The sequence below is a fragment of the Haliotis rubra genome, unplaced genomic scaffold (assembly GCF_003918875.1).
Source record: "Haliotis rubra isolate DU_JTF1 unplaced genomic scaffold, ASM391887v1 Scf1324, whole genome shotgun sequence".
Classification (NCBI taxonomy): Eukaryota; Metazoa; Mollusca; class Gastropoda; order Lepetellida; family Haliotidae; genus Haliotis; species Haliotis rubra.
Genome location: NW_025765253.1, coordinates 46,466 through 190,644, shown reverse-complemented (window position 1 = coordinate 190,644; position 144,179 = coordinate 46,466). Strand labels below are relative to the sequence as shown.

Genomic DNA, 144,179 nt, shown 5'->3' with positions numbered 1-144,179 from the left:
TCCGACAACCGTGGAAAGGTAGTCAACCTCTAGCCATGGCCTGTGTGTAGGACATAGGACACTGTGTGAAAGTTGTTGATTTAGTACCATACACTAGTGTTGGGAATTAGTTAAAATCTCATAATTGATGATTGGTTTATTACAACCGATCAATCATCGAAAAAAATTGGTTAGCGTCATTAATGAAATTTGTTAATGCACATAAAAATAAGGAAAAAACATGGAGTTCTTTTGGGTTTTTTGGCAAAATTTCACATCTTTAAAGGATGACTAGTATGTCAGGAACATAAATTTCTTGGAGTCTATAAGATAAATTCAATCAAGACTTGAAACGAGCTTGTAGTGCTTATGAAATGTGATAGACAAAACCAACCTTGTGAAAAATATTGTTAATGAAAACAAGTCTTCCAGAATTGTTTGTGTTCGATTATGAGAAAACATGATCGATTGCTTGGTCGTTTAGTCACTGCGACCAATCTTCGATTATTTCAATTAATCGGACCACCACTACCATACACCATATTTGAGTGAGTGACATATTTCAATTTGATGAAAGAGGTAAGAAGACACTGGTTAAGCAATATACCAGCTATATGACGGCAATCTGTAAATAATCAAGTCTGGAACAGACAATCCAGTGATCAACGGCACTCTGACAAATAGCTATGTGGGCTTGGTTAAACCATGGTACAAGGGATTGATAGTGTGAGCATTATAGGTGTGAAGACACAGAGAGGTGGCAGTTCGATATGCATTACAGTATGAGTGTCATATGATTTGTATCCTGATAATGTACTTTCATTTGAAGAGTTCATATTCTCTCCTTTTCTGCAGGTGAATCAAAATTTCAGATCACAAAAATGGGATATTGTATAGGAGAGCTTGTGAGCAGTGTCCAGATTCTGCTATTACAGTCAGTCACAAACTACTCAAACTCTGAATGAACTGGTTCTTGTACACTTTCTGTTTTTCTTTAGATCATATCAATTAACTTGTAGTGTAATAAATTGTGTTGTATATTGCGATACCAGAGTTGTAACTCAGAGTAATATAGTGAGAACAGACTAACATCTTGCAGGTTTATGCATGATTGTTACGAGCCATTTATTTTATGGTGCGCCAACCGGACCCACCAGGTCATGGAATAGTGCGTCATGTTTTACTACTATGTTTCAATGGCGCATAGGTGCGGTCTAAAATAGACACTGCATCTAGTCTCTGAAATGATAATAATTAACTGAATGACAGGTTCTTAATGTTGATAAAATAAAATAAAAAGGAGCCCAGAGACTTTCTTCTGAAGCTGTGGTAACGCAGACTTGCCACAAATTCTTAGACTTGCCACACATCCCAGGGATTTGTTGTTGTTTAACATCACACTCAGCAATATTCCAGCTATATGGCGGGTCGCACATTCTAGACTTGCATGGGCTGTATTTGTCTCAGGATGTAACTGACAGGCTGTATCGTGAGCCTAGTACCATGATACAATACAGGGGTGGAAATAACTTTAAAATTGCTAGTGTACTCATGTACAGTGGCACATGTAAAATCACTTGCCCTGATAATTTTTCCACTATACCGGCCGTTTTCTTGTTGATTTTTCAATTAAACAACACAATTAACATTGGAATATAAACTGGACACCGGTACAGTGTGATATACAAATTTGCTTGCCCGACAGAAAAAAACACTGGACTCGGGCGTCAGGCAATGGGTTATTTCCACCCCTGCAATATCATTGCTGTATGTTACACTACTAGAGAGCACATGTGAAAGAACATACCACATCACAGTGTGTCAGCATGAGTCAAGAAAGAGATGCCAGTCACTTACACTTACCACCGTGTGAGCAAGGATTACACTGTAAGGTTATAATTACTTATCAATTAGCCAGGTGGCTTCAAGAACCTCCCCAGTGATCCTTCACCAAGTAGTGATGTTGGAAGGAGGTAATTGGCCGCTGGTCTGAGGCGGTTTGCCTGATTTGACGTTTCAGGTGAGGTGAAATAGATTTTAACATTGTATTCAAGTCATGTGACTATAATCTTCCAGCACCTAACAGGCACTACTAGGCACTATATAAATGAATTGTTATTATTATTATCATTATTACTTATATAGGTGCATGAATGTGTGAGTGAGTGAGTGAGTTTAACCCCGCACTCAGCAATATTCCAGCTATATGGCGACGGTCTGTAAAAATACGAGTCTGGACCAGACAATCCAGTGATCAACAGCATGAGTATTGATCTGCACAATTGGGAACCGATGACACGTGTCAAACAAGCCAGCGAGTCTGACCACCGATCCGGTTAGTTGCCTCTTACGACAAGCATGGGTTACTGAAGGCTCATTCTAACCCGGACCTTCACGGGTGCATGAATGTGTGTGAATCTTGGGCTCGCAATGTAGCATGATTTTTAAAGACTGTTATCGAGACTGTAAACTAATGCTCAGTCTCTGATTATATATCATGTTGATAGAAACAAGTACTTTCGTTTTAACCGCGAAGGAGCCCCAGTGAGACGGGGGATTCAGAACCTGAAGAAAACAAGACTTACTTCATTGAGGGATTTAGCATTACAGTGAGTGAGTGTGTTTAGTTTTACGCAGCACTCAGCAATATTCCAGCTATATGGCGGCGACCTGTAAATAATCGAGTCTGGACCAGACAAACCAGTGATCAACAGCATGAGCATCGATCTGCACAATTGGGAACCGATGACATGTGTCAGACATGTGTCAACCAAGTCAGTGAGTCTGACCACCCGATCCCGTTAGTCGCCTCTTACGACAAGCAAAGTCGCCTTTTATGGCAAGCATGGGTTGCTGAAGACCTATTCTACCCCGGATCTTCACGGGTCTTAGCATTGCAGAAAGGGCTTGGCAGAAGGGAAGATAATGTGATCCAAGGACTGTGAGACTGTAGACTAACGCTTAGTCTCTGAATATATATGTTGATAAAAACAAGTACTTTCGTTTTAACTACAAAGGAGCCCCAGTGAAATGGGAGATTCAGAACCTGAAGAAATCTAGACTTCTGTCATTTACATTATTGCAGAAAGGCTAGAAGAAGGTAAAATAATGCAGTTCATTGACTGTGAGACTGAGACTGATGTATGCATCATGAGATGTATAAGTATGTGCAGGGATAGAAATACTTTTTTTCTAAGTGTGCCTTAGGGCACCAGACAAATATTTGTGTGAAATCAAGTGTGCCCACATGTTTTAGAATAAATGACAATGATGATGGTCATTTGAAATCTATTGTTATTATGTTAAATAAAGAAAGGGGCTTATGAGCATTCAAATATGTATGGCATTATTCAATTTTTGCGAAAAATAATTGTTTTGGGGATTAATTGACTAAATGTGAGTTATGTCTAAAAAAATTACCGGGTAGGTGTGTCATAAGGGCCCGAATTTTTTTAGCCGTGTCATTTCAGTATTTACCGTGCCATGGCACGCTAATATATAGGTATTTCAACCCTGATGTGTGTCCGGTTTGTCATGACTTGCCAATGAGATGTAATCCTGATGTATGTGATGTCATCACTGAGCTAACAAGACAGAAGCCGTACTACAGCTTAATGACAGCGACCACTAGTAATCAAGCACTGACAAGATGGTCTGATGATCACTTATCCCAGTCTATATGATAAATGAGGCAGGAAAACCTCAAGTGATGCAGGTCGTGGGTAGATGTCATAGCCTATAATCATGGATTCAAATCTGTTAGGATAAGCTCATCCTGCCACAACTCAAGCATCTTCTGCTACTGGAATGAGTGCAGCCTTGCTCCAAGGATGTACTGAAAGCTGAGCCCATGGATGTATAGTAATTCTATCCTTCGAGGAGGCAAGTCTAGTTAAATGGACAGTAGCCTAAGGACCCCATCTCTTATTTACTATTTCTTTAGAAACTATCATTTAACAGGGCTCCAGATAAGGGCCGTATCGACGTATGTACGGATAAAAAATATGCACGATACGGTAGGAAAAAAATTAGAAAACGTAGCAGATACGCACCACAGAAATGGTGTACGGTCTTAGAATCATTTACAGACGTATTTCTCTGAAAAAGTATTGTTTTATTGTTTATTGACCTGTTTACACAAGAGCAGCAATGTTGTGGTGCATATATGAAACGAAACACAAGATTACTGATACTCCATTAAATTCCATTCAGTACTATAAATGTACACGTTTTCCATTACTCCTATATTTGGAAAATGAAGAGTACGTACTCCTGAAGTTGAAAAATTATCTGGAGCCCTGATTTAAACTATTAATTTTTACCTTAGAGACTTGTGTAAGTCTAGAGTGAGTGTGAGTTAGTGAGAGAGGTTTTACTTCGCTTTTATTCCAGCAATATCACGACGGGGGACACCAGAAATAGGCTTTACACATTGTACTCAGGTGGTGAATCAAGTCCAGGGCCCTGTCTCACAGAGCTCTTGTAGCGCTAAGACTCTTGTCAGTCAATGTTACAGAATAGGAAGTACCGGTATGAAGGCTACGAGAAAAGTTAAGAGATGTTAGGCTTACGAGAGCTTTGTGAAACGGGGTCCAGGTCTTCAGTGTGACGAGCTAACACTTAAACCACTAGGCCACCCCACCCCTCCGCTCCTTGCACTACTGGACCACATGCCCTGACTAGATCTACAGTTTCTACCAGAGTTTATATCTGCCTCATTGACATGGATCTTCACCTTGTTGTTATACCAGTAAGACAATACATGATCAATAACAGAGCTTTCCATATAGTCATATAACCCATGATAACATTCATCATGAGCTGGTATTTCAGGAAATAAATAAAATGAGCCTTCATCTTCACATTGCCTCATCGTACATTCACATAAATGTACTTGAGCTGAATTAAAACATCACAGCCTTATATTAGCATCATTTCCTAGATATTTTCAAATCATCCCTCATTCTGTAAGAGTGAGTGAGTGAGTTTAGTTTTACGCCCCACTCAGCAATATTCCAGCTATATGGCAGCGGTCTGTAAATAATCGAGTCTGGACCAGACAATCCAGTGATCAACAGCATGAGCATCGATCTGCGCAATTGGGAACCGATGACATGTGTCAACCAAGTCAGCGAGCCTGACCACCCGATCCCGTTAGTCGCCTCTTACGACAAGCATAGTCGCCTTGTGTGGCAAGCATGGGTTGCTGAAGACCTATTCTACCCCGGATCTTCACAGGTCCATTCTGTAAGAACAAAAACTGATGCACTAACCTGACCTGAGCCCAGTTTAATTCAAGATGATCACAGACTGGCAAAGTGCAATGCATGCAATTTGCTAAGTGGTTTTAACACCTATTTCACAAATATTTGACATGGACAAGAATGTACAAATAACCTTTTCCTGAAACCATGGGCATGAAAAGATGTCAAACAAGACTTTGAAAGGAGTAACATGTTGCCCTGGTTTCATTAAGAAAAATACACTGAATGAGTGAAAATTTCAATATATGCCACATCTAATACCTTCAGCAAATCTGATCACATCACTATTACAATATGAATAGTGAGTGAGTGGGTTTAGTTTAACGCTTTTTAGCAAATATTCCAGCAATATCAATGGCAGGGGACACCAGAAATGGGCTTCGCTCATTGTACCCATGTGGGGAATCGAACCAGGTCTTCAGCTGACAAGCAAACGCTTTAACCACTAGGCTACCCCACCACCCCAAAAATATGAATAGCATTGCTCTGGAGACTGGACACAGGAACTGTGTCAAGTAGAAAGGCTTCCCTTGACAAGAACATACTGAAAGAGTGAAAATTTCAACATGTCTAAAATGTCCACAGAAAACAACAAAACCATCACATCCTGATTAAAATATGAACAGCCTTGAATACCATCTGAAATGTTCAAAAATTTAGCTACTCATATGTTCACATATACATATCAGTCTGCAAAACAGGTACTCTAAAATAGTAAGACTGAATTAATACGACTGCCTTGGACAAATGTTAACCACTAATATGGAATGACATGTTCAAACTAATGATAGATAAATAATGATAACAAAACAAAACAATACACTCGGAAGTTGGATGGCAACCAATGTCCTCAGACATGAACAGGTTTTGAACCCCAGCAAGTCTAATAACCTGAAATGAATACATAAGGTGCAACAAGGCTCTGAATCAAACAGTTGATAACATTACTACAAAAAATAGTTATCATAAAAATATGATAACAACACAGACAGTGTGTTACTGATAGATATTTTGTGTGCTGGTGGGTCAAAATGAGCCGATGTCAGTAAGCTTATCAACATTGATGTTTCAGCTTTTGACTTCTTTGTGACCCAGTGATAGGCCAGCCCTACATCACTACTCTGCTAAACTGTGAAGACAACGCCCTGATTAACTGTGCTACATGCACTGCATGAACTAACGGTGTGCACGAATATCTTTTTGAGACCAGACACAACTGTCCGAAAGGCAAGATAGAAACTTCATCGTTGGGACAAAAGCTCCGATTCTGATGAAATATTCCATTGAAAAGTTGAACCGGTGTCCAAAACCGTTCGACGTGACCTACATAATCCTCTACATAACTTGTTGTATTGGCGACGTCAATAACTGTTTTGACAGTTAAGTAGCTGTCAGGTTTTTGTTTAAATCGAATCAGATTTAGTTACAGGTCCTGTTATTTTTTCCTGTCCCGTTCGAAACAGGAACTTGGCGAACGGCCCACGCAAAATTTTGACAGCACACTGACAATTCTTCGTAAAACGTAAAGAAAAAGGCAACTGATTGTATCTAATTAATCTAAAAAAATACTTACATGAAAATTGAACAGCCTCGTGACCTTTAAAGGCTGCTTATAACCAATGAGCGGTTTAAAATATCACTTAAGCGTACAACTCTTTTCATTAGACTTTAACTTTCCCGAAGTGGAAATGGCGAGCACTCTCCACTGAATGCTGGGACGGATCCTATATACCGCACGGCTATTTTTATCTATCGACTAATGCTAATAGGCGTCTGTTGTAAACACCGTATTTACATGACACAATTTCCCAGCTACAAGTGATATCATCTTGCTAAATAAAGTTATTAGTTGGATATGAATGCATAGAAGTGACCTGACGTTTATGTGCTACTTATGTTCAGATCTGAACGTATTTCTGCTACAAATTGGTCCAATTCAACCTATGGTGCGAAAACAATATTTATAAAACTATTTACATTTCCTGCCGAATGACGAATGCTCATTTTTCATAACATTTCTTCGAAATAAAAGTAAATAGCCACAGTTCATTCATCCGTTGCTTATTATTAGGTCTATCTGATGTATGATGAAATTAAACTGATCATAAAAATATATGTCAATAGTAGTTTTGAAATATGGATAATAATATATGTTATATGTTACCTTAGACACTTTCTATTTGTGTTTAAAATTATTTAGAGCGTTTCAAAAGAATTACCATGTCTTTAATTCCTCAAAACGTACAATATTTAAGAACTGGCAATGATTTTAGATAAAATACCATAGAGATATTAAATCTGATAAATGTGAATCCTTCCTGTAATTTTGACGTGGCCTCTAAGTCCGAGCGTCATGAATGGTCCAAAGATGTAGAGACTATCACCTCCTATTTCCATATCTTGCCCTGTATCATCCCAAGACGCCCATATCTGACTTGAGGCCGTTAGGGAGGGTAATAAAATGGTTATCACATACTGACATAAAAAGCGTGCCAGATACAGGTCCATTAAGAGCATCTTCACATCACATTCAGTTTTTCTTCTTGTGTTTTCGTTTTCATACTTTCAACATACATCAGAGAGCATTTCCTCCTTCTCCACTAATTCATCTAGTTCTATCAATCTGTTGTAAAACGACGCCTCACATATTCCCTCATGAAAGATAGCCGCAATAAACTGATCGTCATTTTATTGTGTTACGTTCCATGACGTCGCACACAAAATTGACGGGTAGGGAAGATACGGGTTATCTCGCCGGGTACAGATATGGACCCAACGATTTCGCCAATATCGGGCCATAAAAATGCATATTCGGGGAAAATTACTGTATTATGCGATAGGCATATTTTGTCTCTTCAAATCGTCTTGAGGTTAAAGTAGTGTTTAATAATAGATTTACTATAATCAGGGAATCAAGGCTTTGTCGGGTTTTTCAGTTGTTGTGATTTGTGTGTTTGCTTGGTTTTGTTTTCCTATATTTTTGTTCGTTTTGTTTGTTTGGGTCTTTTTTAAAAATGACCACAGTGTTTCTAAAGAAATGTTGTTCTTGATTTTTCGTTTCATTACAGTATATTTTTAAGCTGTGTGTTGATTTTTCTGTTTCATTACAGTATATTTTAAGCTGTGTGTTCTGTACATTTTATGCTGTCTTTAAAAATGTCACACACACACACATTATTATTGTGCACAGTGCAAAATAATGTCGGCAAACTATTTGAATGAATGTCGCCAGCTCTTATATAACAAGATGGCTCATACGGCAATATGAGTTAGCTCCCTGTTCTACGTTCCATGCGCCTTGTCACCATGACCATGTTAAATTTTTAAATTCACAACCAGATCCTTGGCAAATGTTAAAATTGACATGAATCATACTTTAGTCCATCCAATAGCTCATGCAGTATAGTTATTGATGGGATAGGATATATATTCTAAATATATTTGAAATTTTATAACTAGTATATCCGACTAGAAAAAGAGCAAAACGAATCATAAGAGAATAACCCACTATATTCACGAAACGTTCATTATTCTTAAATTGTCAGTTTTGCTTCAGAAACTTAAAGGTAGTTTTGCGAGTGAATGTGTTGCTTTCGCGCCGTTTTCAACAGCATGTTATACTACCCATCAAAAGTTTAGACTCACCAGTGTAAAAGTAGCCACTTACTTCTGTCAATTGTTCTAAGGTATATTTTGCGAAATATTCCATACTGTTTAAAGGTACTGTTTACACATGAACTGATGTATTGTAAAACAAATTCGTAACGTTGAAAAGATTATTGTCATGAGTTCAATAAATGATAACACTTAGTGAAAATTGGCGAATTCCTAACACTATATTTAACCAAAACGCAGCTGTTCATTACATGCACGATATTTGCACATGCTTTTCAGCAATTTGATGCATGATCCTCGAGCAATTCATCAGAATAAGGTTTGAAGTTGGTTCCCTCAAGTTAGTGGAGAAATTCATCTTTTATGTAACCATATATACATACATAACATATAGTGAATGCTTTAGTGAATCTAAACTTCTGATGGGTAGTATAGTTACACTCACTCACTTACACAATATCATATTAATTCAGGTCACTAGGAGAGAATGTGATGTTGATAAGGGCACTATATTTTCCCGAGACTTCGTTCAAGATGACTCTATTCCAAAACACAGATCCACACTGTAATCGGATACGTTTTGGTAGTATCACAAATTGACCCATGAAGATTCGGGTTAGAATTGGTTTTCAGCAACCCATGCTTGTCGTAAGATGTGGTCAAGCATGGTTGACACAATGTCATGTCATCGTATCCCATTTACGTAGATCGAAGCTCATGCTGTTGATCACTGGATTGTCTGGCCCAGACTTGATTATTTACAGACCGTCGACATATAGCTGGAATATTGCTGAGTGCGGCGTAAAACAACAAGACAACCAACCAACCAAGTATCACAAAATACAAGGAACATTGAAATCACACAACATGAGAAAGCACGTACCAGCCAAATGGTTACATGACATGTTGTATGGATAACAGTTTCTTTTTTATTCTTTATACGACATTTCAGAGCTAATTCTTGCTCCTTCATCAGGTGAATATTCACCTGTCATGTATTCATGTTCGTCCAACTTCTTAAATCCCTTCAAAAACTTCAGCAAAATGATTGGCCCTATCCAATATGTAGACCGCCTCCGTGGTGTAGTGGTAAGAGGGTCCGCCCGGAGTGCGGAAGGTCGCGGGTTCGATCCCCGACCGCGTCATACCAAAAGACGTTAAAATATGGTACTTGTTGGTCCCTGCCTGGCGCTCGGCATTAATGGGTACAACAAGGACTGGTTGGCTCTGAGTCAGTATAATGTGTCTGAGTGGGGTATTCATGCTTCACTGCAGCATGGTATCACAGTGGGCTAGCACTATAAAACCAGCTTCAGTCTGGGCTAGTACAAGCAGCCACACATACACATACACACGCATGCACGTCGTCATATGAGCGAAATATTCTCAAGCACGACGTTAAACCCAATTCCACCACCACCTCCACCAATATGTAAATTAGTTCTTCACATTCTCCTGTTTGGGTACATGCAGCGTTCGCTCGTCACGCCGAAGACCCGGGTTCGAATCCCCACATGGGTACAATGTGTGAAGCCCATTTCTGGTGTCCTTCGCCGTGATATTGCTGGAATATTGCTAAAGCGGCATAAAACCCAACTCAGTCAGTCAGTCAGTACATTCATTTTGTTTTATTGTTGCACAATTATTAACAGAGTATTAGCCATAAGTTCAAATGTAATGAAATTACTGAAAAAAATGCACAATTTTAGTTGACGTCATGGCTTGTTTTACGTTTTGCAACATCGGATAAAGAGTGAGTGCGTAAGTTTAGTTTTACGCCGCACTCAGCAATATTCCAGCTATATGGCGGCGGTAATTAATTAATTTGGACCAGACAATCCAGTGATCAACAGCATGAGCATCGATCTGCGCAATTGGGAACCGATGACATGTGTCAACCGAGTCAGCGAGCCTGACCACCCGATCCCGTTATTCGCCTCTTACGACAAGCATGGGTTACTGAAGATCACTATTCTAACCCGCACCTTCACGGATATAGGATAAAGATGTCGGCATGTTAACTAGTAGATATCTCACCTAAATAAGTAATAAGTAGAATACTCTATGCTAAGTAAAAAAGAGGGGAATTTCATTTTTTATTTATCATTAAAACAATTGGGAGATATATTGGTGTCAGTCAATGTTGATATGATAATAATGAATGGTTTGAGAGTGCATCACCACTTGCACTTCCTTATCACCATAGCTGTTTATACGGTAATCGCTCTTGAAAGATTATTGGGGCATGACGTGAAATTTGACGTCTACGATTTGGTATCCTCCCCAAACTTCCACATCCCCAAACTTCCACAGCTTATAACAACAACATTTCTGGTTGACTGCACACACTTCACCATACTGATTACCTGTGATGGTTAAACCCATTAATCAGTAATGAATACAAACTGTCACTTAGTAATAAATTATATATTTTATTAAGTCAGGGCTATTAACAAAAATACATATCTTTTCTAGTTACATATAACAGCCTATGTAGAACATTTATATAAAACCTATGTCGTATAGTGTCCAAGATTTCACCCGCATATTTGACAGTCATAACCCTGTCACTCTATGCTGTTGGAGCCTTATATACCGTCACAGTGTCAACGTGCAGTCTTTATCTGTTTTATACATGACAGGGACACTCCATATGTAAATCTTTTACCTATTACATATTTTTTAAACATATTGAAATATCTGACTGACAAATTTCATTAAATTATCTTACAAAGTAAACATATCAAACTGGCTATTGTTACAAATGTCACTACCGTTGTTGTGTCACTACCATAACAATTAATGCCAATGTCCAAACCATAACATTATCAATTTCCTTATTTAATTAAAATTGTTTTATGTGTTTATGCCTGGATTTGGCAGTGCAAGTATGTTTGGCAGTAGAGCCTCAAGTAAGCATAATACAATTCATATTCTCATTTTGAATTTTTCGGTACATGTTACTTATATTTGCAAATCAGAATTGACAGGAATTGTTTGGCTTGTTGGACCCTTTTACGCAATAAATATAAAATTTTAACACTCATTATATTGTAAAACTACATATTTTGACATACATCTACATCAAATGTACATTAAGCTTGCATAATTTATGTTTTGCAAATTCAGAAGTCTATGAACGTAATCAACAAGATTTCAAGGTAAAACAAGAAAACTAAATTTGCAATTTTTGCCTGCATGAAATTTGGACGAATTTATATTATATATATTTCAGATTTATTAACTAACTGCTCTCTTCTCTACTTAAATCTCTATTCTGCTAATAGGCCAGGTGATGTATCATTATCTGTTCTTTCAGTTCAGTGCATTTCATGGGCTATCCTATTACCTGAAAAGGGGTGGTGAGGAGTTTTGTTTTAACAATGTGTGGTAGTATTGGGGTGTGGAAGTTTTGGGATGTGGAAGTTTTGGGATGTGGAAGTTTTTGGGATATAACCCTACGATTTTCATTTAAAAAAATTAAAAAACCCGACTAGAAACAACTGTATGATGCAAGATAACTGCCAAAAGTAATGGTCTACATTGATTTATCGACCTTCTTAAAAATCGTCAAAATCAAGAATGACACCCCATGCACGTGTATGGGGCTACTGTGTTGTGCACGTGCATCTCATGCGTTGTGTTTAGGGGTGGTGATAAAGAGAAGTGGTGGTGCGTTCATAAGATGTCTGTCTTTGAAAAGGTTGTTAACGCTTATACTTCCTATCCAAATTGAAAGTTCATATTTCCCTACTTGTTTTAAGAGTATATTAAAAACATCTCTGTTCGCCATTTCAGAATTGGACGCTTTTCGTGCAGACCATAAAATGACTGATTTTACCATTTAAATAATGGTCTGAATAGATAGTTGTCATGTGAAGCGCCAACGTGTACTATTACACCGGTGACGTCACCTAGATTGTTTTTATATTGCATTGTGCATGTTGTATATTACTATCATAAGGATGTATAATAAAGGAGACAACTATGCTGCGTGTAATATTGCAGGGATGGGCATTTCGTGTAATAAAATTTATGCTAAAATTTTAAATTAATAAAATTTATGCTAAAATTTTATCACTAGTTGTGTTGCTTCACAATGACAGATATTTGTTAAAATCAGCAATCAGATAGTTTGATCATGTACCTTAATGTGGACAATACGTTTGGCTTCAGTCTAACGTGAAACAAAACAAGTATTTCAAAACACGTGAATATTTTGTGAGTAGAAGTTGGATGACTGTAGAACATTTCGTTGTTCATTGTTATGTTTGTATTTCTCTTCATAAATATACAATGAAAGATGAACAACATTGATCCTTTTGTATAAACCTATTAGAACAATACTGTACGGTTTGACCAAGGAGGACATGGTATAGTATATTTTCTTTTAAAATATATTAACAGTTTGATATTTCATCACCACAATATATAATTTTTCTAGACACAAATTGATTATACACTCTTAAAAAAGAAACGCACAGGAGTTTTCAGCAGTTCATTTCGATAGATTTTGACAGCAATCGTCATTAAGACAATTCCTATGTTTTAATCCCGTTAATCATGTCGTGGTTGTTGTGTATTGCGCGCAAACGCAACCCAAAATGTGTTTGTAAACGTTTGTCATAGAAAATGAAAACGATGCATGAAAAGTGCATGAAGAAAAGGTTTTCCACGTAATGCACGTGAAATGTGTCGGAAACATGTTTAAAGACATCGACTATAAAAGGCCAAACCAAGTGTATCATTTCATTACGAACTTTACCACGTAAACGACGGTAAAATATGTCAAGATTGAATGCTACTGGTCGAATTATCGCCCTTGGACGTTTGGAAGCAGGGGAGTCCCCAGCTGCCGTTGCAATTCAACGTCCACCACAGCACCATATCTCGATTATGACATCGATATACCCGCTTCAATGCGACCCAAGATCGCCCCAGAAGTGGAAGACCAAGAGTGACTACACCTGCTCAGTACCGATTTAGGGGCGGTGGGGTAGCCTAGTGGTTAAAGTGTTGGCTTGTCACGCCGAAGACCCGGGTTCGAATCCCCACATGGGTACTATGCATGAAGCCCATTTCTGGTGTCCCCCGCCGTGATGTTGCTGGAATATTGCTAAAAGCGGCGTAAAACCAAACTCAGGGAGTCAGTACCGATTTATATAATGCGGGTGTTTCACCTACGTCACCGATTTATTACAGCATCGGACACTGCAGGGCTGGTGCCCGGTCTTCAAAGAATTCCCACCAAACCATCAGATATCGTCTGGGAGAAGTGGAAATTCGAGCTTATCGACCAATTTTTAGACCTGTCCTGACACGACTACACCGACAACGACGTGTCCAGTGATGCAACAGGGTACAGGCATGGAACCTGTGGCGACGCGTTTCGTTCAGCGATGAGTCGCGTTTCCTTCTGCAACGACGGGATGGGAGACAACGTGTCTATCGACGTCAACACGAACGTTTTGCGCCGAACTGCGTTCGACAGGGAGGGGGGGAGGGGGGGGCAGATTTGCTGGAGCAAGCGTTATGGTTTGTCCTACACGGGTAGATCAAAGCTAGTGGTGGTTCAAGGCAATCTTACAGCAAGTCGCTATGTACATCGACCAAATCCTGCGACCTCACCTCCTTTTACTTTTTAACCGCCAGAGGGAGCTGTTTCAACACAACGCTCGACCCCACACAGCTCGTGTAACGGGTGCCTATCGGTGCCTATCTCGCCAATGCAAACGTCAATGTCCTTCCATGGCCTTCCAAATCTAATCAAATCAAACCTGTTTTGAAACCGATCGAGCATCTATGGGACGAATTTGATCGACGCATCCGTAAACGTCACCATCATCCTCAGACACTTGCAGAATTTTCCAACGCGTTGCAGGAGAAATGGCGAGGAAATCCCCAAGCAAAAATCCGACGACCTGTTCAATCCCTTCCAAGGCGGTGTCGAGCAGTGACGGCTGTAAGGGGTGGTGTCACCTGACCTGAACCCCCCCTTGTGTCTACACATGTGCAGTAAGTGAACTGAATTAATGCTGACAATGACAACAATTCATATATACTTCTCACAAAAAATTAAGCAACAAGGATATTTTTTCTTAGAAAGTTTCATGTATTAAAATTCATGATACTTAAATGATCCAATACAATGATAAAGGTCTTGCACACTCCATTCACAAAAACAATCGAAAAATCATTAAACGATAACAAAGTTACCAATCCTCAAAAACGGTACCAATGAAAAAATTATGCAGAATGTGCTGCATTGAAGAATCAAAACGTTTGAGTTACAGTTAATGTCAATTTTGAACAACGGCTGTGTGTTCAGTAACGTGTATGTCCGCCATTGGCTCCAATACAAGCTTCCACACGCCTTGGCATGGACCAGATGAGTCTGTCAAATCCCATGTCCCTTGTGGAATGTTCCGCCATTCTGTCCGTAAGGCCTGTTCCAGTTGATCCAGCGTCTGGGGGCGGACATGGAGACCGTAAACACTCCTTCCAAGAATGTCCCAAGCATGTTCTATTGGATTAAAGTCAGGAGACCTTGCAGGCACAGTCCATATGCGTGGAGAACATCAGTGACAACTCTTGCTCGATGGGGACGGACATTATCATGCATGAAAATGAAGTTGGGGCCTGTTTGCTGTGCCAGAGGAATGGTTACGAGTGTGACATTCTCATCCCTGTACCTTACACCAGCCATGGTACCCCGTCTGATGACCACAAGTTCTGTTTCCAACTCTGATGCCACCCCAGACCATGAAATTCCACCTCCGTACTGGTCGTGTTCAGCGATGGTACAGTTGGCGTGTCGTTCATTACAGTTTCTCTACACACGTGCCCTAATAATAATAATAATAATAATAAATGGATATTTCTTATGCGCCATAGTCCATCCAGAGCATGCTCAAAGCGCTACATATAAAAAGAGTCACTAGAGTTCAAGAGGAAGATATGACAATTCGTCAAAATGACCATGAGAATATTTCGCAGTTATAGGTTGTAGACTTTTTTGAAGAGGAAGGTTTTGAGTCCCAATTTGAATGCTTCTAAGGATGAAGCATTTTTTATGGGGGTAGGAAGACTGTTCCATAGGGTTGGTGCTGCAAAGAATGATCTATGGCCAAAGTTTTTGAGACGAACTTGGGGAACTGAGAGAAGATGTTGATTCTGGGAGCGGAGAGAACGGGCAGGCATATATGTTGACAACATCTCAGAGAGGTATGGAGGAGCTAGGCCGTGTTTGCAGCGGAAAACAAGAGTGCAGATCTTGAAATTTTAATGAATTCTGGCTTCAACCGGCAGCCAATGCAGACTCTGGAGGATTGGGGTTATCGTTGAAGTCAAGGCAGAATCTTGACTCGTCTGTGAAGAGAACATGACACCAACGATTGACCCTTCAGTTACGGTGTTGATTTGCCCAGATCACTCTTCGTTGTCGATGATGTGCATGCAGACAGTGGGGTGCCTTGTACTGGTCTTCTGGACCTCAGGCCTGCAGCATAAAGTCGGTCCCTCACTGTCTGTGTTGAGACCCTGTTTTCTGCAACTGTCTGAAGGTCATTCTGGAGTGATCTGGCCGTAGTGAACCGGGTTCCCCAGGCTATGGTGGCCAGATATCGGTCTTCTCGGGTAGTTGTCCCCCCTGGACGACCCATGTGTGGCCTCTCTGTCATCAGTCCAGTTTGGTGGTATCATCGCTCTTGAAACGACACTGCGATGAGCATTAAAATGATTGGCAGCAGCAGTTTGTCTCATACCCCCTGCACCCTTCGAACAATTGGAGCAACCTCAGTTGCCATCAAGTGACACCTAGCCATGTTTCAAATGTTACTGGCATCAAGTTGTCCTTGCTGGCAGTTTTTTAGCAATCAGAGTGCACGTGTGAAGCGAGGATCACATGCATGCTGTGCATTTTGCATGTGTTTTTTAAGGGTGGTTGTGTTCAAGCGATGTGAACAATGTTTTTGGACAAAATCATCTTGAATCTGGCTTAAGGTTATGTATTCCTAGAAAGTTTCCTGCCTGCATTATCTCTCGATGAATGGCTATCCAGACTTATAAAGATATTATGCTCCAAAAAAATACTTGTTGCTTAACTTTTTGTGAGGAGCATATATACTGAACATCATTGAAAACGCACCACTTATAAAAGTTCAGATTATTAAAAGCACGTGTAAGGAATTGATATTTTTTGAGTGGATAATAACAGATGGACGACTGACAAAAACAACAACACTGAAAAGACGCTCATTCATTGAAATGTTCCACAGTCGGAAAGGATCAAACACACGCGGGGTCAAATCGAAAAGTCAATATCGCGTGTGACCGCCATTTGCATTGACACATGCAGTTCAGCGTCTCCTCATTTGGTCAGTAAGTGTCCGAATAGAGTTCTTGAGGATGGCATTCCACTTCTGCAGTTAGTGCAGCCTCAAGTTCCCGGATGTTTCGCATCTGTTGTCGCCGCGAAAGACTTTGACCAATTTCGTCCCACAAGTGCTCCATGGGGGATGCATCTGGCGACTGTGTTGGCCAATGAATAACCTGGATGTGTTGCAGGGCCAGATACTGCATGGAAAGTCTTGTTGTGTGTGCCCGTGCGTTGTCCTGTTGAAAAGAATGGACATCTTGGTGGTGATTGAAGACAGATACGATGTGATTCTGAAGAATCTGCTCACGGTAATAAAGGGCATTAACTCTCCCTTGACAGACATGAAGGCAGTCCTGTGATTGTAATTTATTCCACCCCAGACCATGACACTCCCACCACCCAAAGGTCTGTCTGAACCACACACTCATCAGCATAACCTTCACCACGTCTACGCCAAACACGTATCGGCCGTCAGCATTACGTAGATGAAGACGTGACTCGTCAGTGACTACCACACCATGCCATTGTTGTAATCTTTAATGAAAATGCCTGCTAGCCCATTGTATCATTGTCATGCTGAAATCCATCTTGATGAAAATATGGACAATTTTAGACTGGTGCGTTTCAATAATGTTCAGTATATGTTCATCCGTGTGTCGAATTTTTTTCATCTATGTTCAAGCTTTCGACTTATCTTCAGTGTCGGCCCATAAGTTATCACATGCAATGAAAATTGCATGCAATACAGCAATTAATACTCCCTTGTTGTAACCCGTGTTAGGTGGTATAAACCTACACATGTTATTTGTCATCATTCACTTGATGGTCAGTTAATGAATTTATAACAGGTATAATTAGTGGTAACACCACTTAGATTACCCGACAAAGGTTCCCATTTGGCATTTCTTGTGTCTGGAGTAAATATTCAACATTATAAACATGGATCAAAGGATGAACCGATAACATGCTGATTGATTAACTACTTTTATCTTACACAGCGGATTTGTCAATGGGTAGTGTTTATGTATGTAGATTTACTAATCTATACTGAATACACTCTGTCGTGTCTGTATCCGTAAAAACAACGTCCTTCTTTAAAAGGATTAACCGCCAATACATTGATTGATTGCTCATTATTGGCTAACTAAATTACTTTTTTTAAAGAATGGCGGACAGTATGCAATTAGTTGCCAGGTGTGCTATTTTGGGTGACCAATGAGACTATACACCAATGTGAAATACCTGAAACGATATATCACTTTTTCGTATATTAGACTGTTAAAAGACACATCACTTGGAACAGCTGCAGATGAATGGCATATCACTCGTTTTTTGTTGATATTGATGGATACATTCCTCGAACAAGGTAATAAATAGCCTGACATTGTTCCTATAACTTTAATGTGTTTTAATTTTAATATTTGCATTTTGTTTTTATTCATTTGTCGTATCAATCAACAGAATCATTGTTTTCGCCGTGAAGTGTAATGAGACAGACAACATACACTAGGGCGTGTGTGCGAATTATGATTCACATTGGCAAACTATAAAATGTCCAGATATTACAGTCCTGTTATAAATTCACTATAAGTATCAGCAGATCGTCTGCTTTTTATTTAGTTTCAAAATGCACACAAGTATGATAATAAACTAATTAGGATTATAAGACCAAATATAAAGACGTACATTGACTAGTATCTACATACTGGTGAGTGGACGTTAACCACGTGAATGTAGCAAGAAATTTATCGCGCATTATTGTCACTTCGAGCCCCACCTCGCTTCCATGGAAGAAATCGTTATGTTATAAGTTGTGTCATGCAAAATCCTTTTGGTTATGATTCAAATACATATTTAACTACGAGTAGAAAGTAGTTTTGATTTTCTAACTTGATGAAAACAAACCATAACCTCATTAATTCTAACAGACTTTAGCCCGTGACTACGATTTTCAAAAATGGCGGCGTCCTGTCGAGAACATCCGCCAGTCTGAGGATAAATGCTATTTAGGTTCGTTTTCACCGAGTTACAAAATCAAAACTACTTTCTACTAGTAGTAAAAGATGTATTTAATTGATGGCCAATAGGATTTAGCATGACATATATCTTTATAACATAACAATTCTCGTGGAAGCGAGGTAGTGTCAATATAATACTACTTACAGTATTATTGTTACTTCGACCACAACCTCGCTTCCGAGGAAGAAATCGTTATGTAACAAGTTGTGTCATGGACAATCTTTATGGTCATTAATCATATACATATTTTACTACAACTAGTAAGTAGTTTTGATTCTTCAACTTCCGTGAAGCGATCTGAACACAAGTAAGATATCGTTTCAGGCTTCCACAACGCTCGCTTCGCACTCACAAACATAACCCATTTAGCACGAACTGCGGGGTCCTGTGGAAATCTGTGCATGGTGACACCATCGCCCGACCCCCTAGGAGCAATTGACGACAACGCAACGATTCGGCATGTCTTCGTTGATGTCGAGAAATCATCAAAATGACGAGCTTGCTACACTCTTTATATAGAAGAAGAAGAAGAAGCAAAATAGTTTATTACCGTGTCACATATTTTCTAGATATATAAATACATTTCATCGACAAGTTGTAGAAAATATCCGCCCAGGTGTTAGAGAAGCACGTGCACAAGTGCCCACCAAGTTATTGATTCATTAGCTTGTGCTGTGCCGTCTCCATCCTTTCTCGCACACCTGGCTGTCCCTTTCTCTGCACTCCTCCCTCGTAACAAATAGTGAACTGTGTCAAAATTTTAATGATAGTTTCTTAAAGAACTTTTTTGGTGGAGTCCGGAAATTTTTTCAAATATAAGAGAGCTGTTGGGTATTAGTAAATGATAAACATGTATACTACTTATATATATGTGGCAATTTTGTAAATGATAAAATTTGCAATTCATCGGTTTCTGACTCAAACGGACTGTACATATTGTTGGGGTTGCCTCGTGGGTAAAGCGTTCGCTCGTCAAGCCGATTGTGAAGTAGTTGTAATGACAGTATCATGAGCCAGGTCGTGTTGACCTAGATAAGTCTGTCGGAGTGATCTCCCTTGAATGTATGCCGCGTCTCTCACTGAATAAACTCATCGCCCACGTGAGCCTCGTCCATCACACCGATGACCCGGGTTCTGTTCCCCACATGGGTACAATGTGTGCAGCCCATTTCTGGTGTCCCCCGCCGTGATATTGTTGGAATATTGCTAAAAGACGGCGTAAAACTAAAACTCACTCACTCACTCCAGCTCTATGACGACATTCTGTAAACTATCGAGTCCGGACAAAACAAGGGATTGACATCATGATTATCGATCTATGCTTTTGGGATACGGTGCCATCTCAGCCAACTTGACCACCCGTGAAGGTCCGGGTTAGAATATTGATCTTCAGTAACCCATGCTTGTCGTAAGAGGCGACTAACGGGATCAGGCTCGCTGACTCGGTTGACACATGTCATCGGTTCCCTATTGCGCAGATCGATGCTCATGCTGTTGATCACTGGATTGTCTGGTCCAGACTCGATTATTTACAGACCGACGCCATATAGCTGGAATACTTCTGAGTGCGGCGTAAAACTAAACTCACTTAGCCAACCTGGCCACCCGTTCCCGTTAGTCGCGTCTCACCACAAGTTGCTGAAGACCAATTCTAACCCGAGATTTCACAGGTTGTGATCAATCTAATGACTAAAGGTCCGGACTCGATAGAAAGCCACAAAAACTCGGTGCTCCAAGTGGCTGCAAGAGATGTATACTCCCCAGGGAGTTGAGATTGATAATACGATGTGCCGTTGAGACATCCAATAATCGAGGGGAAAAATACCAGCGCCTTGAGCATGCACTAGTTGCCTGGATATGTGCGCTATATAAATCTCCTATAATAATAAAACAATTTTATCACGGTATTTTTTAACATTAGAGTGGCCTAGTGGTTAAAGCGTTCGCCAGACATGCCGAAGACCAGAGTTTCATTATCGACACAGCTAAAACGCGCGAAGCCCATTCTTAATTTTAAATAGTTGATACTGTTTTAGTTGATGGTAAATATGACGAGGTTGAGGCACGACAGAAAGCCGCTGGGTGAATGAATATTTACTCATGCCAATAATGGTTGTCACCCCTCCCCAAATTAAAAGAAAGTGAAGGGGTGACAACCATTATTGGCATGAGTATATATGTGAAGATGTACATGTATTCCCTTTCAGTCAATTGGTAAAAATAAAATACAGATAGGTATTTTAAGTTCACACAGATATGTACATACATCATATAGTCATATATATGAAGATGTACATGTTTTTCCATTCAATTAATTGGTAGATATAAAATGCAGGTATATAGGTATTTTGAGGTGAATAAATTTATCATAACCGAATGGAACGGCGGTTAAAGCGTTCGATCCCCACAGACATATATTTCTCGTGTCACATACCTTGATGTTGCTGGAATATTAGTAAATTCCTGAAAAATATGGAGACACAATTCACCTTATACTCGAAGATGCCGAGTCTCGCTTGCTAAGTCTCTCAAGATATCTGGTGTTTCCCGCCGTGATAGTGCTGGAATATTGCTAAGAGCGGCGTATAAGTATACTCACTCACTCACTCACTCTCAAAATATGTGACTTCGGTAGAAACAAATAACTCCGCTTTAATTGAAAAGGTTCCCCAGTGAGCTACGAAATTCCTGAACCGTAGCATATCTAGACTTACTTCATTGCGGGTTGGTTGGCAATGAAAATATTCCAGTTAAAATTAATGGCGGCCTTGTGTAAATAATCGAGTCTGGACCCAACAGTTCACTGATCAACAGCATGAACATCGATCTACGCTATTGGGATAAGATGGCACGTGTCAACCAAGTCTCTTCATTTAGGGCGTTGGGACTGGACGGATGGTAAAGAATGTGGTTCGGGTACTGTGAGACAGAATAACTCTTTGATTAGTTTCCCCAATAATTATTTGTTTTGATTTTTTCTTTTTTCGTCGTCCGGCAATTTGAAAAATGCTTTGAAACTAAAAGCGCTAACTGAATAGGAACATATTATCACAAGTTTCTGTGTGGACTTCTCAGTTCAGTGTGAGAGGAATTGTGATATCACTTTGTCAACCGTGCCCATCTCAAATCACACCCATCTCCCCGTCAATCGATAGAAGTCGGATTGACAATGTCCTGGCAAAAATGTCCTTTCATTGCTATGTGTCAAACAGCCAGTAAGCATTATATTCCCGACACAAAGTAACACGCACGCTCCAGTGGTCACTCAGAAAGCCCCACCCACTCCGACACATCCACTGAACATATCCACAGGGGTTCATTCAGCCGTCGCGGAATGTGAAGGACGATGGTAGTCACGTGACGTTATAGCTCGCGCCATCTCTGTGTCACCGCTGTCAAACTAATGGATGTGTGTTCATGACAATTTCCCGCCCTTTTCACTGTTGACCTTTGCGGTTAACTTTATATGTGAATTATCAAAAATAAACTTGAAGATATTGCATTTTTGTAAAAACTCTCCCTGAGCACCAAATTGAACTGCAACTCGTCCTTTAAAATGACGTCTTTTGTTTTTTTAAATAAACTCGTACACAATAACCACGCCTGTGATAACGATCCATCATTGTAATTGTGTAGGTATCCAGACGAATCCAGGACAAAATCCACCCCAAAATTGCAACCTAGGACAAAATCCACCAGGACAAAATCCACCCAGGACAAAATCCACCCCTAATAAATTTCACCCTAAGAAAAAAACAACTAATGACATGTTTAGTCACAGAAATGAATTTTGCAATGCTTGAGAAAAACAACTTGATCAAAGATCAGGACACACTAAAACTTTTAACAATAGCAATTTGAGAAGTCCATTTTTTTGTTAAGGAGAGGTGGAATTTGTCCGGGGTGGCAATTTTTGGGGTGGATTTTGCCCGTGTGGATTTTGTCCGGTCACCATCCAGACACGTGGGTTTATTTTTGTCTCGCTACCTACGTGTGTACATAAGATCATCTGATATTTCTATTTAAAACATAATATTTACCAGCAATCTACCACAAGTTGCATTGGGTCAAATAATAGAAAATAAAGGAAGAATTTGCACGGCGGTAGAAAAAGTGACACATTCCGGTTATAACATATATTTTGACTGATTTTGTTTAAATGCACATTAAACATGCAAGCACACACGCGCTGATTCACGCACGCGCGCACACTCACACACAACATAACGCAATTCCCATCCTGGCGACTGTGGAACATAATTGCTTCCATTTACAAATATTGTAAATCAAGTTCCTTTAAAAACGCCCAGTTGTGTCCTTTTTGTATATATATATTTTGTACTTACAGCATGACAGAATAGAAATATCATCTACACAATGTTACGACATTGATATCTCACTGACATCTGATTGTTTTGGTAAACAGTGGAATTGATTTCTATTATTTCCTTGAACTACCAAATTCTATACTAGCTACATAAAGAAACTGTGCACACAGAAATTCTTTCAGAACTGGAATACAACACAGAAAAGACGAAAGGATGTAGACACTTGATAAGCTGAAGTATCGGGCCACAACAACATGTCAAAAGAACATGAACAATATCCGTGACGATGACGTCAGAAGTTCAAATTGAGTAGGGGGTCACACGTCGAAGTCACAAAGTCAATAACGGGTATGACCATCATGCGCGTGAAGCACAGCAGTGTATCGACGACGCATAGAGGCTACCAAATGAACATTGAAGGCCTGGGGAATGGTTTGGGACGTGGTCACTGCCGTCTGGAACCTGTGTCCGAGATGAGTCTCCCGAATACATCTGTCCTGTCTTGGCGTCGTTACTCGGGGACGCCAAGAAAGGGGGTGGTCGGCGACGCTATTACTGTTTCCATAACGCCTGACCAATGCAGATATCGTGTTACGATGGCATTGGAAATCTGCTGCCACCTGTTGTTGGCTCATGCCTGCTCGAACCATTCCAATGGCTCCATGACGTTGAGCAGATGTTAATCTTGGCATGATGTGCATGTGATTTCTCATGTGAATTTGTGAACGTTTGAATGACCAAAGATCAAGCTTTCGACAGTGACAGCAATTTCTGAGTTTCACATGTTGTGTGCAGCTGCACAGGCTGCACGTGCAGTAACACATTACAAGTCCATAGGCCACCATCAATGACGTCACGTCGCCTGGCACTTGCATGAGCGTTTGATTGTCTCCAATACTTGCTATGTTCACACCTTTATTTATGTATGAAGACACTGTCTGAATATCTTTATTTTTCTGTGTGCAGTTTCTTTATGTGGCCAGTATATTTCCAATTTCTGAATTCTTGAAAAGTGATGTAAGCTTTAAAATCGATACATTATATATTTGTAGTGTAAATTTTTGTAACAAGGCAAATAAAGTTCTGTGTTTGTCAGTGTGCTATAGCAGTTTCAGTTGTATACGTTTATGGTAATTTTTATTGTGTATAAGATATTTTCAGAGAGAGTTTAGTAAGTATTATTTTTTCCCAAATTCAGTGTGACATTTAAATAACTTAAAATGAATATAAATAAATCACATATCATGATTTCAGTGTAAGGGTTTTCAATACCTGGATCGGGGTCAAAACGTGTGTCATGATTATCACTGTAACTGGTCACTGAAGTTGTGGTGACGTTGCCAACCACTACACTGTCATCACTCATGACTACAGCTACTAGTACGTTTCAGCGACCCTGAGCAGATCCGGTTTAGAATTGATCTTCATCAACCATTCTTGTCGTAAGAGGCTACTCGCGACCCGTGAAGGTCCGGGTTAGAATATTGGCTTTAGTAACCCATGCTTGTTGTAAGAGGCGACTAACGGGGTCGGGTGGTCAGGCTCGCTGACTTGGTTGACACATGCCATCGTATCCCGACTGCGTAGATCGATGCTCATGATGTTAATCACTGGATTGTCTGGTCCAGATTCGATTACAGACCGCCGCCCTGCAGCTGGAATATCGCAGAGCGTGGCGTTAAACAACAATCCAAGCAAACCGATAATACACACCGATACGCTATCTTCAGTGTGCAAACCTGTCAGGGCCGGACCTTGGCCGGTCCTGGATTCTTTGTACATGACAACCAGACCATCGTACTGTAAGTTTATCGGTCAACATACGTCCGTTATATCATATCACCATGCACACACTTGATGCAAGACTTGTGACTTGTGTCATGTTGCTGGGCGTCTCTCGAAACATTCAAAGATTGTCATTAATCGACCAGAACTTCATAGGTTAGCACCGTGAGGATACGCGTTAGAATTGGCCTTCGGCGCCGCTTGCTTGTCGTAGGCGGCGACCAACGGGATCGGGTGGTCAGGCTCGCTGACTTGGTGGATACATGTTGTCGTATCCCAGTTACGTAGATCGATGCTCATGCTGTTGATCACTAGTTCTCTAGTCCAAACTATTATTTACTGTTTATTATATATTTGCCATGTAGCTGGCATGTGCAGCGTTAAACAACAAACCAACCAACCACATCATAGTAGAGCATTCTAGAATTTTAACATATAAAACGTGACGGCATTACATTTAGTTTAGTTTAGTTTAACGCCACACTTAGCTTGTAAATATTATAGCCAGTCTAAAATTAAAAGGGAGATATACACTAAATATAATTTATTCCTTATTTGAAACAATACAATTTGAGAATTAGATAATATATTTTTTATAAAATATACACTTCTTTTTCACACATTGAAAATAGAACAGACAATCCAAATATTGTGATATCGTTATTGTGAGAGACGTGATATACAATTAACAAAATCATTGAGTCAATCTGTTTCATTTTGTCACCTCCTACGAACAGGATGCCGTTGTACAGTGCGATCTTATACTGACGCGCAAATAAACTTCCCACTTTTAACAAATTTAAAGGTTCAACTCCTGATGAACGTTTTAATAGTATTCAGTCTGGAAACATTCGCCCAAACACTACAATGGCTAGACCCAACTCTCCTGCGAATAGTATGTGGTTTCCGTAAAACCCCACACAACTTATAAAACATGTTCTTCGGACCATAGGCAGTGAGTGAGCGAGTTTAGTTTTACGCCGCACTCAGCAATATTCCAGCTATATGGCGGCGGTCTGTAAATAATCGAGTCTGTACCAGACAATCCAGTCATCAACAGCACGACCATCGATATATGCAATTAGGATACGATGACATGTGTCAACGAAGTCAGCGAGCCTGACCACCCGATCCCGTTAGTCGACTCTTATGTAATAGGCTTCTCTGCCCAGTGACAGTTGAAGCTGGCTATAGTAGGGTTTAGGACCTTGCGTTGTGTACTTTTTTTATGTGGTGATGGTAAAGTAGCCAACTTCAAATACGCTCTATGAATCAGGCCTCATTGCTGGTAAAAACATTACAAATAGAAAAGAGAAACTCAATAATTTATTTATAAACACCTAAACCTAACCTAATCTTTACCTAACAATCTAACCTAACCTCAAACCCTAATGAGTCATGGCTCTGATTTCAGAGCCTATGTCCAAAACAAATAAATATATTAATTTCCTATGTAACCAAAAAGCCTATCTACTTAGTCTGGATTACCAGGACTCGAGCAACTGAAATAAATGTCCTCACCTCTGGTGAACCAGTGGACTAAAGACAAGGAGTGCTGGGACGCTACTCCCTTTATAGGGCTAGAGGCAGGCAGTGCATGTGCATGCCAAACAGACCACACCAACCTGCCGGGTGTGTTGTGGCTATGCATATCAGCATAGCCGAGAACACACTAATAACCCATGTTATATTAACCCAACCCCAAATAGAACTCAAACTTTACCCCAAATATCCTAAACTACCGCACTTACAACATGCATAGGTTACTGAAACTCAATTCTAACCCTGATCTTCACGGGTTGGTTGACAGGCAAAAAAGAGGAAGACCGCGGGTTACAACTACTTAGGAAGACATCCATACCATCCATACCCTCCGATCTTCACGGGTTGGTTGACAGGCAAAAAGAGGAAGACCGCGGGTTACAATTACTTAGGAAGACATTACATATACCTCCGATCTTCACGGGTTGGTTGACAGACATCAATACCATATATCCATCCTCCGATCTTCACGGGTTGGTTGACAGGCAAAACAGAGGAAGACCGCAGGTTACAATTACTTGGTTGACTTAGGAAGACATCGATACCATATACCTCCGATCTTCACGGGTTGGTTGACAGGCAAAAAAAGAGGAAGACCGCGGGTTACAACTACTTAGGAAGACATCCATACCATATACCTCCGCAATAGTGACTACACTAGACGCCAAAAGAAACGTTACCTTCCTACCTTTATGAATTACTGAAAAGCTATCAAAGATATTTGAGAAGGTTTTTGTTTACAAGAAACCTTAACAACACAGCTTTATGCAAATCACGAAAATACAATTCTCAAGTCCATTTATATTTGGGTGAAATGCATCTTTTTCAGAATAGTTAAACTGTCCTATTTTTGACCATGCCAAGTTAAACGCATAATAGTGATTTTGATGTCTAAAAGAAAGGTTGAAATAAAATTCTGCTTTGGAACAATGATAAACCATTTAAGTCACCATTTTCCAACTATTAAAACAAGAAACAACTGTTGTCGAGTGTGTAAAATTGTAAAATAATCATTGCTATGATTTCAGTCTTTTAAAACATTTTCTGCTGATTTGCATTAGTGAAAACAAGTAAAACGTGTCTTTGATATTGTGAAAAAATGTTTAGGAACATCTACAATTATCTTTGTTAACATTTTTGCTTGCAAAGTAACATTTTTCCATTTCCATTTTACACATAGCAATATCAGCCTAGAAGACATGATCTGATACACAAGGAGGAGAAATATGCCACGATTAACAGCTGAAGGGAGAGAAAGAGCCATTGGCATGGTGCAGATGGGGTCGACATACAATGCTGTTGCCAACGCCCACTGAGGCCACCGTATCACGGTTATAAGACTTATTCAGGGCTTCAGACAGACTGGGATCACCGTAGACAGACCAAGAAGTTGACGTCCACGCATCACAACGCCAGTTGAAGATAGGTACCTCCGTCATAAAGAAAGGAGGGTAACGTTTCTTTTGGCGTTTACCGTACGTCAACAGCGGCAACGGCACTTGGACACCATCTCATCCTACCCAGAGTCACACGACGTCCCCGTGTTCTGTGTTTCAGGGCCTCTAGTCCATAGCGTGGCATTGCTTTGACTCTCAGACAACTACAAGCGCAGTTGCGTTGGGCAATGACTTTCGACGTGGACAGCAACGTCAGTCGCAGTGTGTACTGACGAAAGTCGATTCAAACTCCACCATACTGCTGATGCTATAATCATGTTAAAAGAAGAGACGAGCAACTGGCACCTGAGTCTGGGGGGTGCGTCCAAGAGTGTTGAGGTGTGGGGAGGAATTTGCGGTGACCAGAAAATGAGATCATGAATGCTAGCCTAATTGCACAAATGTATCGAGATGAGGTTCTTCAACCGGTGTCGTACCATCCATACGTGGACAGCATTAGGGAACCATTCTGTAGGAAGACAATGCCAGACTGCTCGAACTGTTCAGGATTACCAGAGACCATATAATATGGTCTCTGGGATTACCAAGCAGATCACAATGCTCAGTTTCGGTATGGTTGGCATGTTTCCATGATATGAACCTAACTGAACATTCCAGGCACCACTTGGACAGACAAGTCAGAAACCGTGAACTCTCACCAGCCAACATAAATCAACACACGCTTCTGGCAGTATCCCTCTGACGTCATCAGGTGACTGACGTCATTAGTTTTTGACGAGGTGTATTGACATGCGATGACGCACAGATTGGGCACGCACAATATAAGACACTTATAAATCCCCCAAAAGAATATCTGGAGCCACGCAATAGACCTGTTGTTGCAATACCATTTTGAAACTGTCGTTTTGAACTCCACCTCAGTCTGTCTCAAAGTCCCTGAACCAGATTATTTCCAAACTGTCACTTTCTGCAATGCTATTTTAAAGCCCTAGATGACGCAAGTCTAGATTTTCTCAGGTTCTGAATTTTCCATCTGACTGGGGATCCTTTTCAATTTAACTTGGTTAATTTGTTGCTATCAAAATTATACATACTCAGAGACTAAGCGTTAGTCTAGATTTCACCTGTGTTCAAACTTATTTTTATAGGGGTCTTTGTTTGCCTAGTTCACTGTTTACATAATTAATTTGATATCATGAAGCATTAAATATTCTATTGCACTCGTTTTGACAACTATTTTTGTTTTTCTTTTACTGGCATTCAAAATTAGTTGGAAGTTTCTTCTCCTCGTCAGTGTACTACTATACCTTAATGCCGCGGTGTATAGTAGGGTAATCTAGTGGTTAAAGCGTTCGCTCGTCACGCAGATGACCCGGGTTCGATTCCCCACATGGGTACAATGTGTGAAGCACATTTCCGGTGTCCCCAGCCGTAATATTACCGGAATATTGCTAAAAGCGGCGTAAAACTGAACTCACTCACTCACTCTGTGTAGAGGAGTGAGGCGAGGCTCTAATGAAACATGTATCTCTGCATTTGTAATTAGTTTTATTTTAAAAACATAATTCATAAAGCTGCGGGCGTGTTACAAACTATTGCACATGTATGAGATTAGCTTCACCGGCAACACGGCTTTGACGTCATCATAAAGATCACGTGACGTTCAGAAACACCACTAATGTGTTTACTAATCGAACAAAAATGTTAAATTTTAATGACAGAATGTTTTCTGTCTACATGTGACTGCCTAATGTTCATACATTAATTTTTAATGTTCCGTAGAGTGCTGTCATCTTGGGATTTTAAAAAAATTAAAAATTATAAATGCGCTTTTCTCATGCACCGCCGCACAGGGCTGTTTTTGAAGCAGATAGGGTCTGAAGTTGAACATTGAGATTGGTTTCAGCAGAAATTCGGCTCATTTGGAAGTTTCGTAAAATCTGCTTCAAAATGTCGATTGTGTGTTTTTAGTTTAACCCCGCAGTCAAGCTGTATACGACTGCAGTCTGTAGACAATCGAGTCGTGTATCACAATCCAATGATAGACACAGTGAGCATTAATCTACCGTTGAAATATATTTGTCATTGATGTATATTTTTCTCTTGTCACAATATGGCGGAAATACTGCCGATGTGACGATGCTGACGATCGTTTCTAGCGTGTTTGTCACGGAATATCCATGGCAACCTCGCACGAGGTTTGAAACAGGAAGTTCGTGTGTTCTACGATCGGGGTGAGTTGTCACTGTGTGAATATTATCATTTCAAATGTGTCATTCGTCATAGTGTCATAAAACAGGGACTGCGCTATTTCAGGACAAACCAATTAACAGAATGTCGGCAGCTGTCGGTGAAGAGCTTCAGCACCTGTGTGCTGATAAAAGCTGAATGGTCCTCATCACTTATCGTTATTGTGCGGGAGGGGCGGTGGGGTAGCCTAGTGGATAGAGCGTTCGCTCGTCACGCCGAAGACCCGGGTTCGATTCGCCACATGGGTACAATGTGTGAAGCTCATTTCTGGCGTCCTCTGGCGTGATATTGCTGGAACATTGCTATAAGCGGCGTAAAACCTCACTCACTCACTCTCTCGTTATTGTGAGGGAGCCGTATCACCAACGGTGGTGTGCGTGCGTGCGTGCGTGCGTGCGTGCGTGCGTACGTGCGTGTGGTTGAAGGGTTCGAGCAACGTGTAATGAAAGAAGCCAACTCCCGCGCGGCCATTTTCAAAGTTTCTTTTTGCCAAGCTAGGGGCGGTGGTTAATACCTCCATTTCACTGGATGGCGGCTTGGAAGGATCGTCTCGGATGTGCGCGGAATGGAGTCTACGGATAGTCTTCGGCATTTTTGCACGGAAAATTGGTTAAAATCCTACGGAAAATTGTAATTTGATACTCCTTCGGACACGCACGACTTTATCGGAATACGCGTAATATACGGATCAATTGCGGCAAAACTAAGGTAGAACCTAGGATTAATTGCGGAATGCCACATGGAATAAATGCGGAACAAGTAGGAATGTGTGCGGAATGCTACGGAAGACTTTCGGAGTGTTAGAGGAACACATACGGAAACCACGGAACATTGGGGGAATAGCTACGGCACTAATCCGTTTGAGAAGGAAGAACTTCGGAAGAATTGCAGAAACACGCGGAATAACATCGGAATATTTGCGTTATAGCCGGAATGACTGCGGAAGACCCTCGTCAACCACGTTAAATTTTGGAACGAACGCGTCATTTCTGCGGATGAAGTCGGCAAAGATCAAAGGATTTTCACCTGATTCCGCCTATAAAATACGCCCAAGGAAGCTCAATTCTGCAAGTGAAGACGTACTGGAAACACTTCAAGAAGCTCCTCCAAATGGACCAAACTACCGGGAAGGCTGACTTGGAGTTGCTCCACCTGCTGTTGTTGTTTCACGAATACAACGAAGTACAACGTGACATAGTCATACACCGCAGAAGACGGCAAAGGCGAAGGGCATACACTCCAAAACGCTTCTTGGTACGTCCATGGCTGAGGGTGGAACGAAGAATTGATCTTGGGAACTATGACAATCTCATGGAAGAGCTCCGTTTCGAAGACAAGCAATCCTTCTTCAATTATCTCCGGGTCACACCTAACCTCTTTGACGAGTTGCTCACGGTCTTGGCTCCCCGACTGACAAAGAAGGACATCGGCTTCAGAAGTGCACTCAGCGCTGGTCTGAAACTAGCTGTCACCTTGCGTCACCTGGCTTCTGGCGACAAGTATTCAACTCTGGCCTACAACTTCAGGGTATCTCGCCACACCAACGCAAGCTTCCTACCTGAGGTCTGTCAGGCTATCATTGATCACTACAAAGACGAAGTAATACAGTGTCCACATACTGAGCAGGAATGGAGATCACGCAGCTGGGAGTTCCAGGATAAATGGAACCTACCTCATGCCATGGGAGCCCTGGAGGGGAAGCACGTCGCCATTCGAAAACCACCATCAAGTGGAAGCCTGTACCATAACTACAAGGGCTTTTTCTCCATCGTTCTGTTCGTACTGGTAGACGCCAACTACAGGTTCCTGTGGATAGATGTCGGTGGGATGGGCCACATTTCTGAGTGGGACAAGTTGCTTGGCAACCACATGTCATCGGACAGACTCTAGTGTAATTGTGCCGAGATGGATGGACGCTACTCCCTTCATACGTAATATGCACTCTAGAGTCTTGACGCAGTATCACCTCTCTCAGTGGACTCTTTATGTATGCTATGTCATTGTAAATTATTGCGATATGAATTCGTGTTTTCTCATTTACTCATTCTTGCATTAAAATGTTGTTATTATGTTTCCTTTGTCATGTTTTTCTTACACGTTACAGTTATGTCCCCTAATGTTGTAGTGTACCCTGTCTGTTGTCAAGGACAGGGAAGACATCTAATGTTGTTGTGTACCCTGTCTGTTGTCAAGGACGGGGAAGACATCTAATGTTGTAGTGTATCTTGTTTGTTGTCAAGGACAGGAAAGACATCTAATGTTGTAGTGTACCCTGTCTGTTGTCAAGGACAGGGAAGACATCTAATGTTGTAGTGTACCCTGTTTGTTGTCAAGGACAGGGAAGACATCTAATGTTGTAGTGTACCCTGTCTGTTGTCAAGGACAGGGAAGACCCCTAATGTTGTAGTGTACCTTCTTTGTTGTCAAGGACAGGGAAGACATCTAATGTTGTTGTGTACCCTGTCTGTTGTCACGGACAGGGAAGACATCTATTATTGTATTGTATCCTGTTTGTTGTCAAGGACAGGGAAGACCCCTAATGTTGTAGTGTACCCTGTCTGTTGTCAAGGACAGGGAATACATCTAATGTTGTAGTGTACCCTGTTTGTTGTCATGGACAGGGAAGACCCCTAATGTTGTAGTGTATCCTGTCTGTTGTCAAGGACAGGGAAGACCCCTAATGTTGTAGTGTACCCTGTCTGTTGTCAAGGACAGGGAAGACATCTAATGTTGTAGTGTATCCTGTCTGTTGTCAAGGACATGGAAGACCCCTAATGTAGAAGTGTATCCTGTTTGTTGTCAACGACAGGGAAGACATCTAATGTTGTAGTGTATCCTGTCTGTTCTCTAGGACAGGGAAGACCCCTAATGTTGTAGTGTACCTTGTTTGTTGTCATGGACAGGGAAGACATCTAATGTTGTAGTGTATCCTCTTTGTTGTCAAGGACAGGGGAAGACATCTAATGTTTTAATGTACCCCTGTTTGTTGTCAAGGAGACAGGGGAAGACATCTAATGTTCTAGTGTACCCTGTTTGTTGTCAAGGACAGGGAAGACCCCTAATGTTGTAGTGTATCCTGTCTCTTGTCAAGGACAGGGAAGACATCTAATGTTGTAGTGTACCCTGTCTGTTGTCATGGACAGGGAAGACAGGGAAGACATCTAATGTTGTAGTGTACCCTTGTTTTTTGTCAAGGACAGGGAAGACATCTAATGTTGTAGTGTATCCTGTGTTGTCATACCCTCTAATGTTGTAGTGTACCATGTTTGTTGTCAAGGGAAGACATCTAATGTTGTAGTGTACCCTGTCTCTTTGTCAAGGACAGGGAAGACATCTAATGTTGTAGTGTACCCTGTCTGTTGTCAAGGACAGGGAAGACATCTAATGTTGTTGTGTACCCAATGTCTGTTGTCATGGACAGGTTTTAAGACATCTAATGTTGTAGTGTACCCTGTCTGTTGTCAAGGACAGGGAAGACATCTAATGTTGTAGTGTACCCTCTCTGTGTGCCCTGTCAAGGGGACAGGGTTGATGACATCTAATGTTGTAGTGTATCCTGTTTGTTGTCAAGGACAGGGAAGACATCTAATGTTGTAGTGTACCCTGTCTGTTGTCAAGGACAGGGAAGACCCCTAATGTTGTAGTGTACCCTGTCTGTTGTCATGGACAGGGAAGACATCTAATGTTGTAGTGTACCCTGTCTGTTGTCAAGGACAGGGAAGACATCTAATGTTGTAGTGTATCCTGTCTGTTGTCATGGACAGGGAAGACATCTAATGTTGTAGTGTACCCTGTCTGTTGTCAAGGACAGGGAAGACATCTAATGTTGTAGTGTATCCTGTTTGTTGTCAAGGACAGGGAAGACATCTAATGTTGTAGTGTACCCTGTTTGTTGTCAAGGACAGGGAAGACATCTAATGTTGTAGTGTATCCTGTTTGTTGTCAAGGACAGGGAAGACATCTAATGTTGTAGTGTACCCTGTTTGTTGTCACGGACAGGGAAGACATCTATTCCTGTAGTGTACCCTGTTTGTTGTCACGGACATGGAAGACATCTATTCCTGTAGTGTACCCTGTCTGTTGTCAAGGACAGGGAAGACCCCTAATGTTGTAGTGTACCCTGTTTGTTGTCAAGGACGGGAAGACATCTAATGTTGTAGTGTACCCTGTCTGTTGTCAAGGACGGGGAAGACATCTAATGTTGTAGTGTACGCTGTTTGTTGTCAAGGACAGGGAAGACATCTAATGTTGTAGTGTACCCTGTCTGTTGTCAAGGACAGGAGAGACATCTAATGTTGTAGTGTACCCTGTTTGTTGTCAAGGACAGGAAGACATCTAATGTTGTATTGCACCCTGTCTGTTGTCAAGGACAGGGAAGACATCTAATGTTGTAGTGTACCCTGTTTGTTGTCAAGGACAGGGAAGACATCTAATGTCGAAGTGTGCCTTGTTTGTTGTCAAAAGACAGGGAGATATTTAACGTCGTAGTGTGTATCCTGTCTGTTGTCAAGGACAGGGAAGACATCTAATGTTGTAGTGTACCATGTTTTTTGTCAAGGACAGGGGAAGACATCTAATGTTGTTGTGTATCCTGTTTGTTGTCAAGGACAGTGAAGACATCGAATGTTTTAGTGTATCCTGTCTGTTCTCTAGGACAGGGAAGACTCCTAATGTTGTAGTGTATCCTGTCTGTTGTCAAGGACAGGGAAGACATCTAATGTTGTATTGCACCCTGTTTGTTGTCAAGGACAGGCAAGACCCCTAATGTTGTAGTGTACTCTGTCTGTTGTCAAGGACGGGGAAGACATCTAATGTTGTAGTGTACCCGGTCTGTTGTCAAGGACAGGGAAGACATCTAATGTTGTAGTGTACCCGGTCTGTTGTCAAGGACAGGAGAGATATCTAATGTTGTAGTGTACCCTGTTTGTTGTCAAGGACAGGGATTACATCTAATGTTGTAGTGTACCCTGTTTGTTGTCATGGGCAGGGAAGACCCCTAATGTTGTAGTGTATCATGTTTGTTGTCAAGGACAGGGAAGACATCTAATGTTGTTGTGTACCCTGTCTCTTGTCAAGGACAGGGAAGACATCTAATGTTGTAGTGTACCCTGTTTGTTGTCAAGGACAGAGAAGACATCTATTGTTGTAGTGTATCCTGTCTGTTGTCAAGGACAGGGAAGACATCTAATGTCGAAGTGTGCCTTGTTTGTTATCAAAGACAGGGGGGGTATTTAATGTTGTAGTGTACCCTGTTTATTATCAAGGAGAGGGAAGACATCTAATGTTGTAGTGTACCATTTTTTTTGTCAAGAACTGGGAAGACATCTAATGTTGTAGTGTACCTTGTTTGTTGTCATGGACAGGGAAGACATCTAATCTCGAAGTGTACCTTGTTTGTTGTCAAAGACAGGGGAGAAATTTAACGTCGTAGTGTATCCTGTCTGTTGTCAAGGACGGGGAAGACATCTAATGTTGTAGTGTACCATGTTTTTTGTCAAGGACAGGGAAGACATCTAATGTTGTTGTGTATCCTGTTTGTTGTCAAGGACAGTGAAGACATCCAATGTTTTAGTGTACCCTGTCTGTTCTCTAGGACAGGGAAGACTCCTAATGTTGTAGTGTATCCTGTCTGTTGTTAAGGACAGGGAAGACATCTAATGTTGTAGTGGACCCTGTCTGTTGTCAAGGACAGAGAAGACATCTAATGTTGTAGTGTACCCTGTTTGTTATCATGGACAGGGAAGACATCTAATGTTGTATTGCACCCTGTCTGTTGCCACGGACAGGGAAGACATCTAATGTTGTAGTGTATCCTGTTTGTTGTCAAGGACAGGGAAGACTTCTAATGTTGTAGTGTACCCTGCTTGTTGTCAAGGACAGGGAAGACCCCTAATGTTGTAGTGTTTCCTGTCTGTTGTCAAGGACAGAGAAGACATCTAATGTTGTAGTGTACCCTGTTCGTTGTCAAGGACAGGCAAAACCCCTAATGTTGTAGTGTACTCTGCCTGTTGTCAAGGACGGGGAAGACATCTAATGTTGTAGTGTACCCGGTCTGTTGTCAAGGACAGGGAAGACATCTAATGTTGTAGTGTACCCTGTCTGTTGTCAAGGACAGGAGAGACATTTAATGTTGTAGTGTACCCTGTTTGTTGTCAAGGACAGGGAAGACATCTAATGTTGTATTGCACCCTGTCTGTTGTCAAGGACAGGGAAGACATCTAATGTTGTAGTGTACACTGTTTGTTGTCAAGGACAGGGAAGACATCTAATGTCGAAGTGTGCTTTGTTTGTTGTCAAAAGGCAGGGGAGATATTTAACGTCGTAGTGTATCCTGTCTGTTGTCAAGGACGGGGAAGACATCTAATGTTGTAGTGTACCATGTTTTTGTCAAGGACAGGGAAGACATCTAATGTTGTTGTGTATCCTGTTTGTTGTCAAGGACAGTGAAGACATCGAATGTTTTAGTGTATCCTGTCTGTTCTCTAGGACAGGGAAGACTCCTAATGTTGTAGTGTATCCTGTCTGTTGTCAAGGACAGGGAAGACATCTAATGTTGTATTGCACCCTGTTTGTTGTCAAGGACAGGCAAGACCCCTAATGTTGTAGTGTACTCTGTCTGTTGTCAAGGACGGGGAAGACATCTAATGTTGTAGTGTACCCGGTCTGTTGTCAAGGACAGGGAAGACATCTAATGTTGTAGTGTACCCGGTCTGTTGTCAAGGACAGGAGAGATATCTAATGTTGTAGTGTACCCTGTTTGTTGTCAAGGACAGGGATTACATCTAATGTTGTAGTGTACCCTGTTTGTTGTCATGGGCAGGGAAGACCCCTAATGTTGTAGTGTATCATGTTTGTTGTCAAGGACAGGGAAGACATCTAATGTTGTTGTGTACCCTGTCTCTTGTCAAGGACAGGGAAGACCCCTAATGTTGTAGTGTATCCTGTCTGTTGTCAAGGACAGGGATGAGATCTAATGTTGTAGTGTATCCTGTCTCTTGTCAAGGACAGGGAAGACATCTAATGTTGTAGTGTACCCTGTTTGTTGTCAAGGACAGAGAAGACATCTATTGTTGTAGTGTATCCTGTCTGTTGTCAAGGACAGGGAAGACATCTAATGTCGAAGTGTGCCTTGTTTGTTATCAAAGACAGGGGGGGTATTTAATGTTGTAGTGTACCCTGTTTATTATCAAGGAGAGGGAAGACATCTAATGTTGTAGTGTACCATTTTTTTTGTCAAGAACTGGGAAGACATCTAATGTTGTAGTGTACCTTGTTTGTTGTCATGGACAGGGAAGACATCTAATCTCGAAGTGTACCTTGTTTGTTGTCAAAGACAGGGGAGAAATTTAACGTCGTAGTGTATCCTGTCTGTTGTCAAGGACGGGGAAGACATCTAATGTTGTAGTGTACCATGTTTTTTGTCAAGGACAGGGAAGACATCTAATGTTGTTGTGTATCCTGTTTGTTGTCAAGGACAGTGAAGACATCTGTTTTAGTGTACCCTGTCTGTTCTCTAGGACAGGAAGACATCTAATGTTGTAGTGTATCCTGTCTGTTGTTAAGGACAGGGAAGACATCTAATGTTGTAGTGGACCCTGTCTGTTGTCAAGGACAGAGAAGACATCTAATGTTGTAGTGTACCCTGTTTGTTATCATGGACAGGGAAGACATCTAATGTTGTATTGCACCCTGTCTGTTGCCACGGACAGGGAAGACATCTAATGTTGTAGTGTATCCTGTTTGTTGTCAAGGACAGGGAAGACTTCTAATGTTGTAGTGTACCCTGCTTGTTGTCAAGGACAGGGAAGACCCCTAATGTTGTAGTGTTTCCTGTCTGTTGTCAAGGACAGAGAAGACATCTAATGTTGTAGTGTACCCTGTTTGTTGTCAAGGACAGGCAAGACCCCTAATGTTGTAGTGTACTCTGTCTGTTGTCAAGGACGGGGAAGACATCTAATGTTGTAGTGTACCCGGTCTGTTGTCAAGGACAGGGAAGACATCTAATGTTGTAGTGTACCCTGTCTGTTGTCAAGGACAGGAGAGACATTTAATGTTGTAGTGTACCCTGTTTGTTGTCAAGGACAGGGAAGACATCTAATGTTGTATTGCACCCTGTCTGTTGTCAAGGACAGGGAAGACATCTAATGTTGTAGTGTACACTGTTTGTTGTCAAGGACAGGGAAGACATCTAATGTCGAAGTGTGCCTTGTTTGTTGTCAAAAGACAGGGGAGATATTTAACGTCGTAGTGTATCCTGTCTGTTGTCAAGGACGGGGAAGACATCTAATGTTGTAGTGTACCATGTTTTTGTCAAGGACAGGGAAGACATCTAATGTTGTTGTGTATCCTGTTTGTTGTCAAGGACAGTGAAGACATCGAATGTTTTAGTGTATCCTGTCTGTTCTCTAGGACAGGGAAGACTCCTAATGTTGTAGTGTATCCTGTCTGTTGTCAAGGACAGGGAAGACATCTAATGTTGTATTGCACCCTGTTTGTTGTCAAGGACAGGCAAGACCCCTAATGTTGTAGTGTACCCTGTTTGTTGTCATGGGCAGGGAAGACCCCTAATGTTGTAGTGTATCATGTTTGTTGTCAAGGACAGGGAAGACATCTAATGTTGTTGTGTACCCTGTCTCTTGTCAAGGACAGGGAAGACCCCTAATGTTGTAGTGTATCCTGTCTGTTGTCAAGGACAGGGATGACATCTAATGTTGTAGTGTATCCTGTCTCTTGTCAAGGACAGGGAAGACATCTAATGTTGTAGTGTACCCTGTTTGTTGTCAAGGACAGAGAAGACATCTACTGTTGTAGTGTATCCTGTCTGTTGTCAAGGACAGGGAAGACATCTAATGTCGAAGTGTGCCTTGTTTGTTATCAAAGACAGGGGGGGATTTAATGTTGTAGTGTACCCTGTTTATTATCAAGGAGAGGGAAGACATCTAATGTTGTAGTGTACCATGTTTTTTGTCAAGAACTGGGAAGACATCTAATGTTGTAGTGTACCTTGTTTGTTGTCATGGACAGGGAAGACATCTAATCTCGAAGTGTACCTTGTTTGTTGTCAAAGACAGGGGAGAAATTTAACGTCGTAGTGTATCCTGTCTGTTGTCAAGGACGGGGAAGACATCTAATGTTGTAGTGTACCATGTTTGTTGTCAAGGACAGGGAAGACATCTAATGTTGTTGTGTATCCTGTTTGTTGTCAAGGACAGTGAAGACATCTAATGTTGTAGTGTACCCTGTCTGTTCTCAAGGACAGGGAAGACACCTAATGTTGTAGTGTATCCTGTCTGTTGTCAAGGACAGGGAAGACATCTAATGTTGTAGTGTACCCTGTCTGTTGTCAAGGACAGGGAAGACATCTAATGTTGTAGTGTACCCTGTTTGTTATCATGGACAGGGAAGACATCTAATGTTGTAGTGTACCCTGTCTGTTGTCACGGACAGGGAAGACATCTAATGTTGTAGTGTATCCTGTTTGTTGTCAAGGACAGGGAAGACATCTAATGTTGTAGTGTACCCTGTTTGTTGTCAAGGACAGGGAAGACCCCTAATGTTGTAGTGTATCCTGTCTGTTGTCAAGGACAGGGAAGACATCTAATGTTGTAGTGTACCCTGTCTGTTGTCAAGGACAGGGAAGACCCCTAATGTTGTAGTGTATCCTGTTTGTTGTAAAGGACAGGGAAGACATCTAATGTTGTAGTGTACCCTGTTTGTTGTCAAGGACAGGGAAGACATCTAATGTTGTAGTGTATCCTGTTTGTTGTCAAGGACAGGGAAGACCCCTAATGTTGTAGTGTACCCTGTCTGTTGTCAAGGACAGGGAAGACATCTAATGTTGTAGTGTATCCTGTTTGTTGTCAAGGACAGGGAAGACATCTAATGTTGTAGTGTATCCTGTTTGTTGTCAAGGACAGGGAAGACATCTAATGTTGTAGTGTATCCTGTCTGTTGTCAAGGACAGGGAAGACATCTAATGTTGTAGTGTACCCTGTGTCTTGTCAAGGACAGGAAGACATCTAATGTTGTAGTGTACCCTGTTTGTTGTCATGGACAGGGAAGACATCTAATGTTGTAGTGCACCCTGTCTGTTGTCAAGGACAGGGAAGACATCTAATGTTGTAGTGTATCCTGTTTGTTGTCAAGGACAGGGAAGACATCTAATGTTGTAGTGTACCCTGTTTGTTGTCATGGACATTGAAGACATCTAATGTTGTAGTGTACCCTGTCTGTTGTCAAGGACAGGAAGACATCTAATGTTGTAGTGTATCCTGTCTGTTGTCATGGACAGGGAAGACATCTAATGTTGTAGTGTACCCTGTCTGTTGTCAAGGACAGGGAAGACATCTAATGTTGTAGTGTACCCTGTCTGTTGTCAAGGACAGGGAAGACATCTAATGTTGTAGTGTACCCTGTTTGTTGTCAAGGACAGGGAAGACATCTAATGTTGTATTGCACCATGTCTGTTGTCAAGGACAGGGAAGACATCTAATGTTGTAGTGTATCCTGTTTGTTGTCAAGGACAGGGAAGACATCTAATGTTGTAGTGTATCCTGTTTGTTGTCAAGGACAGGGAAGACATCTAATGTTGTAGTGTACCCTGTCTGTTGTCAAGGACAGGGAAGACATCTAATGTTGTAGTGTACCCTGTTTGTTATCATGGACAGGGAAGACATCTAATGTTGTATTGCACCCTGTCTGTTGCCACGGACAGGGAAGACATCTAATGTTGTAGTGTATCCTGTCTGTTGTCAAGGACAGGGAAGACATTCTAATGTTGTAGTGTACCCTGCTTGTTGTCAAGGACAGGGAAGACCCCTAATGTTGTAGTGTATCCTGTCTGTTGTCAAGGACAGGGAAGACATCTAATGTTGTAGTGTACCTGTCTGTTGTCAAGGACAGGGAAGACCACTAATGTTGTAGTGTATCCTGTCTGTTGTCAAGGACAGGGAAGACCCTAATGTTGTAGTGTATCCTGTCTGTTGTCAAGGACAGGGAAGACATCTAATGTTGTAGTGTATCCTGTTTGTTGTCAAGGACAGGGAAGACATCTAATGTTGTATTGCACCCTGTCTGTTGTCAAGGACGGGGAAGACCCCTAATGTTGTATTGCACCCTGTCTGTTGTCAACTACAGGGAAGACATGTAATGTCGAAGGGTTCCCTTTTAGTTGTCAAGGACAGGCAAGACATCTAATGTTGTAGTATACCCTCTCTGTTGTCAAGGACAGGGAAGACATCTAATGTTGTAGTGTACCCTGTCTGTTGTCAAGGACAGGGAAGACATCTAATGTTGGAGTGTACCCTGTTTATTATCAAGGATAAAGGATCACATGTTTAGGTAGACACACTATGCAGCTCCCTGTAATCAGTGAGTAAGTATGGTTGTACGCCGTTTTATCAATATTTCACCAATATCACGGCGGGGCACACCAGAAATGGACTTCACCAGTTGCACCTATGTGGGGAAATCGAACCCGGTCCTTCGCCGCTTTAACCACTAGGTTACCTCTTCGCACACGCAGGACTCCTGGAAGAGAGGTTTATATACTAGCCACATAAAGAAACTGTGCATTGTCAAAATATTATCCCAGTTGATAAGTACGATAACAATGTCAAAGGTACATATAAACTTTAATGGAGGGATCATGAGACCATAACAAGTCGGGAGAATTTCAATTGAAAAGTCAATCACAATGACGTCACGAGTCCACAAGCGGGACAGGGGTCAAAAGACCATGTCACAATTTCAATAACGGGTATGTCCACCATCGGCATTGAGAACAGCAGTGCATCGACGACGCATAGAGCCTTTCAAACGTGCAAGGAAGGCTTGTGGGATGTCACGCCAGATTCTCTCAAGTTCTCTTGCAAGGTCAAGGACGTTATCTGGCGGATGAGGAAGACGGCGTAGACGTCGATCCATCTCGTCCCAAACATGCTCTATCGGGGAGAGATCCGGTGAATTTGCAGGCCAAGGCAGTAAGGCAACGTTGTGGTGTTGCAAGAAATCCATAGCAACCCTTGCCGTATGAGGGCGGGCATTTTCCTGTTGGAATGTTAACCCAGGGCAATGACGTTGCAGAAAAGGAATTGCCACAGGTCGAAGAATCTGATCCCTGTAGCCCACACCAGTTAAAGCCCTGAACAATCACCAAAGGAGTTTTTTTGCGTGCTGTTATTCCACCCCAAATCATCACGAAACCACTACCAAAGCGATTCCTCTCCAAGACACAGGCCTGTGCATAACGTTCTCCCACGCGTCTATAGGCACGTTGACGTCCATCACTATGGGAAATGTTAAACCTGGACTCATCTGTAAAAAACAACATTTCTCCACCAAAACAAGGGTCTGCGGACATGATTTCGGCACCACATTCGCCGAGCTTGTCGATGACTTTGTGTCAGAATAGGGCGTATGGCGGGACGTCGTGGTCTGATCCCGTGATGACGTAAACGTTGTCGAACTGTGTTGGGGTGGATACGGCGAAGTCCTGGGATGGTTCGGGCAGTCATCACTACAGTCTGAAACCTGTGGCGAAGATGGGTCACCCTTATCCGTTTGTCCTGTCTTGGCGTTGTTACACGTGGACGTCCAGAACGTGGCCGACCGATGACGCCATTTGTGTTCTGGTAGCGTCTCACCAGTGCAGAAATGTTGTTCCGGTGGCAGTGGAAATGTGCAGCCACTTGTCGTTGAGACATTCCCCCGCGGACCACCCCAATGGCCTCATGACGTTGTGCAGACGTGAGCCTTGGCATGCTATGCGTTTCAATAGCCGTTTAAATTTTTGAACGATCGTGGGGTTGAGCTTTCCAAAGTGACAGTATTGTGTGGCATTCATTTGCTCTGTTTCTCTTTCCCGGAATGCACGTGCAACAACGTATTGCACGTCTCAAGGACGAACCCACTGATGTCACGGAACGTGGCACGTGCATGCATGTTGGATACATGTCACTAATCTCTGAGTTTAAATCCTTATGTGTCTACACATTTTTGATCAATTTAGATTTTAAATTTTTGTATGCACAGTCTCTTTATGTGCCTAGTTTAATTTGCGTTCAACCAAGGGCTCACAACAGCAGCTGAGATCTGCGTTACTGTTATTTGGGCTGACGTGTGGTGGACATTATGTATAGGAACTAGGCACTGAATATTGTGAGAGATGTCAAATTGCTGGCGGCAGTGAATGGAGTTTATATAGTTGCACTAAGTCTCGGGATACTGACTCTGGTCCGACTAGTCACTAGTCCTTGTTTCATCCCCTGAAGGCCTCCCCACCCCCTACCCCGCTCCGTGGCTCCGACTATGGGAGACAACCGAACCAAACAAGACAAACATACACCCAAACAACCAAACCTACAAACAAACAACCATCAAGCAAACAAACAATGGACTTGCTCAGTGTAGAATATTCTGGCAGCTACACAGTGTGAAAAACAATTGCACTTTGTTCGATTTAATGACACTACAGTGCACATATACCTTCGCATTGGCTTCTCACTCTGTTGCTATTGTATTTCACAAAGCACTAAGGTGATCGTAAGTCACTAAGGTAACCTTAGTGCAGTGTTAAAGAATGGGAGTTAAGGTTAACCTTAGTAAAGGTTGCTTCGTGAAAGGAGCCCCTTTATGATAATCATAAACGTAAAAAAAAATTATTATTATTACACAAAGATATGTATAATTTGAAAAACGATCATTTATAAGAAACGATGTGAGAGATAAGAGAGAGAGAGAGAGAGAGAGAGAGAGAGAGAGAGAGAGAGAGAGAGAGAGAGAGAGAGAGAGAGAGAGAGAGAGAGAGAGAGAGAGAGAGAGAGAGAGAGAGAGAGAGAGAGAGAGAGAGAGAGAGAGAGAGAGAGAGAGAGAGAGAGAGAGAGAGAGAGAGAGAGAGAGAGAGAGAGAGAGAGAGAGAGAGAGAGAGAGAGAGAGAGAGAGAGAGAGCATGTGCTGTGTATGCTATGCCTGTCCGTAATTATAATGTTAATGCACTAGTCAAGGACAGATATGGCTTTACGCACTCTTTGATCAGATAGTTTACAAACAACTCACACTAATCTCTGGTGTTTGTATAAATGGACATTAATAAATTATATCTGCTCAAAATATTTACAAAAATGTCATAGATTGAAAAATTATTCCAGGATCAGATTGGTATTCTAACTAAAATAAACTATGACACGTACAGCACAACAAACGCGGGATAAGCCGTAGACTGGTAATTGCTTTTGTTGATATTATATAATGGCGTGTACACAAATTTGAGAAAAACATGTTCATGTAGACGTTTCTACATTGAAAAGTCAGGTCATCGCATACACAATCCTGAACGTGAAAATTATTTCTAATGGATTGGAAATGTCATATAGATAGTCGACATCGGTTTTCTCAGTCTGTGTGTTACATGAGATTAAAATGTTACCACGCGATATGTATATTTTGTCTTAGTCAGCAAAACGACGTTTCTATCAATTTCATTGTTAACGCAAAAGAAGGGACATAACTGTGTACGTTTTACTGTCACTGACAGGTATTTGGATAGTTGTTCGGGAAATAGTGTCTCAGTGCCCGGTGACGTCAGAGCGACCCAGCCAGTGACCCCGGCGACCGGGGATTGAAGTGCGTTTGTACACCAGTGGAGTTTTTCTTCCTGGGAATTTGCAGAGATCGTGCAATGGATTCATTAAATTTACCGATCACTTAACTGCATATTCGACTAATGAAATGTGAAGTTTACAGTTGCAATGCCTTGGAATATTGTTGGTTTTGAAGGCAGTGCTTGCCCGTAGGCTTGTTGTACTGGATCCAAGATGGCAGATCCAACGGGGATATTTCCCGTTAGTTTGGAGCAAAATAAACCCGAAGGTAAAGTTACACGACCATATTACATGCAGAGGCATCCTATTTTGTCTAAATCGGTTTGTAAGCTTTCGTGGCTTTCAGTTCTGTGGATTCTCATTCGATTATATCTCTGATAATGAGAAACTACATCAAAATTTTCCATTTTCTTTAGTCAATCCGTAATTTACATCTGTCAAGTTTTAATTATTCACACTAGTGCCTTGTATTTTTTAAAACATAAATTGCTTCTTATTGGTAACGTTCTATTCTTCACTCTCTGTGTGATCACATTTAGCGCTGAGTTACTTCAGCTACAATGTGTGTGAGTTTGTGAGATATCTTCCATATGTTGATTTCATAGGCTAAAAATATTCAGGTGATCGTACATTGTAATGCTACGTTTTGAAATAGACTTTGTGTACTGAAATTTCCAGCATTCTTCAGACATCAAAACAAAGATGGCATGTTCGGAAAGTTGAGCTGAACCCACCCTCTCTATTATTTTGAGAAGGGTGTCTTACATCTGTGGATTAAGTTGCAGCTTGTCTCTTCTGGGTCAGGCATTATGTAGGTCAGAGCTGGCTTGCACCTAGCAAATATTATTTTCTTATTGATCACAGACACTTATAAAAGTGTAGGAGGACACTTGGCAACACAAACTAAAGTGCATTGTTATTTGTGCAAGTTAAACTTATATATTTCATTTTGCGCCTTAGAAGAATTGTATGACAGCTATATCTCATAAGCATCACATCCGTGTACCCATTGACATTTTAAAGGGGGTCATGGACAACTTGTACATTCCTGTCTTTGCATGTTTTATCAAATGTTTTGTATTTAGTGGAGTTTTTGCAGTATTTCTCATTGAAATGACTGAAGACTTAGCTGACAATGTTAAAGGAAAAAACTTAATGAATAATATTACCTCCCCTGATGAGAGGTCAAGAGGTTAATGTGAATGTATGTAAACAAACTGACAACTTGGGCTAGATTTTGGGTATGAAAAGCTTTGGGCTATTGTTTGGGTATATAAAGGAGTTGCTTCAGATATTCAGCAAATTCCGTCAGTGAGTCATACAGAAAGTTTAACTGTTGAGTATTTTTGCAATGAATCGAGGGAGATTTCTTTGTGCACAGCTGTAGTTCATAGAGCAGATGGTGCAGTATCAAGGTGACTCAAGCATTTTCATTTAAGAATTGACTTTGATATTTTTAACATTTATCGAAACGAAAACACAAAAATAAATGCTTTGTTAACCAATCAAATGCTATATAATCACTTACCATGTATTTATAGTCTGTTACACCAAGTGTTATTTATCATTTATCTACGATCTCAAATCTTCACGTATCAGGAAATGAAAAACAGATCTGAAGATATATAAATCATTTGCATTGTTTTCATGTGCAGGAACATGAAGATTAATACCCTTGTTGTTTCAGATATTCCAATTTATTTTCTTTAATGTGCAACAGTTTTGCAAAAGCTTGACACCTTTTCATGTTTTTACTTGCACAAAATGTTTGTTGTTTATTCACTTTGTTGCCATGGTAACTATCTCATGGATAGTATGTTTATGTATAAGGCCAAAGGAACAAGGCAAAGTCTGTAATTTATAGTTAGTAAATCAAGATGATGCCAGTTCTTTTGACAGTTAGTAGCTTTGTTTTTGACTCGGGAATGCTTTGCCCTTTTCATGAAATTGACAATTTGAATTCAGAGAAATATGGTCTTTTATAGACATTCTGGCTCTTACAATCTGTCACTTTCAACTAACCCTGCTAACAAAACAGCAGATTACACAACTGGTACTTGTTCTTTGAGTTATAGGGTTGGTTGTATATCACTTTTAGTAATATTAATTTCCAGTAATATCATTGTGGGAGACACCTCACACATTCCAACCATGTTCGAAATCGAACCCCTGTGACAGCAGGACACTTTAACCACTAGGGGAGGCCTAGTGGTTGAATCGTTCGCTGGTCATACCGAGGTACCAGGTTCGATTCTCCATGTGGTTACCATGTGTGTACCCCATTTCTCGTGTCCCCTGTCGTGATATTGCTGGAATATTGCTAAAGCTGTGTGAAACTAAACTCACTCATTCTTATTCTTTGACAGTCTGTTTACTGTTTTGACTGCCAACAGGTTTTTTGGTGACCAGTTGGTGTTTAGCTGTAGAGGTTGTCCGCTTCCTGTTCAGCCAGATTCCTCAAGCTGTCACTGATCTGAAGTCAACCACCAGTGAAATTGTTAATAGATTCATTCTAATTATCAGATGATCGAGTGTATGTTACGGCAACTTAGTCGTAAACTCACACTAGAAATTGTCACTTTGCATCTTTGTGTAATTTGTTATCTGTTAATTACACACTCATGGAGTATCACTATCCATTATATGTTAGCATTTTTTTAGTGGAAATCTGAAAATCACTTTTTATTTGCTGAAAGTAGAAACTTCAGCTGCTTATCCGAAGCCAGAGTCAAGTAGGAATGTGTTTTGGTCTATCCTTCTCAGGTAATAAATGTACCGGTAGTGGGTACCCGGTGGGATAAGTCATAGGATTATAAACCTTCTAGCCACCACAGGCAGCTTTGGTTATGTGGGGTAATACTGTCCATCATGTTGTGTGCGCTTAGAGCATGTCCCTGTGGCGTGGAGTTCAGCGCTATATAAATATAAGGTGATGTGAGGTGAAATTGGGTTTAACGTCGTGCTTGAGAATATTTCGCTCATATGACGACGTGCATGCGTGTGTATGTGTATGTGCGGCTGCTTGTACTAGCCAAAACTTAAGTTGGTTTCATAGTGCTAGCCCACTGAGATACCATGCCGCAGCGAATCATGAATACCCCACTCAGACACATTATACTGACTCCGAGCCTACCAGTCCTTGTTGCACCCATTAATGCCGAGCGCCACACAGGGACCAACAAGTACCACATTTTAACGTCTTTTGGTATGACACCGTCGGGGATCGAACCCGCGTCCTTCCGCTCTCCGGGCGGACGCTCTAACCACGGAGGCGGACGCTATATAAGTGGCCATATTATTATTATCATTATAATTATGATAGCACTGAAGTGTACCAAATATGATATTGGGTAGGCTAGTAGACAAAGGCTGTGGCAGCTATCAATTGTTTCTTAGTTTTTGTGGGGTAGCCTAGTGGTTGAAGTGTTCGCTCGTCACACTGAAGACCCGGGTTCGATTCCCACATGGGTACAATGTATGAAGCCCATTTCGAGTGCCCCTTGCTGTAATATTGCTGTAATATTGCTTAAAGGTAAATGGCACTAAAACCATACTCTCTTCTTAGTTTTTGTGGGGCGGTGGGGTAGCCTAGTGGTTAAAGCGTTGGCTCGTCACGCCGAACACCCGGGTTCGAATCCCCACATGGGTACAATGTGTGAAGCCCATTTCTGGTGTCCCCCGCCGTGATGTTGCTGGAATATTGCTAAACGCGGGGATCAGTTTTTGTGATGCAATATAGTATGGTAGAATTACAAGACTGCTTCACAAACAATTTAATATGGCAACATACTCATACAGCTGGATGAAGTGCTAAAATGGAAATCTTAATTTTTTCTCACTCAACAACGATTTTTGAAAACATAATCTCCCAATCAAGAGCTTACAAAATGTACAAAGGCTGCTGATCAAGTTCTGATATTTAATTCATTAAGTAGTCTCATAATATCAGCAATATAACATTTGGTATAATTACCATATCTGTGATAGTAGATCGTAACTCCACTTTATAACCTTACCATTGGAGTCGTGGAATAATCCAGATAAGAATCAAGGTATGGGTTTCATATGATATTAACAATGCAGTCCTTTGAATAATGAGACTTGTATTGATTAATGGTAATTTTCCGGAATGGAGGCAGGGCTTAGAATTGTTGGTTACGTGTTCACTGTAGTTTGTGTGAAATACACACCTGCTCAGATACACTGCTATTTTTGATCGTTTATTGGTAACAATTCTTGTACTTTGTTTTCTCAGTGTAACAAGAGTTCTGTGTCAGATACGAGTTTATTTACTATCCATTTAGCTGTACAGTACCAAAGTAGCCATTGAGCAGGTTAGATATTTCAGTAGGTTCATAAATGCCGAAACTTTAGCCGAAGTCCAAGTCTTGTACAAGATAGTATATGAATAACATTTAATTCTAATGAAAGTGTTGTCTGTGTCAGAAGACACTGGTGTTGTTTGCACAGACTGCAGTACCAGTAGCCAACACCTTGTGGGGGCGGTGAATAGCTCAGTGGTTAAAGTGTTCACTCGTCAAGACCCGGGTTCGATTCCCCACATGGGTACAACTACAATGTGTGAGGAAGTGAGGGCCATTTCTGGTGTCCCCCCGCTATGATATTGCTGGAATATTGCTAAAAGCGGGGTAAAACTAAACTCACTCACTCACTCACTGCATGTGTGTAGATGATATGTATCATTATCATAATTATGTGCACAATATACATGTGCTTTGAAATGTGAAACTTGAAATTACAAGTGCATCAATGTGAATAAAAGATGACAAAGTCATTATGATCAGGATAATGAAAACAGCTGATTCTAATCTCCATTTTATTATCATAAATACCTTGGGCCAATTTGCCATAATGTTTTCACACTGGTTGAAATGCCTCCCTACCAGCAATAGCTGTCCAATCCAGGAATTATTACAGATTATATAAAGATTTAGATGACCAGATGATTTAGATGAAAGTAACGCAAGTCTGCTAGGCAGAATTATCCAAGTACAATTTTGGCAGGAATAGTGCCATTCCTTTTGGACTAACTGTTTTACCATTAGGTGGCATCGCTGGAGTAGTTTGTTTATGTTTTTATGCACTGGTGTGGATAAAAGTTCATTTCTAACCCTGGAAATTGTTGTTTCTGTAAAGAAGCTTTGATGGCAATAAGGTCTATGGTATGCATCAGTGTTAAGAGTGAGTGAGTTTAGTTTTACGCCACACTCCGCAATATTCCAGCTATATGGTGGCGGTCTGTAAATAATCTGGACCAGACAATCCAGTGATCAACAACACGAGCATCTGTCTGCACAATTGGGAACCGATGACATGTGTCAACCAAGTCAGTGAGTCTGACCACCTGATGCTGTTAGTTTCCTCTTACAACAAGCATGGGTTACTGAAGGCCAATATTCTAACCCCAACCTTCACGGGTCAGTGTTAAGAAGATGAAGGGGAGAGGGAGGGGGTCCTTGAGATTTGTTGCTACAGTGTTTGAGCCTGTAGGCGGCCATAGTTAATAAATGTATCTGGGTTATGATAGGTCCCCAGTGCCCAATGCTTGATGTAAATACATGTATCTGGGTTATGATAGGTCCCCAGTGCCCCATGCTTGATGTAAATACATGTATCTGGGTTATGATAGGTCCCCAGTGCCTCATGCTTGATGTAAATACATGTATCTGGGTTATGATAGGTCCCCAGTGCCTCATGCTTGATGTAAATACATATATCTGTTATGATAGGTCCCCAGTGCCTCATGCTTGATGTAAATACATGTATCTGGGTTATGATAGGTCCCCAGTGCCTCATGCTTGATGTAAATACATGTACCTGGGTTAACATAGGTCCCCAGTGCCTCATGCTTGATGTAAATACATGTATCTGGGTTATGATAGGTCCCCAGTGCCTCATGCTTGATGTAAATACATGTATCTGGGTTATGATAGGTCCCCAGTGCCTCATGCTTGATGTAAATACATGTATCTGGGTTATCATAGGTCCCCAGTGCCTCATGCTTGATGTAAATACATGTATCTGGGTTATGATAGGTCCCCAGTTCCCATGTTTGATGTAAATACATGTACCTAAGTTAACATAGGTCCCCAGTGCCTCATGCTTGATGTAAATACATGTATCTGGGTTATGATAGGTCCCCAGTGCCTCATGCTTGATGTAAATACATGTATCTGGGTTATGATAGGTCCCCAGTGCCCCATGCTTGATGTAAATACATGTATCTGGGTTATGATAGGTCCCCAGTGCCCCATGCTTGATGTAAATACATGTATCTGGGTTATGATAGGTCCCCAGTGCCTCCTTGATGTAAATACATGTACCTGGGTTATGATAGGTCCCCGTGCCTCATGCTTGATGTAAATACATGTATCTGGGTTATGATAGGTCCCCAGTGCCTCATGCTTGATGTAAATACATGTATCTGGGTTATGATAGGTCCCCAGTGCCTCATGCTTGATGTAAATACATGTATCAGGGTTATGATAGGTCCCCAGTGCCTCATGCTTGATGTAAATACATGTATCTGGGTTATGATAGGTCCCCAGTGCCTCATGCTTGATGTAAATACATGTATCTGGGTTATGATAGGTCCCCAGTGCCTCATGCTTGATGTAAATACATGTATCAGGGTTATGATAGGTCCCCAGTGCCTCATGCTTGGTGTAAATACATGTATCTGGGTTATGATAGGTCCCCAGTGCCCAATGCTTGATGTAAATACATGTATCTGGGTTATGATAGGTCCCCAGTGCCTCATGCTTGATGTAAATACATGTATCTGGGTTATGATAGGTCCCCAGTGCCTCATGCTTGATGTAAATACATGTATCTGGGTTATGATAGGTCCCCAGTTCCCCATGCTTGATGTAAATACATGTATCTGGGTTATGATAGGTCCCCAGTGCCTCATGCTTGATGTAAATACATGTATCTGCGTTATGATAGGTCCCCCGTGCCTCATACTTGATGTAAATACATGTATCTGGGTTATGATAGGTCCCCGGTGCCTCATGCTTGATGTAAATACATGTATCTGGGTTATGATAGGTCCCCAGTTTCCCATGCTTGATGTAAATACATGTATCTGGGTTATGATAGGTCCCCAGTGCCTCATGCTTGATGTAAATACATGTACCTGGGTTGTGATAGCTCCCCAGTGCCTCATGCTTGATGTATAATACATGTATCTGGGTTATGATAGGTCCCCAGTTCCCCATGCTTGATGTAAATACATGTATCTGGGTTATGATAGGTCCCCAGTGCCTCATTCTTGATGTAAATACATGTATCTGGGTTATGATAGGTCCCCAGTTTCCCATGCTTGATGTAAATACATGTATCTGCGTTATGATAGGTCCCCAGTGCCCCATGCTTGATGTAAATACATGTATCTGGGTTATGATAGGTCCCCAGTGCCTCATGCTTGATGTAAATACATGTATCAGGGTTATGATAGGTCCCCAGTGCCTCATGCTTGATGTAAATACATGTATCTGGGTTATGATAGGTCCCCAGTGCCTCATGCTTGATGTAAATACATGTATCTGGGTTATGATAGGTCCCCAGTTTCCCATGCTTGATGTAAATACATGTATCTGGGTTATGATAGGTCCCCAGTGCCTCATGCTTGATGTAAATACATGTATCTGGGTTATGATAGGTCCCCAGTGCCTCATGCTTGATGTAAATACATGTATCTGCTATCATAGGTCCCCAGTGCCTCATGCTTGATGTAAATACATGTATCTGGGTGATGATATGTCCCCAGTGTCTCATGCTTGATGTAAATACATGTATCTGGGTTATGATAGGTCCCCAGTGCCTCATGCTTGATGTAAATACATGTATCTGGGTTATGATAGGTCCCCAGTGCCTCATGCTTGATGTAAATACATGTATCTGGGTTATGATAGGTCCCCAGTGCCTCATGCTTGATGTAAATACATGTATCTGGGTTATGATAGGTCCCCAGTGCCTCATGCTTGATGTAAATACATGTATCTGGGTTATGATAGGTCCCCAGTGCCCCATGCTTGATGTAAATACATGTATCTGGGTTATGATAGGTCCCCAGTGCCTCATGCTTGATGTAAATACATGTATCTGGGTTATGATAGGTCCCCAGTGCCTCATGCTTGATGTAAATACATGTATCTGGGTTATGATAGGTCCCCAGTGCCTCATGCTTGATGTAAATACATGTATCTGGGTTATGATAGGTCCCCAGTGCCTCATGCTTGATGTAAATACATGTATCTGGGTTATGATAGGTCCCCAGTGCCTCATGCTTGATGTAAATACATGTATCTGGGTTATGATAGGTCCCCAGTGCCTAATGCTTGATGTAAATACCTGTATCTGGGTGATGATATGTCCCCAGTGTCTCATGCTTGATGTAAATACATGTATCTGGGTTATGATAGGTCCCCAGTTTCCCATGCTTGATGTAAATACATGTATCTGGGTTATGATAGGTCCCCAGTGCCTCATGCTTGATGTAAATACATGTATCTGGGTTATGATAGGTCCCCAGTTTCCCATGCTTGATGTAAATACATGTATCTGGGTTATGATAGGTCCCCAGTTCCCCATGCATGCTTGATGTAAATACATGTATCTCAGGGTTATGATAGGTCCCCAGTGCCTCATGCTTGATGTAAATACATGTATCTGGGTTATGATAGGTCCCCAGTGCCTCATGCTTGATGTAAATACATGTATCTGGGCTATGATAGGTCCCCAGTTTCCTCATGCTTGATGTAAATACATGTATCTGGGTTATGATAGGTCCCCAGTGCCTCATGCTTGATGTAAATACATGTATCTGGGTTATGATAGGTCCCCAGTGCCTCATGCTTGATGTAAATACATGTATCTGGGTTATGATAGGTCCCCAGTGCCTCATGCTTGATGTAAATACATGTATCTGGGTTATGATATGTCCCCAGTGTCTCATGGTTGATGTAAATACATGTATCTGGGTTATGATAGGTCCCCAGTGCCTCATGCTTGATGTAAATACATGTATCTGGGTTATGATAGGTCCCCAGTGCCTCATGCTTGATGTAAATACATGTATCTGGGTTATGATAGGTCCCCAGTGCCTCATGCTTGATGTAAATACATGTACCTGGGTTATGATAGGGTCCCCAGTGCCTCATGCTTGATGTAAATACATGTATCTGGGTTATGATAGGTCCCCAGTGCCTCATGCTTGCTACATGTATCTGGGTTATGATAGGTCCCCAGTGCCTCATGCTTGATGTAAATACATGTATCTGGGTTATGCTATGATAGTAAATCCCTGGGTTAGTGCCTCATGCTTGCTTGATGTAAATACATGTATCTGGGTTATGATAGGTCCCCAGTGCCTCATGCTTGATGTAAATACATGTATCTGGGTTATGATAGGTCCCCAGTGCCTCATGCTTGATGTAAATACATGTATCTGGGTTATGATAGGTCCCCAGTGCCTCATGCTTGATGTAAATACATGTATCTGGGTTATGATAGGTCCCCAGTGCCTCATGCTTGATGTAAATACATGTATCTGGGTGATGATATGTCCCCAGTGTCTCATGCTTGATGTAAATACATGTATCTGGGTTATGATAGGTCCCCAGTGCCTCATGCTTGATGTAAATACATGTATCTGGGTTATGATAGGTCCCCAGTGCCTCATGCTTGATGTAAATACATGTATCTGGGTTATGATAGGTCCCCAGTGCCTCATGCTTGATGTAAATACATGTATCTGGGTTATCATAGGTCCCCAGTGCCTCATGCTTGATGTTGGGGTGTGCTGAAGAAATCCTAGTCAGTATTGGGCTCAAGCATCTCATGCTTAATGGAAAGATTTGACTAAACTTTGTATTGTTTTGTTGCTGATAGTTGTGTCATTGGAACCCAGCAACCCATGCTTGTCGAAAGAGGCGACTAATGGGATTGGGTGGTCAGACTCGCTGACTTGGTTGACACATCATCGTATCCCAATTGTGAGATCGATGCTCATGCTGTTGAATACTGGATTGACTGGTCCAGACTCGATTATTTACAGACCACGCCATATAGCTGGATCCGGCGTAAAACTAAACTCACTCACTCATTGTGCTTTTTGTTCATGGTATCCATCACTGGTTCACTTTTGCTGGTGTACATTACTGATTGTTGGAAAAAGTAAATTCATTTCCCTCCGTTTGTTTTTGAAGTGTCCTAGTTCGTATAGGTCAAGCATATTATGGGGCCTCCACAAAGCAAACTAAAGTTTGACAACACGTTAAAATTTTAAAAGTTGTCAAACTCGTGTTTTCACACGTCAAACACATGTTCTCAAACTTCCATGTCCTTTGAGCGCCATGTCTCTATCGATGCGGTCACGTGACAATTTCGTTCAATGCGATTGGTTGTTTCTGAACAACACGAGTTTGACAACACCAAAAGTTTGATGGAAAAGTTGGTGAGAACAGAGACCGATCCTATTTCTCAACAACAGTTTGACAACTCTGAAATTGGTGTTGGTGGCAAGTTGTTGGAATGTTCACACTCTCAAACTCGATTTTGACAACAGATGTTGCCGTGTGAAGGCTGCTTTAGATTACTCAACTAATGTGAACATTAGTCTTCATAAACATGAACATGAGACAGCTTATTGGGACAGCAGCTGCTGAACCTGTTTATGTACAATTGTTCTACATGGTCCAGTAGGGACAGGTAGTATGGAATGTATTTGTTATCGGAAAATCAATGGGAAATAGTGTGTGTAAAGTGGCCTTCACACTGCAAACTAAAGTTTGACAAAACATACTGTGAAATTTTTTAAAGTTGTCAAACTCGCGTTTACACTCGTAAACACATCTTATCAAACTTTCGTGTCATTTTGAGCGCCATGTCTCTATCGGTGCGGTCACGTGACAATTTCTTTGACTGCAGTTGGTTGTTTCTGGACAACATGAGTTTGACAACTATTCACTTGTCAAACTCGATTGACAACACCGAAAGTTTGATGGAAAAGTTGGTGAGAATAGAGACCGATCCTATTTCTCGACAACAGTTTGACAACTCTGAAATTGGTGTTGGTGGCTAAGTTGTTGGAATGTTCACACTCTCAAACTCGAGTTTGACAATGTGTTGTCAAACATTTAGTTTGCTGTGTCAAGGCTACTTAAGTTGCATCATGTTCTGTACTACCTTAATTTCATGTTAATTGGGGGCGGTAGGGTAGCCTAGTGGTTAAAATCGTTCATTCGTCATGCCAAAGACCAGGGTTTGATTCCCCACGTGGGTACAATGTGTGAAGCCCATTTCTGGTGCCCTCCACTGAGATATTGCTAAGTGCGGCATAAAACCATACTCACTCACTCATGTTAGGTAGATTGAGTAATTAGAATCAGTTGTCTACAGTTTATTCATGAAGGATGGAGATACATAATGGATGTGTAGTCATACCCATGAAAAGTAGTCAATGAACACCCATTTTTTGATATTACTATGGGTAGCATGTCACTGTATGACAGATTAACTATTGTGATTCGAAAGATCTTGGTGCTCTCTCAATTCTTTGACTTGTGTATATCTGTCAATAGTTGATGGAGAATGTATCGTTAGAATTTTTTGTGTTGTTGTGAGGAAAAGTGCCCAAACCTTTGGTTTGAGTGTGACCTGGATAATTATGTTGACAACTTCCTGCTTTAAACAGTTTGTCAAATTTCACATCCTGAATATTTAAGTGTTTGTGTCTGTGTGTTTGATTTTGAAATGCAGTTCAGTATTCTGTATAATTGCTATGTTAGTAGATTAAGACTTTAGCCACTAGCCTGAAGACTGTGTGAAGTAATACCGTATATGACCGACTATAAGTCGGATCCGACTATAAGTCGGGCCCCTTTCTCAACCCTCTAAATTCTTGCCAAAACCATGTAACTCAAGTATAAGTCGGACCCTTTCCCCGTACGAATCGGTATCGCCGCCTCAATCTTCACGCTCGGACACGATGTTTAATGCGAAAATATATGCATGAATCATTTTTGTCACAGGTCATAACCTAGCACGGTACGTCAAATAAATCCCATAATTTATGTATAGGTAGCGATTTCTTGCTTAATATGTTCAGAATAGCATTATTTTACCCAAAACTTTCGTCTACATCCAAAGTTTTCGTTTACGAGGAAGGTATCCATTGCCGTAATATGATTGGCTGCCTTAGGTCACGTGTCTGGTTTTGACCAATCACGACCCTTATAGCAGACTGTGGCGAAAAAGCGTCATTAGAAACCAATTTTTATCCAATAAAATTGCTTCTTACAAGTGTGAAAAATACTCTCGGCAAGGGTACAGTGATATTGTTGATGTTCAGAGCCTTCGAACGATGCCCGACATCAAACGATTCGCCTTGCATGTTATTCATACGAAGCTTCGAAAACGGAGGTATTTTTCGCTGTTGTGTCATGTTACCGAGCGAAAAGCCACTGATATCGGGAAATAGGCGACCATACATATTTTTTAAGAAATCTTTTTATAATAATTTTCTGATCACGTGAAATGAAAATATAAAAGAAGAGGTTACGGGCATTTTATGACATGTCACAAATGGAAAAAAATCGCTATAGTTTTTGCTTCTTTCGTGGTTTATCTGGATATAAATGTAAACTTGCATTTTCATCATTAACAGTATTTTTCAAAACCACCACACAAAACTGCCACAGAATACAAATAAGTTGACTTTACGGGAAAAAAGTCGTGTCACGTGGCCCAACTTTATCGCGCGATAACAAAGTATCGGTAAGTGCATAGCTGTGATAAAAATATCTGATTAAATTTAATTTATTGTTTATACTATGAAATATATTTTACAAAAGACAAACAACAAAGTTTTATATTTTATGTTTTATTTGTCCCACGATGTCATTTACCTTTGGAAACGTTGCCAGTACGTATATGCGTCCTGCTTCCGGTGTAAACATTGCCAGTTGAGTTCGCAGATTCACACACCTGACCTCGGTTTTTTGGGGGTAGATTAATGAACTCAAGTATAAGTCGGGTCTGATTTTTTACCTTCATTTTCTGGTATCAAATTTCCGACTTATAGTCGGTCATATACGGTATTCCTTTTGGTCAAGTTAACTTGAAGAATTTTGAATTTAGAAAAGATAAGAACATGTTTATTAGGGACAGTGCAGACCAAATGAAAGGTGAAAAGGCAAATGACCAGCTAATATCGGATTCAGTTTTAATTTTGCCAGTTCAGATGGTGTTGAGATGATCCCTTCAAAGAAGAGTACCGGTATATGATAGGAATATAAATCAGTGGATATACTGGGGATATACAATTCATGATATTCATTACTGGGTAACATTTTCCAATATTCTCAGGGATAGGTACCATATGTTTAACCCCTATGTTGATTTTGATTTTGGACAAGTTGGCCTGATAACTGTCCTTATGTTTCTCTCGTGTGTTTGTGAATCAACACATATTCCTTCATGAATTAAGTTTATTATTTGTGGTCACTAGAATCAAATATTTATGAATATCTTAAAGAGAATATTTTTTTACTTTGAACTAGTTGTTTGTTAATCAAAGTTAGATACACAAAATATTGTAAATCCAAGCCATGCTGTACCGCAACTTGTGACATTTGTGAAGAGAATTGCCATAATCCTTAGATTGAACATTTAGGGGATTTAGAAGCTCTCTGGATTCAAGTACTACAGGGAAAGAAACCTTTCAATATTTCCCACTAGACCACAGGACCAGTGAGTGGACAATCATTAGTGGTCCTGTCTGTACTTTACTGGTCCAAAATAACATTCGTACATTTACTTAACTATCAATATAAAAGTCACTGGACACCAGGACCACTGCAAACGTCTCATTTAGTGGTCCTGATGGATTTTTACTGGCCAGGGACCACAGGACCAGCGTAAATTTTGCACACCATGGTACTGCACCATATTTCAAAGACCCCAATCCTTTTGTATGTTTTCTGAAAGTGGTTCACTTTCCCATTACAAAATGATTGTAGTTTGTAGTATAAAACAAATGGTAGATACCATGACCTGTAGTCAAAATTAAGGGTGCATCAGGGTCTTGAAGGTTTTTGCGATGGATCCCTAAATTATCTTTTAAATTTAGGAATCCTTAACTTAAATGTTTACTTTTGAAAGCTGATGAGTCAAATCCAGCAAATCCACTCTCCAACTGAGATGCCGTGATATTGCTGGAATATTGCTAAAAGCGGCGTAAAACCATACTCACTCACACTCCAACTGAGATAAGCATCGGGGTGAGTGAGTTGGGTTTGTGTCGCTTTTAGCAATATTCCAGCAATATCACAGCAATATTCCAGCAATATCACAGCAGGGACACCAGAAATGGGCTTCACACATTGTACCAATGTGGGGAATCAAACCCGGGTCTTCAGCGTGATGAGTGAAGCTACCCCCCATATTTGTAAAGGCTATATCATATAATATTACTAAGTGTGAAATAAAACAAGAAATGAATAAATACTTTTAGATATGTATGATTTATAGTGTGAGTATTTTGGCAGAGAACCAGGAGCTTTTATACCTCTCGAAGGGAAGGTTGTACAGCTTATTAAAAAGATTCGAAAATAAGAATTCATTTTTGTATGGGAATTGTGTGGTCATTATCACAAGAGTTTGTCTAAACAGAAATTTCTTGACTGGCTGACAACAAAGCAGGCACACTCAGGTGTGTGTCTGGCTACAGGAACTGTTTACAATATTGTCTTCCTCAGATTTAGCAAACAGTTGTTGAATAGATTTTTATGAATGAAATCTGCAACAACTAAACAGCATACCTAAGATTCAGTGTAAATAAAAATATTTAATGCTGTCTATATTTGTTAAATCTTGTGGACGTTGATAGTAAGAATAGCTCCAGTGCTGGCTGTAAGAGGAGATGAAATGGATTGGATGGTTAGACTTGGACATTCGACATTTTGTCATCGTACTTTGAGGTTGTGGATAGTTGCACATGACATGAATGGCTGCGTTGCTTGTTTAAATATTTACAGACTGCTGTCATGCACCTGAATACTACCAGTGTAACTGTAAGGTTAAACAACAAACAGTCCATATCTACAGTGTGCCACCAGTACATAGTGAGTGAGTCAGCATAGTTTTTGGCCTCCTTTAGCAATATTTCAGCATTATCATGGCGGGGGACACCAGAAATGGGCTTTACACATTGTACTTATGTGGGGATCGAACCCAGGTCTTTGGCGTCACAAGCGAACCCTCTAACCACTAGACTACCCCACAACCCACCACCGGTACAAAGAGTTAGTCTAGTTAAAATTCTATTCAGTCTGTATGAGTAAGTATGGTTTTACGCTGCTTTTAATATATTTTTCCAGTCGTCTAATGGCAAGGGACGCACACTTTGTACCCATGCTGAATCAAATCCAGGGCTTCAGCATGACAAGCGAATGTATTTGGCTACCACACTGTACCCTGTCTATAAGAGGGGCGGTGGGGTAGCCTAGTGGTTAAAGTGTTGGCTCGTCACGCCAAAGACCCGGGTTCGAATCCCCACAAGGGTACATATGTGAAGCCCATTTTTGGTGTTCCCCGCCGTGATGTTGCTTGAATATTGCTAAAAGCGGAGTAAAACCAAACTCAGTCAGTCAGTCTGTCTATAAGATCACCTGATAAATGCCATGCGATACAAAGAAATTCTACTGAAAATGATGTAAGGAGTCAATATTTGTCTGGACTAACGCTTAGTCTCTGAATATATATCATTTTGATAGAAACACGCAATTCCTCTAATTTGAAAAGGAGACCCAGTGAGATGCGAGATTCAGAACCTGGGGAAATCTAGACTTGCTTCATTTAGGGTTTTAGCATTTCAGAGAGGACTAGGCAGAAGGGAAAATAATGTGGTTCGGGACTGTGAGACTAATGAAGATAGTTTTGGCACAGCCTGTACCTCCCCAACAGACGCCGAAGGCCTGGGTTCGATTCCCTACATGGGTACAATACTGTGAAACCCATTTCTGGTGTCCCCGCCGTGATATTGCTGGAATATTGCTAAAAGCGGCGTGTAAAACCCAACTCTCACTCACTCACTCACTCTCCTACAGAATTGAGATGGAATTTTCTGCTGTATGGAAATATTGGGACCCAAGGAATCTTTGTGTTCTAAGGTTCTCAGTTTATTTGACAGCCATTTGATTTCTATTCTGGATTTTAGAACGCAGTATGTCTCATGCTGGTAGATCTGAAATTTAGAACTAGATTTTTTATCATGTATAACAATAGCATTTATATTGAAAGCAGCTGTTGAAGATATCTGTTGTTATTCCGTGCAGACCTTGTCTAGACAGTTGTCTATTGAAAATATTGACCTATCATCCTTTTTGCTCAGTTGCTTTTTTGTATTTTCTTTCAAAATGTTGGCGTGGTTTAAATGTAAACAAGATTAGTCAGCTGAAGTTTAATTATTCAGAAATTGGCCCACAGGGCCGGGAAAGCAAGATTTCAGATTCTCTGTGTTTTGATTGTCATTTTGGTATAATGTGACAGGAATGGTAAATATTTGATAGTATTTATCAAACATGTCTGCTGCTTGGAGAATTTGTGATTTCAGACAACATTATTGAGTATGTATCAATTCGAATCAAAACAATTTATGGTTATATATAATCATTATAATATGAATAGGCATTCATTAAAAGAACTTGAGAACAAGATGACAAAGTCCATCTCTGAAAATTATGTTTTAGCAAGTACAGGAATGGCAACAAATTTTGTGTCTTGTCCCGCCGAAGACCCGGGTTTGATTCCCCACATTGCTACAATGTGTGAAGCCCATTTCTGGTATCCCCGCCCATGATATTGCTGGAATACTGCTAAAAGCGGTGTAAAGCTAAACTCCTTGTTTCCTCCAACTTACTGGTAAATTTGATAGGATGATACAGAAAAAGAATATCGATTTTTTTTTTGCAGCCCCCTCTAAAACAAAATGTGAATTGCTCTGTACATCTTAACTGTGGGCTGTAAGCATGTGTGGAGAGCATTGGGCAGAAATACAGTCTGTGCAGGGAATTCCTTTGTACATGTTGTATTGAATATGGCATAAAAGTTTCATATCCTGGTGCAAAGGTTAATTGCATGGTATCATGTTTAGGCGTGTTGTGATACCCTTTGTGATAAAACACAATTGTGACGAATAAGACCCAAATTTTACTTCTATATATGCTCACTCAAGTAAATCATGAGATTCAGTACACACGAGGTCAGCATGACCTGCTCTAGCAATGGAATTTACAATTTGTTTATGTTTTAGAAAAGGTTATTCCGATGGTGAACTTTTCCTGTAAATTTTGATGGCGCTGTTGCTGTGTGATTATTTTGGATACAGTATTTGTCCACAGCATGTCAAAAGATGTTAAGGAAAGGCACTTTGTATCCGGGTTGGCACTTGACATGAAAGGAATAAGAGGAGTGGCCTGCCTGTATGTAGTCTGTAGATTGCGTGGTGTACAGTATCTATGTTTAAAACTGTGGTATTACTGTGACTAGTCTTATAAAATGGGCATTGGTCAGAAGAATTTGTGCAGCCTCACACAAGGTAGGAAATGAGTATGGTTTTACGCCACTTTTACTAGTTTTAGCAATATTCCAGCAATATCACGGTGGGGTACACCAGAAAGGGGCTTCACCCATTGTACCCATGTGGGGAATCGAACCCAGGTCTTCAGCAGATGCTTTAACCATTCGGCTACCCTACTGCCCCGCCTCACACAACTATATAAGAGTGGTAATCTGGAAAGTGATGTAACTCCATTTTGTCTCACCTCTACCAGAGATATGATGTGGGAGTTCGGTTAGGATATGTGCGTTTATTGCTTGTCATTGGAAGTGACTGTGTTGGATTAGCTGCCTAGACTCTATAACTTGATTGATTCTGATCGTTGTACACCAGTCGCGTGGGATGTCCCTCGTAATAGCTTTAAGTGGTTTGTCTGACCTTGGCTGTTGTGGTACAGCTGGAATGTTACTGGAATGTTGCTGACTGTGGCATATAACAAGAATATGCACAAAAGTATTGAGTAACATTCTGCTTGGTTTTGTTAGACTCAGCTAATACAATTATAATAATAGGAATTTTTAGATAAAGGGGTGGTTAGTTGGGGGTTTGGAGTTGGTGGTAGGGTGGGGAGTTGGTGGTAGGGTGGGGAGTTGAGGGTTATTAGTGGAGGGTAGGGAGTTATTGGTGGTGAGTTATTGGTGGAGTTAGGGTTATTGGTGGTGAGTTATTGGTGGAGGGTAGGGAGTTGGGTGGAGGGTAGGGAGTTATTGGTGGAGGGTAGGGAGTTATTGGTGGTGAGTTATTGGTGGAGGGTAGGGAGTTATTGGTGGTGAGTTATTGGTGGAGGGTAGGGAGTTATTGTTGGTGAGTTATTGGTGGAGGGTAGGGAGTTATTGGTGGTGAGTTATTGGTGGAGGGTAGGGAGTTATTGGTGGTGAGTTATTGGTGGAGGGTAGGGAGTTATTGGTGGTGAGTTATTGGTGGAGGGTAGGAGTTATTGTGGTGAGTTATTGGTGGAGGGTAGGGAGTTATTGGGTGAGTTATTGGTTGAGGGTAGGAGTTATTGGTGGTGAGTTATTGGTGGAGGGTAGGGAGTTATTGTTGGTGAGTTATTGGTGGAGGGTAGGGAGTTATTGGTGGTGAGTTATTGGTGGAGGGTAGGGAGTTATTGGTGGTGAGTTATTGGTGGAGGTAGGGAGTTATTGGTGGTGAGTAGGAGATTGGTGGAGGGTAGGAGTTATTGGTGGAGGGTAGGGAGTTATTGGTGGTTATTGGTGGGAGTTATTGGTGGTGAGTTATTGGTGGAGGGTAGGAGTTATTGTTGTGAGATTGGTGGAGGGTAGGGAGTTATTGGTGGTGAGTTATTGGTGGAGGGTAGGGAGTTATTGGTGGTTAGTTACTGGTGGAGGGTAGGGAGTTATTGGTGGTGAGTTATTGTTGGTGAGTTATTGGTGGAGGGTAGGGAGTTATTGGTGGTGAGTTATTGGTGGAGGGTAGGGAGTTATTGGTGGTGAGTTATTGGTGGGGATTGTGGAGTTAGGTGTGGAGAGATGCACATGTTACTAGGGCTGCAACAAATATGCCATGAGGCGAATATGATACATATCACGAATATATGGTAGTAGATATGAATATATATTCACAAATACCTTATATTTAATGTACAGGAGTTTACTAAATATGCGAGTGTCGAGTGAATAGTACCGGTCCTAAATATTACCGAGGCCACAATTTCAGTTGGTTTAAGATTCAGTAAGATATAAGGTTTCCGAAATATATTTTCATACATTGACTGTTAATCACTTGCGGAGGGAAGTTCACAGACAAACCAGCCCCATATCACCCTACCCAAAGCTCCCACCCTGCCACTTGCCCAGCTGCTGAATCTACCAGTGAATAACTGTCAATATAAAACCGCAAAAACTACTGCAGCTAAGATTCCAGTTGATTGATAGTTGATAGTTCACATATTTTATCTCATCATTTTCCACTACTTCCATCAGGATGCCGCTTTCGTTTACCTTCGCTTAAAACAAACAGAGCTCGACAGTCATTCATACCATCCAGTATTCGTGTTTTTAATGCAAGAAATGTTTTTGAAAATGGTCATCATGCTGCGATAACTAGTAACTCAGCCCCTTTGCCTATGTGGTTAATTGTATGGAATCATCAGCATTCATTTTGTGCATGTAATCATTGTGCATTTTTTGTTAAGTTTGTATATATTCATTTTGAGGCTGTTTTTGATACAAAAAGAATTCCTCTGGGATAATAAAGTTATGTCTTATCTTATCTTATCTCATTAGAATCAAAGTTTTGTCACAGATGTATGTTGAGAAATGTGTTATGGTGTATTGAAGTTGAATTTTGTTGTTGTTGTTGTTGTTTAATGCTGCAATATTCCAGCTATATGGAGGCTGTAAATAACCGAGTCTGGACCAGTCAGTCCAGTAGTATGAGCATCGATCTACACAAATGGGATATGATGATATGTGTCAATCAAGTCAGCGATCCTCAAGTTGAATGAGTTTGTAAATGTATGGTTTTGTTTCAGGGGAACGAGACAAGCGCCGGCGTCTCACCACCCTCATGGAATCGCTCCGTAGCCGCACATCTCAACACAAGACATGGGTAGATTGCGTCAAGGCCGTGCGCACCGCCATATCGGTACGTGAAAATTCTCCCAGTATATATTGGACTGCTTGATTACATGCACTGGTGTACATTTTTAGTTCCTGTTTGTTTTATTTCAGGAAAATGCCTTTTTTCCAGGATGAGTCTGAATAAGGACATGAGGACATTATCAAAAATGATATTTTAGCATTTGCCTTTCAATTGGCACTGTTCTACAAAGTGGTCTTAGTGCTACAATAGCTAAAAGTTCATGTTACAATCGACTAAGCAGTAATTTAGCTTCACGAAACAGGGCTCTAGTTCTTGAGTGTAGCTGCTGTAATATTCTGTGGAATATTATCTTTATCCCCTTCTTTAATGTTCAGTTTCTGTGTCAAAGGGTGATCATTCTCTAATACATACGTGTTCATACTTCAGAATGTGCTTTACATTTTAATATTTTTCTTCTTGAATTTTTTAATTTCGGATTGTTTCATAGAGTTCTGTCCCTTAGATGTGTCAAGAACCTATGGGTATGATTGCTTTCAGCACCAGAACCACTGCTTGTGGGTTTTACCCAAATAGTGAACATTGCAAGCTGGTTTCACATGTAAAGCCCGCATCACTTCTGGCATTAAGCGAGGCGGTGGGGTAGCCTAGTGGTTAAAGCGTTGGCTCATCATGCTGAAGACCCGGGTTCCATTCCCACATGGGTACGTGTGAAGCCCATTTCTGGTTTCCCCCACCGTGATATTGCTGGAATATTGCTAAAACCATACTCACCCATTCACTCACTGGCACAAAGCTGACATGCTGTGGTGTAACTGAAATATTGTTAAGAGCAGTTTTTGACTGAACTCACTCACACACTCGTCAATGTAGGTACCATTGGTTATATCCTAGTCTGCAGCTCAGTTTAGAAAAGTTGTTTGTCTAAATCAACAATATTTTTTGTCAAAATGACAAGTCACTTTCACTTGTCTTGTATGAGCAGAATAGATGTCTGTCATATAGTTGTATACTCCCCAGGGAGTTGAGATTGATAATGCGATGTGCCGTTGAGATTGACATCCAATGATCGAGGGAAAAAATACCAGCGCGCCTTGAGCATGCACTAGTGCGTGGATAAGTGCGCTATATAAATATCCTATAATAGTAATAATAATATATGTTTACTAGTGTACATGCATTCACTATAACAGACACTTAATAGGATGAGGTTGTTCAGATGCTCATGTCAACTGTCACTTGAACTATTTAGTAAACTGGACAGAGTAACATAGGTCAAGTGGACAAAGTGTACAACTCCTGCCATTTTGGTTTCTGATATTAACATTTCGCTGTGGTGATCATAACCCTCATATCTTAACATAGACTTATGACAGTCTCTAACGCTTTGGTTGTTTTGGGCAACACCCTGGACCTTAACATGGACTTACGACAGTCGTAACACTTTGGTAGTTTTGGAGTTATTTTGTACAACACCCAGGTGCTTTTAACATCTCCGTGTTCACATCTTAATGGACAAAATCAGCATTTACTTTTGAGCGAACTTCGGCAATGTGAAAATGTGTACATTTATTTAGAATATGTAAGCTGAGAGTTGACCAATAAATAACCATTAATATGTATTCGTATTCTCAAACACACAACAGTTGTAGCACAAACGTCTCTTTGTACAAGGCCCAACCAGACAGTTAATGCCGATCATATTCATATCACGGTAAATGTCGTCAGTGTTACTACTAACATGACTGAGGAACTTTATGGAGATTCTGTGATAGAACTGGTCCCCAGTTCCAAATGTTGGTCAAGTGTTACTATAATGGATCAGGTGGCCATTGGTTCATTGAATGCCATTGATGTAGGACAGCATATAAACCAAAGGCTTGTCTGTTGTTGAGACTGGGATATAGTTCAATTGTAAGTGTTTGTAATAATCAGAAATCTGCTAGTCTGAAATGAGTAAATTCTGGAAGGAGTAGTGAAATTTCATTGTAGAGGACACATTTTTACCACCTTCATTGGAACTCTGAAACATGTCATTTGTTGAGGAAAAGTGAAATATAAATTCCTTTTTACCCAAAATGTTGCTGTGGGATAATAAAGATTCTATATTGATTCACAGCTTTCAAACTGGAGACACTTCCACTGTAAATCTCTGTCTCATTTATATCAGATCTTTCTCTGACATGACACCTTGCTGCATCTGGCAACGCGTCCATATGAGGTTTACTCCGTCTAAATGAAGGATGCTATGGCTCTTACACCAATCAGATGTCAACTTCCTGTTGGAAATTGTGATTCTAGCATAACACAAATATTCCTTCAATGGTACTGCTACCATTTCGGTGTAGGTGAAGAGAAAGGAACCTTTTAAAATTTCCCACTAGACCACAGGACCAGTGAGTGGACAATAATTAGTGGTCCTGTCTGTACTTCACTGGTCCAAAATAACAATCGTAGATTAACTTAACTATCAATACAAAATTCACTGGCCACCAGGACCACTGCAAACTTATCATTTAGTGGTCCTGATGAATTTTTAATAGAAAGGGACCACAGGACCAATGTAAATTTCGCACACTGGAAGTTGAGAAAATACAGGATTTTATAAATATTTTGAGTGACCGACAATGTGTACAATCCTGGAAAAGGTTGTTAAGTTCATTTACTAGATAAAGAAATTAGATATGCAGGTCTGAATGTTCCGCTCATTCACACTGAGTGTTTAGAAGCCTTGACACTGATTGGCTGATTAGAAAGTTCACCAGGTACAAGTCATATGGTGTGTCGTCTGATTGTCAACGATCTCTGTACAATTAGTCAAAGGATCCTTGTGTACCAAAACATGACATGACAAGCATCTTACTGTGGAATCCTCTCCACCATGTCTATTCTCCAACACAGTGTGTTTAAATGTTCTGAGTCTACTTTTCAAAGCTACCTTGCCTTTTGTCATCATTTTCTTTAGATTTTTGTGTCAATATTTTGGCATTTTCAGTGCATCTTTAATGCCAAGAGAAATTTGACTAAACTAAAGTCACAGCCTGTATTTAAGACTTGTCAGTGAATGAAGTGATAAGTCTATCACTTGCACATGCTTTTATCATTATTATCTGAAATGAATATTTGGTTGAGCGAAAAATTTATCGTACCTGGGCAAAGGCACAAATGGATGTTTGCACTTAACTGAATTGTTACTTCTATCCCACGACTGAATATTGTTTTCAAGCTCTCTCATTCATGAAAAGGGATTTTTATCTATCCCCAGAAGCCAATTATTTGGCTGCAAGTCTGCAGTAAATGACAGGTAAAATTCTCAATTGGAACGAAAATTTTTCCATTTCCTCAGAATTTACGAAAATAACATTTGAAGAACCCAATTCCAGACAGTATCAAAGTTTTTTCCCCAATTTGCTTGCCAATGGCACTTAATTTGAAATTCTGGATAAATCCCTGACAGCATTTTGTTTGGTCTTTAATAATTCCCTTTAGTTTGGGAATCCATCTCTTCTAAAATGACAGTTTGCATTTGAGATTGTGAATATCGTAGCACAATCCACATGTAATTATTGTGACAGTGTTTTGCTACAACCCAAGGCTGGACTATATCTCATTAATTGTTTTGTGAAAAGAAATTGTGGGTGCTATGAGGATGGAGGAGCAGAATGGAAATTTCATCATTCAGCAGTCCGTCCAAGCCTCCTTATATCCTACTATTTTCACAGTCTTTCTAATCATAATTGGTGTCCCTTCCTGCCTACCTGTCAACCATAATATTCTTGTCATATTTTCTTGGAACTTATTGTCTAAAGGCATTTCATTAGTAAATATTGGCTTGGTTTGGTTGGATTGTCGTTTAACGCCCACTCAGCAATATTCCAGCAAAATGGCAGCGGTCTGTCAATAATCGAAGTCTGGACCAGACAATCCAGTGATCAACATCGTGAGCATCAACCCACGTAATTGGAATATGATGACATGTGTCAACCAAGTCAGTGAGCCTGACACCCAATCCTGTTAGTCACCTCTAACAGTGTTCATGAATAGCGTCTGACCCTCTGACAAATCCGGCAGATTCGCCAACAGTCAGATAGAAGTCTACAACCCGCCGGCCCCAGTGTCTGACTGTATGTTTCACAATGACTTTGACTGAAGTTGTTATGTGTGGCATGTAACACTTGTTTCCTGTTTATAAATCTTATGTTTGCTAATAATTTCAATGCCAATTATAAGAAATGTTAAATCTGAAATGTGTGTTTAATTTTATTCTATGGGTCCTTTGAATTTTCAATGGGTCAGACACACATCTGAAACTTACATGACCCAATGTCCTGTTACTTTGAAACACCATTCGTGAACACTGCTCTAACGACAAGCATGGGTTGCTGAAGACCAATACTAACTCATATCTTTATGGGATTAATGTTGGCACAAAGGGTAGAATCATCAGAGGTCTGACATGCATTGAATTTTACTGGAATTTATTTCTGATGCTTGAAATACATACATTACGGTTTCTTGGTTTGTTTGGTGTTGAACACAACACTTTGGGGGTTTGTGTTCAGGTACTGAAGATCAAACAGAGCCACTAGGTAGTCTGTTTTCCTCTTGACATTGTGGAAGAATCTGTTGTCTCCCTAAATGTACCATGAACCACAGTCTACTTGAATTCAACTCATCGGGCTACCCAGCATTAGATGATGATTTGTTCACATTAGGTTCTGACAATACTGTTGGACAGCCTCAGCTTGGAGTCTTCATCCCAAGAAGCAGGTTTTGTTTCGACTACATGCTCAAAATCAATAATACTGCTTAGATCAGCAACTTTAATCATGCATGCTAGAAGATGCATGGAAGGATTTGCACCTGTTACTGGTTGTTACATGAACCACTACTTGTTGGTTACTCTTGACTCAATGTTGAAGCGGGAATTTCTTAGTTTCAGTCATAATTCAAGGTTGTCTTAATATAGCAGCATTGTAAGGGTTCGAATTAGTTTCCATTTTCATTTAATTGAAAAATCATCTCCTAATGACTGCTTTAGAATTGCAGAGGTATTCCAGAAGGAGGAATTATCACTAGTCTTTACTGAACTTTACTTGACTAGTGGTCTAGTGTCATAAGTAAGCACGGAAGTCAAGGAGTCCATTCATAACACAAATGTTCAAAGTTAAAGATTTTGGGCATCTTTGGTTTCAAATATTTTAGACACAAACCTCAAGGACCTTTTGGCTTATCTTTGTGCAGAGGACAGATTTCTATCTCAAATATGGGTTCATATTTTGGGAGAGACAGAACTCAATATAGTGCATGTGTTTCACATTTCCTGCTTGAAAACAACATTTTCTTGGTTATCTGAAAAAATGTTATTGATTTTGGCCCAAAACAAATCAGTTCTTTTAAACTGTTTGACATTCAATATTCTTGGTCCTGAGTAACATTTGTATGTCATGAATAAGAACAGGCTGTGCCTAAATACTTGCGTCTACTGCATTGAACACAGTTCTTTACCTCAACACAGCATAGATTTTATAGAGTTGTGTTGTCTTTTATTGGCCAAGATTACTGAACCAAACGAAATATTACCAGACCTTGGACTAACATCCAAAGTCGCAGACTGTAAAAATCGACTGAAGTGGACCAGGTGGTATGGCTAGGTGCTTGATCAATAGTCATGGTGTCTCAGTTGTGTGGACCGTTGGTCATTTCAGTCACTGGATTGCCTGGTCCAGATTCCATCATCTCCTTCCAGTCCAGGTACAGGTAGAATATAGCTGATGATGGTATAAAACAACATTCACACCTAAAGGCTGGGCTTTATGAGTGGGTGGTATTCACCTATTATTGAACATGATGAAATATATAGGCTTCAACACAAAGGTATTCTAAATCCGTACAAACCAGTTTAGAAGATACTGAGATTGTGGAGATTATGATTCGAGTATGGGAAGAGAATATAAGGAACTGGGGTCATGTAGGCGTTGTCTGTTTGGGATGTCTTGTAACACCTTTCTTGTGAAATCCTGGCTACCTTCATTGTGCTGCAGCAGCTCTAAGCTCTCCCAGAAGAGCACTGGTCTCTGAAGCCAGGCTAATATTGATCTGTAAGTCTTGCTACATTGATCAGTGACTCATATCACATGACCTTCACCTTGCTGCAGACTGACCACATACTCAGCTGTTACGGTTGACTGAATGGGTAATGACCTGCCTTGTTACCGGACATTGTAAAGCTTCAGAAAGGGTTCTGTTGGTTTATTTGTGCTCTTCCCAAAGAAACCTATTGACCTTGAAATTCTTTAATATGGCCATCTGTTTGTGGTTTGTATGTGGACTGATGATAGTTTATTACCTGTTAGGAACACTGGCATGAACTAATTGTATGTGTTTAATGCAGTTGTGTTATGTCGACCAAGTTGTGTGTCTAGTCATTTTTCATCAGAACATTTCACAACATTAACTTCAAAACACCAAAGGCTCCCAGTCAGGAAGTGAAATTTGTTGTATAGAGTGGCCTCCCTTGACCACTCCAGGAAGTCATGATTGTTGGTTTGAATCACCATTTCGACAAAATCTGTCTAGGCTTGTAAGTATGCCGGTCCTCTTGGATTTCCCCATAGTGGAGGGCTGTAGGGTTGCCTAGTGGTTAAAACGTTCGGTCATCATACTGAAGACTGGGTTCGATTCTCCATATGGGTACAATGTGAAGCCCATTTCTCGTGTCCCCACCATGATACTGCTGGAATATTGCTAAAGGCGGCGTAAAACCTTATTCACTCACCAAAGTGGTAAACATCTGAGAACCGTATTTCTTTAGGCTTTCCTGAAACATTAAGCAGACATGCTGTGGTGAATGCCGTGTTAAATCCAACTTACTTGCTCAAACCACAGTAAAACCAGCAGTTGTCAACTTGAATGAACCAGCTTTAACACCGGAGCTAGTGAAAGCAGAATGTCATGTCGTAGGCTTGTAAACACCTTGGCATTATCTTGAATAGCTTTGAACCATATGTTCCTGTTGCTTGTGAAAAGGAGTTGAGATCTAGGAGATTGCTACTTTTGGCAAAAACACGGCAACTTACTTACAGTTTGAGAGTACTTGTTGACTTGCAGATTAACATGGTGTTTGTGGGAACATCTATCGGCGTCATTCGCATGTCAGCTGATCATTTAACCATGTTGATGAGTGGCGTTTCTACTCCGCAGAGGAAATAGAGATGGTGTGGTTTATCTATACTACACAAAATAAATTGCTTCTTTCATAGTATTATGGACCTGTGAAGATCCGGGTTAGCATTAGGGCTGTGTATTGGCAAATAAATTATATTGCAATATGTTACAATTCAGGTGCCTGTATTGCGATATGTTACGATTCAGGTGCCTGTATTGCGATATGTATTGCAATATGTTGCGATTCAGGTGCCTGTATTGCAATATGTTACAATTCAGGTGCCTGTATTGCGATATGTATTGCAATATGTTACGATTCAGGTGCCTGTATTGCGATATGTATTGCAATATGTTACTTACCCAATTCAGGTGCCTGTATTGCGATATGTATTGCAATATGTTGCGATTCAGGTGCCAGTACTATAGTTAGACTTGACTTTCAGTAACCCATGCTTATCGTAAGAGGCGACTAACAGGATCAGGTGGTCAGGCTCTCTGACTTGGTTGACACATGTCATCGTATCCCAATTGCGTAGGCATGTTCACACTGAATATCACTGGTCCAGACTCGATTACTGACAGACCGCTGCCATATAGCTGGAATATTGCTGAGTGTGGCATAAAACTCAACTCACTCACTCTCTTCATAGCGTTATGGTAATGCTGTCATGCAGGAAGTGATTGGGTGTTGTTTAACATATTTTGAGTAGTGTCATACAGCACTTATGATATACATGTATGTCATCTCGACCAAGTAATATCATTCATGAAGTGACATTCAGAGCTGTGGCTTTGACTGGAATATGATGAAAGTTTCGAAATTCCATTTTGTGGGACAAATTCATGAATAATTGAAATCGTAAATGCTGCTCCCTGATTATATGTATTGAGACAGGGATAAAATTATCAGTCATCGTCATTATATCCTAAATTAATAACATTATCATAGTAATGAGAATCACTTGACTCATACATGGCTTTAACCTTTGGAACTAAAAGTCTCCTGTGAATGATGAAATGTTTGTTTTAATTCCTAATTCTTATGCATGGTGTAGGGGATTAAATCACCTTAACTATGCAAGGATTTTCTGAAGCCTTGAATTTTTCATGAGATACCATATCTAATTACAACAGTGCTTTGCGGCATTTAGGAAAAAATGAAGTTTGACCCAGCTTATTACCATTTAACCTGTTAAACTAAGATTTGTTCTGCAGGTTCGTGGATATAAATAGCAGTGGACTGAATTACATCAAAGCAGTTTGTAGCAGTTATTAAGTAAATTGTAATATACAAGTGCAAAATGGTGTGTTTAGGTACAAGAACGATAAGATTTCAGTGCAAAGATTGGATATAATTGCAAATGGAATAAATGTGTTTGGCAGGCGCCCATCTCAAAGCATTTCAGTGTGTCTATCACATCAGGCGGGCTTATCAAGTTGATGTACTTGGAAACTTGAGAAATTGCAAATTATTAGCAATAATTTCAACTGGGAAGTGATATTGTTTATCAGCCAGCTGTCGCTTGCTTGAAAGCTGCTGTGTATTGACGTGTGGCTGACATAATGGCAACATGCCAAACAGTTTCAGCCATGACCAAATATTCATTGAGGTGACAATATTGCTTTGTTTCAGTTTAATACGATATTTGTTATAATTAACTGGTTAACTAGTATTAGAGAATGGATCTAACCCAGGCATTGCTGTGTTTGTGTGTCGGAGATATGTAAATGGCATCACTTTCTTTCACCAAAAATTCAACCACTTTTGACAAGGATCAGCATGTTCCAGCTATGTTATGTAATTGTTTATGCGATAATGTTTAATAACTACCCAGGTGGGATTCTGGTTAAAATTAGTTCCTGTCTAATGCTGTTGAGGTGGGCCCATGGTCGATTAAATGCCATTGTAAGCTGACAGTGCGGATAATTGCTTCTAATATCAGTCACTGTATTATCTGGTCCAGACTTGATTATATGAAGGCCATTGTTTTGGAATATTGTTGAGTACAATGAGGAGCAATGAACAAACCAAGAAATGTATAAATCTTTATTCAAAGTTGTTTCTTTTCAACAGTTCCATTCAGATTGGGATACGACAGCATGAAAAATATGTCAACAGATTTGAATCTGACGATGGTCAAAATCTTAATTAGCTTAACAACCCAACCCCTCCTGAAATAAGAGCAATATTATTGCCTATTAAGCATTTTTAAGTAAAGCATAAAAGGGACCTATTATGTGCCTAGTGTTAATTGTTAAAGACGGACTTATGTCCGCGGATTGAAGCACAATCCTGAAGGACCTATGAAACGGTTTAATTTCGATCACTGTTTAGTCAACTAAGATCAAGTCAACTAATGTCAAAGTCTTTAATGTTAAAATATGGTACTTGATGGTCCCTGCCTGGCGCTCGGCATTAATGGGTACAACAAGGACTGGTCGGCTCGGAGTCAGTATAATGTGTCTGAGTGGGGTATTCATGCTTCACTGCGGCATGGTATTCCAGTGGGCTAGCACTATAAAACCAGCTTCAGTCTGGGCTAGTACAAGCAGCCGCACATACACATACACACGCATGCACGTCGTCATATGAGCAAAATATTCTCAAGTATGACGTAAAACCCCATTTTACCTCACCTCACCTTTAATGCTATACTTTTTCTGTTTGTAAATAATAATGTAATGAATAAATATGTATTTTAAGAAACTCATTTAAAGTTGATCTAGTTGCTACATGGCTGAAATAATGCCGATGCGACGTAAAATCCAACGTGACTTGACTCAACTCGGGAGTTGACTTAACGGTAATGTGTAAATTCATTGTATAACATCTGTTGCACGGACAATGTTTTTGTTATCTCATGATTGATGGGGCCAAAGATAGATGTTATGTTTTGTGTCAGTATTGTCATGCCAGATGGTGCCGCTCTGTCCACCACTGTAGTGTCACTCGCTGTTTGTCCACCACTGTGGTACCGCTCTCTGTATGTCTACCACTCTGGTGCTGCTCTCTGTATGTTTACCGCTGTGGTGCTGCTCTCTGTCGGTCCACCACTGTGGTGCCACTCTCCATTTGTCCACTGCTGTTGTGCCACTTGTTTGTCCTCTGTTATGATGCCACTGTCTATTTGTCCACCACTGTGGTGTCACTGTCTATTTGTCCACCACTGTGGTGCCGCTCTCCATTTGTCCACCACTGTGGTGCTACTTTCTATTTGTCCACCACTGTGGTGCCACTCTCCATTTGTCCACCATTGTGGTGCTACTGTCTATTTGCCCACCACTGTGGTGCCGCTCTCCATTTGTCCACCACTGTGGTGCTACTGTCTATTTGTCAACCGCTGTGGTGCCGCTCTCCATTTGTCCACCACTGTGGTGCTACTTTCCATTTGTCCACTGCTGTTGTGCCGCTCTCCATTTGTCCACCACTGTGGTGCTACTTTCCATTTGTCCACCACTGTGGTGCTACTGTCTATTTGTCAACCGCTGTGGTGCCGCTCTCCATTTGTCCACCACTGTGGTGCTACTTTCCATTTGTCCACTGCTGTTGTGCCGCTCTCCATTTGTCCACCACTGTGGTGCTACTGTCTATTTGCCCACCACTGTGGTGCCGCTCTCCATTTGTCCACCACTGTGGTGCTACTGTCTATTTGTCAACCGCTGTGGTGCCGCTCTCCATTTGTCCACCACTGTGGTGCTACTTTCCATTTGTCCACTGCTGTTGTGCCGCTCTCCATTTGTCCACCACTGTGGTGCTACTTTCCATTTGTCCACCACTGTGGTGCTACTGTCTATTTGTCAACCGCTGTGGTGCCGCCACCACTGTGGTGCTACTTTCCATTTGTCCACCACTGTGGTGCTACTGTCTATTTGTCAACCGCTGTTGTGCCGCTCTACATTTGTCCACCACTGTGGTGCTACTTTCCATTTGTCCACTGCTGTGGTGCCGCTCTCCATTTGTCCACCACTGTGGTGCTACTGTCTATTTGTCCACCACTGTGGTGCCGCTCTCCATTTGTCCACCACTGTGGTGCTACTTTCTATTCGTCCACCACCGTGGTGCCGCTCTCCATTTGTCCACCACTGTGGTGCTACTTTCTATTTGTCCACCACTGTGGTGCCGCTCTCCATTTGTCCACCACTGTGGTGCTACTGTCTATTTGTCCACCACTGTGGTGCTACTTTCTATTTGTCCACCACTGTGGTGCCGCTCTCCATTTGTCCACCACTGTGGTGCTACTTTCTATTTGCCCACCTCTGTGGTGCCGCTCTCCATTTGTCCACCACTGTGGTGCTACTGTCTATTTGTCCACCACTGTGGTGCTACTTTCCATTTGTCCACAGCTGTTGTGCCACTGTCCATTTGACCACAGCTGTTGTGCCACTCTCCATTTGTACACCGCTGTGGTGCTACTCTCTATTTGTACACCGCTGTGGTGCAACTCTCTATTTGTACACCGCTGTGGTGCTACTCTCTATTTGTACACCGCTGTGGTGCTACTCTCCATTTGTCCACAGCTGTTGTGCCACTCTCTACTGGTACACCACTGTTGTGCCACCCTCTACTTGTCCACCGCTGTGGTGCCACTCTCTGTCCACCATTCTCTCTTGTCTACATTTGGTCACCATCCTGTATCATGAAGTTAGAAGCAGCGTGGATCACAGTATCTGACTACAAATATTTCAGATTTTGTAACCTCTTGGGACTCTGGTCTTCGTAACCCGGTAACCATCCGTGGTTCCCATTCTCCATTCCCTTATGACAAATACTGTGAATCCTTCACCAGCATAGCTCAGTCTGTTTCATGACATGCAACACTAAGAAAAGTAGTCCGGTAAAATATAGTGCTCCCATGAACTAGAGAAAATCTGGGTTAAATTACAATTTAAGAGATGGTGTAGACTAATGCTTAGTCTCTGAAAATATATAAGTTTGATAGTAACAAACAAGCCCATTTAAATTGAAAAGGAGCCCCGGGGAGACCAGAGATTCAGAAATCTAGACTTGCTTTATTTAGGGCTTTATCACTGCAGAGAGGGCTTAGCAGTAGAGAAAATAATGTGGTTCAGGGACTGTGAGACAGACTAGAGATGGTGATGTCACTTCCTAAATAAGGCCTTGGGATATAATGGGTATTTATTGTAATAGAATGGATATACCAGTGATTATCAAGGATGTGTTGTGTGATATGTGAGCTTAGCCAATCACATTGGAGATATGTATGTTTATTTAGACTTGGGGTGCTAAACTAAAGGTTTGGAAAGGAGGAGATTGCTCTTACAGAGTTTGAAATGCAGGGACCCCCTTATTCTTATAACATTAGTTTGACAAGGACCCCTGAACTTTCACGCTTAATTTCTAACACTGATACGATTTTACTTTTTATAGCATTGCCAGGTTTGTACTGAATGTGTTTCTGTTTATTGTGCTCACAGTTAAGTATTTGGCTCTTAACATTTTTAAGTTGTTACCAATAACACGAAAGAATGCACTATATGTAACAATTTAAATTATTCATCAAATACACACTCAAGTTGTGAGACACTGAATTTGACCATGTTTGTCCCATCTGATTCTTTTGTTCCCATATAGTGTCGGTGGGGTAGCCTAGTGGTTAAGGCGTTCGCTCGTCACGCCGAAGACCCGGGTTCGATTCCCCACATGGGTACAATGTCTTAAGCCCATTTCTGGTGTTCCCCGCCGTGATATTGCTGGAATATTGCTAAAAGCGGCGTACAACCAAACTCACTCACTCACTCACTTGTTCCCATATATGCCTGTCATGTAACAAAAACGAAAAGGTCTCTTGAATTTGTGGATCAAATAGTGAAACAACTATGATATGTTATTAAGGAATCTGTGTCCTATTAGCTAAGTTCACTCTGTGGACAAGCATGTGTGGGTAACAGTGCCTGCAGTATTCTTATACATTATACACTACAGTAAGTGAGTGAGTATGGTTTTACACCGCTTTTATCAATATTCAAGCAATATCATGGCGAGGGACACCAGAAATGGGTTCACACATTGTACCCATGTGGGAATTGAACCCGGGCCTTTGGCGTGACGAGCAAACGCTTTATCCAGTAGGCTACCCCACCGCCCTATACATTATACATTTTGTCCTTGTTAAATCTTACGTCTCTATCAATGCCTCCTTGGTTTATTGGAAAGAGTGTCTGCTTGGAGAGCGGAATGGCACTCTGAGGCGTCTCATGAAAGGATGTAAAAACGTGGCACTCGGGGTGCACTGCCTGACGCTCACCATTTATGTGTTAACACTGGACTGGTCAGCTTGGGGTCACTGTACTGTCTGAGCAGGATTTAGATGTTAAACTGCGGGATGGCATCTCAGTGGGCTAGCATTGTAAAAGTGTCATTTTTTCAGACAAATACAAGCACATTCACTCACACAGACACTCACATATGAGAACACTGACAGACACACATGCATGCACATACACTGACAGACACATGCACGTACACACACACACACACACAGACAAACATGCACACAGACAAACATGCACACAGAGACAGACAAACATGCACACACATTCATGCTAGACTAACAACTAGTCTCTGACATGAACATATTTTACGGAAAAAAAAGTTCATGGTAAAAAAAATATAACATAATAAACAGGAGAACTGAGACTTTCTTCATTTTCTGTGGAAATCTAGACTTGCCACATTTTCTAGACTTGTGTCTTCTTGGATATATTTGCATCAGGGTCTGTATGACAGATTAACAGTCAGATGCACACACAGACACAGACACAGATGAGAACACTGACAGATGCATGCACACACACACATTCATGCATGCACACGCACAGACGATCACAGGTGAGAACACCGACAAACATGCATGCACACAGACAGACAGAAAACAGAGTGAATACAGATAAGAGGCTCCTGAACACAGACACACACATGCACACACACACACACACACACAGAGAACAGACAAAAACATATACCTCTCACACACACACACACAACACAGATAAGGACATAGACAGACATACTTATACACACACACAAACTAAAACACATGTGCATGCATGTCTCTATATAAGTGCAGTAATCTTAGCTGCAATGTTAAACCCGATTTCACCTCACCTATTGTGAGAATAATTTGCCCAATGCTATGACAGCCTCAGTTGATGTGATAAGTAAATACTTTTCACTTCCGTCTTCACAGTAGTGTAGGATCTCCACTGAAGGAAGAATGTTTAAACAGGCTTGTGTTGTGACTTGCTTCAGACTGAGCCCCCTCTCTCTCTTGTTCTGACTTGTCCCAGGCTCGTCTTTGTTGACCCACAAATATCCAAACATTCGACTAAAACACAAGCAAACAGACGGCCTATAAGTGTCACCATTTCAACCATGTTGTTGCTGTTTCTTTTCACACAATATTCAACTCTGCCAGGTGGTAACATGGTCCCTGATATTCAAATTTAAATGTTTTAATTTGCTTTTTCTGCTGGGTTGCCATGACAGTGTTCCAAGCTATTTCACAAGCAATGCATTGTTGGAGATATTGTGCTTTTAAATTCAATTATGGCTGAATTTCATTGGCTCCTTTTTTCTACATGCTACAAGTGTAATCAGTTGTGAAAATAGGTGATTAAATATGTTCAAAACATTTAAAAAAGGCCTGTGGAGTCACATGCTGTTCTGCATTTTTGTCACTGGCTTAAATACAGATATTGGATATGATATTGAGAATAAATTTTGTAGATAATCACGGAAATTGCTGCATTGAGAGTCTTTGATGTATTTTTACAGAGTTTTTGTTGATAAAATTAAAATTTCTTTCTAAACATTGAACATATTCATGGATATATCAGTATTGTGAGTAATCCATAACTGCATTCGACAACTTTCCTGTAAAAATGAATGAACCAGAGTTCTTTGTAACTTTCTTCCACAAAATATTTTGTCAATATTAAAATCCATGTCCGCCGTGCAGTATAGGATAACACTGAATTTGGATCAACATGTCTAAATTAAGAGCTGTCTGTTATACACAAAGACCAGCTGTTGACTGGTTTTAATGGAATTTTTTATTGATAAAACATTGTACAAGCTTATATTATAGGCTCTTACGATATGATATAGCATAGACTTCAACAAAGTGATGTTATATTGTGTATGTGGGCAATGGCCTTTTTTAAGCTGTTTCAATTCAATCAGTTTGTTGGTTTGTGGTAGAATTATTTGTCATATAGAAATTTGTCCAGCATTTTAAGCCATGGTAATAAATCATCTTTAATCTAAGGGTTAATGCAGTGTTGAAAGCTGCTGGAGACAAAATGGAATTTTATTTTGTTTGTTTTCCATTTGCCAACCACCCCATCCAGAAAACTATAGGATATGCTGAACTAGCGATTGGCACATATTGAATATGCTGGAAATGTGGAGGAGTTTTATGTTTAGGTTCAGAGTTCTTTTTCTTGTACATTCATTATTAGCCGGGGAATGGTGGACTGGCCACTTAGGTGCCAAATGTTGCCTTCCTTGGGAATACTCGAAACCTGTGATCCATGGTTTGAATCCCATTCACCTTGTTTTTGTTGTCAGGTTTGTCAGTAACGTGAGTCATATACCCAAAGCTGAAACCAGATTTGTCATTGTTTTGGGGGTAACGCTATCATAAATTTATGCATCTGCTTCTATTTCATATAACTTCTGATATTATGAACATGAGTACAACAGGTCATTTAATCTGTAATACTAAATAAATTAATCCTGAGAAAAGTTTTAGAAAACACATTATGAACAGGAATATTTCTTTCTGCAAAAATAATAAATGGAAATTTATGTCTTGTTTTGTTCCAGTATTATTTATTGAACCTCCTTTGGAGAGATATACTGGAATACAAATGATTATTTGAATGTTTTTAATCATAACAATGAAATTATTCATGCAAAGAAATAAAAAGAACATTGTGATTATTATAAAAAAAATTATGAAATTGAAACCAGAGTTATTAATAATTTTTGTTATTCTTATAATCGATAGAGGGAAGGAAGCTTGTGAAACCTGTAAAACCTGTATTTTCATGGTCTTCATTAACACTACCTAGCCAAACCTCGACCAATGTAAACCCAAAATGTCCACTGCTCATCTTTGCTCTACACCTGCAAATTGAATTACTGACTCTTTCACTAGGCCTTGATCTGTTACTTGACATTGTTGATTAGTTATGGCTTGCATGTAAAGTTAGAATTCTTGAAGAAAATGCCTCCTACACACAGCTTTGAAAATATAAAAGTCCAGTCTTGAAGTTGAGGATAGATCATGTGTAATATTACCTCCCTTTCAAGTCTGCTTGTGATCCCAAAATAGACATGTGAAATGAGGTCACAGTCAGAATGGTGTATTATTGGGGCCTGCTGATTTCTCTACGCACCAGAGAAGAGTAATTTTAGAAAGTTGTTTTTGTTGTAAAATTCATAGAAGCTGTAGCCTAGTCCAGCCCTGAGTGAGACTTTGCCAGTGTTGCTGGGGAACTTGTGGCATCCATTGCTCACTAATGACTGGGCTGCTGGATTATAAACATAATCAGGGAAGTTTTGTGATGAAAATCAATGGGATTTCAATTACTAGGCTTCGTCTGATGACTTGCTATCGATTGTTTTTGTTGCTTGTTTGTCCAATGATTGGATGGCTGCTCTAACTTATTCCGATCACTGATGGCATCCAAATTTCACCCGTCTTTCCTTCTGTAAGAGATGTGATGGAGAATTGAGTAGAACACTATGCAATGATTTTCAATTTTAGGATCTATTTTGTCAATGGAGGGTGCTGGCTGGCATTTCCATTCTGGCCATATCTCTGTGAGGGCTGTTTTCCTTGCATAATTTAATATTTGAATTACCTGTTCATGAATGTTTAACATGTTTGAATCGAGAAATGATTGATGATAGTGATATTAAAATGCATGTGAATGTGCTTATGCATAAATGAAATATTGATTTTCATAAAGAATTCTCAGTTCCATTGGAACAACCCACCCCACTTTGCCCTTCCAATGATGTGTGGTACATATGTAACTGAATGTACAGTCGCTGCTCAGAGTTGACTTGCCTGTACGACAAGACAGGCAATGGTCTAGTGGAAAGTGCGTCTGCTTGGTAAGAGGAAGGTCGGTGGTTTGAACCCCTTCTTCCAGGGCTGGCTAAAATGATCGATAATCGGAAATATCCTCAATACTAGGGCTGCAACGAATACACTATGTGGTGAATATGATATGTATCATGAATATTGGGTAACGAATACGAATAATTATTCACGAATACAATATTGTAGTTAAGTGATTGATGCACAATATGGAACGCCCATGTTGACAGTGTTAATTTGTCGCAGCAATAACCAGTTATCTCATGACACTCAGATTTGGTATGTAATAGTTTATAGTGGACAGTACCATGTGTGGCCTTGGCAAGCTAACATGACTTGTGCTACTGCAAGGCTAATACATATTCCATAATTGCATATCTCACTTTGAAAAAAGAACATAAGGGTTCAAGTAAATCACACTCCCTTAAAAAAATTGTAAATATTCAGTTCTGGTGACCACGAATAACGAATTGAATTCATGAAGGGCCTCGGTTCGATTCACCGAATATGCGAGTGAATCATAACAGCCTTAGTCAATACCAAAAATTATTAATGAATATCGATATGAAAATTGTGTTATCGAAAATATCGTCTTTTGTGATGGAAGAAATGTTTAACCTTTAGCCTGCTGAATTAATTTCAGCATAAGGCCTTGTAAAGAGGGTGGGTGATTTCTAACAGTTGGTGTGTCATTAAATAAGGGACAACTAAAAAAATATTTGGCACATTAATACTAAATAGAAAATTGAACATTATTATCCAAAAAATATCCTGACAATTTCAAACATACAGAGGTTAATGACAAGGCAAACATAAATAATGTAAATTTTCCTGAATTTACCTGAATTACTTGATTGACAGTGGAATGCGTTTCACATAAGGAAGCTGAATATATCGTTAACTTAGCGCAAACCCATTTCAATATTCGTATTTCCGATATCTCATAATTATCTGACTTCAAATTCGTATATTTGTATCGGCAATTATCAGCGTGACGACAAATTAAAAAACATTTCTGAAAAAAAAGAATCGAAAATGTTCGTCGTAAACAAATCGTATTTTCGATGTCATCACATATTTTATTCAAATGGCACTATTACGTTTATTCCGTGTCATGTCATGAAAATTGCAGGATAAAATACATGATTTATGAATATTCATGAGTCCTAATTTCAAGTGTTATGGTTTAATATTTTCAACACGAGCCCACAGAAAACCAGTGTTGCACCGTGTTACATGTACGAAAAACAAACATGGCGCTTCATCCAACCCCTACATAAAATATTGCTATTTTGATAAGAACAAAGCTTACAGGACTTACATGTATAAGCCCTGGCGAAGGTTGAAGCATTTTTCATTATACAAGTGTTTCATTTATCATTTTCAGTTTAATATGACCAGAGAGAAACGAAATTTAAGATCGCGAAATCTAACTTGTTTTCTGGTAAGTGCAAAGGTCACCGGATGTGATGTCACAGACAGGGATTGTCTGGTAAAAATCTTTCATTATTGAATACTAACAGTAAATTTGGAGACATTTCGTCTGTCAAACCCAAATTTAACACAAATCACTATTTAGAATAATTAATCATAGCTCATAGGAAAAAAACATGATGTTTTTGACTATATAATTGGCATATCACGAAACCAGTTTGACCTTGTATGCTCCTGTGACCCGCCAACAGTAGTCGATCAACACTCCACATGCAAGTTTCTCAGTATCTTTTATTTGAACATTTGTTGATATTAGGACCACCACTTTATTCTACACTGATTATGCAGATAAGAAACATATAATTGTGAGGCATGTTGATCTAGTTTGTTTGTTGTTGTTTTTTTGTTCGACACAACAACGTTTACAAATATCGGCCTCAACAACAGGTGCTCGGAAATGGGAGTGACAAAATTTGTGTTTCAAAATAACATTCATGCTCTTCTTATTGTGACAAAATATGATGACGCATGATGCATATGTATTATATTATATACTGTTAAATTACTGTCTTTCAGTGATGTGGAAAACTAACAATTTTACATAATTATTTAACACAACTATACCATAAAATATAGGGATAGATATTTCATATTATTTTGTGTATTTTGTTTCTATACAATATCTTACTAAAATATACCTCAAATACAGATGGGTGATGAACTATTTGTTTTCAACAGTACCTCTTTGTTTTGTGAAATATTTTCAATCACAAATAACTAGTGTCATTTCTGCTGTTGCGGTAACAGTATTTATCAGAAAATGTTATTATCTGATGAAAACAGAGACCACATACATGTATTAAATTATATGGTCTCTGATGAAAGTCAACAGGCCTCATATTCTGCTAAAATATACGTAAATAGAAATGATCTTACCTTAATATCTTTTTCCTGGGTTTTGGAGCAATGACATAATATGAAATTAGTCTACCGAACTTTCAAGGATTGTTGCTGTTTGCTGAAGCGTCTCATAGTGATATACTCCTATTACTACAGTATGTAAAATTGCCTCTGCCATCATAAAACAAAAAATGTCAAGAACAGACTTCTTTGAATTAAAAAATGCCGAAACCTGAGCACTCTTTCATTTAGGGTCTGTATGTATTTGATATTTTCGTTGCCACATATATATGGCAATAAAACATCCAAATTAAAATCTCAATGAATTAGCTCGAAACTGGACAACAAAAAATCATTCTATTGCAGGGCTCGATTTTAGGAAAGGAAACCTATCTGCCCCTGGTGCCACCTTACATGATTACCTTGATGCCTCAGACAAAAACAGGTTGCGCCTCCTGCTCAATATATAATTATCTATTACTTGTGGCATTGATATTGCCGATTCACAGCTTCATTACAAGAATATTATTCTGGATCTGGTATGATAATTTTATATTACTTCATAAAAATTCATGACATGAAAACAAGGGTCATTCTTTCAATCACTGTCAGTGTAATCATTGCTCCAAGTCAGTTTGGGTCATCAGTTTGTTTCCCAGATGAAGTCTTTTTTTTTTAACAGCAAAATGAACATTCACAGTGTGCAAGTAGGTATAAATATGAGGTTACATTTTGCAGTTTTAGATTGCACCAGTGCAAATTCTAAATGCTAAATCGAGCCATGCACTGGCTCACTTGACCAGTAGTTGTTTTTTTTTTAAATGGACACACGTCAAACAATGTGAAAAACTAGTAGGTAGAATTAAAACTTTGAAAGCTCTGCTTTTTGAGGCAACAGAATTATTTCAAATTTGCTCCTACTTGGAGAACAAAAGATGTGCTGTTTAGCTGTTTTAATGTCTAAAATAAATACCGATTTTGAGTGAAATGCATTCACACCTGTAGACGATGACTATTTTTTATGACGGGGCATCATTCCAATTTTTAAGAAATCCATTTACTTCACATTCTTGCACTAGATCTGGTTTCATCCATTTCTGTGAAAGGAAAAGGAATTCATGCATAACATCTTCGATCATCAGAATTGTCCTTCTTGTGACGATAGACACATAACAATATTATGTTATTATTATGACATACTGACATTTCATAATATCTCCCCGTGTCAAAATATTATTTGAAAATCATCGTTATTTGTGGCTGTGTGCGGAGCAATTTTGCTAACAAATTTTTAATTCGCGGCCGTTTCGTTTTAAGGTACATAAACTAATTGAAGATTATATATTTAGAAAGCTGAGAAATAATGCATTCCATACATAATTCAAATGACACGTAAATCCGACTTGTTGAATAATTATTGCAGTTTTTATTTGGGAATGAACACAAGAGGTGTTTGAAGGTATTTCAGCTCTGGTGCTTGGCATCAAGGGGACAAAAGCAGGTCAACTTGGGGTCAGTGTGTCCCAGATATACTCTCACTAGCAGAAGCAGACACACTTATTAATGTATGCAGACTCATAGGTACACATGCACATTGATGCATGGTCATACAATTGTAAAAATATTGGATGAGACAATAAGTCCAATTTCACCTCACCTCACCTAATTAGAAACTTAATGTTACAAATTTGAGATTTTCGGTTTTGCTATGACTGGCTATAACCATCATAAACTTTCATTTCTGACACTACTCTGAGCTGATTGATTTTTACGTTCGTACCATAAATCTGTAATGGGAAATATGCAATGAATTTAGTAGCATGTGAATTATTTAGCATCCTGTTCAGAGCCAATTAAATATGGTTGAACCAGGATACATGTTTAAACGGTTAGAGATTAATTTCATTTTACTTCAATGGCTGCTGCTATTGCCTCTGCTTAATGGTAAACGGTACACAAAATGAAATGTCACAGAACATTGAATTTGATGAAAAAATGCCTTATTTTGTAATTATGGGGCTCACTTTCTTCAGTGACTTGGTTGGCACGTCGTTGTATCCCAATTGCATAGATCGATCACTGGATTGTCTGGTCCAGACTTGATTATTTGCAGACCACCGTCTTATAGCTGTAATATTGCCGAGTGTTGCGTAAAATTAAACTCACTCTCCTACTTTCTTCAATGTCAGCATTGTGAAGGAAAGCATTAGTACACTGATTGAAAACAAGATATTATCCCAAATTGATTTTGATACAGTCCCTTGTTCAATGGAGAATGGCCATGCGTGGCATTCCAGTGGCACCAACAAACCTGCAGACATGACTCACGGCTCTCTGAATTATTCATACCTCGCTGTGTGGTCCTCCTTAATTTCCTTTGATGCCAATTGCAACTTGTCAACTGCCATATTAGGAACCACTTCTACTGATAAAAACATACTGGTGAAACTGTGAAAGAATTTATTATTGAAATTGTGATTTGAAGTGTCAATGAGTTGGGTTGTATGATAAGCAGACAAACATCGGTGGTGGTTAGGGGTGAGGATTATGATCTTCCATAGGGATCTGTGTGACAAACCCCATGAAGATCTGGTAATTGATCTTCAGTAACCTGTGCTTAACATAAGGTTGTAACTCCATGAAGATCAGGTAATTGATCTTCAGTCTCCCATGCTTGACATAAGAGGTATAACCCCATGAAGATCCGGTAACTGATCTCCAGTAACCCGTGCTTGACATAAGAGATGTAACCCCATGAAGATCAGGTAATTGATCTTCAGTCTCCCATGCTTGACATTAGAGGTATAACCCCATGCAGATCCGGTAACTGATCTTTAATAACCTGTGCTCGACATAAGAGATCTTCATTTACCCATCCTTGATGTAAGAGGTACTGACGGGATTGGGTGGTGATACTTGTTAACTTGGTTAATGCATGCTATTGCAGGGATTGGGATGGAGACCTTTGACAATGGGCCATATTCAGGATTATTAGCCATTTTCTGAATTTAGAATGGGCCACTGCCCTTGTATCAATAGCAAACTTCAAAATTTTAATGGGCCACTTTTTATTCTAATGTGCAGAATGGCCCATGGCCCCTGCCTTTCCCAATCCCTGCTATTGTACCTCAGTTGTGTAGATTGATGCTCTGGTTGTCAATCACAGGATTGTCTGGTTTAGACATTGTTATTTACAGACTGCCATGATGTAAATCGAATGTTGCTAAACAACAAACTGAGGGTTAAACTGTACCATGTTTTGGCCCTCTACGAGAACTTGAAAATGAATGTCAATTCCTATACTTTTTTATATCTATAATTTTTCACTTGATGGATGTGTACACAATTACATGAAATATTTTTTCAAAATGAAAGACAACATTATGCCATGAACCTGTGATGATTAGGTGGCTGTCATTCTTAATCATTTGGCCAATTATTCTCAGATGATTGCTGTGAGGTGTAGAAAACATACTGAAGTAAATTATACATTACTGTAGAATGCTGTCAACTGGCGCTGTTGGTTGAGGCTCTTCAGGAATGTTGAAGTAGCCTGTCAGTATTTGTCATAACAGATTAGAGAAGAAGGTATCACAGGGATTTACAGGACGCGAATTCATGCGTCCTATACGCATAAAAATTGACAATGGACGCAAAGATATTGATTAGCGCGTCCCTGTGGATGCAGAAAAAGTTCAAATGCTTTTGTAAAAATTTTGTGAGTTTGCTATTACTAGTATTAGCTGGGTTATGGTATCATTTGCAATTTAATTACTGTAACAATGTGATGATCATGATACACAATACAATAACAGTAAGTGAATCACAACAATATTACAACATAGTATTAATAATACTATTTAAGTGTCTGGGACCCCCATTTTGTAGTCCAGGACCCCTGAAAATTAAGAGTATGAGTCCCAGGGACCCTCAAGTACAGGACTCAAGGTAAATCCCTGGTATCAACCTATGTTTTTCATACACTTGTGAACGTCTGTTTTGCAATCACATGACCAGACTTTCATCCAGTGGAAAGCTATACGTCTTGTAAACTTAAAATAATAAAAATACACTCGTATGTTCTGTATGTACATGAGGGTGGGTGGATGAGTTCTTTCTGAGTATTTTTCATAGTGAGACTGAATTGTTATTTTGCCTGTATCCACTTGTGGATGCTCAAGTGCGCTGATGCAATATATCCCCGGATAACCCAAGCTGCCTGTGACACGCTAGAATGTTAACAGTCATATGACTTATCCCACTGGGTACCCATTCACTGCTGTATGAACAGAGGCAATTTTGAACAAACTCACTTGCCTAAGGTGAGACCACATGTGTCATGTATGCTTCGTTGTGGGGCAGGACTGAAGTCCGAGAAACTCTCAGGAGTCAAGCTGCCAGACACGATCACCCATCCAAGGACTTTCTGTGACTAACGTTGCTTAACTTCAACTGATTTGTGACCTGGGCACTATGCACTGGACCTCACACTAAATTTCACTAAATATAAAGACCTATACATCAACTGCTGACATGCTATTGCATTCGTTATAACCTAATATTCATATTTGTTACTCAAGTTTCATGATATGTATCATATTGGCCTCATAGTTAATTCTTTGCAGCCCTAGTAGTTTCGAGATTAGGTATTGTTGTGAATGAGTGCATCGTGACTTACCCTTAGACAAAACGACCAGTCCATCAAGTTAACCTGGGTCTTAGACAAGCAGACCACTTGGACAAAGTGGCAGTGTGTAAACATGATGACCCTTCTTCTATAGTATAAACCTTGGTCATCATTTTGCTTGTAATTGATCACTAAATCAGTCAGCTTTGCCTCAGTGATATTTGCGACCCGTGAAGGTCCGGGTTAGAATGAACCTTCAGTAACCCATGCTTGTCATAAGAGGCGACTAACGGTATCGGGTGGTCAGGCTCACTGGCATGGTTGACACGTGTCATCGGTTCCCAATTGTGCAGATTGATCCTCATGCTGTTGATCACTGGATTGTCTGGTCCAGACTCGATTATTTACAGACAGCCGCCATATAGCTGGAATATTGCTGAGTGCAACATAAAACTAAACTCACTCACTCAATGATATTTGCAATTTATACAGTCTATGGCCTTAGCCACTTGGTTTGAAGAAGGAGTTTAGTCAAATTTCAGACAAGCTTATACTGCTCCATATACTGAATAGGAAAAAACCTATAGTTCTCGTAATAGGCAAGTAAATCAATTGGGTGGTCAGGCTTTTGGGACTAAAAGCCTCAGCTTCTCTCTTAGCATCATGTTCAGCAGAATATAGTGTTATTAGAGGGACTATATTTAGCTGGGCTTACTGGACCTAACAGAATTTTACAAGACATGGTTCAGGATTTGTGGCTTAAGTTACAGGACGGCCTCCGTGGTGTAGTGGTTAGAGCGTCCGCCCGGAGAGCGGAAGGTCGCGGGTTCGATCCCCGACCGCGTCATACCAAAAGACATTAAAATATGGTACTTGTTGGTCTCTGCCTGGCGCTCAACATTAATGGGTACAACAAGGACTGGTCGGCTCGGAGTCAGTATAATGTGTCTGAGTGGTATATTCCTGCTTCACTGCGGCATGGTATCTCAGTGGGCTAGCACTATAAAACCAGCTTCAGTCTGGGCTAGTACAAGCAGCCGCACATACACATACACACGCATGCACGTCGTCATATGTGCGAAATATTCTCAAGCACGGCGTTAAACCCAATTTCACCTCACCTCACCTTAAGTTGCAGACACAATGGCCAGTTTGTCAGTGTTCACGAATAGTGTCTGACCCTCTGACAAATCCGGCAGATTCGCCAACGGTCAGACAGAAGTCTACAACCCGCCGGCCCCCGTGTCTGACTGTATATTTCACAATGACTTTGACTGAAGTTGTTTTATGTGACACTTGTTTGCTGTTTATAAATCTGATGTTTGTTAATAATTTCAATGTCAATTATAAGAAATATTAAATCTGAAATGTGTTTAATTTTATTCCATGGGGCCTGTGCATTTTCAATGGGTCAGACAGACATCTGAAACTTACAGGACCCAATGTCCTGTGACTTTGAAACACCATTCGTGAACACTGCAGACACAATGGCCAGTTTGTGACTTTTGACACCAGTCCGAAGTCAGAGTAAAAATAGTTGTTATTTAGTAACATCATAATGTACTGTTCCATAAATTCAGAGAAAATGTTTGTTTAAATCATTTCATTATGCATCAGGGTCTGCAGACTCGAAAGTCTTTGCGCAGACTTCCAAGATCTGTTTAATTTCTCACACTTTACATAGAATATAAATAAGTCTCTTAAATGTCAGTGACCGAATTCAATTTCACACTTGATCACAGCTTCATGTTTGTATGAGTATAAATCATCATTTTTATCATGGTACCTATAAATCACTTTGACATAACATGGCAGCCGACAACCCGTGTGTGTGGAGCTATTTGTTATAAGGACATTTTAAACAATTTGGACAGGGACCAGTGATAAACCTCATCCAGGACAAGTAGCTGGACATCATTCCGGGGGCTGCTAATCTGGCCTGCTGTTTTGAATAACTCACCTGAAAGCCTTCCTGTCTGGTCTTTATTGCTCGACCTCCGATCCAAGGTCACCTGAACAAATCTGAACGTGCTTTTACCCTGGTTTGCTTTGTCAGGTATATTGTAGCCAATCAGGCTTCTGCAAGGAATGGTTAAAATAATCTCTAGCCGGTGTCTTATAATATTTGTAAAAGGACAGTAAAATTTTGATGTTTACAAACCATACCAGCATGTCCAGTCTGGCACAAACTTCAAGTTTATCTTATCACTGATAAGACGTTTTGAGACTTAAGTTCCATCATAAACCTGCCTGTATCATCATAAACTTATGTTGATGGCTTTATTAAATTTATGACAAACTTTAGCTTCAGCTGAAGCAAATATTAGGACAGGGTTGATGTTCTTATTCTACCACTGTCACTGTTTGGCTGTTCTTCTGATGCCGAAAGGTTGCTGAATAAACCAGATTCTGGACCTGGCAACATATATTGGGCATGAAACGTCCAAGCAGCTAATGAGAGATCATCTTGCAAGAGCACCTCTCCAAGTTACCATCCAGATTAATGTCAATAAAAAAGCTCAGGGTTCAAGTTCTGTCTTGTCCGCAAAACATTTCATGAGTATTTTTTCATGGCCACTCATTGTTCTTACTAACGGAGGGTTCTTACTAATGAACACCCGTGAAGGTCCGGGTTAGAATATTGATCTTCAGTAACCCATGGGATCGGGTGGGGCTCGCTGACTTGGTTGACACATGTCATCGGTTCCCAATTGCCCAGATCGATGCTCATGCTGTTGATCACTGGATTGTCTGGTCCAGACTCGATTATTTACAGACCGCCATATAGCTGGAATGTTGCTGAGTGCGGCGTAAAACTAAACTCAATCACTCACTCTTACTAATGAAACTCTGCTAATGTTCTGGTGCTGGTTATAAGAGCTGATAAATAAGGGTTTGGGTGGTTAGAGAATATGGATTTGGTGGTTAGAGAATATGGGTTGGGTGGTTAGAGAATATGGATTGGGTGGTTAGAGAATATGGGTTGGGTGGTTAGAGAATATGGATTGGGTGGTTAGAGAATATGGATTGGGTGGTTAGAGAATATGGATTGGGTGGTTAGAGAATATGGATTGGGTGATAAGAGAATATGGGTTGGGTGGTTAGAGAATATAGGATATGGGTTGGGTGGTTAGAGAATATAGAATATGGGTTGGGTGGTTAGAGAATATGGGTTGGGTGGTTCCGCAAAATGATCTTTCCACTAAGGTGATGGTAACTCTTCATGCTTTAACATAGATTTACAACAGATTTAGCATTACAATTGCTTTGTTGAACAGGTCTGGTTGTGTGCCCGATGGCCTGGATCACTGCTAACCTTGGGTTTGTCTGGTCAAGAATGTTTTTCCTGGCTTCCTTGAGAAAACAAGAATAGTGTTGACTGGACGTAAAACAACATTCACCCTCAATGCTGTTTTCCTAGGAAAACCTATTTTTGCTTCTTGATCAATCCACAGAATGCTGTTTTGAAATGGTGATAGAAATTGATTTTTGGAAAGGTCAAGAGGTTCTGAAAATATATGAGAGTGGGAGTTCGAGATGAGAATTGGGACCAGACTGGTCCTGTATGTATTATTAGTGTAGGAGATAATCACTGCGTTCTGAGCTGTAGTGCTTGTCTCAGTCCCTTGACGCGCCCTGTTATGGCATATGATGATTTCCTACAGCTTCTTGTTAAAAGGAAAGGGGTAATTGTGATTGAGGGGAAAATTATTTCTTGAAATCTTTTGACAAAAATAGGGTTAGTAGGCAACAAAATTGATGTGCAGCATAAATATCGAGAATGCTGTGAGTTTTCTATGGAAGTATTGACGTACTGATTATGTTCCTCGAAGGATTTTCAGATATTTCAAGGAATAATGGGATGACCACGTATGTCGGTGGTATTAATCTGTAATAGAAGTTCTCATTCAGTCTAAGCGTCTCATATGGACAAAAAAATCTGATTTTTATGTAACATCTTGAAAGATAGTGGCAGTTTGTTCCAGGAGATATGGCTCATAGAGCATATTTGTAAAGAGGTAAATTGGTTCTTACTGCAGGTATGAGAGCTTTTGGCTATATTCTGATTTCATGCACATCCTATGTGTACTCTGTTCATCATTAAGTATGAATTATTGTTCGTTTTTAATAAGAAGCAAAGAAAATCTTGTGTAGGAAATGGATGGATCTACTTGTATTGGGTGAATGAGCTTGCCTGTCCTGTCAGCCCTAGACTAATCTGGGCATAGAATAACTCAGCATTCAGTGAGAGATGACTGTTCATTGACAAGCAGCGTTTGAAGGCTATGATTCTGAACCAGTTCTATGTGTTTAAATGTAGCTAGAAACTGGAACTGAATATCGTTGACAAAAAATATAAACGTTGTAACACTAAAAATTATTGTTGTGCTCAGGCAGGATCAGCTACAAAGGATGAGGACAAGCAAATTAGGATTCATACTATTCCCCTGAAATTGCCAGAAAATTTCTGAGACTCTAATGATCCAAATGTACAACTTTGCAGACTTATATTTTTCTTGATTCTTGTTTAACACCAGTTATATGATGCTGGTCTGTAAATAATGAAGTCTGGGCCAGACAATCCTGTGACTGACAAGCATCTAGGATGCGATGACACATCAACCACGTTAAGAAGACTGACTGGACCTATACATGTTGGGGAACTATATTCTGACATGGAAGCAACTCTCTTTACAAGGATGAGATTGGTTGATGATGGTGTTCTGTAAATAATCTAGTCAATCCTGACAGGATAACCAGACAATCCAGTGATTCACATTATCAGCATTGATCTACGCAATTGGTATACGATAAAAACATGCATCAACTAGGTCGATGTGCCTGACCCATAACTTGACACTTACAAGCATGGGTTGCTGAAAACCAATTCTAACCCGGATCTTCACATGTTACATACATGAAATGCTGCAAATACACATTTGTTTGTGGTGTACAGGCGAAAATGCCCCCATTCCCTGTGATAAATTACAGTGCGAGTCAAGTATTTTCACCTCCACTTCTTGTTATACGGCACTAAAACATTTTGATAAGTTCAATATATTGATACAAATAGGCAACAATTTGTAGGACATATCCTAATGTATTTCAGACCCATTTTGTCTTCTTCAACAAACAAAGGCGTGTCTCCTTTCACAATCAATAATGGTGTCAGGAATGTTGCCTGGCATGTGTTGGAAAAGTGAAATATTGGTTTTATTTAACTGTAGTTCATGCATGCCACAAGCTTACAGCCCTAGGGTATTCTGGATATTTTATGAAGGTTGAATAAATTCCTCACAATGATGGTAGGCGGGGTAAACAAAGAAATATTTGGTTGCTAGGTTTCATGCGACCCATTGGCCTAGTCGGTGTGGTCAGAAATGTTTAGGTCCACCAGACTAAACATGGATCCTTGCATCAGTTTGAGTAGTTATTCATTTTGGTATCCTTAATTTACTAGACCTAACAGAAGTTTAAGACTCAGGACTAGCTGCTTAATGTCCATACTGCTTACTGAAAGCAAGATATAACACACAAGAATATGATCATTCTGAAACAAAACTACAACATAGCAAGAAAATCCTTATTTACATATTGTTTGATGACACTGATATTCATGTTTATGTTTATGTTTATTTCATTATTTTAGTGGGGTTTTTTTTGGTGGGGGGCACCTCAGAATGTTCAATTCAATCAATGAAGCGATTTTCAAGTGTCTTTTTATGTTATCACTTGATTGTCTGGTCCAACTAACATACAAAACTACTACTATCCTATGCTAGCTATAGAATAATACTTGCGATTTCATTATGCTATGGGCGCTGGGGTAGCCTAATGGTTAAAGCGTTGGCTCGTCATGCCGAAGACCGGGGTTCGAATCCCCATATGGGCATAATGTGTGAAGCCCATTTCTGGTGTCCCCTGCCGTGATGTTGCTGGAATATGTCTAAAAGCGGCGTAAAACCAAACTCAGTCAGTCAGTCAGTCATTATGCCATAATTTCACTGTATCTGATTATACTTATAGGAATACAGTTCAAGGCTGGTTTATAAGAAATTATGGAATTATTTATTTATGAGTTTCTTGACTTAACATTATTCAACATAACCTCAATGAGGTCTTTGACAAAGTCTTTGATGAGGATTTTATGGGATTTTTATTGTAAAGTTTAGCATACATTGCAGAATACTAGTATATTGTGACAGGTCCTGCCTTCTGTAACATGTTGCCGTGATGTTACACCTGTAGGTTAAGATCCATATAGTGTAGATGCAAAGACTGGGGTTATCACTTGTACACTTGAGCACTTATATATACTCTTGAGCCCAAAGGCAACAGGTTGACAGTGATGATGTGTCATTTATTACAAAAACAATGTGCCAACTGGTTGATTGAACACTGCAGGAGAAACCTTAAAACTGTGTCTTCTCTCTCCTTCAGGCGTTGTTTCAGTTTCTAGTCCTCTTGCACTAATTGTATATAAATTAGGTAAAAGTTGACCCCAAGTCACACAACATTCCAAAATGCCAAAATTCTGATCAAACTCACCAAACCCTTTTTGTCCTGGACTTTTCTGCTCTTTGGTGCAGTTGATAGTGTTTCTCGATGAGTGGAGGGTTGGTTCTCAACATGTCCTCGTCATACCAAACACTATAAAGAGATGGTAGTCATATGCTGAGAATGAGTAGTGAGTTTACTCCTTATGCTGGGAATTTAGAGATAAAGCAAGGTCTGAGAGGATCTGATATTCAGGTTACAACCGCTGCTTGGTATGTCAGTAGGCTACCACCACACCAGTCCTGACTAATGTGAGCAGCCCCCTGCATGTTCATGAACTTCTGTCCCACCACAGTGAGAATTCATCAACACCACCCTCCACCCAGTCCTTCCGATGACAGACCGCCTCCGTGGTGTAGTGGTTAGAGCGTCTGCCGAGAGCGGAAGGTCGCGGGTTCGATCCCCGACCGCGTCATACCATAAGACGTTAAAATATGGTACTTGTTGGTCCCTGCCTGGCGCTCGGCATTAATGGGTACAACAAGGACTGGTCGGCTCAGAGTCAGTATAATGTGTCTGAGTGGGGTATTCCTGCTTCACTGCGGCATGGTATCTCAGTGGGCTAGCACTATAAAAAAACCAGCTTCAGTCTGGGCTAGTACAAACAGCCGCACATACACATACACATGCATGCACGTCGTCATATGAACGAAATATTCTCAAGCACGACATGAAACCCAATTTCACTTCACCTCACCTCACCTTCCCATGACATGTCCTGTTGTTAGAACAGCATGGTCAGCCCGTTGACTCTGAAGGACAGTCACTAGGGAACTTGTAAGCTAATTTCCATGCTTCTCCAAATGAGAAAGAAAGAAATCAATTTCCTTCGCATGGCTTCCAATCCAAATTAGTCCAAGCTAGGGTGAGATGACTGTCTTCTTCCAGTGTTGCAGATGCTGAGCTCAACTCAGGGTAGTCCAAGCGATACCAAGGGAAATTAATTTGTCCATACTTTCGCAGCTCTAGTTTGCACCCTCAGCTGCCCTTGAAAAAAAGCAAATTAATCTAAGGGAGGTAATTCTGATTTAGTGCCTGAAAAGTTGATCATGACATTTTGAGCAGTAGTTTCCTCGCGACTGATTTCAAGTGCCTTTCTAACCATGTACCATTTGCAGATTGCTGGAAGGGGAAGGTTTCTTATTTGAGAACATGCTGTTTTTGTGCTTGAGTGACATTTCCAAATGTAACAAGGAGCGAATTCTTCAGCTGTAAACATTTAAGTAATCATCAGGAATGACAAGCATGTTTTCCCCATCATTTTTATCGGATACCAGTTGGTGTTAATAAGAGGATTTTGAAATGGTGACAGTTTTGACAGGTGGAAACTAATTCTGTTGATTTCTTTGTAGCTGTTTATCAATAAACATGTCATAATTTAATTTTAATAATTTTAATAAATTTAAATTTAATTTGAATAATTGTAAGTTTCTTCTTTGGATTTCTTATTTCTGAGTTCTATGGCTTGGAAATGCGGAAATTTTTTGACTGCAGGTTCAGATCTCTGATAATGATCTTGTCTGTCAGTAACTCACTCACCCTGCTTGTGGTTTCCCCATAGTGGTAAACATCTGAGATATACATCAGGCTCTATTCCCATGTTGACATGCATTGATTAAATAGAACAGCAATAAGCCTCAATCAATCAATCGTCTACTCTGAGGAGATTCTGGGTAAAATATAGGTCCCCTGCTACCTATGTTTGGTACATAATTGATAGCCAAGTGAACAGGTGGTTTGGCTAAATGACTTGTTGACAGTGGACCCTGGTGTTTCGATGGCATGGATCATTGATGCGATAATGGTCACTGCTTTGTCTGGTCTTGACAGTTCTTAACACGACTCCTCCTTTTAGCTTGAATATTGCTTAGAGCTCCTTAAAAGCATACTTGCTCAGTTAAATTGGCAATGTTTAACTTACGTCACAAAGTCTGACTGAGCAAGCATATCCTTCTTCCTAGTTCATAACAGGATGTAGTTACACTGGTGTTTCTACTGTGACTTGTACTGAAGAAAACTTGTTTGTGCAGATATCTTATTCAGAGATAGGGTTGCCTCTCCACAGGCTTGAAACCCTGACATGAAACTTGGGCATTGTATTTGAAACGTTATCAGGAAACTTTGGTATTTTATATGAAATGTTATCGGGAAACTTTTGTATTGTGTTCGAAACACTGGCCACTTGAATATGGAACAACAAACACATGGACCTAGATCTTTATCAGGCAGGCCTAAATACAGGTCATTATGGAGCATCACACTTAATATAAACATCTGCTTGCTGTTTCCGAATCAATATCATTAGAGGGGTGTCAGCTGAAGAGATTTGAGTTGTGTCATCTGTCATTAATGGCTTGCAGCCCTCCCAACATCAGGATAAGCATCTCTTGTTCACGGTTTGCTGGACACCACTGAGGACTTACTACCTCTGATTGTTGTCCCCAAGTGTTGAGGAGAGTACAAGGTGGAGCTGGTGCTTCATGACGCTCGAGCTGTTGCACTTTAGCTGTGGATGGAGTTTGTTTGCACGCACTGCATGCTTTGGCAACTTGCTCTGCATATGAAATGCAGTGAAAGCTCCAAACAGCTCACGGTATTGTCACACTTGGCTTGTGTTAGAGGTATTATTACAGTGTGAACTTGGGCATGAGCTGTACATTTGTTTATGGTCGACGAGTGAATAACTTGGTTCTTAAACACCTGGCTAATTTCATTTTAATTCTGTACCATATTAGTTTATGGTGCATCTCTGGAGTGCATAGCAGTGAGCTGACGGAGCTGCTCTGTTGAAAATGTGCTGTAACACTAGAAGGGTTTATTTGCTTTTTTCAGAGGCTTTATCTAATCTCCAAATCTCATTTTTCTTCAAAGTTAAGGATTTCATCATAGTATCATTTCCAACTCTTTCAAAATCTAACTGTAATCATCAGATGGAATGTTTGAATGATGAATTATTATCTCAAACCAACTTCACCGTCAACAGGATGAGAAATGAACTTATTTCTGACTTATCTGTAAAAGTTGTCTGTTAAAGTGATGCTATCTACTAACTTGTAAATGTGCAGAATGTCACTAAATTTTCCAGAATTTTAGTGGTGGCTACATTTTGAACCTTGGCCATGCTGTGGTGTTCTTCTTGAGTAAATTCTTTTTTGTGTGTGTTCCCATTATTTCCTCATAAACTGTCATGGGTATTGTTTCATGTGCGTAACCAGCCTCAACTCTGAACAAGCTTACTGAGTCAAGGTCATTGCTGTCAATCTTGTCTAGTCAGAGAAATGTACATTTCACCATGTTCACGATGAAGTTACTCACTAGACTGTCTCATACTTCTGACATAAGTTAAGTTTATATCACAGGTGTAATGTATATTGAAATAATATTTTCAAATATTGCAATGCTGTCATGATTGTAAACTCATCGACTATCATCCCTGCTCCCTGTCTGGAGTGTGTGACAAGGGCATGATATATCAGCCCACAAAGTAGTGTAAACTTATTCCTTGTAATAAATTCATGTCAGCGGCACTTGTGAATGGATATATATGGTAATAGTCCTGTATATCATGTACAGGGGGTTAAATATATGCATAGTGAAAACAGGTGTCTATGAGAAATACTGGACGTGTTACAATTATATGCAAATTTGCTGCATTGTCATGGCCATACAGACCTTCAATTAAATATTTCATATATAATCCATGCAGGTCTTTAGTAGTTCTGTGTTAATCTGTAGTAGCCTTCAGTAGCCTGTGTTTGTTGTAAGAGGCAACTAACTGGATGCTATAGTCAGGCTTGTTGACTTGGTTGATGTATGTCATTGTGCCCTAATCGATCGAAGCTCATGATATCAATCACTAGATTGTCTTATCCAGATTCAATTATTTCAATATGTTGCCACATAGCTTGATTATTGCTGAGTGCACTTTTAAACAAATGAACCTGATTATTGTGATAACGAGGTGTATCTTCACCGAACCAAACAGTTGCTAGGTGTGAAGAATGAAAACCTGACAGTTTGGATGTGCTTGCAAACCTCAAAGAGCCCATCAACTCCCCTTAATTATAAACATTGCTGATGATGGCTTAAAATCCTGGCATTGAAGTGCTAATGGGACAAGTTTAAATTGTAATGGCCCAGTTTAATATGTTGCATGTGTTAACATGCTTGAGGGTCCTCTTAGAAATTATATTTTTGTAAAATAGAAATACTGTTCAGATATTTAGGATATGAAGCTGGTGATAACTGTATCCTATATAACTTAACGTGCCAAATGCATGGTAAACACAAGACCAGGCTAAATGAAGAGGAGTTGGTTTTTAGTTTAACATTTAGTTTTTTCACTTAAAGTATAACTCTTGCTCATTTAAATCTAAAAGGGCAAACTTGAACATCCTTGAGTGCTTTTTTGACATGCTTGAAAAGACTACATTTCTTCTAACTGTGTCATTGTTTGGTGGGTACGTCAATTGTGAGACTTATACATGACTTCTATGTTGCAGGACAAACGACACCAACCAGACGCTCTGGACAAAGGTCACCTGCAACGATGTCTTGACTCACTGCAAAGAGCTATCAAAGGTAGGCAAGGTGCTTAGAAACACACAGTTAAGTTGTATGTTTTCACTTGTGATTTTTAAGTTTAATAACTGATCGTTTCAAAGATGTGTAATACTGTAATACATTTGCATGGTTTGGGATGACAATTTACCTCAGTTACTCAGGCTGTGATACATTTTTATGTTGTGACTGCCAGAATCTTGTCAACAAGAAGCGTAAAAAATCAGAGAAATCATGAGAATCGCGAAGATCCGGATTAGAATTGTCTTCAGCAACCCATGCTTGTCAAAGAGGCGACTAACTGGATCGGTGGTCAGGCTCACTGACTTGGTGGACACATGTCATCATATCTCAATTGCGTAGATCGATGCTCATGATGTTGATCATAGGATTGTCTGGTCCAGACTCGATTATCTAGACTGCCGCCATATAGCTGGAATATTGCTGAGTGTGGCGTTCAAAACCAACCAACCAACCATGTTGGTTCTGGAAGCAGCATCATCAAAACCATATTATGACTGGTATGTAGTTACTGTATGATTTTGATGGGCGGTGGGGTAGATCAGTGGTTAAAGCGTTTGCTCGTCCCGCCGAAGACCTGGGTTCGATTCCCCACATGGGTACAATGTGTGAAGCCCATTTCTGGTGTCCTCCGCCGTGATATTGCTGGAATATTGCTAAAATCGGCTTAAACCCAAACTCACTCACTCACTCACTTACTGTATGATTTTGTATGATGGCCTGCAGTACTGCCTGTTTGACGATGCATCTTCAAAATAGCTGGAGTATTTTTGCTCAGAAGCATCTGTGTCAACAATAGCATGCTGACATCATTATGGCATTATCCTTGAAAATATTCACCGAACTTGTGATTATTTTAATTATACTGTGTTTGACACTGACCAAACTTTGTCAGTGGTCAAAAGGACCAGGGTGCCTATTCTCGAAAGTGTCCCAGCTAATCCTAGACCCTAGGATCAAAGTTAGGATAACCTAGAGCTAGGAACATTTCGAGAATATGGGTCCAGCATAAAGCAGCAGCATCTGGTCCTGTTGGATCTCCTCCACTAGGTGCAGTTGTCCTGACCAACAGTGGTTTCGAATGGTATGATGTCATTGCCCAATCAAAATGAGAAACCGGCTGAGACGGTAACCACTGATCTTCAGGGTTGTTAGGTCCCTGGTTTGGGCAATAGTCCTTCTTTTTAGGGAGTCATTCAATGATACCTGATGTCCCTCATTGCACAATCAAAATGGTTAAAGCGTTGGCTCGAGACCTGGGTTCGACCACTGGTCTGCAGGGTTGTTAGGTCCATTTCTGGTTTCCCCTACGATGATATTGCTGGAATATTTAAAAGTCATATAAACTCAGTCAGTCAGTCAGTTTATCCCTCAAGTGACGTTGGACCATGACAAGCATCTAATTTGACTGTCCTTGAAATATCCTACACTTGGCAAGTGGACCAGTATTTTGTGTCAAACACATTCATATGTTTCAATGATTGAAGTATTCTGAACTTGTATGATGTCTTTTAGCGGCATTTAGAAGTTGTATATAGATGTCAAAGATATTTTTTATGGATTTAAGCTTCTTTTGATTTCCCTCACAACATTTCGGGACCATTACAGATCCTGTAGTCAGTTCACCTGATGATAAAAAATATCTTGGACATATTCTTCCATTGTAACTCTTTAGAAGCAGGTTTGTAAGTTTCTTTGTTACTTGAACTGGTGCAACCCAATTTACAAAGTGAAACCTGGTTTGATGGTGCAAGTGGTAAACTCTGACATCTTTTCATGGATATTTCTTACATTACATATCTATGCAACTGCAATAGATGTGCACCTGGTGCAAGTAGGTTAACATCTTCGAGTGAATAGATCCCAACCCATTGATATCATTAGGATCTACAGAGTCTCACAGTCCCTGAACCATGTTATTTTCCCTACACCCCAGCCTTCCCTGCAGTGCTAAAGCCCTAAATGAAGCAAGTCTAAATCTCTGGTCTCCTTGGGCTCCTTTTCAATTTAAATGGGTTATTTGTTACAATCAAAATGATATATTCAGAGACTAAGGGTTAGTCTAGGATCTACACCAAAACGACGCATCTATTGCAGTAGAGAAGTTGTTTGTCCATAAAAGTGTTCCTCTACTTTGTAGATCTTGAGTGTTATGTACCTTTGTGAACTATCTGTAATTATATCTGTCGTCTATGAATAATGATCTGTAAAGTGACATCCCGATTTAATTACACATCTTACAACCCTCTTACAACTGCTGGTATTTTGGGTAGTGCACATCTTCCCAGGGCAAGGGAGATAATTGCCCATTAAAGTCTACTATACAAAACAACCCATCGACACTTGTGTTGATCAATATCTGTCTGTGATATTACAATAGCACAAATGAAAACATCTTCTTATAGTTAGTCTATGAACCATTAAACTCTTGAGAATTTAAATATTTATGGTTATAACAAGGACCGCTTGACTTTGATGCTAAATTTGGAATATTGTTGGTTCAGATCTTAATGTCTGAGATAGAAGTCTGTGCTTCGGCTCTATATTACTGCAGTAGGTCAGTGGGTCGCAAATGTGTCATATTGGATTTACATTACGCTGACAATTACCAGCCTCATTGAGGATCTAGAAACTGGCAATCAATATCGATGTTTATTGTAGGTAGGTACCCGTGCTGTTTTGTCCTGTGGGGTTAATGAAGAGAGACATCTGTGAACAAATCAATAATATAATAGTTATGATTAATATGGTTGCTTTTGTTGGGGAGTATTTAATAAATTCCAATGCTAAAGATATATCAATTTAAAAAAAAATATAAAAGGATATTTTTCCCTTGGTTTGATGTGCATAACTGATTATGTACAGTATGCCCTTTTTAATATTAGGAGGAGGGGTAGGGTCATTGAAGTTCTTTCTTCAGTACTGAGTACAGTCTAATTTATGGCATATGCTTGTCAAAAATGGTCCATAAATTTTGTAAACTTGGAGCTTAGGACCATGAAGGATGTTTCCTTCCCAATCTTGACCCAATCCTCAAACAAAATCAAATATACACGTCTTTCTACACTGTACACCTTTTTTTAATAATATATTCATTATATGGTATTTAAGACAGTGGTTGTCCTAATTCTTAAAATGTTAACTTAATGGTTATAACAAGGGTAGTTTCACTTTCATGCTTTATTTCCCAGATGCTAGATCCTGATGGCTACCAGGATATTTTACCTTAGGTGGTGTCCTTGAATGTTAACGGTTATATATCCCTGATGCTGGTACCTCTGGGCATCCCTGTCCATCCCTGTTTGACCTTCAGTGTGTGTTGTTTCAGTTATCAGCCAGCAGTCTCTGATCGAGAGGCTGGAGACAGTAGCCAGACAGCTCAGCTTGAGTTCCAGCATCCAACCTGGTCCAGAGCAGCACCTCATCATCTCCTCAGATATGTTCCATGTCCAGATCATCTTTGACAAGGGCGGAGGGGTCAAAGATGTCAAAGTCGCCCATGGAGGAGAAGCAAATGTAAGTTCCTGTTGTAACATGACTCTGTAAGATGCAGATTCAGAAAAGGTCTTCTGTGGCATGTTGTGAGACATGACTGAGGTGCAATATAGAACAAACTTTATGGATAACAACTTCTTTTTATTCGTGAGTGCAACAACGGTACAAGAATCTGTATCGAAACGTCGCACTCACGAATAAAAAGAAGTTGTTATCCATAAAGTTTGTTCTATATTGTGCTTCCTAACTTCTAAAATGCCACTCAAAGAAGTTATGACTGAGGTGGATTGGATGATTGGACTTGTTTCAGTCTATGTTGTCAAGACCCGTGAAGATCCAGGTTAGAATTTGTCTTCAGTAATCCATGCTTGTCATAAGAGGCGACTAACGGGATCAGGTGGTCAGGCTCACTGACTGGATGGAGGGTTCTTACTAATGAACACCCGTGAAGATCCGGGTTAGAATATTGATCTTCAGTAACCCATGGGATCGGGTGGTCAGGCTTGCTGACTTGGTTGACACATGTCATCGTATCCCAATTGCGCAGATCAATGCTCATGATGTTGATCACTGGATTGTCTGGTCCAGACTTGATTATTTACAGAATGCCGCCATATAGCTGGAATATTGCTGAGTGTGGCGTATAACTAAACTCACTCACTCACAATGTTGTCTAACTTTGATAGTGTTTCATGTGCCTCTTCCACTGGTTTGTGTAGAGCATTACTTACAAACTGACACAATATGGCTGGAATAGCATTGATAACAAGGGAGTTGCAGGAAACAAATGACAAACTCACTCACTCTGCAGTCAATTTTAATTCTGTGTATTTTTTTGTCCTTGTTTGTTCAATCAACGTCAGACATTTGCATATTCATCAAAATAGAGTGAGCTTCTGTCCCTATGGTACTATTGTCTATACACAGATGCTTTCTTTACAAAGGCTGAATAACCATTTGGAAGTAAGCTGATCTCATGTGGTATTTTGGTCAAAAGTCAATTGTGTGGTGAAAACTGGTTCATATTCCTCAAGCTTCCATGGTCCAATGAAAAGTCTTACTGAACTTTACAATCAAATTAAACTTCTTGTTTCATCATCAATTAGTGTTCAGAAGCAATTTCAGCTTACATAAAACTCTTTTGCATATTTTTAAATCGGGTCAGGTTACCATGACAACAAGATAATTGTAGCTGAATGAAGTTTTCTTGTAACCTGTATCCCTAAAGAAGAGGAACATGACCTCTGCGCCTCGGGGTCCTGCAACATGGGCGATTAGTGTGTGGTTTTGTCACTGAGATCACAGATGACAGCTACGGTCATCCGTCACAAGGAGTATCTGATTTATAGTGTCTGATGACAAGAAAGAAGTTGATATTTTCCAAATCTCAAGAACGTCATGGAATATGGCCTTGAGGCAAAGGTTTGGCTTAGAAGGATTCACACAATGTGGATTTATAGATCGTCATTTGAAGTCACCATGGAAGGAGAGCATACTGATAAATGTCAACTCATTGTTGAATTAAAGTAATAACTTGATTACAAATTACGAAAAGGTACAGAAAGCATGTGCTGTCTGGGAAATGCTTTCACAGTGTTTTTCGCCTTTTCTAAGTTTTTACAGAATCCTTTAGAGAATAGTTGCCCTTACAAGCCAAAGCTCAAACACATTCAACTCGTAGTGAATTTATTGTATTTTGTTCTGCTTATATATATGAAGATGAAATTTTTGACAAATGATTTGGTTTTGACGGTGTTAATTTGGCATTGGTGACACATATGAGATGCTGATCGGATTAACAGGGTTTATTCCGTTTAGTCCGTGTGGTAGTCATTTTCAGTGATGATTCGGCTGCATAGTTTGACACTCACTGAAATCATTAAATAAGAATATTCGGGTGAGAATTAGACCGATATTTAGTTTGGCATTTTTGTTATCTTGGTTTTCAAATTACTTTTGGCCATTTCCAATCAATTCTGTCTTGAGAAAATTGCCGTCTTTCTACCCTTCAAACGAAAGTGAGAAGTTGGACAGATTATCAAAAATAGATAATTAGTTCTGCCAGATCATTCATCTTTCTGAAACCAAGGTATTTAACCAAGCTCAGTTATCATAGCTGCCAAAGATCAGACCTTTTTCAAAAGCCTTATGAATTTCCAGAGGCAAAATTCCTGCCAAGGAAGAAGAAAAGTGTAGCGGATTGATAAACCTGGAGGTACAAGCATGGTTGTGGTCGATACAATCAATATCCAAGTATTTTTTACCATTTCAGCAAGGCGCCTCCTGAACCATGTATCTGATGAGGTTCGAGGCACGGAAATGTTTCTGTCTCAATTCTGATTAAATTCAGATAGAAATTCCTGTCAAAGGGGGTGGTATATATGAAAGTGAGGTTTGGAATATTGATTATTTTGACTTTGGCTTCGTAAAACCTTGTCCTTTGTTTATTGTAAATCTTACACTCTCTGGGAATAACTTTATTCCAGTTTGGTAACTGGATTTGGAATGGAAATTGTCTTGAAGCCGGCAGCAGGAATCAATTTTGTCAGCCATGGTTGGGTTAGGTTTGGAGTCTTATCAAAATTCCATGTGGGTAATTGTTGTTTAGGATGGAAATAGCTTTGACATTTCGCTGGTGACTCTTCTCACTGTCTTAAGATCTTGCAAAATCTAAGGAATTAACCACCTTGAAGCTGACTGGTTTTGAAGCAGGTGTCATACTTCGTCTGAACATGCAGACACGGCACTTTTGGAGATACTAAAATGTTTTAAAAATTTATGACTAAATAGTGATTCTTTGTCAAAGAGGTCTGCAGTTGTTTCAGTTATATAGAATAAAGTTGGTAAGTTTTCACTGCACTCATTGTGTCCCAGTTGCTTAGATCCATGTTCACGATGTTGATCACTGGATTGCCTGGTCGATTATTTACATACTGCCGCATGCTGTGCTAAACAACAAACAAACAATTCATACGGCACTCTGTGACATTGTCTGAAGCCTGTGTCTAGTAAAATTCTGTTTGGTCTTGTAAGCTCAGCTGTTTCTAATAACACTAAAATCCACTGTTTGGCTAAGTGGAATCAGCTTGTTGTCAGAGAGTATAAGGTACTGGTAAATGTGCTTTGAAAGCGGAATTGTCACCTTTCATTTGCTATGAGTCTGTTGCTAGTAAATATATAAGGACTAGTAAAAGCTAAATGTTCCAAAGCCAGCCTGTGTAATTATCCACATCATTGTTATGATCGAGTGACATGAAGTAAATGTAAATGTTTTGCAGATGTTTTTGGTACATTGTAAATAGCACTCAATGTATAACTATGATACTATCAGTAAGCCTGAAAATTTTGGATTAATAACTTGATTCAGTATGTCACAAGTCGAGGGTAAACTGTCTTACGTTGTGATGAATCTTTGATCAGGAAGATTATGAGATTGTTTGATAATTAATTGTACAAGTAACTGCAGAAATGTCATTGGAAAGAATAAGAAAGCATCCATGATAGTTCCAGCTTCTTTGATGAAGCCACATCTGAACATTGGCACTTGAAGATGCAGTCTATAGTTGATAAAGTTTTGGATTTTATTGTGTTTTATAGAACACATAACTACATACTCTAAATTCATTGCCGATCTCTATGTAGTATATAGCTAGGTTATTTATTGGAAAGACAATTATCAATATTTAGACATGTGGTGAGAAGATGTCAAGGTGTTGCTATGCACTTGCTGGCGGCACACAGCCAAGTTAATTCCCAGACAGTTTATGCACGAGAAGTTAACCTGACCTGATGCAGGCTTTCAGGTTTAGTTTTGTTTTTTAAAACAGGAATTATGCTCATTGAGAGTCAATGGAGTTGAAATATCAATTTGATGCTGCTCATGTTTAAACGTTTTTAAGTGTGTACGTTTTACTTTTCTGAAAATATTTTGTGTTTCCTTTGGCTAACACTTTTCTTCTGTAGGTGTGACATTTGTAGATTTGGTAGTCAAACTGGGCAGACTTAAGGAGATCAGAGATCTTGAATTATGCTGAATCTGTATGTGGGTATAGCTCCCCTCATGAGTACTAGATGTGAAGCGCATTTCTGGTGTCCTCAACTGTGATGTTGAAATATTGCTAAATTGGCATCCTCACTCACTCACTCACTCATTCGGGGCGGTGGGGTAGCCTAGTGGTTAAAGCGTTTGCTCATCACGCTGAAGGGCCAGGTTTGATTCCCCACAAGGGTACAATGTGTGATTGTACCCATTCATATGCATTGATCACTTCATATAGGCAAGCAAATTTGTTACGAAATGGCAAGTGACTGATTTCAAGACAAAGAGTGATGCAATTGGCTTTATGTGAAGTGATCAGAGTAGCCTCCCTTGGTCATTTGGACACCAGGGGAACATTGGCATTTGATTTGCTCTCTTGAAACTATCATATGATAGGAAAGAACCGTCCAAACTGGTGACTTTTCTTAGATTTTAACTACTTGTGTTATTTCAACAATAATTGATGTCATTGTTCTTTCCATTTCAGAGTTGTCAAGAACTAGTGGAAGTATTAAGGTAAGTGTTTGGATGTTAAGGAAAGAAGATATTGCTTCTTTTTGTGAAATCTGAAAAACCCACCACTTAACAGTTCAATTGTCTCTTACAGACAAAATCTGCTTTGCACATTCATTAATATTTCACTAGTAATATTTTTTACCCAAAATATTTTTTCTTTGCAGCCGGAGAGATTTTGTGGAGTTTGCATCCCATTTGGAAGGCTTACTGAAAATATATCAAATTGTTGGTGATAAGTAAGTATGTTTCCCTTTGCTGTTTTGTTAGTGTGACCGACATACTGAAGAGTAGTTTGTGGAGTTAAAATAATAATACACATTCCCATATCAAAATGGATGTATTGTAACCTAGTGTACTCCTTGGATTTAGAAAGCAATGGCTGAATTCATAAAAAGGGCACCTTGTAGTCTATACAGGGCATGTTGTGACGATTATTGTCGAAATAACAAAATTGATAAAATCAAACGGGGCTTTAGAAATTTTGTGTTAGATCCATTATTAAAGAAGTGGGTGACATTTTAATACTTCAGCCTCCATTGCGTGGCTGTACCCTCAAAGGGGGTTAAAGTACCGTAAAATTAGTGTCCTCCTGAGAGGGTTCGTAAGTCCCAAAGCATTCAATGTAAATTTAAATCTACTGTTATTTTTAATCGTAGAATATATGTTCTTTTAATTTGTGGCTTGAATATCCAAAATTGCTAATAGCTGAGGGACGGTGTAAATCCAGCTAGGGTCCATGCAGGAAGCAAAAGTACTGTAAGTCCCCATGGTCCCTAGTATGGTGATCTACCTTCAGTTGTTGGCAATCTATAGCCCGGTTTTATATTGTATTGTCAACTATAATTAAACTGTTTTAGATTTAGTTACTAGTTTTAAATTATTCTCTGTGATAATCTAGTTATTTTACTGTCCTTCGTAGGCAGGCATTTATAATTTACTATCACTTACTATGTGTACCAATTAATTGTTCTCGTCACGATATGGCTGAAATATTGCCGATGTGACGATAAATTTTAACTCACTCACTCACTCAGCCCCCATTGCATCTTCTCTTTTCCTTTTGATTCTCTCCCTGTTTGGCATCATGATCCGAAATGCAAATTATACCCCCCGGACATCAGCATGATTTGAATGCTAACTTCTTGATCTTCGTCAAAACAAATCTTCCATCTACTCAGGAATGATGGAGAACTCCATGCAAGTTAAACTTTAGAAATATTCCAGGAAAATTTTAAATCAAGACACGAAAAAAGTAAGAAAAACAACCCCGAAAACGTGAAGTGAACTAAAAAGGGAAGGGTGTGAAACAAAAACCTCAAGAGTTATTGGAGAATAGGGTACTGGCAACTGATGTCAGTTGTAAGAGCTGTGTTTATGGATCAAGTGGAAGGACTCAATCTTTGTTGATTATGTACCATCATGTACCTGATGTTTTATCAATCACTGGATTGTTAGATCCAGATGCGATTTACACCACCATTATACAGCTGGAATATTGAGGAGTGTGGCATCAGAAAGCAAACAGACTTTAGGCCACACTTTTTTTTATTACTTGGCTTACGGATCCGCCGACTGTAATTTTTGCTAAAGTGGAAAACAAATTAAATTTCTCTTTTTCCATTTTTTAAAAACCGCCGATAGATAAAATCCAAATAAATAATTAAAAAATCAACTTTATTGAAATCTACTTTCTGTCACGAATTTAGCATTGTTGCAAAACAAAATATTGAATTTGAAACAAATAAAATCGCCGAATTATTGTTACCGAGTGAAAATGCTGGGTTTTTTAAAACCCTATTGTAGTAGGAAATGAGAATACCTGAATGGCTGATGACATATTCTATATTTTTAAAACAGCCTTCTTGTGGTGAAAACCACTTAGGGAAACAAATCTGAAAAAGCATTTTAAAATAACTTTTTTACCACCTATCGACAGGAATATTGCTGTAAAAATCCGTAAACCAAGTAATAAAACAAGTGTGGCCTTATCAGAAATAACTCACTGGCTTGATGTACTTCGTGGTACATTCCATCATGGAGGAATATTAACGTATACAGAGACTGTGATATGAGCAATATACAGCAAGGTGTCGGATGAGAGTAAAATATCTGATTTACATGAGATAGAGGTTTGTAGTGAAGGTGTCTTCAGTTTGGCAGCTGAGAATCAATATAGCATTTTTGACCTGTGAAGATAGTGATTGGATTTGATCTTCAGCTTCCCATGCTTGTTGGAACAGTTGACTTGCGGGATCGGGTGGTCAGGCTTGCTGACTTGGTTGATGCAAGTCTTCGTATCATAACTGATACGATCAATCCTCATGTCAATCAAGGGGCGTTGGGGTAGCCTAGTGGTTAAAGCGTTGGCTCGTCACGCCATAGACCCGGGTTCGAATCCCCACATGGGTACAATGTGTGAAGCCCATTTCTGGTGTCCCCTGCCGTGATGTTGCTGGAATATTGCTAAAAGTGGCGTAAAACCAAACTCAGTCAGTCAGTCACGTCAATCACTGGATTGTCTGGTCTAGATGAGATCATTTACAAACCACCACCATACAGCTGGAATATTACTGGGTGTAGTATTTCACAACAATCAGGCTTTATCAGAAATGCTTAACTTTTTTAAACTATATGTCACAGTAGACAACATAATGGAGGAATGATAGATACAGAGTTTGGGTATTGACTTGAATGTACTTAAGTGCATAGAATTCATTAGCATATGTAGCAATACATCTGTTGAGTCTACAAAACATTAAACAGTAATTAATGTTGCTTCTTATTTGTGCAACTCAGGCGTATACCCATGACTAAGACAGATATAATTACTTGTAAATTATCTTTGAAGTGCATTCACATGCATGAGATACTGCAGCTATGGTCTATTTGTACTCAAACTGGTGTGAAAACACCTCATTTTGGCATGGTACACACTGATGTAACATTACTGTACTTCCTCTGTTAGAAGCCCTGGCATGTATAGCAGTGTTCACTGTTGTAAACTCCCCAAATTTCAGCCGGACTACTGGTCTGGTAACTCTCAAAAGTTATCAGACCGGCTGGTTAAAGTTGCCAGTCCAGCATTTTCTGGATTAAGAAAAATAAAAAGGTTACGTAAATAAGAGGAGGGAACTGTTTAATGTCAGATTATTGTCACAATAACACACGTTTTCAAATGTTTTTCAGTCAAGGCTTTAGTCATTATATTAATTACAAATTTACACTTATTTAACAGCCAGAAACTGACCGTCCGGTCGCAAAACAGACCGTCCCGGACAGTCAGGCAGGCGGGAGTTTGCAATGCTGATGTATAGTCCTCTTTTAGTAGCCTTGACAAATAGTAATTTGTGTAAGGCATTCAACCAGTGTTTATTAAAGGCATTTTGTGGATTGAGGCCCAGAGTGTTTTCTTTTTAGTGCTGACACAATTGGAACTCACCTCACCAATCCAGATTTCTAATGTCCAACATAAAGTACATTTGCTGGAAAGTTTATTTATGAAAGTCATTTGTCACTGTATTGCCCTGAATGTTCTATGAGCTGGGATCTATTGTGTTTGAGAAAATGTTTGACATACCAGCAATTAGAGGCCTTGCATTTGATAGAGGCAATAGGGTACTTTGTTTTGTCTGGGGATGTATTAGAGGCCTATCATTTGGTAGAGGAATTACGGTACTATGTTATGTCTGGGGATGTATTAGAGGCCTGGCATTTGATAGAGGAAATACAGTACTATGTTTTGTCTAGGGGTGTATTAGAGGCCTATCATTTGGTAGAGGAAATACGGTACTTTGTTTTGTCTGGGGATGTATCAGAGACCTATCATTTGGTAGAGGAAATATGTTACTATGTTATGTCTGGGGATGTATTAGAGACCAGGCATTTGATAGAGGAAATACGGTTCTTTGTTTTGTCTGGGGATGTATTAGAGACCAGGCATTTGATAGAGGAAATACGGTACTTTGTTTTGTCTGGGGATGTATGAGAGGCCAGGCATTTGATAGAGGAAATACGGTACTTTGTTTTGTCTGGGGATGTATTAGAGACCAGGCATTTGGTAGAGGAAATATGGTACTTTGTTTTGTCTGGGGATGTATTAGAGACCAGGCATTTGATAGAGGAAATACGGTACTTTGTTTTGTCTGGGGATGTATTAGAGGTAGATCATTTGGTAGAGGAAATATGGTGTCTGGGGATGTATGTTGACCAGGCATTTGGAGAAATCTGGTACTTTGTTTTGTCTGGGGATGTATTAGAGACCAGGCATTTGATAGAGGAAATATGGTACTTTGTTTTGTCTGGGGATGTATTAGAGACCAGGCATTTGATAGAGGAAATACGGTACTTTGTTTTGTCTGGGGATGTATTAGAGACCAGGCATTTGGTAGAGGAAATATGGTACTTTGTTTTGTCTGGGGATGTATTAGAGACCAGGCATTTGGTAGAGGAAATACGGTACTTTGTTTTGTCTGGGGATGTATTAGAGACCAGGCATTTGGTAGAGGAAATCACGGTACTTTGTTTTGTCTGGGGATGTATTAGAGACCAGGCATTTGGTAGAGGAATCTGGTACTTTGTTTTGTCTGGGGATGTATTAGAGACCAGGCATTTGGTAGAGGAAATACTGGTACTTTGTTTTGTCTGGGGATGTATTAGAGACCAGGCATTTGGTAGAGGAAATACGGTACTTTGTTTTGTCTGTCTGAGGGCATGTATTAGAGGCCAGGCATTTGGACCAGGCATTTGGTAGAAAATATGGTACTTTGTTTTGTCTGGGGATGTATGAGAGGCCTATCATTTGATAGAGGAAATACGGTACTTTGTTTTGTCTGGGGATGTATTAGAGACCAGGCATTTGGTAGAGGAAATATGGTACTTTGTTTTGTCTGGGGATGTATTAGAGACCAGGCATTTGGTAGAGGAAATATGGTACTTTGTTTTGTCTGGGGATGTATTAGAGACCAGGCATTTGGTAGAGGAAATATGGTACTTTGTTTTGTCTGGCGATGAATTAGAGGCCTATCATTTGATAGAGGAAATACGGTACTTTGTTTTGTCTGGGGATGTATTAGAGACCAGGCATTTGATAGAGGAAATACGGTACTTTGTTTTGTCTAGGGATGTTTTTGAAGCGTAGACTTAATGGTGTATTTGTTACAACTTAACCTCATCTCCGATGGGTGTAATCGGAAATGATTATTTTGAGGACTTTTTGTTCATTAATCATCATAGCTTAAAGAGCTGAGTGCAGTGCAAATAACTGAGTCTATGTGTTGTGATAATTAGTTTGGGTGTAAATGTCATACTGTTTGATTACTGTGTCGTAATCAGCTTGACGTTTGCTGATGAAGAGGAAAGGCTTTTATAAGTGTTTTTTATCACTGCTTTTGAATACACATAGCTATGATTTAGAAATCTTTTTGAAAATCCTATAATATGTATTTGAAATATTTGAAAAATATGAAAGCTATGGTGTCAGTTTCTGACTTTATCTGCTACTCTGAACCCAGTGTCTAGTAAAATGTTGTATTGTCTAGTAAGATATCCGTGTACTAGTTCATATACTACGACTAAGAAATTCTTGTAATTTTCACACCTCTGTTACAGAATTATCTTAATCGTGTATTTTAGCTGTAATCACTAGGGGTGACTATTGAGGGGGAAACAACGATTGGGACTATTGCAAGATACTGTTGTTTTTTCCTCTTTGAATTGTCTCATTTGAAGTCATTTCCCAAATGAATGTATAGTTTATATGAAATAAAAACAAGTTGAAGTAGTTTCGGTCTCTTTTAATAACTCACAAGAAACTTGAAACCCAGATCAAGTAACAGTTCAAACATAAACTCATTGAAGCTGCAAGTCTGCACCCAAACATCATGTATTTTGCGCTGCACATTTATCATCGGATGTCAGTTACTAAACTATCGTTACCCGTGAAGGTCCAGGTTAGAATATTGATCTTCAGTAGCCCATGCTTGTCGTAAGAGGCGACTAATGGGATCGGGTGGTCAGGCTTGCTGTCTTGGTTGACACATGTCATAGTTTCCCAGTTGCGCAGATCAATGCTCATGCTGTTGATCACTGGATTGTCTGGTCCAGACTCGATTATTTACAGCAGCTGCCATATAGCTGGAATATTGCTGAGTGCAGCGTAAAACTAAACTCACTAACTAAACTATTGATAGTCACACATACTATCGATGCATCGATAGTTTTTCGTATCTACCATCGATATATTGCTATCGGAGACTCAACAATTCCAATCCATTGAGAGCTCGATGCATCATTATAGCCCTAGTAATCACTATAAAAATCTTTTACTTTGACAGAAGTCCTTCAGATTCACCTGACTCTAATTTGTTGTGTAGATAATTGTTTGCCTCCATCAGTGCCTATGCTCAAACTAACTGAAAATAATACCAAAATACAAGTTAGGACTCAAATTTTTTGTGTGTAGACTGCAGCATATCACAATTATCTCCAAAAATTACTGTTCAGCTGATTAGTGTTCTAAAATTGAAGGGTGTTTGAAATTTAAAGCTAGTTCTTGAAGTGAAGCTTAAAGTAAACAACACAGTTTGAAATTAAGATATGGTTGCTTCTCTTTGTCAAATTAAATTCAGCCAGCACTATGGACATTTCCTTGACTATCACTGATAGATGGCATATTGAAACAGATCATTTTTGTGAACCAGTGAAAATATGGTTAATGTCTTATTCTTAAAAATCTTGGTTTGCATTTTATACTCAGTCTAATTACAATTTGGGATATTATATGTATCCATTCACATTATTTATGTTCAAATTTCAGGCTGTGGACTGTTTACTTTATTTGTGAAAAAAAAAACCACATAGAAATATAATGAAGTCATTGTTTAGAAATATCGTAATATCTGATTACAACATGTATTATTTTAATGAAGTACCAAGGACTGGAGAAAAGATGAAAAGGGGCATTTATCAGATATGACAAACTCATCTGGAGTTGGCCCATGTAAAAGTTGGTTTATGTCCAAAAGCCTGATTTATGTTATGAATGCTGTACGTGAAGCTGCTGTGCTGGACGTTTTTTGCACATGCTGCATAAAACTACAATTTATGATGATAATAAAATTATGAAACTTGATATCGCTCAAAGCATGTTGTGACGGCCACAAATAACTGGACCACTTGGTCGATATTGAGCTAAGAGGACTTCTTTGCAAAGCTAGACAAAACAAAGGGAGAAACGCTATATGTTGGAAATTGACTTTTGAGCAACTGCTGTTGGAAGGGGATGCTGAAAGGTAATTTTATGAGTTTTAATGTCATCGACCCTGAGGGTGGAGATCGGTCTGTGTTTGTAGATTGTGTTTCTGGAGTGCATGGGGAAGATGTAAGCACTTGTTAACTTTGTAGTACACAATGATTGACATTGGAAACATTTCTATTTCATTTCGTGTGAATGTTTTGTTTCAGAAAAGTGAAAAGTAAAGCTTTTCTCTCTCTTCAATCTTTGGAATCAGATCTCAACCTTCTTGCCCAGTTACAAAGGTAAAGTATGACTAAATATTGTTTTTACCATAAGTTAAAGAACATGTGATTTTTCATATAAATTTAGTTGGGGTATTGCAGCACACAGCTTCCCAGTTGGTGTTCTTTAACCTACTTTTATCAGCTCATGAGTGAGTGAGTTTAGTTTTAAACCACTTTTAATATCAATATTTCAATATCACAACTGGTGTTTTCATTAGTATTGATGTCAGAGCTGTTTTCTGTAATTCTAAATTACTTTTTGTCAAATTGTTTGTCCCTGGTGTTATTTTTATGTCCTGTGTCCTGTGAAATGAATAACATAGGCAACAATAAGTTTAAGACTGAGTTTTCCAGTGCTTGTCTTCAAGTCTGATGACTTGATACATGCCCGTGAAGATTCAGGTTATAATTGATCCTCAGTAACCCATGCTTGTCGTAGGAGGCGACTAACGGGATCAGATGGTCAGGCTTCGTTGACGCATGTCATCGTCTGCCAATTGCGTAGATCGTTGCTCATGATGTTGATCACCGGATTGTCTGATCTAGACTTGATTAATTAGAAGACCGCCGCCATATAGCTGTAATATAGCTGAGTGCCGCCATAAACAACAAACCAAAGCATCCAGATGACTTGCAACTTGCTCATCTAAAAGATACACCAACATGCCAGGAATGTTTAGTTATAATTGTACAATAGGTATAATGTTTAGTTATAATTGTACAATAGGTATAATGTTTAGTTATAATTGTACAATAGGTATAATGTTTAGTTATAATTGTACAATAGGTATAATGTTTAGTTATAATTGTACAATAGGTATAATGTTTAGTTATAATTGTACAATAGGTATAATGTTTAGTTATAATTGTACAATAGGTATAATGTTTAGTTATAATTGTACAATAGGTATGTTTAGTTATAATTGTACAATAGGTATAATGTTTAGTTATAATTGTACAATAGGTATGTTTAGTTATAATTGTACAATAGGTATAATGTTTAGTTATAATTGTACAATAGGTATACTTTGCTTCAGGCCTAAAGTATTATCCGTGTAAAATCAATTATTTTTGTGTTGATTTATGGCAGCATGCAGTTTATATATATATCCGTTTCCTTAAACTCTTTGCCAACTGCATCTGTTGTCTGGATAGAGCAACTGCATAGAGAGCAGATGTGTTCTTCCTAAAGATGTTAAATGATTGTCATTGTTGTTTTCATGGATAGTAGGGCGGTGGGGTAGCCTAATGGTTAAAGCGTTGGCTCGTCACGCCGAAGACCCGGGTTCGAATCCCCACATGGGCACAATGTGTGAAGCCCATTTCTGGTGTCCCCCGCCGTGATGTTGCTGGAATATTGCTAAAAGCGGCGTAAAACCAAACTCAGTCAGTCAGTCAGTCATGGATAGTAAAGCAATGTGAAGTTGAACTAGCTGTAAACTTGCCATTAGCCTGAACTAGTACAAGCAGATGCATGCCTATCACTGTGTGTGTGTGTGTGAATAATCTTGAAGATGATTTAAAAATTAACCTTGTCTCTTATCTCTTGATTTTGTTTTCATAGTCACATGATTTTACTTCCAGCTCTATCAATGGTGTTGGAAACTATATACACAAGTCCCCTCTAGGAATCCTGTTACCAAGGAAGGGAGGTAAGCATTACTGGGTACTTATGCACTACAGAGAGAGTTTTGTTTGCTGTGAGTGACAGAGAATTAATATTACCTCCAGTTGGTATTTTACAAGCTTGTGAGTCAGTGTTCGAAAAAGCCACTGGCCCTCTAGCCTATGGCTAGTATAACTCCAGTTGGGCCATTTAATCTCCACAGTCACTGGCCTGACAGGCTAGTGAATTTTCATGGAGTCATTTTGTAAATATATCACTTTCTCCGACTAGTTAAGTTATAATACACTTTTAAATCATGAAAGATTATGGTCTGATAAAAATGTTCATCATATTAGCAGCTTAATGAGGAAACCCGTGTCTACATTCAAGTTTCAGGCTAGTGAATTATGTTGTGGGCTAGTAACGTTTAGGCATAGTTAGCCCGACTGGCTCGCCAAATTTGGAAACTATTTGGCACACTGTTGTGAGATCAGAAATAAACAACCTACATTCACCCAATCTCAGGAGCCATGAATTCCGAGGTAGAAGCTCTCCTTTATTCTTATATTTGTCATGGGAGATGACTACATTGAATCAGCTGGCCTGTCTCTCTGATAATTTGTCCATGCTTTTAGTCACATGTTTACAGGGTCCAGACTTGAGTATTTCTAATCTGATTTGATGTAGGTTTAGCGTTGATTCTTGTTAATGGCATCCACTCACTAATTCAGGCTTAACTGGGTCAGTGTTTTTATCATTAGCTGAAATGATTGCAGAGCTTATAATATACTATTATGTTGTCAAGGGTGCTGGGGCGGTAGGGTAGCCTAGTGGTTAAAGCGTTGGCTCGTCACGCTGAAGACCCGGGTTCGAATCCCCACATGGGTACAATTTGTGAAGCCCATTTCTGGTGTCCCCCACCGTGATGTTGCCGGAATATTGCTGAAAGCGGCGTAAAACCAAACTCAGTCAGTCAGTCAGTCAGTCAGTCAGTCAGTCAGTCAGTCAAGGGTGCTAGTTTGAACACATATTAATTTTACTTGTGGTACCTCCAGTATGACTTATGCTAATGGCCCAGATTGGTTGTGTAAAAATATATTCTGAAGGTTGAATTCAATTTTTACATCGAGATTTTGGAGCAACTGTATCACATTGCTATGTTAGAGTATTGACGTCAGAGGGGTTAGACCTTTTGTGTAATGACGACACAGATGTGTAATTTGAACCGATTCTTGCAATGCATGTACATGCATATTATCCCTGTTGACATGAAGTAGTCCCTGTATAGCTGACCCAAGATCCGGGTTAGAAGTGGTCTCCAAGCCACAACTTATGCTTGTCTTAAGAGGCGAATTATGGGATCGGGTGGTCAGGCTCGCTGACTTGGTTGACACATGTCATCGTATACCAATTGCGTAGATCGATTCTCATACTGTTGATCACTGGATTGTCTGGTCCAGACTTGATTATTTACAGACAGCTGCCATATAGCTGGAATATTGCTGAGTGCGGCATTAAACAACAACCAAACAATACCTTGTATAGCTCTCGGTCAGATCATCTTGTTTGACTTTTTAGCCAAAGGATAAAGAATAATTTTTGTGTTCTACTTTATGCTGACTAACAACCTTTCATCGATTTTGGTTTGAAATAGTAAACTCTGAAATAATAATTAGAAAGATGAAATATTTGTATTTGTATTAGGCAAAATGTTATTTTAAGAATGAATGTCTTTTGTTTTTCAGGTTTGCCAATGAAGCTAATTTATTTTGTATCGCCCTATGATCTACTAGACAAGAAGAGCAAGTCTGCCCACGCCATGACAGTGGAAGGTAGGCCAGTATACATCTAGAAACATTCTGAGGATCATGCATTGTATTCAGTGTGCTTGTATTGAGGTCCGATAATAACAGTCTGTTGTTAAAAAGTCTTAAAAATGGATTATCTGCCCTAAAAACTGTACTTTTCTTATCAATTCCCATCATGAGTAAACAGAAGAGAAATATGTCAATTGTTTCTTGGCTTGAAAAAAGAACTGTTGGATTTTGTTAGAAATCTCAAAGAAAAACAATCTGAAATTGATCTGTAAAAGTAGAGTTATCTCCCTTCCAACAGCCAGCTGCTTCTTTGGTGTCAAATGTAACAGACTCTTACAAGTTTTATGAAATGGCCCTGAACATATCAAGTTTACACTTTGCATTTCATTTTAGGGGGGCGGTGGGGTAGCCTAGTGGTTAAAGCGTTGGCTCGTCACGCTGAAGACCCGGGTTCGATTCCCCACATGGGCACATGTGTTAAGCCCATTTCTGGTGTCCCCCGCCGTGATATTGCTGGAATATTGCTAAAAGCGGCGTAAAACTAATCTCAGTCAGTCAGTCATTTTAGGGAGACTAAAATAGTTTATGTTATTTGCATCAGTTCCTTATTTGTATGACATGCTAGGATGTTCATGTGAAATTCTACTTGGATTCTACTTTATCAGTAGGATGGACATAAAGGGACATAACTCATAATTGTCACTTGAGGTAATAAGACTGAGCTGTGAAATTCCATCCCAGTTCAGCAAAGGTTGAAACTGAACATTTAGAGTCCGTTATCTCCCTTGCCGCAGAAAGGCAACTGTAGAAAACAACAGAATTTAACATAGCAACTTGAATCAAGTTCAAAGCTTAAGGGGCAGTGGGGTAGCCTAGTGGTTAAAGCCTTGGCTCGTCACGCTGAAGACTCGGGTTCGAATCGCCACATGGGTACAATGTGTGAAGCCCATTTCTGGTGTCTCCCACCGTGATGTTGCTGGAATATTGCTAAAAGCGGTGTAAAACCAAACTCAGTCAGTCAGTCAAAGCTTAAATTATATTCTGGAACTACACTAGTGCCCGAGTTTTACAGTTTCACACACCAACTGTGGGTTGAGTTCACTATTTTTTTAGAGAACTTTTATTTCTCTTTTATCATTTTGTTTTGACACATTTCCATTCTTATTTCCATATATGTGAGAAACATCAGCACTTGTTGCTGTCAACTCCAGCACTCAACTGACAAACTCATAACCTGTCAATCACTTGTGACGTTCTATGTGCCCGTGAAACCAAATCTTGTCATGTCCAGTTCAAAGTTCACTGAGTGTATTGGGTGCACTGTCCTTCATCTGGGTTTACTCACACTGATTTTAAAGTCCTCAAACCCATCATTGATAATTTTTGGCAGTGGGATGTTATGTTTGCAGAGCTAATAATGAGCTTCATATTTGCTTAAAATATACTAAGAAAATTGGGGCAGTGGGGTATCTTAGTGGTTAAAGCATTCGCTCATTACGACGAAGGCCGGGTTCGATTCCCTACATGGGTACAATGTGTGAAGCCCGTTTCTAGTGTTCCCTGCCATGATTCTGCTGGAATATTAATAAAAGCGGCATAAAACCCAACTCACTCACTCACTCATTAAAAAAAAATCACCATTTCCCCATTAATGTTGTGTACAAATATGCAGAAAAAGTTTGAAAATGACACTGGAATAACAAGACTCTGACATTACCTGATTGTGCTGTTTTCCTTTCCAGACATGCATTTTTTGTTTGAATGCATGCCCCACACCAAACTCTACAGTAGAGTATAATGCATGGATGAGCGTCTTTAATATGGAGCTGTGTCTGTTTCAGCCATCACTGAGCACGGCTTGGGTCAGAGTGTGACCGTGTGTCTGGAGGCGGCCACACCTAACAAGCTGCAGACTATGCCCCTCATGACTGTCGTCAACAGAGATGGGAAAGGGTGAGCTCACGTGGATGTTTGATTCTGTTGACATTCTGTTAGTTTTGATTAGGGGTGGGTATTGCCGAGAATTTTCATATTGCGATATATTGCGATGTGAAAGCATGTATTGCGATATGTATTGCAGTATATTGCAAGAAGTTTTTTTGTAACAATAAACTACTTATAATAGAGTTAACGCTTTATTTATAAAGCAGAAAAGAGTTCCTTACGTACCATTGTTGTTTCAGCATCCCGTCATTTCAAGGCCTGACCCATGTCAACAGTTTCACGTTCCCGGCCTGCTTTGTGCTGGAGCTGCCCGAGCCAATCCCTCTGGCCCTGTCCATGATACAGAAGATACAGTCACATACAAGTCAGTAGATTTCACACGTAACGTTTTTAGTACATCTCCAAGTTTCTGGGTAGAACTAGCCCCTGTAGCCTGAGCTTGTTATTTGAGCCAAATCAAGTGGTTTCTGTGTGTAGGCTATTTCACTTGGTTGATCATGTGCCATTTTACTTCAATGTTGCTGAATGTTCTTTATATTACGACCGCCTCCGTGGTGTAGTGGTTAGAGCGTCCGCCTGGAGAGCGGAAGGTCGCGGGTTCGATCCCCGACCGCGTCATACCAAAAGACGTTAAAATATGGTACTTGTTGGTCCCTGCCTGGCGTTCGGAATTAATGGGAACAACAAGGACTGGTCGGCTCGGGAGTCAGTATAATGTGTCTGAGTGGGGTATTCATGCTTCACTGCGGCATGGTATCTCAGTGGGCTAGCACTATAAAACCAGCTTCAGTCTGGGCTAGTACAAGCAGCCGCACATACACACGCATGCACGTCGTCATATGAGCGAAATATTCTCAAGCACGACGCAAAACCCAATTTCACCTCACCTCACCTCATTATATATCAGTGGGTTGGTCTGGACTAGACTTGATTCCTTACATGCTCCTGAGTTCCTGGCAACATAGACATGAACAACCAGACAAACCTTATTTATTAGCATCTTATCATACAGATAAACAGACAAGCCTAATATAAGAACAGACAAGCCTGATCTATCATAAACAAGGTAGTGCTGATCTGACCATTGCATCACCTCCATGGTCTGGTGAATAAAGTGCCATGTGTGTGGTCCAGCTCAGGTCATGAATCAGTTGAAGTTAAGCAACGTTGAGTGCGGAGTCCTTGGATGGGCGACCGTGTTTGGCAGCCTGACTCCTGAGGATTTCTAAGACTTGAGTCCTGCCCCACAAGGAAGCACATGTGACACATGTGGTCTCACCTGAGTTTGTTAAAACTTGCCATTGTGAATGGGTACCTGGCAAGATAAGTCATATGACTGTTAACCTTCTAGCACTTCGGAGGCAGCTTGGGTTAACCAGGGTCATACTTTCTTAGCGCGCTTTGGGTGGATACAAGTGCTTTATAAATGTTATAATTATTCCCAGAGGAACAGAGCTGACCAGACTGATAAATGTGTTATCAAAGTTTTTACGTGTGGTATTGCAATGTTATTTGAATTATATGAAAAATTATTATATTTGTTGTTTGCTTCTTCCAGATATGGACATAGAGAAAAGTGCCGATCCCAAACCCCTTTTGTCACTCATAATGGAAAAATATTCAAATGGAAAAACTCTCAATGAGAAAGAGCTCTTTGTGGTAAGTCGTGTGGCTTGTTGTCATGATATAATTATGGACTCCCTTGAATGTACAACACCAAACCAACTGAAACATTCAGTATAGAACAAACTTTATGGATAACAACTTCTTTTTATTCGTGTGTGCAGGTTAGCTCGACGTTTCGATACAGATTCTTGTACCGTTTTCAAGCATCATTCCATCCGCTTATGATGCACTCATCCACCAAGCCCAATCTACTGTATAAACTCTGCTGTATAAAGATCTCATTATTATTTGTACATCATTGGCTTCCACGCCTGTCCTTTGTCTACTCTCTGGCTTCATCAGCTTTCTGCCTAGCCAATTATGTTAATTATGTTGTTTTCTTTGTTACATTGTTACATCCAGTATATATAAACTTCCCCCTTCTTCATATTCCATTATGCTTGACAACGGTACAAGAATCTGTATCGAAACGTCGCACTCACGAATAAAAAGTTGTTATCCATAAAGTTTGTTCTATATTGTACTTCCCAACTTCTAAAATGCCACTCAAACAAGTTGAAACATTCAGGCTGTTTAGGACCACAGTAGGTTACTGAAGAACATCTGTCTTATGGTTGTGGGGACAGGTTAGTTTATTAGGAATTCAACCTGTTTTTGGAGCATCAATATCAACATGGCATGTTGCTGGAACTAAGCATAAAGCAATACATTTATAGTTATCAGAATTGTGATAGATTTGTTTGGGTTGTCGAAATAAAATAGCTCAGTATGAGTGTGTGGTTTTTGAGACCAGAAAATTACACGTCTTGATAATTCTATTGCACATATTGATGGTGTGTGTCTTCAGTCCTTGCCAGACCAGCAGCATGTTTACTTCATGAACAACGTGAACGGCAGCTCTCTGGACCAGCCTGGTGTCATGGTGTCCCGCATCCCGTTCACACATCCCATGAACGTCGCTCACATCCTCAGTCATCTACGTCAGCAGCTTGTCTTCAACACCGTCGTCAGCAGCTGCATCAGACCCAACTCCAAGCAAGGTGAGTTGAATACAGAGTTTCACTTACCAGAAACTTGGGATGCTGAAGTTTGTTAAACTATGTTTCTGTGTTAGTACATGCTACTTGCCGTTGTAATTGATGCCAATGGTGGGACAGGATATGCTTATTTTTTTTGTGAACACCTTGTACCATCATGATTTGAGAGTGAGTAAGTTTGGTTTTATGCAATATTCCTGCAATATCATGGCGGCGGACACCAGAAATGGGCATAAGAACTTATGGTATGGATTTACAACTTCTTCAATGTTTACAACATGGGCATCACACGTTGTAGCCATGTCGGGAATCAGACCTGGATCTTCAGCATGATGACCGTACGCTTTTATCGACAGGCTCAGGGGTGTAAATAACTTTAAAATTGCTAGTGTACTCCGGTACAGTGGCACATGTAAAATCACTTGCCCTGATAATTGTTCCACTATACCGACCGTTTTCTTGCTGATTTTTTAAATAAACAACATAATTAACATTGGAAAGGCAACTGGACACCGCTACAGTGTGATATACAAATTTGCTTGCCCGGCAGAAAAAACACTAGACTCGGACGTTGGGCAATGGGTTATTTCCATCCCTGAGGCTACCCCACTGCCCTGATTTGAGGGTGCTTCGCAAGCACATGCTTCTGATGTAGTTTGAATCAAACAACAGACTGCTATTAGCAGATTTTTCTATCATGATGGAAATAGTTTTGAGGGTTTTGTTTACTCTCCAGCTTTGAGAATATTTTACATGTACAAGGTATGAAGGGTGATGGATTATGCACCATAAGCTAAATAAAGTATACATGTAAATCCATGTTTTTCGGAGTTCCAGTTGTGGCATGTAAATAATTTGGTCTGGAACCAAATATTTGTTCACTGCATCAAGAGCAATTCACTGTTGATGACGACAGTCAACCAGGTGCAGAGTTCAAATTTTAATGAAAATCAAGGGGTCCTTGTATAACCGAGCCAATGCTGTTGTGATTGAGGTCACAACGATCTCCCTATCCACCACAATCCACTTTAGCAGGGCTACTTAACGTTTCAGATATGGCAAATGCTGTTTTGATTGGGGTCACAACGATCTCCCTATCCACTACAATCCACTTTAGCTGGGCTACTTGATGTTTTCAGATATGGCAAATGCTGTAGTGATTGAGCTGACAATGATCTCCCTATCCACTACAATCCACTTTAGCTGGGCTACTTGATGTTTTCAGATATGGCCAATGCTGTTGTGATCGAGCTGACAACGATCTCCCTATCCACTACAATCCACTTTAGCTGGGCTACTTGATGTTTCAGATATGGCAAATGCTGTTGTGATCGAGCTGACAACGATCTCACTCCAACAGATCTGTATAACCATGGAGCACCCTGTGTATGACTCAATGCTGAATGTGGAGCTGGACCTGGGAGACATCACAAGCCTCAAATGTCGCCTGTCATCAGGTCACACAGACCAGGTCCTCTGTACTGATGACTTTGCTTCCAGGGTATTCCAGAGGTAAGGGAGATAACTGTTGTATAGTGTTCTGTCTAATTACGAATTTCAATTTTGTAAGATAGTTCCTAAAGCTGTTGGTTGGTTGGTTGTTGTTTAACGCCACACTTAGTGGTATTCCAGCTATATGGCGGTGGTCTGTAAATAATCGAGTCTGGAGCAGACAATCCAGTGATCAACAGCATGAGCATTGATCTACGTAATTGAGATACGATGACATGTGTCAACCAAGTCAGCGAGTCTGACCACCCGATCCTGTTAGTCACCTTTTACGACAAGCATGAGTTTCTGAAGACCAATTCTAACCCTGATCTTCACAGTTGTCATAAAGCTGTATATGATCATGTTGTGTGTGACCTTGTACATCGTGATCTTGATGACTTGATGACTCCATTATCTCGAATGTAATGATATCCTGAAAAAATATTCTCCTGTCCCGACCACCTCACTATATGAATACATATAAATTTGATAATTCATCTCAAATTCAAAGTACCCATGAAGGTCCGGGTTAGAATGAGCCTTCAGTAATCCATGCTTGTCGTAAGAGGCGACTAACGGAATGGGGTGGTCAGGCTCGCTGACTTGGTTGAAACATGTCATCAGTTCCCAATATCACAGATCGATGCTCATGCTGTTGATCACTGGATTGTCTGGCCCAGACTCGATTATTTACAGACCGCCGCCATATAGCTGGAATATTGCTGAATGTGGTGTAAAATTAAACTCGCTCACTCACTCACTCAAATTCAAAGTACAAATACACATTGCTATCTCAAACCTTTGACTTGGTCTCAATTTTGACTTAATTCAAATCTTGTTCTTCTTTTTGAGGTGGTATTTGCCATGTCACCTTTGAGAATTTCAAATAAGAATTTCATTTTCGCTGAGCAATTCTCTGTAATAAAGACAGAGGAATACAGTATTAGGCCACAAAACCAAGATCACTTGTAACATTGCTAAATCAATTTCATCCATCGAAACAGTGGGCATTAGTGGCAAAGCAACATCTGTCCCAGACTGATTTCGTAAAAATATATAACATGTTTTTGTAAATACGAGGACCACAGGCAGCTGTTTGGAGTTGCAATCCCACATGTAACCAAATGTACATATGTCCACATATTATATTGATTTTTTTTCTTACAAAATACATGTTCAAATGAACATGTGGTATAGATCTATATACACAGCCTGTTACTTGATCTGACTTGAATATCTCAAAAGTTACATCACATTACTGACCAGTTTAAGATACCAGAGTTTCACAGTAAATACTTACTGTGTTTCATTATTTGAACATACTGTGTTTGAAAGTGCATATGAAACGCTGCATGTTCTCAGTTTTGAACTATTATATTTTGCACTGATGTGTTATTGAAAATGAAAAGTAATACACAAAAACAATCTGCCCATTTAGTTGGTTGTTGTTTAACACCGCTCTCAGCAATGTTCCAGCTATATGGCAGCAGTCTGTAAATAGAGTGAGTGAGTGAGTTTACTTTTACGCTTCCCTCAGCAATATTCCAGCTATATGGTGGCGGTCTGTAAATAATCGAGTCTGGTCCAGACAATCCAGTGATCCTCATCCTGAGCATTGTTCTATGCTATAGGGATACAATGAGCGAGCCTGACCACCCGATCCCGTTAGTAGCCTCTTGCGACAAGCATGGGTTGCTGAAGACCAATTCTAACCTAGATCTTTGCTGTTGATGCCAATCATTCCAGTCATGACAATCTGGCAGAACCATAATGTTTTAAACTACATACCAGATCAAATATGTGAAATATGAAGCAAATCCTCATGAAACATTAAGTTTGATCAATAACTCAGTCATTATCCAATATATGTCTGATTTATAATCCATGGATCAGGCTTGGTGACTTGGTTGATGCAGTGTTATTTTACCCTAGTGCTCTTAATGTCAATCACTGGATTGTTTGGTCAGACTTCATTATTTATGAGCTGGAACATACAGATGTGGCATTAAACAACTAAAGTGTTGAATAGGCCTTGTTATGAGGTAACCGCCTCCGTGGTGTAGTGGTTAGAGCGTCCGCCCGGAGAGTGGAAGGTCGCGGGTTCGATCCCCGACCGCGTCATACCAAAAGACGTTAAAATATGGTACTTGTTGGTCCCTGCCTTGCGCTCGGTATTAATGGATACAACAAGGACTGGTTGGCTCGGAGTCAGTATAATGTGTCTGAGTGGGGTATTCATGCTTCACTGTGGCATGGTATCTCAGTGGGCTAGCACTATAAAACCAGCTTAAGTCTGGGCTAGTACAAGCAGCCGCACATACACATACACACGCATGCACGTCGTCATATGAGCGAAATATTCTCAAGCACGACGTTAAACCCAATTTCACCTCACCTCACCTTGTTATGAGGTGGTTAGCTTTTGATGGTCAAGCTTAGTTGATTGCGAATCAATAATATTGTCTGGCCCTACATGATTATATGCAAGTCGCTGTAATATAGTTGGAATATTGCTAACTGTAGAATTAAAGAAGAAATATATGTATAAGCTAATACAAGACAGTGGCTTCCTAATTAACGATTTGTCCTCTTTTTTCCAGATGCCTGTCAATCCCAATCACTCTGAGGTCAATCATTAAGAAGGGTAGAGAGCAGCTGCAGAAGTTGCTTGAAGAAAGGCTGGCAGCGATGAAGATGGCCCTGTGGCAGCGCAACAACCGCCCCCAACCTACACAGACACCCAGTGTCCACACAAGGGGGAGACAACCAGTGTTCGTGAACCCTGCCCTGTCCCAGGTGCCCCAGCAGATGGCCCCTATGCAGCAAATGCAACACCAAGTCTCTCATCATCATATGCCCCACCCCATGGCTCACCAGATGTCCCATCACCATCATCATCAACTGCAGCAGCAGCAGCAACAGCATCAACTACAAGTCAACCAGCTGCCTCCACCTGCTCAAATGACTGACATGAGGGGTCCGATGCAAGACATGCGGGGACAGATGCAAGATGTGCGCAGTTCCATTGCCGACCTCCTCTCACCCCCTTTGGACAAAATTGGCAATAATCCTCTGTTGGCTGGACTTCTGGACCAGGAACACGATGGCTCTAGTCAAGAAGTGAACGACAGCCCCATGTTGTCCAAACTTTTAGAAGATCAGACTACAGGTGCAGCTTCGTCTGCAGCTGCAGCTGCAGCAGCTGCTGCAGCAGTGGCAGGTTCTTTACCCATGGCAAATGCAACAAAACCAACAGCCCTTCATAAACGTGTGCGCAAAAGACGTTCTACTTCTGACCAGCTAGGTCGGAGTCCAAAACATAGACTGAGTGATGGCGAGGGGAATGATAAGATAACCACTATAGACTTGGACTCGAGCTGTAGTCCATTTGATTCTAGTTTACAAAGCAGTTCTGGCCTGCCCCCTTCTGCAGGCCTGCAGTCCATTATTGACTTGACAGAAGATTCGTTTGGGGAATCAAATCTGAAGAAACTTGCAGATAGTATGGACAGTTTGATTCCAAAGGATCAAAAGCAAGCAACAGATAGTGAACTGACAGCATTGTTGTCTGATGGGGATCCTGGGAGGAGTCTTTTATCCAAAAATTCATCACCGGGTTCAAAAAACGAGAATGCCTCTACCTCTCTTGAGGATCTCCTCGCTGGGTCGGGAGAGGGAAACGAGGCTCTAGACCCAGCTTCTTCTCTCAGTAGTTCCTCTTCCAGTATAGCGTCTGATAAAAACAGTGGAAGAAATGCTGCTTTTTTAGGCTTTAAGTCCAGCAGTCCCAGGCAGGACTCCAAATCTCCCATCTCCGCAAGTTTTCACAAGGAGGTTTTTAGCCCTGACCGTGAAAGGTCTGATCCTCTACACAGTGCAATGTTTGATAGGACAGCATTTGATCTTCCTGAGACTAAGTACTCTGTTAAAACACCTCCAATTAAGACTGAATCCAGTACCTCGGATAGGAGGGAGATTACAGGTCTGTTTGAAAAGTTTGAAAAGTTAAAAAATGAAAATGTGGAACCAGTGGGTACAAGTATTGTGAAATCTGAGGAAGGGAAGGGGTTGAAGCTGAAGCTGCCAGCTCTGAGGCATAGTGATAGTCGTAGTGCACCTCAAGTCAGCATGGAATCTCTGTCCAGTAAAAGCCTTGGTAAACAGAGCAATGTGGGTACATTTGACTTTAAGAGTGATGAGGATGAGGATGAACCTTTGCCAAGCCTCAGTGGCTCGGAGAGGTTAGCAGTGTATGCAGCGTCACCTACCAGGCTGCAGATTACTAACAAATCAAAAAACTCTTACGATACCTCGTCTCGTAGAAAGAGTGAAAAGTATAAAAGGAAAGAGAGCAAATATGGCTCAAGTGGTGAATCTGTGAAGCGGAAGAGAGGGAAGGATGAATCAAAGAAGGAGAGAAAGAAGCGGAAGTTGGGTGAGAGTAACCAGTATTCTAGTGTGGCTGTGAATAAAACTGTATATCATGCTGCAACTGTGGAGAGTGATCAAAAGTCAGTCACCAAGCTGAAAATTAGAGTGTCCAAAGAGCCTTCTTTCAAGATCGAGGAGGACACCTCCAAGAAGTCCTCCAAACACTCATCCACTCCAGTGGTAGACAAGCTGATTGTCTCCAAACATGACTTGAAAGATCCTGACATAATTTCAAGCCATAAATCACAGTCATCCTCTCAAAAAAAGTCTTCATCGCTCATCATCTTTATCTCAGAGATCAGCAAGTCCAAATCAATCTCAGGGTAATAGTGTTAGCAAGTCAGACCCTAAACTGGCAACTAAAACTACAATCCGACTCAAACCACTCAATATTCCTAACTCAGGATCTTCAGTAACTGTCCAAACTGACAAAAAGAGTCCCTCTGCTTTAAGCACAGCAAAGAGTCTTACATCCACTAAAACGTCTGTGTCTAATTCATCACGACCTCAGACGCCCATAGTTTCTAAAGTATCTCTGTCACCCTCTCCAGTGAGGACACCAACATCCTCCCCCTCCAAGCTTGCTTCCCAGTCCTCGGGCAAATCAAGTTCGTCTAAATCCCTTACATCCTCCAAATCCTCTTCCAGTCTACCAAAACCTCCCACATCACTCAGTTTGTCAAAAAAACCCTGTGTCAAACCTTTCTAAGTCACCTTCAGCTTCAAATTCACCAAAATCTGTCACCTCTGCTTCAACTAAATCGTCAACACCCACCAGTAGTGCTAAAACTCCCACTACACCTGTCACTGCTAAAAATCCTTCAAGTTCATCTAAAAGTCATTCATCCAGTCCAGCAAGGCCATCAAGTCAAAATCCAAAGCTGTCTTCATCTCAGACGTTACTCAAATCCTCTTCTTCCTCCACCTCCTCATCCTCAGGATCTCCTAAAACCAGCACCAGCTCATCCAAATCTTCAAGCTCTAATAGGTCAGTCAGTAGCAGCTCAAACAAATCATCAAAAACGCAAACATCAAGCTCCTCTCGTCCTCAGTCTAGTTCAACAAAATCTCAGAGCTCCAGCTTAACAAAGTCTAGTAGTAGCAGTAGTTCATCAAAGGATAAGAACACTTCAAAAACCTCCAGTATGCCAAAATCCTCCAATGCTTCAAGTTCTAGCTCCAGCAAAAATTCATCTACCTCAGGTCCTTCCCTCCCAGCTGCCCTGTCCATAGCTAGTTTCCTCCCAGATGCGCCTACGGCAAGCAGTGTGGCTAGTCTTCCCCCAATCCCCAAATTATCCTCTTCCTCCTCCTCTTCTAGCAGTGGAACTAGTCACAACAGCAACCCCAGTCAAGGCTCTGGAGCTTCTAGCTCCAAGGATCTCTCCACCAATACATCAGGAGCTGCTCCCAACCCTGGGGGAACAAGTACCACCAGTGCATCACACAGTTCTAAAGCCTTGGCAAGTAATTCCAGTGCTAGTGCTACTAAAGTTTCCAGTGGCAGTGCTTCAGGGAATACCAGTTCAAAAAGTAATGCCACTGTAAATAGCAAACCTGTTGAGTCCTCAAGTGCTTCAGAAGGTGCTGGTGGGAATGGTTCCAGCTCGGGATCTGGTGATGCTGGTGCAAATAAAGGCAAACTGCCTGCAGCCAGATCAAGGAAGGGGTCCTTGTCTGCTGTGATTGATAAGCTGACTAAATCGAGCACTACTTCTGTGCATGTCAGTACAATGACACCTGGGGAAGTTTTGGCCAAACAAGCTCGAGAGAAGGCCGAACAAGAGAACAGAGCTTTGGCTGAGCAAAGAGCAGCCCGCTCTGACAATAAGGCTCAAGATCATGTGTTAAATAGTGCAAAGACAGAGCGAGATAAAGGCGATTCTGGTGATAACCGGAACCGGATAGATTCTCAAAACAAAAGGAATATGTCAGTGGGATCGTCAAATAAGGATTCGCCCAAAGTGTTATCTTCTGTGAATAATAAAGTGAGTCGTAATGAAATGATAAAACTGGGGCAAAATTCATCTCCGCTAAACAAGGTGGTTACATCCGAAAACAATTCAGTGTCTTCTTCACCTAGGACGAACAGTTTGGGTTCCTCTAGATCTGTTGGAAGGGCCAGTCCCGTGAATAAGGAGGCCCTGAAAAATAGAGACAGCCCAGTGGGTCGGGCTAGTCCTGGAGGCAAGTCAAGCCCTGGGATTAAAGATAGTCCTGGCAGGCAAAGTGCTTCAACAAACTCTGTTCTTGATGGAAAGGATAAAGTCAATGCCTTTTCAAAGGATGATAATAGAAACAGAAGACAGTCTGTGGAGAGTGGGAGAAGTGGGTCTCCAGTGACAGGGAATAAGCCTGTGGGAAATGTGTCAAATAATAAAAAGTCTGAACTCTCAGATAAAGGCAGCATTAAAGGGGGCAGTGTCTCTCCTTTGACGATTCAGAATGTGCAAAATGTAGGTGTGGAGAAGCGAAGTCCTTCGCAAAAACATTGCACTTCGCCTCTTGTGTTCAACAATACTAAATTCAATGGAGAAAGTTCCAGAGAAAAGACTCCTAACAAGGAGGAGCGAGAAGCATTCAAAGTGCCGACACCCAAAGCTTCCACTCCTGAGACTCGCGATATGGACGAGCTAGAGTGTTTGCCACGAAAAAAGCAACGAGTAAACAAGAACGTGTCCAGCCCTCATAGTGATGCAAGTAGTCCCGAAAATGGGCTTGTTATAGATTGTCCGGGGACGCCTAAGATCAATAGCAACGGGGCATCTCCTATGTCAGTTCTTGAAAGTCCAGTAAAAGATGCACCAGCTCCTCTACCACCCACTGATGGTAAACAGACTCCTGTGAAATCCTCTACTGTGTCAAGTTCTCCTAAATCCAAAGTGCATCAGTCACCACGCCCAAGCCAAAGCCCTGCGGGGGTCAAGGTCACGAGTAATTCCGAGACCCCAGGGAGTGGCGATACCCGTCACTCCCCTTGTGAAATAGACGATGAACTCATGGATGAAGCTTTAATGGGGCTGAATAGCTGATGATTGTGTTTTAGTTGGGAAATAGGAAAACCACAAATTGTCCATTTTGACCACTAGGGTCAGAACAGTTATGGGATATGGCCCTACTGAGTTAATTTCATTCATTTATGGATTTCCTTTCAATTAAGAATCATTGTCAAACTAGCCTCAACATTCCTAAACAGAAACTTTCAAATGGTAAGACTTGGAATCTTTTTTGTAATTCTTACGCTGTTCAACAAACCTTATTATGGGTAGTTCTGGGGAGGGTTTATTTTCATGAAGCCAAAGATAAAAAGTTTTGTTTGGAATATTAAGGTTTCACCCTTCCTTACGAAGTAATTCCGTACAGTGAAAGGATTCTGAATTATCGATTTGTATTACATTTTCGATAGTTATTAAGTAGGGAAAGGGAATTTTTGTCGTCCAAAATGTACCACAAGCTCTGTGTCCCAGGGTGCCGTTGTATGAAACGATCTTTGGGCTAAGGTGATCGTAACTCCCATATCTTAACATAGACTTCCGACTGTCGTAGCACTACGGTTGCTTTGTACAACAGCACCAAGGTCTGTAAGTAATTGATATTCATTTTTCACTTGTATGAGGTGTGGTTTTCTTTGAGTAGGTGTAATTAAACTGACATGCAAAGCCAAACTGGTGTCCTTCATGGAAATGACACAGCTGCCAGATAAGCTGATACCTTTGCCAAAATCTCTTCCTTGTTCCTCGTAATGTATGAATGCATTATGGGCTACAAAGTGATCATAGTGCTTCAACTGGTGTGACCTCGACACATGAACATAGACTTTAATCTGTCGCAGCTCTCAGAGCAGATCACTCTGGGTCCTGAATGTTTGCTGATGTTAGGATTTCTTCCGGTGCGACACTGGTCTTTTGTTATGGAGAAGAGACGGTGTTGCTTTGGAAACAAAATTGACAGATTCTCAGAGATTGAATCATGAAAGAATTGGAAATTTGTGTGCAAATGTTGCCAGCCAAAATTGTGTTTGAAGGTATTATTTTGTAGGGTTCATGAAATGTTGGTTCCATTCCTCAAAGCGATCTTACCATTCAGATGTTCATAACTGCCATGTACTTTAACACGGGCTTGCAGTAGTCATGGTGCTAAGGCTGCTTTGTTGAATAGGCTCCTGGTGTCTTTTTAACCCTGATAGGGAATAAATGGACTGATTTAAACCTTCATTTGCATAAGTCTATACTTACAGTATTGTTCTAATGACTGAGAAAGAAGGTTAATAAAAAAATTTATTTTCCATTTTAAAATGTATGTTTTTATCTTATTTGAGGTCAGTAAAAAGATATTTGTATGAATTATTTTATTTTTTCTCCAGCTGTGGAATATTTGTTACAAAATGTGGCACTCGAGCAAAACAGGGCTTGTTGAGAGGGCAAAAATTAATATATATGATCAGGGCTAGCTGTTTGTTTCATTAAAATATGACACATATTTAGGGGCTCGGATTTGAAAAGATGTCACATTTTGGATCACATTCACGGCTGATGAATCTCTGAGTATCATCCGCGCATACACACACATTCTTTTCTCCTAAAGTAGAGACCAGTGTCCCAGACTGAGAGGTCTGTCCTTACATCGTGTGCCCATAAGCTGACTGTTGATAATTTGTTACTTTTGTGTTGCTTTCTGAAGTCACGACTTTGTATAAGTTATTGTACTTGTTTCCTAGACACATCAACTTTCTCAGGGTTGTATCTCCATGATAATGTGTGTTGCTTGTCACTCTGTTGTTGTAATATGTTACGTCTTTGGACACGCAACCGGAAACTATTTCCCTATCAACTTCTTTGTGAAAAGCCAAAATCTCAACTGACTAATGTAATCATGAGTATAGGGTTTTTATAGTGATGATTTGTGCTCACCTAGGCTGTGGAGTTGTGTTAATGGCCTCTTTGTCAGATGTCTGTGTGAAGATGACACTTGTCGCTTTGTTATCATGATGCAGAAGTTTGTTCAGGATTTAGTGTAAATCATGAAATTGATGTGTCACTAAATTAATGAGTGTCTACTCTGGCATTAAGTGTGTCATGGAGTTATCATGAATAATGTGACTGTCCCTGTCTTTGAACTTTAGAAACTAATCAGCAGAATTAAACCACTCTTGATGCAGAACTTGAATGTAGCATGCGGTTACACAGAGATGCCAACCTCTACGATTTTATCATCGTCGCTACGAATTTTAGCCTCAAACGACACCAATACGATTGCACTAGAAATTCTACGGAAAATTTGAAGAATATTATTTAAATTCGGACATATAGACAAAAACATACATTTTCGTCGATTAAATACACTTTCGCCAAAAAGAGACGACAAGAAGAAATGTAGTACTGATAATTTGGAAATCAGCTGCTAGAGGTATGTGAAATTAAAGCTTCACTCTTGATATTAGTGTCATATTATCTTTCTCAGAATCTGTTATGATTTTAAGTATTTGGTTGAATACTAATTTTATGATCAAACTACTAATTTTGATCCTTGAAACTACTATTTGCAACACTTTGGGGTTGGCATCTCTGGGTTACATGGCTTATTTTTGAGCTTTGTTAATACGTCATTGTGTGTGCCATGTGCAGTAAACCTGATCTGACAAATGTCAACATGTCCAGAAATAAATGCTACTTTATTAATGCTAACGAGGGACACTATTAATTTCATGATTTTCAGAACTTGGTTAAAATGAAAACTGAAATTTATCAAAGAACACCTCAGAAGATTCAAGATGGCATCATGACTGACATAAGAGATTGGAATTGTAATAATTGTAATATATTATCAAAATACCTTTTATTCTTGTCCTAATTAAGACCAATATTTTGAAACGATGCGAGGATTTGAGATGGTTGGTTTAGTAGGTTTATTGAATCCAGAGATATTATGTAATATGAGTTTATGAACATTCTGATAGGAGATGAATCCTGAGAAGGAAACGTTTCTCTTTTGTCTTCGGTGATATGCTGTCAGATTATTATGTGATCAAAGCTCAAGACAATACCTCAACAAATGTATAGCTGTTTTGTAGTTCAAGGTTAATGTTAATGATGTTTACTAGAAGTCACATACACTGAACTGACTGGTATATTTACAGAATGCTGATACACTATTGCTGGTGTGTGAAATCTGCTTCTTCGTCTAATTCTTTTCAAAGTAAGATCTTGGTAACAGTGTCTGTTTCAATTTGGCATGGATTGTAAAATTGTAAAGTGTGGTTTTAAAGGTTTACTTTGAGTACTGTATAACAATGAAATCATAGCACTGTGGCTTCACAAGTCTTTATTAAAATATGGAGGTTACAATATTTAATTGCTAAAATCAAGATGTAAAATGAGACAGATTTCATTCACTCTTCTGGTACAATGTATTGAGTTTTGTCCAGACCGTATGTCTGAAGTGTTTCACAGGCAAGACTATTCTGTGTGAATTGATTCAAGATTTCCTTAGTCCGTAAACACATGAGACGAGGAAAAACTGATCAGTGATTATTTTGAAACATGGTTTGCTCAGTCCCCAGAGTCAACTGGTAGTGTAGGGTATATTGTGGCAGCACGGAAGACATTCAACAGTACAATGCATATTATATATTTCTGTGATAATACAGCTTGTCAGTTTAACTTATACACTGCTTAGCTTACTTTGTAAGTTGTTCTGGTAATGTCTATGGCCGTCGTGACCTAAATTACTGGTTATGTAAGATGAATTACAGAAGTTACTCATAATTACTCCTTCTGTTTATCTGACGATGATATTGCTGTTTGCCTGCGTCATGTTAGTCTGTTTCAAGTCGAGACTATTGTGAAAATATCGATGTTTTCTGAATTTCATTGGTTCCATAGCCTTGGTAATTGTGTTTTGAACAAAACATCAGCACAAGCCATTCCTTTGAGATATTACTTGCCAGGTCCGCTCTGTAAATGTTGCTGATGTTGGAGCTGCAGTTAGAGGTTTGATGAAACATGTTACAACATTGTACAACTTTTACATTGTACACGTGGATGCATGGTGTTGCCTGGTACAACATTGTGTCATGTAATATGCATGCATGGTGTTGCCTAGTACAACATTGTATTATGTAATATGCATGCATGGTGTTACCTGGTACAACATTGTGTCATGTAATATGCATGCATGGTTTTGCCTGGTACAACATTGTATTATGTAATATGCATGCATGGTGTTGCCTGGTACAACATTGTGTCATGTAATATGCATGCATGGTGTTGCCTAGTACAACATTGTATTATGTAATATGCATGCATGGTGTTGCCTGGTACAACATTGTATTATGTAATATGCATGCATGGTGTTACCTGGTACAACATTGTGTCATGTAATATGCATGCATGGTGTTGCCTGGTACAACATTGTGTCATGTAATATGCATGCATGGTGTTGCCTGGTACAACATTGTATCATGTAATATGCATGCATGGTGTTGCCTGGTAATATGCATGCATGCATGTGTTACCTGGTACAACATTATGTCATGTAATATGCATGCATGGTGTTGCCTGGTACTTGCATACAATGTAGAACTTTTGATGATTTTATTTAGGATTTTAACCTCGTATCAAAGATTACAGTTTTCGTTAATATTTTTCCTTTGCCTCCTCTTTGTTATTCACTTCTTAGAAACTCTGTAAATCGTTAAGTTAAATTGGTTAGAAGTGATGTTAAGCTTTAATCAAGGACATTAAGATTTGCACCATAGTAACTGTTTAGATTGACAAGCAAGGTTATGAGCACAACCTGCAGTGCTTTCTTCACAATGTTATACCGACATGTGTCGGCCACGATGTATCCATACGATATCTTCATTTCGTCAATTTCACAAGGCTGCTTTACCACCAGAACTTGTTGACAAAATAAAAAAAAATATTTTATTCCTATTGATTAGCGATAAGGCCATACCACAGATATATATTATGTACATGAGGTAAACGTTAAAAGCCAACATTTTTATTATGGTCTGGTGTAACTGAAAATGCATCACATACATGTTTGATCATCATACCTCTAACTGCAAGCCTCTTGAATTTTGGAATACCCTGATGGTGCAATACAGTTTTGTAGCTAGCTGTTGCTTTGATAAACTTTACATGAAATCTGATAGGGTCTTGTGTCAGTGATTCGAGATCATCATGAGATTATTATTTGAACTCACGATCATGGCTGCCAATGTTAACTGGAAAGTTTGATAATTCCATGGTGATCGGAAGCCCAACTAGACGTATTTTCAGTTGACTATTTGTGCTCGCTATTGCTATGCAAGAAATATAATGACATCTTCATGTTTTTTATACTGCTTAATCACTGAAAAGACATTAAATGACATAATTTATTGATGTTACTGCAGTTAATCTGTCGTGCTGTTACTGATTCACTATGGTAAGGTCAAAGTCAGATTGTCATTTAGTTCGTTTTTGTCATTTAGATTGCCCTGTTTTTACAGTTAACTGCTTCTGGCAATGTTAAACGCTGCCTCCTTTTGTATATAGTGTGTGTGGATCAAATCTGATATTTAACCTCATTTTGAGTTGGTAAGGGATGAGAGAGTCCCTTGAAACAATTACATTAAACAGGTGGTTCTGGTTGTGTCTATCCCAAGATAAACAGGATGTTTGAAAGAGGAACCATGACATACTCTAACATACAGTTATGTTAGGACATGTAAGAGTATCAAACCATCATAACATACCTCAAAAACAGGTGTGTCTTTTGATTTAATGAATATTACACAGATTATCTGAAAAGGAGGCATTGTGTTCTCAGAGTGGTTAGATATCAGATTTCATCAGTTTTGTGAATTAGAGAATGTTTGAAAATGAACTTCATTTTGGCAAGTGATTCATGATCGGGGAACATTTAATGGAAGCTTGAGATATTTCTGAAAACTGAAATCTTGGTAGAAACTTTGTGTGACCTGGATCCCTTCTGAGAAACTGAATGTTGTTAGCAAAGTTGGAATTGGACATTTTTGTACTTTTGTTTTTATAAATATGCAAAATATCACATTGTACACTTTTCAGAGAATGATGTGAAAAGGTATATGTCATAATGATCTATCAGTTGTTGCATTGAATTTTCAGACCGTATCCAGTGAAAAGTTCTAAGGCTATGGCATCTGTAATCATGACAGCCAAATATATGTTGAAAACTTGCTAGGGGATTCTGTGAATGGTAGGGTACTGGTGCATGTTAACGATAGGGGTGTTTGTGATGTGATACACATTGCAGTGTGACGGAGCTACTTGATGCTGACCTGGAATACAGGTACTGGTGTATTAGGCTGGATGGGACCAGTTCAGGATCTTTTCAAAATATATACAGCATCTTAGGTCTCTTGACTGGCTGAGCTGAGTTGTGTCCCTTTGCTCTGCACTGTAATCAATCTGGTGATTGTGTGAAAGGGACTGTACCACAGGATAGTTAAGTATGTGTATCAAGTCAGTGACTGTACCACAGGATAGTTAAACCTGTGCATCAAGTCAATGACTGTATCACAGGATAGTTAAGTCTGTGCATCGAGTCAGTGACTGTACCACAGGATAGTTAAGTCCATATATCAAGTTAGTGATTGTACCACAGGATAGTCTATATATAGTCAGTGACTACCACAGGATGCTTAAAAAAAGTCCATATATCAAGTCAATGACTACCACAGGATAGTGAAGCCTGTGCATCAGATGAGCGACTCTACCACAGGATAGTTAACCCTATATATCGTCAAAAACTGTACCACAGGATAGTCAAATATGTGTTGAGTCAGTGACCATATCACAGGTTCGTCATGTCCCTCACATCGGTGACTGTGTATCACCGCATCATTACCCCCTATCGTTGATGCTGACAGCTACCGGGCATAGTTGTTGTTTTTCTGGTGACTGCGAGTGTTTGGTGGCGGCACATGTATTTTTACATGACTGTTGCCTGTGTCTTGTTACAGCAGGAGTAGACTGTAGATACGCCATGATGTTTTATGGATCTGCATTGGCCAAAGGTTTTGTAGACTATTGAAGATATTTATGTTGATTGTATATACTGTAAGTAGTAGTGACTATCGAGTTATGATAAAGATATACACATATACATATATATATATTATGATACAAGCGCATAGCATGAACTCCATTCCTGTTGTTTGCAGTCTGCAATGTCAACGGTTGTCGCGCCCAAGTGTTGGCAGAGAGAACAACTGCAATCACTGATGTTCACATAATCGGTTTGAATGATATGTCATTGTCTCATTGCAGAACTTTGTGTTCAAAGTTCATCGTCATAGCCATTAAAACCAAAACCTCTCAAAATGAATCTAGTGTTGTGTTCTTTGTGTATTTGGGTCAGAGGAGTGAGCTTTACACCACTCCAGCAATATTCCAGCAACATGGCAAGGGACACCAGAAATGGACCTCTCAAAATGAATCTAGTGTTGTGTTCTTTGTGTATTTGGGTCAGAGGAGTGAGCTTTACACCACTCCAGCAATATTCCAGCAACATGGCAAGGGACACCAGAAATGGTATTCACACTTTGTACTAAGGCTGTAACAATTCACTCGCATATTCGGTGAATCGAACCGTAGCCCTTCATGAATTCAGTTCGTTATTCGTGGTCACCAGAACCGAATATTAACGATTTTTTTAAGGGAGCATGTTTTACTTGAACCCTTATGTCCTTTTCCAAAGTGAGATATGCAAGAATGGAACATGTACTAGCATTGCAGTAGTGCAAGTCATGTTAGTTTGCCAAGGTCGCACATGGTACTGTCGATTATAACTATTACATACCAAATTTGAGTGTCGTAATATCACTGGTTATTGCTGTGACAAATTGAACTGTCGACATGGGCGTTCCATATTGTACATCAATCACTTAACTACAATATTGTATTCATGAGTACTTATTCGTATTTGTTACCAAATATTCATGATACGTATCAAATTCGCCACATAGCGTATTCGTTGCAGCCCTACTTTGTACCCATTTGAGGAATCAAACACAGGTCTCTGGCGGGAGGAGCATACACTTTAACTGCTAGGCAACCCAAATGCCTGGGATTAGGTGACCAGTGTGTTTGGCTTGCTGGTAGGGTGTTGGAATGTGGTTTGACATTGTGGTCAAGCACTTGTATGGCAATTACATGCACATGTATGTGGACATCCTGATTATGACAGTCTTGCACTGCTCGCCGCTGATGTACCATGCCACTGTTTAGCACGGATACCCATCTTGGACCTGGTATGCAGAAGCTGAACTGTCCTTGTTCTACCTGCTGAGCACAAAGCTTGGTAACAACCATCCTCAAGCATCTGCTGGTATCATGCAGCCACTATTCCAGCTGTGTGGAGGTGGTCTGGACCAGACAGTCAAGTAATCAACATCAGCATTGATCTACACAATTGGGATACAATGACGTGTCAGTGAGCCTGACCGCCCGATCCTGTTAGTCACCTCTTATGAGAAGCATGGGTTACTGAAGATCATTTCTAACCCGGATCTTAAAGGGTTCATGCAGCAAAGGGATTAACCCCTGAGCTTTTCATTCATTCTCTGGACACAGGACGACAGAGACAGTCCTTGCTGTGTAAGGAACTAAGCGGATGTGGGTTGTCAGGCTCGGTGACTTGGATCATAGTGTTACACTCTGACAGCATGGGAATGACTGGATTGTATGACCCAGAGTCAGAATGACTTCCACCAAGCAGGTCCCACTTTGGAAAACCAAAAAATGGTCTGTACATTTACAGGGCTCGATTTAAGAGATGTTAACCCAATTACGCCAGGTGCAACCTAAGATAAAATCCTAGTTGCACCAGTCAAATTCCAGTTGCATTGTTTTTATTGCAATATGTAATATCAGAAATATGCTATTGAATTATTTCGATGTTTTATTCAGAAGTTTACCCACTCAAAAATTGACTTGCACCTGGTGCAAGTTAGACTCGTAACTAGGTTGCACTTTGTAATATTGGGTTGCACCAGTGCAAGTAACAAAGCAGTGAATCGAGTCCTGATTTAGATGTTTCGAATTTGTTTAGTAATGCAGAAAAATAATATTACAGGGACGGCAATTTACTGCTAATTCGTGGATTTACGCTGATTTTATTTCAAATTGATCGTTTCTTAACCCCCCATTTGATGACAATATTAAATTTTCAGCTGAAAATAGATTTCAAGTTGACATCCCTGATATTAAAAATGTTATAAAATTCAGTTCACTGCACAGTTGCATAGCAACTACCCTCTGAAAAAAACGGGTTTACAAAAGACAGCTGCATGGGTCACTACAAGCGTAACTGACCGTCACTATTACAAACAAGCCTGATATGATCTGCAGAGGCAGTACTGTTACATGTTTGCAGCTGACATGTCAGTGGGCAGCAGCACTTCAACCAGTTTACATACCAAAAAATCTGTAATGCTAATGATCAGATTGTTCTATCAAAAAGCCTTGGTATGTTGGGTAACCTGGAATTAGTTGTTCTTAACACTGTCTTTTAGTTACATTAGCCATTCATCTATTGGATAAGTCCAGAAGTTATTACCCTGGAGAGACCAATCAGCATTGATAAACTAGGAATCCAAAGAAGAATATGGGACGCAAACTCAGGATCTTTGTATTCTGACATGCCTAAGGGCAATAACTGCAGCTACATGTGGTAACTTAGACCACTTGTCGTTCTTTGTGAATTAGAATAAGATCATAAAAATATTTGTCAAAAATACAGCAAAAATGACTGTAGTGAACCTGAATCACTAACTGGCAGTCATGCTTGCAAAAGTTTGTGACCAATATTCAGACACCATAGCTATCTCACTATCTCTAAAGGTCCATGAGGATTCAAGTTAGAGTGAATGTTTTACGCCGCTTTTAGCAATATTCCAGCAATATCATGGTGGGGACACCAGAAATGGGCATCACACATTGTACCCATGTGGGGAATCGACCCAGGTCTTCAGCGTGATGAGCGAACGATTTAACCACTAGTCTACACCACCGCCCGAAGCTCGTCAATAGAGGTATATAAATATATTTCTTGTCAAATCTCCTTTATATCTGCACAAGATCTTTCGCCGTTCAACGGCTCTTCAGGTGTACGATGAAAGCTGAGTGTCGTCATAGGCAACACATAACGGTAATAGCTATGTCGTCATCATGCGTATGACGTTAAGCAGTTATTGACAATAGCGGGAGACGTAAAACGTAGTCATGGGTGACAGTCAGGTTACGTTTGTGACGTCGTGTTTTTGAAGTCACAGTTAGAAACAATAGTGGTGGACAGGTATGCATTATGGTTTCAGTGCACAAATACATACTGAATTACATTGAGAAAGTTACAAATTTATACTTTTGTATTAAGCTTAGGTTTAAACAGCCTTATGAACATTTGTTCTTTTTCCATCCGTAATTGTTTATCATTGTTAAACAATTGACAAAACGGAAAGATAGTAAACTGGCCATTCCTGCATTCATCAATGTGTTTGCTTACATTTATACATCGCACATTAGGATCCTTTAGTTGCATTCCTGTTTCTCCAATATAATGCTCGCCACATCCCGCACATGTTAAAACATATATAACATTTTATATATTTATTGCTTATACACCTGCAGAAATCACTTGTTTATATATATAGATATATATATATATATATTATAACTGACTGACTGACTGAATTTGGTTTTACGCCGCTTTAAGCAATATTCCAGCAACATCACGGCGGGGGACACCAGAAATGGGCTTCACAAATTGTACCCATGTTGGGAATCGAACCCGGGTCTTCGGCGTGACGAGCCAACGCTTTAACCACTAGGCTACCCCACCGCCCCATATATATTATAAAAATCCCTAT

General features: G+C 40.1%; 2 protein-coding genes across 2 annotated transcripts in view; one reads left to right on the top strand and one right to left on the bottom strand.

Annotated features, from left to right (window-relative positions):
- LOC124267622 (ras-related protein O-RAL) overlaps nucleotides 1-6,954 on the bottom strand; it is an 11,527-nt gene extending 4,573 nt beyond the window's left edge. The window contains exon 1 of the mRNA XM_046702584.1: nucleotides 6,817-6,954. The gene's annotated coding sequence lies outside the window, so the exon portion shown is untranslated. The remainder of the gene's footprint in view (nucleotides 1-6,816) is intronic.
- A 38,199-nt stretch (nucleotides 6,955-45,153) lies between these two features.
- Nucleotides 45,154-135,580, top strand: LOC124267620 (mediator of RNA polymerase II transcription subunit 1-like). Its single transcript, XM_046702581.1, is given in 17 exon segments — nucleotides 45,154-45,424; nucleotides 65,295-65,407; nucleotides 100,684-100,762; nucleotides 104,091-104,278; nucleotides 108,784-108,812; nucleotides 108,977-109,048; nucleotides 116,274-116,348; nucleotides 117,915-117,982; nucleotides 119,682-119,768; nucleotides 121,595-121,706; nucleotides 121,937-122,061; nucleotides 123,256-123,356; nucleotides 124,171-124,363; nucleotides 125,671-125,872; nucleotides 128,452-130,581; nucleotides 130,583-130,916; nucleotides 130,918-135,580. Coding segments are annotated over 17 exon segments (6,360 nt in total). The 5' UTR covers nucleotides 45,154-45,369; the 3' UTR covers nucleotides 133,315-135,580.
- Nucleotides 135,581-144,179: the final 8,599 nt, after the last annotated feature.